The sequence below is a fragment of the Oncorhynchus tshawytscha genome, linkage group LG05 (assembly GCF_018296145.1).
Source record: "Oncorhynchus tshawytscha isolate Ot180627B linkage group LG05, Otsh_v2.0, whole genome shotgun sequence".
NCBI classification, from domain to species: Eukaryota; Metazoa; Chordata; class Actinopteri; order Salmoniformes; family Salmonidae; genus Oncorhynchus; species Oncorhynchus tshawytscha.
In genome coordinates, this window is record NC_056433.1 from 25,799,415 (window position 1) to 25,943,593 (window position 144,179).

Here is a 144,179-nt window from a genome sequence, read left to right on the forward strand (position 1 = left end):
CGGCCTAGGAACATTCTGCCTCGTTTAGGGGCAGAACGACAGATTTTTACCTTGTCAGCTCGGGGGATCCAAACTTGCAACCTTACAGTTGACTAGTCCAACGCTCTAATGACCTGACTACATTGCACTCCACGAGGAGCCTGCCTGTTACGCGAATGCAGTAAGCCAAGGTAAGTTGCTAGCTAGCATTAAACTTGTCTTATAAAAAACAATCAATCAACGACTGTCGTTGCTCCAATGTGTACTTAACCATAAACATCAATGCCGTTCTTAAAATCAATACACAAGTATATATTTTTAAACCTGCATATTTAGCTAAAAGAAATCCAGGTTAGCAGGCAATATTAACCAGGTGAAATTGTGTCACTTCTCTAGCGTTCATTGCATACAGAGTCAGGGTCTCTGCAACAGTTTGGGCTGCCTGGCTCTTTGCGAACTAATTTGCCAGAATTTTACGTAATTATGACATAACATTGAAGGTTGTACAATTTAACAGGAATATTTAGACTCATGGATGCCACCCGTTAGATAAAATACAGAACGGAATAAACGTTTTGTTTTCGAGGTGATAGTTTCCGGATTTGAACTAAGACTTGTATTTCTGTGTGTTTATTATAGTTAAGTCTATGATTTGATAGAGCAGTCTGACTGAGGGGTGGTAGGCAGCAGCAGGCTCATAATAGTCAAAGGTATATGGTTTAGAGAGAAATAGTCTATGCGTTAAAATTCCTGTAATAACCTGCGGCTGAACTTGAAAAGGGGTTATTTCGTTATTTTACCGTTCATGTCTTCCATAGAGAATGCCTTGATCTACTACAAATAAGGTCAGTGTTTCGTGCAGACTTAAACCGCCTCAGCGGTTTGATACCCGTGTAAATCTCACTAGGATAAGGTAACGTATGTCAAAATATTTTCATAAATCCACTCTACGAAAAAAAAGTTATTTGCTTATATTTGGCCAATCAGTTACCTTGTCCTATGGATATCTACACAGTTATAAAATTGGCAAGGTGGTGTAAGCCTACACGAAACACAACCTTATTATAAGTGAATCTAAAAAGAGCTGTGTGTGTGTGTTTTACAGATGGAAGAGAAAAGCAGAGCACCAGTGTGGGACTGTTACATGGAATTGGCACCAGGGAAATCAAGGTGTCTTATTTGTCATAAAGATGTAAGCATGGGGTCAGCAACGGCTAAATAAAAAAATACCACCAACATGTGGAACACCCATCCAAAAGCCCATAATATGTATTACATATATGTGTGTGTGTGTGTGTATATATATATAAATAAATAAATCGGCTGATTAATCGGTATCTGCTTTTTTGTCCTCCAATAATCCGTATCGGCGTTGAAAAATCATAATCGGTCGACCTCTAGTTTGCGTCTTTGTTTGTGTGTATGTGTGGTGGGTATGGGATAAGGAGGTTACAAAGCAAAACAGAGGTTAGTAGTAATGCACAGCTGTACCTTTGACTTCCATCTCTATTCCAGAAGGGGATCAGGGAAAATAATATAGACAATGTTCTATTGGAGACCACAGAGGCCTGTCCACACCCCAGTTTTCTGTACTTGTTGACTGCAAAAACAGTCAGGTACTGGTAGCCTACCCAACCCAGGCTAGAGGCCATGTGGTAGTAAAGGAGTTGATGGAGCACCTGCAGTCAACTTCTCTGATTGCCGTCTGTCCTCAGAGAGAAAGACAGGCCTGAGTGGGCATCAAGAGCATGGAGTTTTAATGGAGCATAACTGCTTTTCCCATCTTCCTCTCAGGCTCCGGCTGTGAATGTTTGGTGCGGTATCAGCCTTCAGATTCCACACAGGGAAGAGAGGACCTACTTCACAACTGACCCTTTGGAGACAGGTGTTTTCTGTACTTGGAACACTGGAGTGGCCTTGCCAGCGTGGGGAGAGAGCAGAGGGATAAGGGAGGATATTATGTCTGTCTCCGTCACCTGTTTTTCCAGCCATATCTCCCCTACAGTTTGAAGTTCCACATTATTCAAGTTATCTCCTCTGGTAATTGCTTCTTATGAGATTGCACGAGTAGCCAATGTTATGAAAATACTGAGTGAATCTGTGATACCAGGATGTTTATATAAGCTATGTAAGGTGAACTTCAGGATACGGCTGTGCCTCAGACTCCTTTTAATGTGCCGTGCACGATGAAATACTAAGTTAAATTTACTCAACTCATGGCCATATGGCATACCACTCATCATTCTCTGCCTAATTTACAGTACACTCACTAGAGGCTAGCCCTTTATGATAGAGTAGATTGAAGACCTTCTTCCTTAGATATGAGGAGCAGTCTCCCCGAGTACAATTTTCTCAGGTAAAGATTAGATTGGCAGAACGCTTCCATTAACCATCTGAGATAAGTCTGTCAATTTGTGCCATGTGTCTTTCTTGTAGTTCTCCCTGTAGTGAGAGTTCACACAAAAGGAAGATGTGGATCATTATGATGAAGTTTATGGTTCATAGCCCTATTTGTGATTCGGACCAACGGGAAGAAGGAGAGGGCGTTGCCTTTGAATAAGGGTAGGCTGTATTAAGTCTATTTTCCTATGACTGTATGGCTACAAAAAAAAAATCTTTATGGAGTTATTATGGGTAGTGATTCTAATTTGATTTTGTCATTTGAAATTGTTTTGTTTTCTTAAAAAAAATATATATATATATTTTTTTTTACACATTACTCACATAGAGTCAAAATGAGGAAACAGTGATATGTAGGAGTGTATCGAGTGATACATGAAGGAGTTCTTCTGTTTCGATACAAATCTCACCAGATTGGGTCTGCTGGATTGCTGGGATTCTCCTGATGGGTTAGAGGTCTAACTTTCTGATCCTGTGACACTGCGATGAAGTTGACAGTGTGATTGGGAGTAAAAACCACTTCTACCACGAGACCTGAGTCCAGCTACCATTGTACAGTATCCTATCAAATCTATGAATTGCTTTTCTCTCATCCTTTTTTTCTCAGGAGTGGGACAGGAGTCCACATGGAGAAAGCATGGAGAGAGATCCGTTACAAAACTTCTCTCATGTTGCTGGTATGCTGGTTGGCAAATGGTCACGATAAATGGGTGGTAAAGGTGGGAGCGGCCCAGGTGTGACAAAGAAATTGAATGTTTCATGGGCCATCCACTTGAAGTATGAAGATTTCTGAAGAAGACTATGAAGATACGCCAGAAGATTGAGTGCCTGAAGGGGGGTTGGTCCACTGTGCCCAGAATTGATTTAGGCTTGTCTTTAATTTGGGGTAGCAAGTTGATTGTAGAGGTTTACACACTGCTAAATTTATAGTCATTTAGATTAAGAATGCATTGGGATACTGATCTGTGATTATAACCATGATCAGAAAGGGAATACTATAATTATGGGTAATTATACTGTATGTTAATGTAGCAGGTTTCTTATGTACCACAGGAGAACCAAGAAATGAAGAGCGACACCACGGCTGTCTTTTAGGCTTTTATGTTAATCTGCAATAGTAATGTGAAAAGACAGGACAGGAACAGTCTCCAATGCACCATCTGACAAGTTGTTCTTTCTCTCTGTGTTTTCTCAGACTCACACAATCACACTCATACATAAAGCCATAATGTATACTATAAAATAATAACCAGTCCTTAATACAAATCATGTATAATCTTAATTATTTGACAATAGAACCATACCTGCAATAGTATTGTGAAAAGACAGGACAGGAATACATCAGTCTCCAACGCACCATCTGACAAGTTGTTATACACAGGAGCATGAAGAAAGGTAAAACACGTATCCTGTCTCACATCCCCAATACATTGCTAGGTGCTTTCAGTGTTGACAGTACAAAAATACAACAACTCATGTACAAAAACACTGCAACATAAATAAGTTACAACGTGAAATCACCTCTATTCCATTCAGACCGTAGAGGACCAAACTACATCTCCCATAATGCAACGCCAGCACCAGTCGGCAGTTCAGCTAACCGTCTGCGTCACAGAAAGAGAAACAGCAGCACTTTTAGCACTCTAAACTATATTAATAACAATAAAACTCTGAAAGTTACATGTTTCAATAGTCTCACACTCCCTTATAACAATATCTACAGCATTAACCATGGGATGTTTTATTTATTTAATGTTATGGACTTCTACAAAGGAGTAATCTGCAACACATACCATTCTCTCTGTGTTTTCTCGGGTTGAGGAAAAAGGGAGCTACGGGTAGTACCAGGGTGTTAGTAGGTGACACAAGCACCCAGATTAAATAAAATACATTTAATGAAACAAAACCCGAAGATGTTAACATCATTCAGTTACTGTAGCTGCCTACCTAACATCAACACGCAGCACCAGTAGCGCAACAATTAAAAATAGACACCAAAAGTAAAGTTCCTGGCGATCATAGCGATCTGACTGCCCCCTTTGATCTGAACTTGGAATATTCCTGTTCGCGGGTTTTGGCCACTGACCCTCAACCTGGTTGTTCTGTCCGGAGTTGGGTACTATTCTAATAATTTGAGGTTTGATCGAATAACCATTTTAACTCTACAACATTAATATAAATGACATTCTCGCAGTGTCAATGTGTGCTAAAATGAGGGGTTTTAACTTTGAGTACTGGGACAAATGTGAATCACTGAAGCATTTTAATTTTGGGTTGGATAATTAATTGGGTTTTGATTATGATTTGTAAACTGAATGATTATTTTTTTTAAACTGACCAATTGATTTGTATGTTAACTGTATGAGTGAAGCAATTCATGTATTATGGATTGATTGTTTCAATTGATGTTATGCTAATTGTGACATGGGTAAAGAAGTTGTGTACTAAAGATGTTGACACTATTTTCAGCATGCCCTGGTGAATGGAGAGGTTGAACTCTGATCCTGAGAGTCAAACTGATCCTAATCTATTTGACCTTGTTAGGTTCTTATTTTCAGAGTCAATAACTCAACGGACACTAGAGAAGCTTACAAAGTTTAATTCTCCCCAAAGGGTCGCTACAGCTGCATTCAGTCATCACATGTTTCCACCACCGTATGTATTTATGTATGTAATGTATGTATGTATGTATGTTATGTAATGTGTGTATGTAATGTATGTATGTATGTATGTACTCCAATTTAGACACTCCACCTTCTCTCCAATCCTAACATATTTTATGGTTTGACAGGAAGTGATAGAGTAATCAACCGTTCTGCCTCCCTTAAAGTGACCTGACCTGACCTCAATCCCCTTGATGTCTAATCCAAAGCTATTCACCTGTATCACCTATAGCACTCCCGTGACTTCCTCCCATCCACCCAGCACATTCCAAAGCCATCTGTCTCCTACAGATAACCAGGAACTCTGATGTAACAACCATTCTCTATCACCACGCAGATACTATAATATTACTTCTGATCTATCATGTCTCTAGTATAGCCATGTTCAAAGTTTACCCAGAATCCAACAACCCATATCTATTACTAAAATACATTTTTGATGATATTGATCCAAACCTTGAGCACAGGGCACAAATTGACCTGATTTGTAAACATTGTCTTAAGAGGGGCAACTGCAGATAGTGTTTTAAAGGGAAGACGTGGTCCCAGAGTCAATGGTCATTTCCTAAATACTATTTGATGTAGAGAAGACTGTGCTGATGGCAGAAAAAGGGATTAAACTCAGTAACCCAAATGATGTTATTTACCATGTATGGCAGTGCCTAACACCAGAAGGGTTTTTATCTCTTTTATTCTTTTCATTTTATTGTTAAAAAAAATATTTTAACTGAAGGTTTTATAAGGGGGGAATGTGAAAGACAGAAATTAACTGGTTCCTCTTAGCTTAACTGGAGACAGGGCAAAGTGTTATATTCTTCACACCAGTGATAGAGCTGTTGTTCTGTTTGGAGCCTGTTGCTGGGGGAAAGATTCATGTTTTGTGTGTGTGTGTTGACGAGTATGACCATACATCATCTGGGCGGAAAGTAAAAGGAGCTTGCTTGCCCAACTTGGGGGATCCGTTGAGCAACTGTTAGAGGAAGTATGTCTGGAGTGACTTCCTGTCATTCTGGCCCGTTGTCCTCATTCAGTTGCGACAGACTGAGGCAACCTTTTCACCCAGTTATCTCCCCTCACACACACATACATAGGGAGATATGTTTTGCAGATGCTTGCATGGGGTAGGTTGACTATGTAAAAGCTCCTGTAATCTTTGTACAGGAGGCTCTCACTCCTTCTCACCTGCGTGGCTGGGGTGACCAGCCACCTTATTATAATACGTTTTTAATAAAAGTGATACATTGATTGATTATTGATTTTGCCTCTCATTAAAGGAATGTTCTTCGTGTGAAACGCATTAATAAATGCCCACGTTAATTTCTACTCGCGTCTCATATCCTGTCCTTATATTAGTTGTATAAGTAATACAGTGTACTATACAACAAAACTGGCGACGAGGAAGAAACGTTCTCACGTTTATGCTCATTATCTTCGGCAGAAAGTCTGAGTTAAAAAAGAAATAAATTCCGCTGTAGAAAGACGCAGACAAAACGTGGAGCTAGCCAGTCGAGTGATGCTAGCTAGCTTTTGATGTCACAGCACCGAGACCCTCGAGGGATAGGAAGAGTTTCGCTTGCAGGAGAAAGTGAAGTCAGCGTGAGTTAAAATAAATAAATGCGTCTGGGAGTAAGGGACCGTCTGAAAAGTGTGAGAAAGAAAAATAAACCGAAAATGCCTGCATTGGTTGGAAATATAGGAACATTTGATGACTCTGTGGAACAATGGAGTTCTTACACAGAACGTTTTGAGTACTTTGTGTTGGCAAATGGAATTAAAGCAGAAGTCGTTGTGCCAATATTTGTGACTGTTATGGAAGGAAAAACATTCAATCTACTGCGCAGCCTAGTAATGCCTGAAAATCCTGGTGATACATCATATGATGAAATTGTGGCTACCTTAAAAGGACATTATTCTCCCAAACCACTGATAATGGGCAGAGAGATTCAGGTGTCATAAGAGAAATCAAGAGGAGGGGCAATCAATCTCACAGCTTGTGGCTGTATTGAAACAGTTATCTGAACAGTCAATTTGGGCGATCAATGAGTGACATTATATGTGATAGGTTAGTGTGTGGCATGCAATTCAGAAACGCCTTTTGACTGAGAGTAACTTAACATTGCAGAGAGTAACTTAACATTGCAGAGAGCAATAGAAGTGAGTACGTCAATGGAAATGGCAAATAAAAACGCACAACAGCTAAGTGCATCGACCCAAGTGCATAAGGTGTCTACGGAGTTAAAAAAACAAGGCAGGAGGTGGCAAGCCATGCTATCGCTGTGGGAAACCAGGTCACCAAGCAGAGGAGCGTTGGTGCAAAGACAGACTGCAGAAGTTGTGGAAAAAATGGTCACATCAATCGTGCATGTAAAAACAAAAAGAGGCAATCAAACAAAAGTACTGAACAAAGGAAAAGCGACTTCAGGAGAGTACAAAAAGAAAGGTCATAAAATGGAGCACACAGAGGATGAACAAAGTGATACCCTGTCTGAAGGGGAAGAATCTTTGCATGTTTTGTCCATTTCAGACAATGGATATGGATACTGGGTGACATCGCTACTGGATGGAAATGCAGTACGGATGCAAGTGGACACTGGAGCAACCATATCTTTGCTGTCTGAGGCTGTATACAAGGAGAAACTACATCACCTCACACTACAGCCCAGAAAGATGATGCTGAAAACATACACCGGAGAGATTGTTCCAGTGAGAGGAAGCGTGATTGTTACAGTGGAGCTCAACAAACAGAAGGCAAAGCTAGCACTCTACATTGTGAAAGGCAACCATCCAGCATTGCTAGGACGCACATGGCTGGAAAAGATGAAACTAAACTGGCAGGAAATTCACATGGCTGCAAAAGAGGACACAAACCTACAAGGGATATTGAGGAAAGATGCGGATGTGTTCAAAGGAGAACTTGGCAGTATGAAGGACATAACAGTTATAAACTGACCATGAAACCAGACAGCAAGCCAAAATGCTTCAAAGCTAGACCTGTCCCATATGTCATAAAACCAAAAGTTGAAATTGAGCTAAACAGACTAGTCGAGAGTGGAGTATTGAATCCAGTGAATGTTTTTGAATGGGCTACACCTGTTGTTCCAGTCATAAACAAAAATGGCTCACTCTGTGGTTATTTCAGTCACAATTAACACAGTCTTGACTGCAGAAAAATATCCACTACCCCTCATTGACGACCTTTTCTCTGGTTTAGCTGGAGGACAAAAAATCAGTAAGATAGGCCTGACATAAGTCTATCTACAGATGCATGTGGACCAAGAGTCACAAGAACTGTTGATCATAGTGACTCACAAAGGACTGTACAGGTACCGGAGGCTTCCTTTTGGAATCACCTCAGCTCCGGCCTTGTTTCAGAGAGCTATGGACCAGATACTGAGCGGGCTCACCGGGGTCCAATGTTACCTCGATCTACTCATCACCGGCAAAGACGAGCAGGATCACCTGAGAAACCTGAACACTACAGAGATTGGAGGAGTACGGTTTGAGGGTCCAGAAGGACAAATGCAAGTTTTTCCGATCCTCTGTTGAGTACCTGGGCCACGTCATCGACAGTTCGGGGCTCCACATGGCGCCATCGAAGGTGAAGGCCGTTGCTGAAGCTCCACCCCCACAGAATGTGAGTCAGCTGAGATCATTCTTAGGACTACTGACATACCACGCAAAGTTTGTGCCAAACCTAGCTAACATGTTAAAGCCACTGCATGAACTTTTGAACAAAACCAAGCAGTGGAAGTGGACAAACAGATGTGAGGAGGCCTTAAAGAAAGTGAAAACAGCCTTAGCTCAGTCAGAGGCCCTAACCCACTTCAACCCCAACTTGCCATTACAGTTGTCATGTGATGCATCGCCTTATGGCGTTGGTGCGGTTGTCTCACACATCATTCCATCAGGTGAAGAAAGGCCAATTGCTTTCGCATCACGGACCATAAGTAAAGCCGAGAGCAATTATGCACAGATAGATCGTGAAGCACTCGCCATTGTGCTTGGAGTTAAGAAATTTCATCAGTTTCTTTTTGGCCGACGATTCACACTGCTGATGAACCATAGACCCCTCACCTCCATCTTTGGTCCCCACACCAGCATTCCGTCACTTGCAGCCAGCCTCATGCAGCGATGGGCATTATTGTTATCTGCTCACCAGTACGATATCAAGTACAGAAGGACTGAGCAGCACTGCAATGCAGACGGCCTCTCAAGGCTTCCCTTACCTGTAGCACACACTGAGCACTCCCAGGCTGAAATCTTCTACTTCAAGGAAGTGACGAACGCCCCAGTTACATCTGTTTTTCGAGTCATCATACCACCGCCACTGAGAAGGCAGGTGTTTGAAGAACTCCATTCAGGGCACTGTGGCATGGTACGAATGAAGGAGATTGCACGCAGCTACTTTTGGTGGCCAGGTCAAGACGCAGCTATCGAAGACAAGGTCAAGTCATGTTCTGCATGTCAAAAGATGAGGAACATGCCTCAGCTAGCGCCACTACACCCATGGGACTTCCCAGAGGAGCCTTGGCAGCGAGTCCACATAGACTATGCGGGCCCACTGGAGGATCGTATGTTCTTAGTTGTAGTTGACGCACACAGCAAATGGCCTGAGGTCATAGTGGTGAAGAGCACCTCAGTGGAGAGAACCATCGAAGAGCTACGGTCAATCTTCAGTCGCTTCGGCTTGCCAACGCAACTCGTTAGCGATAATGGCCCCCAACTAGTGTCTGAAGAGTTCCGGTCATTCATGGAAGCAAAGGGAATTCAGCACATCAAGTCAGTGCCGTATCACCCTGCAACGAACGGCCTCGCTGAACGGTTTGTCCAAACGATGAAGTAAGCTTTAAAATCATCACAAGGGAAGGGCTCCCTCAATAGGACTGGAGATAGGAAACACTGTCACCACTGATAAATCCACCATAATTGAGAATTTCAATAAGCATTTTTCTACGGCTGGCCATGCTTTCCACCTGGCTACTCCTACCCCGGTCAACAGCACTGCACCCCCAACAGCAACTCGCCCAAGCCTTCCCCATTTCTCCTTCTCCCAAATCCATTCAGCTGATGTTCTGAAAGAGCTGCAAAATCTGGACCCCTACAAATCAGCCGGGCTAGACAATCTGGACCCTTTCTTTCTAAAATTATCTGCCGAAATTGTTGCCACCCCTATTACTAGCCTATTCAACCTCTCTTTTTCGTGTCGTCTGAGATTCCCAAAGATTGGAAAGTAGCTGCGGTCATCCCCCTCTTCAAAGGGGGACACTCTTGACCCAAACTGCTACAGACCTATATCTATCCTACCGTGCCTTTCTAAGGTCTTCGAAAGCCAAGTCAACAAACAGATTACCGACCATTTCGAATCTCACCATACCTTCTCTGCTATGCAATCTGGTTTCAGAGCTGGTCATGGGTGCACCTCAGCCACGCTCAAGGTCCTAAACGATATCTTAACCGCCATCGATAAGAAACATTACTGTGCAGCCGTATTCATTGATCTGGCCAAGGCTTTCGACTCTGTCAATCACCACATCCTCATCGGCAGACTCGACAGCCTTGGTTTCTCAAATGATTGCCTCGCCTGGTTCACCAACTACTTTTCTGATAGAGTTCAGTGTGTCAAATCGGAGGGTCTGCTGTCCGGACCTCTGGCAGTCTCTATGGGGGTGCCACAAGGTTCAATTCTTGGACCGACTCTCTTCTCTGTATACATCAATGAGGTCGCTCTTGCTGCTGGTGAGTCTCTGATCCACCTCTACGCAGACGACACCATTCTGTATACTTCCGGCCCTTCTTTGGACACTGTGTTAACAACCCTCCAGGCAAGCTTCAATGCCATACAACTCTCCTTCCGTGGCCTCCAATTGCTCTTAAATACAAGTAAAACTAAATGCATGCTCTTCAACCGATCGCTACCTGCACCTACCCGCCTGTCCAACATCACTACTCTGGACGGCTCTGACTTAGAATACGTGGACAACTACAAATACTTAGGTGTCTGGTTAGACTGTAAACTCTCCTTCCAGACCCATATCAAACATCTCCAATCCAAAGTTAAATCTAGAATTGGCTTCCTATTTTGCAACAAAGCATCCTTCACTCATGCTGCCAAACATACCCTGTAAAACTGACCATCCTACCAATCCTCGACTTTGGCGATGTCATTTACAAAATAGCCTCCAATACCCTACTCAACAAATTGGATGCAGTCTATCACAGTGCAATCCGTTTTGTCACCAAAGCCCCATATACTACCCACCATTGCGACCTGTACGCTCTCGTTGGCTGGCCCTCGCTTCATACTCGTCGCCAAACCCACTGGCTCCATGTCATCTACAAGACCCTGCTAGGTAAAGTCCCCCCTTATCTCAGCTCGCTGGTCACCATAGCATCTCCCACCTGTAGCACACGCTCCAGCAGGTATATCTCTCTAGTCACCCCCAAAACCAATTCTTTCTTTAGCCGCCTCTCCTTCCAGTTCTCTGCTGCCAATGACTGGAACGAACTACAAAAATCTCTGAAACTGGAAACACTTATCTCCCTCACTAGCTTTAAGCACCAACTGTCAGAGCGGCTCACAGATTACTGCACCTGTACATAGCCCACCTATAATTTAGCCCAAACAACTACCTCTTTCCCAACTGTATTTAATTTTAATTTATTTATTTATTTTGCTCCTTTGCACCACATTATTTTTATTTCTACTTTGCACATTCTTCCATTGCAAAACTACCATTCCAGTGTTTTACTTGCTATATTGTATTTACTTTGCCACCATGGCCTTTTTTGCCTTTACCTCCCTTCTCACCTCATTTGCTCACATTGTATATAGACTTGTTTATACTGTATTATTGACTGTATGTTTGTTTTACTCCATGTGTAACTCTGTGTCGTTGTATCTGTCGAACTGCTTTGCTTTATCTTGGCCAGGTCGCAATTGTAAATGAGAACTTGTTCTCAACTTGCCTACCTGGTTAAATAAAGGTAAAATAAAAAAATAAAATAAAAATAGGCGCCTATACACCTTCCTGTTAACTTACATAAACACAGACAGCTTCGCACACGACTCGACCTCCTGAGAGCTCCAAAGACTAAACAGGTTGTACAGACACAACCGAGAGCACAGGTAGAGAGACGGAGCAAAGACAGAAGCTTCATAGATGGAGAATTCTTGCTCGGAACTACTGCAAAGGTCCAAAGTGGATACCAGATGAAGGAAAAAGGAAACCGCACACGGCTCTTGATAGTATCACTGATATTTAATAAGCTTACAAAGTGGATACCAGCCACAGTGGTTGCACAAACAGGGCCTGTGTCCTACACAGTTGACACACCGGGAAACATCATCTGGAGGAGATACGTGGATCAACTGTTGCCAGTGACCAAACTCGGAGATGACTCCTGTCAAGTGACAAACCAAGATCAGCTACTGGAGACCTACCATGACTACGAGCCATCACCTGAACATCCACTGCAGCAACATACAAATGTGGAAAGTGCTCCAGACTCACCTGAACCAGCCAGAGTGCCTACTCAGGGTACTGTTGCACCCCAGTCTGGGCATACACCATCACTACTCAGACTCAGAGACAAAGTGACTGTAGACTCACCTGTACGTCATCATTACCCTGCAAGAGAAAGACGACCCCCTGACAGGTTGACTATTTAGTTCAGACTAACCTCCGACATTGGGGCAGAATTACACCCCAGGGTTAAATCTGGGAACTGAGGCAGTCTACCCTCTTTCCCTAGTTCATAAAATGTTATTCTGAAAAGTTGATTTATTTACATTAAGATAATTTATGTTAAAAAGAAAACAATATGCAAAACAGTGAATATTTACTTTTTCCTTACGAGTCATCAAAAGGAAAGGGGGAGGAATATGTTGGGTATTGATATCCTAGTTTTGTCCCTTTAGGGCACCTTTAAACCCCCCTACGTTGAAATGCTTGGAATGTTCTTCCTGTGAAACGCCTTAAACAATGCCCATGTTAATTTCTACTCCTGTCTCATGTCCTGTCCTTATATTAGTTGCATAAGTAATACAGTGTGCTATACAATACATAGCAAAGTGTCTGAATAGTTATGTAAATAAGGTATTTCTGTTTTTTATTTTTATTACATTTGCAAACAGTTCTAAAAACCTGTTTGCTCCTTTGTCATTATGGGGTATTGTGTGTAGATTGATGAGGGGGGGAAAATAACTTAATCCATTTTAGAATAAGACTGTAAAGTAACAAAATGTGGAAAAAAGGAAGGGGTCTGAATACTTTCTGATTGCACTTTATCTACTATATTTATCTATGTTTATAAAGGAAATATTGTCTACTCGAGAAATGTGACATTATAGTATTTAAACGTAGCCTTCAAAAGTCATTGGAAAAGGTGAACCATCTGTTCTACCATTAACTGCGCTTCAGACTGGGTCAAATAGAGCAAAATACTTGAAATAACTTATCAATTTACTACTGTGAAGTGGGTCCAATTAAATGAGAGATGGGACAAATGGCCTTCCTAACTTGTTGTTGGCTATTTAGCTCATATGAAACCATCAGAGTCAGTAAAGGTGAGGAATTTATTCTGCAATGATGATGGAAATGAAATACATCATAGGAAATAGATGTCTATTTCAAATTATTTTAAAAATACAACCATAAAATAAAAAGATTTTTGCTCTTCTCGCTAACTGCAAATGATTGGGTCTTGTTATTATATTTAGCTACCTGTTCTTTTGTTATGAATAAGTGTCATCATATATTCCCCATTTGCACAAGGCTGGCATTAGGCTGCTTTTGCCTTCTTGCAATGCAATAGTTCAACCACTAGAAACTTTTGTGCATATGCAGGGTCTAAAGTTTGCGGGAGGTTACGCACATTCTCAGGTCATGTTCAGCTTTTACAGACTCCAACTTTTGTGTGAAAACCAGCGCACGAATGTTTTGGGGGCAGATTATGTGCATGAACAACGTTTATAAATGAGGCCCCTGGTGTTGGAGAGGGGCCTGAGAGATTATGGGCCCGAGAGATGATGTCTATAAACTATTCCCACCAGAAGGTGGCAGTATAGCGGGGGGGCTTAGAGATGATGTCTGTAGTTCGATCCTCCCCATTTCTGGCGAGGATTTTATGAAAAACAGTAATGGGATTCGTTCATCATCCGGGGCACCGGACCATGCTAAACGAACGCGCTCAGTACTTGACATATCTGAGAGGGGTGTAACCTATCCCACAAACATATTCACCAGCTCGACGCATATTTGGTTTATCAGCGCGCGCATGACTTCAGGTAAGCCACAACTTTTACCTTTAACTTACTGTTTAGGCCTACTTTAATCATTACATTATTGTGTCGGCCAATAGTTGATAAATATCAGAAAAAAAAATGGTAGCCTGTTTGCCCTCTCAGTTCAGCTATTACCAGTATTTTTAGTTAACGTTCCACTTCTTATTGTGCCAACACAAGTGTCAATTGTGGAATGTTAGCTAAAAAGACTGGTACCCAGACTATTGTTTTGGGGGTCGTATGTCGACTATAACAAATTAGACCGTAAATTATAGACGTGAATGGTTACATTGCAAAGACAACTTGACGCATTGACGCACCACCTTTGAACAATTGCTGTCATCTTGGAGTCTAGTAACACAGTTCTTTGGATGGCAACTTTATAAAATGTCCCAGAATTGCAGCCTCTGGAGAAGGACATTTAAAGGGGGAATCTAGGATTGGTAGGCCTACATCCATTTTCTGATTCTTGAAACATATAATGAATACATGCCTCACGAGTTTATGTCTAACTAACCCCACCATAACCCAACATGTAAGCTTGTTGAACTCAATTGTTTGCAAACAATGTAATTGTAAACTAAAACTGTAGAGCTTCAAAACTCTCAGATGATCAGTCCTTGTTCCATCAGTGGTTACAGTTTTCGAGCCCCATCACTCAGCTGCAGTGGTGGAAGAAGTACTCAATTCTCATACTTGAGTAAAAGTAAAGATACGTTAATATAAAATGACTAAAGTAAAACTGAGTCACCCAGTAAAATATTACTAAAGTAGAAGTCTAAAAGTATTTGGTTTTAGTTATATTTATTAAGTATCAAAAGTAAAAGTATATATAAAACCAGACGCCACAATTGTTTTGTTTATTTAAATTGACAGATAGCTAGGGGCACACTCCAACCCTCAGACATCATTTACAAATGAGGCATGTGCTTAGTGAGTCCGCCAGATCAGAGGCAGTAAGGAGGACCAGTGATGTTCTCTTGATAAGTGTGTGAATTGGACCATTTTCCTGGCAAAATGTAACAAGTACTTTTGGGTGTCAGGGAATATGTATGGAGTAAAAAGTCCATTTATTTTATTTTATTTTATATACTTTCCTATAAAAATAGTAAAGTAAATCACAGATACCCCCAGAAACGTAAGTACTTTACAACACTGCTCAGCTGTTTACCGAAAAAGTGGCAGGATACACCTTTCTGCTTACATGATAAGAGTTCTGCCACATCAGAAAAATTGAGGCCCTAATTAAATTGCCCAATGCTCTCATCTCACTGGGTACAGACATCAGTTCAACGTCTATTTTTCCTTTACATTTGGTTGAGTTGTCACCTAATGTGAATTCAATGTGAAATCAATGAAAAATATCACCATGTCATTGGAATTAGGTTAAGTTGAGTGAAAAAATATAAAATGCTCTTATATTGATGGCTTTTCGCAAATCCAATCAGTTTTCCAAGTAGATTCAATGTCATCACATTGATTATATTGGTTGAAATTACATGGAGACAACGTTTATTGATTCAACCAGCACAGTGGGATTGGTGTACACACTTGAGGATAGAAGTGATTCATTCATATAATACAAACAGCCCTATGTGAGCATTGTGACTACAGAGTAAGGCTGTGTACTCAGCACACAAATATGGGATTTTCATTATCAGGTTGGGACAGAACCAATGGACTATGGACCTTTCAGTGCAAACAGATAGATAAATGTGAATTATCTATAGCCAAGGGATGTCTCACCTGAAGGGTATACTCCAAGTCTGAGAGATATAGTACCAGACAAAAGTTTGGACACACATACTCATTCCAGGGATTTTTTTCATTATTTTTTAAACTATTTTCTTCATTGTGAAATAATAGTGAAGACATCAAAACTATGAAATAACACATATGGAGTCATGTAGTAACCAAAAAAGTGTTAAATAAATAAAAATATATTTGAGATTTTCCAAAGTAGCCACCCTTTGCCTTTGACAGCTTTGCACACTCTTGGCATTCTCTCAACCAGCTTCATGAGGTAGTCACCTGGAATGCATTTCAATTAACAGGTGTGCCTTGTTAATTAACCTCTTTGGGATAGGGGGCAGCATTTTCACTTTTGGATAAATAGCATGCCCAATATCAACTTCCTGCTACTCATGCCAAGAATATAAGATATGCATATTATTAGTAGATTTGGATAGAAAATATTCTAACTAGTTTTAGTTTCTAAAACTGTTTGAATCATGTCTGTGAGTATAACAGAACTTATGTAGCAGGCAAAACCCAGAGGACTAACCATTCAGAATTGTAGTTGTTGTTGAGGCCACTGTCTATTCAATGAGGTTTCATTGGGAAACAAGATTACTACGGCACTTGTTTCCAGTTCCTACCGCTTCCACTGAATGTCACCAGTCTCTGGAAATTGGTTGAGGTTATTCCTTTGTGCAATGAAGAAGTACGGCCATCTTGAATTTGTGTCATTTGAAGTGTAGTTTTTGAGAAGGCGCATAACTGGAAAAGTAGGGTGAGTTTGTTGTCTTCCTGTATTGAACACAGATTGTCCCGTCTACAATTTGATTGATTATTAACGTTTAAAAATACCTAAAGTTGTAATACAAAGTAGTTTGAAATGTTTTGGCAAAGTTTACAGGTAACTTTTGAGATATTTTGTCGTGAAGTTGCGCAAATTGGAAGCTGTTTTTTTCTGGATCAAACGCGCCAAATAAATTTACATTTTGGATATATATCGACGGAATTAATCGAACAAAAGGACCATTTGTGATGTTTATGGGACATATTGGAGTGCCAACAAAAGAAGCTTGTCAAAGGTAAGGCATGATTTATATTTTATTTCTGCGTTTTGTGTGGTGCCTGCAGGGTTGAAATACAGTGGGGCAAAAAAGTATCTAGTCAGCAACCAATTGTGCAAGTTCTCCCACTTAAAAAGATGAGGCCTGTAATTTTCATCATAGGTACACTTCAACTATGACAGACAAAATGAAGAAAAAAATCCAGAAAATCACATTGTAGGATTTTTATGAATTTATTTGCAAATTATGGTGGAAAATAAGTATTTGGTCAGTATTTGATAATCTCCCTCGATCTGGGGAGATCTCACCCCGTGGGGTCAAAATGATCACAAGAACGGTGAGCAAAAATCCCAGAACCACACGAGGGGACCTAGTGAATGACCTGCAGAGAGCTGGGACCAAAGTAACAAAGCCTACCATCAGTAACACACTACGCCGCCAGGGACTCAAATCCTGCAGTGCCAGACGTGTCTCCCTGCTTAAGCCAGTACATGTCCAGGCCCGTCTGAAGTTTGCTAGAGAGCATTTGGATGATCCAGAAGAAGATTGGGAGAATGTCATATGGTCAGATGAAACCAAAATAAAACATTTTGGTAAAAACTCAACTCGTCGTGTTTGGAGGACAAAGAATGCTGAGTTGCATCCAAAGAACACCATACCTACTGTGAAGCATGGGGGTGGAAACATCATGCTTTGGGGCTGTTTTTCTGCAAAGGGACCAGGACGACTGTTGTGCTATCATCAGATAATAGCTTCTTATGCTTTCGCCGAAAAGCCTTTTTGAAATCTGACATGTTGGCTGGATTCAGTCCAAATAAATGCTTCACAGACTTCAAGTAACAGACACATATCAACATAAACTGTTCAGAGGAGACTGTGTGAAGTCGGCCTTCATGTTTGAATTGCTGCAAAGAAACCACTACTAAAGGACAACAATAATAAGAAGAAAGCTGATTGGGCCAAGAATCACAAGCAATGGACATTAGACCGTTGAAATCTGTCCTTTGGTCTGATGAGTCCAAATTTGAGATTTTTGAATCCAACTGCCGTATCTTTGTGAGAGGCAGAGTAGGTGAATGGATGAGCTCTACGTGTAGTTCCCACCGTGAAGCATGGAAGAGGAGGTGAGGGTGCTTTGCTTGGTGACACTGTCTGTGATTTATTTAGAATTCAAGGCACAATTAACCGATACGCCATCCCATCTGGTTTGCACTTAGTGGAACTATCATTGGTATTTCAACAGGACAATGACACAAAACATACCTCCAGGCTGTGTAAGGGCTATTTGACCAAGAAGGAGAGTGATGGTGCTGCATCAGATGACCTGGCCACCACAATCACCCAACCACAACCCATTTGAGATGGTTTGGGATGAGTTGGATTGCAGAGTGAAGGAAAAGCAGCCAACAAGTGCTCAGCATATGTGGGAACTACTTCCAGACTGTTGGAAAGGCACTCCAGCTGAAGCTGGTTGAGAGAATGCCTAAGGTGTACAAAGCTGTCATCAAGGCAAAGGGTGGCTACTTTGAAGAATATAAAATATATTTTGATTTGTTGAACACTTTATTGATTACTGTAATACTGTAAACTCAGCAAAAAAAGAAATGTCCTCTCACTGTCAACTGCGTTTATTTTCAGCAAACTTAACATGTGTAAATATTTGTATGAACATAACAAGATTCAACAACTGAGACGTAAACCGAACAAGTTCCACAGACATGTGACTAGCAGAAATTGAATAATGTGTCCCTGAACAAAGGGGGGGTCAAAATCAAAAGTAACAGTCAGTATCTGGTGTGGCCACCAGCTGCGTTAAGTACTGCAGTGCATCTCCTCCTCATGGACTGCACAAGATTTGCCAGTTATTGCTGTGAGATGTTACCCCACTGTTCCACCAAGGCACCTGCAAGTTCCCGGACATTTCTGGGGGGAATGGCCCTAGCCCTCACCCTTCGATCCAACAGGTCCCAGATGTGCTCAATGGGATTGAGATCCGAGCTCTTCGCTGGCCATGGCAGAACATTGACATTCCTGTCTTGCAGGAAATCACTCACAGAACGAGCAGTATGGCTGATGGCATTGTCATGCTGGAGGGTCATATCAGGATGAGCCTGCAGGAAGGTTACCACATGAGGGAGGAGGATGTCTTCCCTGAAACGCACAGCGTTGAGATTGTCGGCAATGACAAAAAGCTCAGTCCAATGATGCTGTGACACACCGCCCCAGACCATGACGGACCCTCCACCTCCAAATTGATCCCGCTCCAGAGTACAGGCTTCAGTGTAACGCTCATTCCTTCGACGATAAACGCGAATCCGACCATCACCACCGGTGAGACAAAACCGCGACTCGTCAGTGAAGAGCACTTTTTGCCAGTCCTGTCTGGTCCAGCGATGGTGGATTTGTGCCCATAGGTGACATTGTTGCTGGTGATGTCTGGTGAGGACCTGCATTGCAACAGGCCTACAAGCCCTCAGTCCAGCCTCTCTCAGCCTATTGCGGACAGTCTGAACACTGATGGATTGTGCGTACCTGGTGTAATTAGGACAGTTGTTGCCATCCTGTACCTGTCTCGCAGGTGTGATGTTCGGATGTACTGATCCTGTGCAGGTGTTGTTATATGTTGTCTGCCACTGCGAGGATGATCAGCTGTCCGTCCTGTCTCCCTGTAGCGCTGTCTTAGGCGTCTCACAGTACGGACATTGCAATGTATTGCCCTGGCCACATCTGCAGTCCTCATGCCTCCTTACACCATGCCTAAGGCGCGTTCACGCAGATGAGCAGGGACCCTGGGCATCTTTCTTTTGGTGTTTTTCAGAGTCAGTAGAAAGGCCTCTTAGTGTCCTAAGTTTTCATAACTGTGACCTTAATTTCCTACCGTCTGTAAGCTGTTAGTGTCTTAACAACCCTTCCACAGGTGCATGTTCATTAATTGTTTGTGATTCATTAAACAAGCATGGGAACAGTGTTTAAACCCTTTGCAATGAAGATCTGTGAAGTTATTTGGATTTTTACGAATAGTCTTTGAAAGACGGTCCTGAAAAAGGGACGTTTCTTTTTTTTGCTGAGTTTACATGATTCAATGTGTGTTATTTCATAGTTTTGATGTCTTCACTATTATTCTACAATTTATAAAATAGTAAAAATAAAAAACCCTTGAATGAGTAGGTGTCCAAACTTTTGACTCTTACTGTACATCCAATTAATTGATGTACTGTAGCCCTGTGATGGAATAGCAATCCTTTTAAATAATTTGCATTATTTTCTACTTTTTGCCAGGGGGATGATGAGGAACCTTATACTGCTGGCTATCTTTGGAGAATACCTGCAGGTGGTGAAATGCACCCCAAAATGCCCAATATATGGCAGTATAGCAGCTTGCACCAGCCAGTCTCTATATCAGGTCCCTGCGCTGCCTCTATACATTACCATTTTGTATATGAGTGATAACTACATCAGTGAGATCAATGAGACATCCTTCTCTGGGCTTGAAGGGTTAAAGGAACTGGACCTCAGTTGGCAACAAGTGAATGGGCTTATTATAAGAACTAACACCTTTCAAAGGCTGGAAAACTTGGCAGTGCTTTATTTAGGGTATAACACAGTTTTACAAATTGAGCCAGATGCGTTTGTGGGACTGTCCAACCTGAGAGCTCTCTCTCTGTATAGGTGTGACCTGACTGAATCTATTTTACAGGGTGACTATCTCAAGCCCCTGGTTCGCTTGGAAACACTAGATCTGTATGGTAACCAGGTGAAAAGAATCCAACCTGCTCTATTCTTTGTGAACATGACAGATTTCCAAGAGCTAAACGTTTCCCTAAACCGGATGGAAAGCATATGTGAGGAAGATTTGCTTGGCTTTCAAGGCAAACACTTTCGGCTCCTCAAGTTGAACAGCCTCGATCTATATAGCATGACTCAGTATGGCTTTGACTGGAAACGATGTGGAAATCCTTTTCGGAACATGTCCATGGAGACACTTGACTTATCTAACAATGGATTCGATGTGGACAAGGCAAAACTGTTTTTCCATGCAATCCAAGGGACCAAAATCCACCATCTTATTCTGGAACACAGCACCATGGGGAAATCATTTGGTTTCAGCAATGTGAAAGACCCAGACAGGCAAACATTTGAGGGCCTCAAGAATAGTAGTGTCAAGATTCTAGATTTGTCCAAATGCTTTATATTTACATTGCAATATGCAGTATTCAGTCTGCTGACAGAGGTAGAGGACATGACAATAGCCCAAAACAAAATTAACCAGATTGACAGGGAGGCGTTTTTTGGTCTTCAAAATGTACAAAAGCTCAACCTGTCACACAATCTTATAGGGGAAATCTATTCTTACACGTTTGACAATCTACCCAATATTTTAGAACTAGATTTATCTTACAACCATATTGGTGCATTGGGATATCAGGCATTTAAAGGACTTCCAAACCTACAAGTTCTGGATCTTACAGGAAACTCTATTCGGGAACTAGGTACATATGGTTCTCTTGCACCACTACCAAACATCCAACTTCTTCGTTTGGCTGATAATAAGATTACATCTTTAGAGGGCCTCTCTGTCTTTGCTCCTAATACGATCATACTTAATGTTCAAAACAACAGGTTAACTAATTTAGAGGATGTATACACAGTTTTAGCTAAATTAATGCACATTGAGTTTCTCTGGTATGGTAACAACTTCATAAAGTGGTGCACCCTTAACAATAATATTTCAGTACCAGCTGTGAACTCTCTGAAGCTGCTTGAGCTAAGGAACATCGCCTTGCAGATGATATGGGCACGGGGAGAGTGTATGCATGTATTTGAACATCTTGGCAAGCTTTTAAGTCTGGATTTAAGCTTTAACTCCCTGCAGGCTCTCCCAGATGGTATATTTAAAGGCCTCATCTCTCTGGAAGAGATGGATCTTCACTTCAACTCACTCACATACCTCAAACCAGACATTTTTCCAGAGAGTCTCAAAACAGTTGACCTCTCTTACAATTTCCTGGCCTCTCCTGACCCAGAAGCTTTCCATTCTCTCAGCTGGATCAACCTGTATAGGAATCAATTCCACTGTGACTGCGGTCTGAAGGACTTTCTGACGTGGCTGAAAGGGACTAATGTGACTTTTCCTGACCCTGGCGTGAATGAATTCAGCTGTAAGTTTCCTTCAGATCTCCATGGCATCAGCCTGTTGAATTTCAGCTCAGTCATATCGTGTGAGGAGGATGACGAGAGGCTGGTTCAGGAGCTGAGGCTCTCGCTCTTCATCGGCTGCACAGCGCTCATCATCCTGATCAAGGTCGGATCAATCGTTTTCGCTCGTCTCCGTGGATTCCTCTTCAAAGTTTACAAAAAGTTGACCGCCAGGATCCTTGAGGGCCCTAGGAGGGATCCTTCTGCTGATGGGCCTCGGTACGACGCTTACTTATGCTTCAGCAACAACGACTACAAGTGGGTAGAAACCGCCCTGTTGAACAGACTAGACTCTCAGTTCGCGGAGCGAAACGTCCTCCGCTGCTGCTTCGAGGTCAGAGACTTCATCCCAGGTGAAGATCACCTGTTCAATATTAGGGACGCCATATGGGGGAGCAGGAAGACAGTTTGTATCGTCTCTAAAGAGTTCCTCAAGGACGGCTGGTGCCTGGAGGCCTTTACCCTGGCTCAGAGCAGGATGCTGGAGGAGCTCAGAGATGTTCTCATCATGGTGGTCGTGGGGAATGTCCCCCATTACAAACTGATGAAACATGAATGCATTAGGACCTTTGCCCGGAAGAGGGAGTACCTGCAGTGGCCGGAGGACACACAGGATATTCAATGGTTCTATGAGAAGCTCATGTCCAAGATTCTTAAGGACAAAAAGAACACCTCCAAAGATAACAATGGGGATATCACACTTGTAAATATGACAGTTGGAACTTAATGTTGTTGACTCATTTTTCCACAGCCTGTATGTTTAAGCGAAAATCTTATTTAACTGTACTGTGAATTCTTACATCAGTCATTTTTATTTTGTCTGTATAGCATTAAGAACTTTTACCATATTGATTACAGGCAAAATGGAGAGGGTCCTGTCTTTTGGCATAGCTTGCTTTTGACCACTAGGTGGCAGTCAACCTTTATTCACTAATATTGGAACTGTGAAATGTTACCTTCTGTATAAATCAAATCAAATTTTATTGGTCACATACACCTATTTAGCAGATGTTATTGCAGGTGTAGTGAAATGCTTCTATTTTTTTACGTTTTTTTTAATGAAAGAAATAACACACAAATCAAAATACTGCGAAATTGCTTTGGAGCTAGAAGCAGAGCTGCCATGTCTGTCGGCGCCATCTATGATTATTGTGTTTTGTACTTTTTAATAAAACATTCCAATTTCTCTACTAAATTTGAATAATAATTGTGAACTTTTTCTGAGGATTTAAAAAAAAAAAAAATCACTGAATCTTATCTCTTCCCTACTTCCTCAATATAGAGTCTGTCTATTCTATTCCACGTTGGTTCAGCGTCATTTAACAACGTTGATTCAACCACTGTGTGCCCAGTGGGAGTGTTTAAGACTCCTTTATGGAAACCTTGCCTGACCTGTGTTAATTAACACAGCACACATTTAGACATCTACTGTTATTGGAAAGGTTTTTGAATGTACATGTAAACTAGGCCTACCATATAACAACCATTTCAGTTTTCTAACTATCTCACATTTCCATTTAAAACTCTTAAAGTACTATACCATGTTTCAGTAACAGGAATGGATCTCTGATAGAGATAATGTAAAAGTGTAACCTTAATGATCATGTCATTTTTCTCTTATAAGTATGAGAAGATAGAAAGCACAGTGCGGTTCTACAAAAACTAACTTAAACCACAAATCATGAGAGGAAAGTGCTTCTGTTCAGGTGTAGGGTCTTAATTTGACCTATATTGTCACAGCAAAATAAAGCTGCATCTACAATATTTGAATGTTTAGTCCATAATGTTGCTTAATCGGTGGTTAGGCCATTCACTAGCTGGGCAAAACTAGGTTACATTAAAAGTGCAATACTGTTAATATTTTAGTGAATTTATGTAAATTGTGAAGCTCATCTGCAGGAAAATTCTCAGCAACAAGAGTGATCAAATTTAAGATCCTACAATTGTATTATGCTTCGTCAAATACTCAATTTGCAAGAACCTTAGAGCTCAAATTGAGAAGATTAACAAATATTTCCCAAGTAAATACACTACAGCTCTCCGCTTTAGTTATTTCAGGGATCCGTAGTATTATTGGAACAGAGGCGCACACTGGTCAGATTCCCCTCACAGGAAAATTTAATAAATGCTGCCCCATAACCATAGCAAATATTTGACCTCAGTTAAAAACAAATATAATGATATGCTTTCCGTTCAAGCTGAGGTGAAATCCATTGATCGGAGTGGTCAATCTACTGTGAACTGGCTTGGTGTATAGAGACCAGGGAACACAGTCCATCCAATCTGGGTCATATGAATCCCAGTTCAGTATAACAGGATCTCTCATGCAAATACCTCTAACCAACCACACTTTTCCCCCTGGTGGGTAAAATTAAGCAATGCGCTTTTAAGGGTTTGTGTCTTTGTTTGTGTATGTGTGGCGGGTATGGTTTGTGTGTATGTGTGGTGGGTATGGTTTGTGTGTATGTGTGGTGGGTATGGTTTGTGTGTATGTGTGGTGGGTATGGGATAAGGGGGTTACAAAGCAAAACAGAGGTTAGTAGTAATGCACAGCTGTACCTTTCACTTTCATCTCTATTCCAGAAGGGGATCAGGGAAAATAATATAGACAATGTTCTATTGGAGACCACAGAGGCCTGTCCACACCCCAGTTTTCTGTACTTGTTGACTGCAAAAGCAGTCAGGTACTGGTAGCCTACCCAACCCAGGCTAGAGGCCATGTGGTAGTAAAGGAGTTGATGGAGCACCTGCAGTCAACTTCTCTGATTGCAGTCTGTCCTCAGAGAGAAAGACAGGCCTGAGTGGCCATCAAGAGCATGGAGTGTTAATGGAGCATAACTGCTTTTCCCATCTTCCCCTGGGGCTCCGGCTGTGAGTGTTTGGTACGGTATCAGCCTTCAGATTCCACACAGGGAAGAGAGGACCTATTTTACAACTGACCTTGCCAGCGTGGGGAGAGAGCAGAGGGATAAAGGAAGATATTATGTCTGTCTCCATCACCTGTTTTTCCAGCCATATCTCCCCTACAGTTTGAAGTTCCACATTATTCATGTTATTTTCCCTGGTAATTGCTTCTTATGAGATTGCACGAGTAGCCAATGTTATGAAAATGCTGAATGAATCTGTGATACCAGGTTGTTTATATATATATATATATATCTCTTTATTTAACTAGGCAAGTCAGTTAAGAACAAATTCTTATTTACAATGACATCCTCCTGGAAAACAGTGAGTTAACTGCCTTATTCAGGGGCAGAAAATATTTTTACCTTGTTAACTCTGGGATTTGATCCAGCAACCTTTCAGTTATTGGCCCACTGCTCTAACCACTAGGCTACCTGCCACCCCAATCTATGGTAGTCATGTAAGGTGAACTTCAGGATACGGCTGTGCCTCAGACTCCATTTATTTATTTTATTTTATTTCACCATTTGTAACTGCGACCTGGCCAAGATAAAGCGTAGCAATTCGACACATACAACAGAGTTACACATGGAATAAACAAAACATAGTCAATAATACAGTAGAACAAAAGAAAACAAGTCTATATACAGTGAGTGCAAATGAGATAAGGAAATAAATAGGCCATGGTGGCGAAGTAATTACAATATGGCAATTAAACACTGGAATGGTAGATCGGCAGAAGATGAATGTGCAGGTAGAGATACTGGGGTGCAAAGGAGCAAAATATAAATAAATACCAGTATGGGGATGAGGTAGGTAGATAGATGGGCTGTTTACAGATAGGCTAAGTACAGGTGCAGTGATCTGTAAACTGCTCTGACAGCTGGTGCTTAAATCTAGTGAGGGAGATATGAGTCTCCAGCTTCAGAGATTTTTGCAATTCTTTCCAGTCATGAGCAGCAGAGAACTGGAAGGAAAGACGACCAAAGGAGGAATTGGCTTTGGGGGTGACCAGTGAGATATACCTGCTGGAGCGCGTGCTACGAGTGGGTGCTGCTATGGTGACCAGTGAGCTGAGATAAGGCGGGGCTTTACCTAGCAGAGACTTGTAGATAACCTGTAGCCAGTGGGTTTAGCGACGAGTATGAAGCGAGGGCCAACCAACGAGAGCATACAGGTCGCAATGGTGGGTAGTGTATGGCGCTTTGGTGACAAAACGGATGGCACTGTGATAGACTGCATCCAGTTTTTTGAGTAGAGTGTTGGAGGCTATTTTATAGATGACATCACCGAAGTCGAGGATCGGTAGGATGGTCAGTTTTACAAGGGTATGTTTGGCAGCATGAGTGAAGGATGCTTTGTTGCGATATAGGAAGCTGATTCTAGATTTATTTTTGGATTGGAGATGCTTAATGTGAGTCTGGAAGGAGAGTTTACAGTCTAACCAGACACCCAGGTATTTGTAGTTGTCCACGTATTCTAAGTCAGAGCCGTCCAGAGTAGTGATGCTGGACGGGTGAGCAGGTGCGGGCAGCAATCGATTGAAAATCATGCATTTAGTTTTACTTGCGTTTAAGAGCAGTTGGAGGCCATGGAAGGAGAGTTGTATGGCATTGAAGCTCGTCTGGAGGTTAGTTAACACAGTGTCCAAGGAGGGGCCAGAAGTATACAGAATGGTGTCGTCTGCGTAGAGGTGGATCAGAGAATCACCAGCAGCAAGAGCAACATTGTTGATGTATACAGAAAAGAGAGTCGGCCCAAGAATTGAACCCTGTGGCACACCTATAGAGACAGTCAGAGGTCCAGACAACAGGCCCTCCGATTTGACACACTGAACTCTATCAGAGAAGTAGTTGGTAAACCAGGCGAGGCAATCATTTGAGAAACCAAGGCTATCGAGTCTGCCAATAAGAATGTTGTGATTGACAGAGTCGAAAGCCTTGGCGAGGTCGATGAATACGGCTGCACAGTAATGTCTCTTACCGATGGCGGTTATGATGTCGTTTAGAACCTTGAGCGTGGCTGAGGTGCACCCATGACCAGCTCTGAAACCAGATTGCATAGCGGAGAAGGTATGGTGGGATTCGAAATGGTCAGTAATCTGTTTAACTTGGCTTTCGAAGACCTTAGAAAGACAGGGTAGGATAGATATTGGTCTGTAGCAGTTTGGGTCTAGAGTGTCACCCCCTTTGAAGAGGGGGATGACCGCGGCAGCTTTCCAATCTTTGGGAATCTCAGACGATACGAAAGAGAGGTTGAACAGGCTAGTAATAGAGGTTGCAACAATTTCGGCAGATAATTTTAGAAGGAGAGGGTCCAGATTGTCTAGCCCGGCTGATTTGTAGGGGTCCAGATTTTGCAGCTATCTGGATTTGGGTAAAGGAGAAATGGTGGGGGCTTTGGTGGGTTGCTGTGGAGGGTGCCTGGCAGTTGACCGGGGTAGGGGTAGCTATATGGAAAGCATGGCCAGCCGTAGAGAAATGCTTATTGAAATTCTCAATTATAGTGGATTTATCGGTGGTGACAATGTTTCCTAGTCTCAGAGCAGTGGGCAGCTGGGAGAAGGTGCTCTTATTCTCCATGGACTTTAGTGTCCCAGAACTTTTTTGAGTTAGTACTACAGGATGCAAATTTCTGTTTGAAAAATCTTGCCTTAGCTTTTCTAACTGCCTGTGTATATTTGTTCCTAACTTCCCTGAAAAGTTGCATATCACGGGAGCTATTCGATGCTAATGCAGAGCGCCACAGGATGTTTTTGTGCTGGTCAAGGGCAGACAGGTCTGGCGTGAACCAAGGACTATATCTTTTCCTAATTCAATTTTTTTTTGAGTGGGGCATGCTTATTTAAGATGGTGAGAAAGGCACTTTTAAAGAATAGCCAGGCATCATCTGCTGACGGGATGAGGTCAATGTCATTCCAGGATACCCCGGCCAGGTTGCTTAGAAAGGCCTGCTCGCAGAAGTGTTTCAGGGAGCGTTTAATAGTGATGAGGGGTGGTCGTTTGGTCGCAGACCCATTACGGATGCAGGCAATGAGGCAGTGATCGCCGAGATCTTGATTGAAAACAGCAGAGGTGTATTTGGAGGGCGAATTAGTTAGGGAGACATCTATGAGGGTGCCCGTGTTTACTGATTTAGGGTTGTACTTGGTAGGTTCATTGATAATTTGTGTGAGATTGAGGGCATCAAGCTTAGTTTGTAGGATGGCCGGGGTGTTAAGCATGTCCCAGTTTAGGTCACATAGTAGCACGAGCTCAGAAGATAGATGGGGGGGCAATCAGTTCACATATAGTATCGAGGGCACAGCTGGGGGCAGAGGGAGGTCTATAGCAAGCGGCAACAGTGAGACTTGTTTCTGGAAAGGTGAATCTTTAGAAGTAGAAGCTCAAATTGTTTGGGTACAGACTTAGAAAGTAATACAGAACTCTGCAGGCTTTCTTTGCAGTAGATTGCAACACCGCCCCCTTTGGCAGTTCTATCTTGGCAGAAAATGTTATAGTTAGCAATGGAGATTTCAGGGTTTTTGGTGGTTTTCCTAAGCCAGGATTCAGACAAGGCTAAGACATCTGGGTTGGCAGAGTGTGCTAAAGCAGTGAGTAAAACAAACTTAGGGAGTAGGCTTCTAATCTTAACATGCATGAAACCAAGGCTTTTACGTTTACAGAAGTCAACAAATGAGAGCACCTGGGGGGTGGGAGTGGAGCTAGGCACTGCAGGACATCACCAGAGGAGAAGTAGGATAAGGGTACGGCTAAAGACTATACGAACTGGCTGTCTAGCACGTTCAGAACAGAGAGTAAAAGGAGCAGGTTTCTGGGCACGATAGCATAGATTCAAGGCATAGTGTACAGACAAAGGTATGGTAGGATGTGAGTAAATTGGAGGTAAACCTAGGCATTGAGTAATGAAGAGAGAGATATAGTCTCTAGAGATGTTTAAACCAGGTGATGTCATCGCATATGTAGGAGGTGGAAAAACATGGTTGGTTAAGGCATATTGAGCAGGGCTTGAGGCTCTACAGTGAAATAAGACAGTAATCACTAACCAGGACAGTAAATGGACAAGGCATATTGATATTAGAGAGAGGCATGCGTAGCCAAGTGAACATATGGGTCCAGTGAGTGGTTGGGCTGGCTGGGGACACGGCGATTCAGACAGTTAGCAAGCTAACAAGCTAGCAGCTAGTAGACCAGGGCAAGCTAGCAGTTAGCAGACCGGGTTAGCAAGCAAGCAGTTAGCAAGGGCTAGCAGTTAGCGGACCGGGCAGGCAAGCTAGCAGTTAGCAGACCTGGTTAGCAGGCAAGCAGTTAGCAAGGGCTAGCAGTTAGCAGACCAGGTTAGCAAGCAAGCAGATAGCAGGGGCTAGAAAGTTAGCCTTTGGGGTGGGGTGTAAGTCTGTTTTTGCCTCTTCGTGCGGTGACGTCGATAGACCAGTCGTGGAATTAGTAGGGTTCCAAGTAGCTCTAGGTAGCTAGCAGGCCGATGTTGTAGCCCAGGAGTATGCTTCGGTGGTAGCACAGGAGCCCTGGCCGGGCTAGCTTCAAGCTAAATTGGTGCTTGCTCTGGGATGGAAACGCTAGCCAGGAGTAGGCATCCGGGATTGCGGTTAGCTAGTTGTGAATAACAGATGAAAATGTTCAGTTTGCGGTAGGAATCCGGGGATAAAAATAACGGGTCCGTTATGCTCTGGTTAGAGTCACGTTGTTCGAACTGGCGAGAGCTTTCCGAGCTGAAGGTTAGCTGATGACCGCTGGCAATGGTTTGCTGACTGATATCTGGTAGTTAGCTGGCTAGCTTCAGTTGAGGGATTCCAGATCCGAAGTAAATATAAATACTTTAGGAGAAAAAAGCAGATCCATGCCACATTGGGTGAGGCGGGTTGCAGGAGAGTATTTAGATGACGAGGTTTAGCAAAATATTTTAAAGGATATGCGACGAAAAATATGTAAAACGATATATACAAGGACGTCTGACTGCTACGCCATCTTGGATCACTTTAATGTGCTGTGCACGATGAAATACCAAGTTAAAGGAACTCAACTCATGGCAATATGGGTTACCACTCATAATTCTCTGCCTAATTTACAGTTCACTCACTAGAGGCTAGCCCTTTATGATAGAGTAGATTGAAGACCTTCCTTAGATATGAGGAGCAGTCCCCCAGAGTACAATTTTCTCAGGTAAAGATCAGATTGGCAGAATGCTTCCGTTAACCATCTGAGATAAGTCTGTCAATTTGTGCCATGTGTCTTTCTTGTAGTTCTCCCTGTAGTGAGAGTTCACACAAAAGAAAGATGTGGATAGCCATCTTCCCCAGTCAAAGGTGCACATTGTTTTTTTTCTGTGAAATTCCTCAGGTCAGGACTGCAGAAACATTGAGGCTCGGTAAACAAGGGCAAGTTTACACAGGAGACATGTCATTTTGGAAAGTTTCCAGCCAGTGAGAGGTTCAAACAGTTGCCCCTATGAGTGACAGAGGTCCCATCTGCACCCCTCAGAGATTGTCAGGGCTGAACAGGGATGGGGATTTGTACTGACTGGAACTAGATGTGTGATTGACAGCTAAGAAATGTCTGGGCAAGGGTCAGACAGGAACTATGCACAATAAAGTGTGAGATAGAAAAGGAGTGGAACAATTAGAAAGAGGACTTTGCAGCTGCTTGAGGAATTACTACTCACTCACACCATATAGTTTCATTGTACCCCTGATCAATGTTACAACTGATCTGTGGATTTGAGTGGGTGATGGTGTCGGAGACTAAGGGAGATGGGCTACAGTACCACCTTGGCCTCTCTCTCTCACAGATAATTACAGGCGTCTGGTAGCCTAGTTCAGAGCTGCATATCTGACATTAATTCACGACTGAAAGCATAATTATAACTCTGTCTGTTGTGCTGAGTCATACTGCCTGCAAAGCCTGGTGGTCTAATGTATATGTTTGCTTTGCAGCAGAAGGTTTGGCCAAGATCTTGGACCACCAGGGAAACCTCTTAGGTGGGGATGGATGGCAGGAGCCAGAACAGCAAATAAAACACAGGACTTTGAATGAATGGAATTGGTCAATTTATAGGATACTTTTAACAAAGGGAGTAAACAGAATGTAATCGATATGTTACAAAATGAAATGATAGGACCCAGGAGTTATACTATTCCTGGGTTTTAGATTTTCTCTTTATAATTCATGCCTTTTACATCATTGTTGTCTGTTAGAAAATTGCTCAGTTACATGTGTAGATGGTCTAGTGGTTAAGAGCGTTGGGTCACTAACCAAAAGGTCACTGGTTCAAATCCCCGAGCCAACTAGGTAAAATAAATGTGCCCGTGAGCAAGGCACTTCACCCTAATTGCCCCCTGTAAGTCACTCTAGATAAGAGCATCTGCAAAAATGTCTGAGACCTGCTGATGTCCTACTGTGTATGATTCTGACCTGTGTATGATTCTGTCCTACTGTGTAGGATTCTGACCTGCTTGGAATGTGATGCAGGCTCTTGGGGAGTGAAGATTAGAAATCAAACGTCTGTGTGGTGTAGGAGAGCAAAGAGCCCAGCACAGCACCGTGGCCTCAGGCCAGACTGAGCCAATCTTCTGAAGACTCTAGCAGCAGTGAGAGAATGAAACAGGTGTTATTTCAAACCGTGCCCTTTGAACAAACCCTCGATATACTTTTCATTTCATACTGTAGGAGCGGAGTGGAAAGAGACAGACAATCTTGTTAAAATGACTTTATAATCATACAGTACATATTTCATATTGGACCAAAAGGCATGTGGCAACGTGAAAGACTACTAAGGCCTGTGGTTCTTATGGAATAAAGTCAATGGTTCACCATTCCTTAAACAGGTTAGAGCTTCATAAAATTTCAGTGTACTCAAAAATAATACAGTACATCTGACCGATCAAACCAATATCTGCACAGTAGAAACAGTAATCACAGAATATATGGGGACATACTTTTACATGAACGACATAAGGCACTTGGTCAGTGAAATATCCCAAACACTTTAATTGCACAGGGACACTGCTCATGACAGCTTGATATGACAAAAGTTTACTCTTTAGATATAGTCTCTGTGCTGTCAACATAAACTTTCAGATGCGGGTTTTGAATTCATTGCAAGAGCAGGCACATTGGCATCAGCTTTTGGCGCGTTAAACTCGACAGAATTGCACTTTACTTTTAAAGTCCTGTTAAAACAGTAGAGTTTCTTGGGAGAGGCTGAGGATGCCCTCTCTTTTTTGGGGTTCTGTTTGCACGTTTTGACACTTTCTTCCCATGTGACGGGAGTAGTACTGGGTTCAAGCTTCTTGTTGCCAGGCATCTTATGACCAGCGTCCTTTTGCATCGTAGTGGACACAAAATGATCCACGCTCTGATCCCTTGGAGCGTTTACCGTTTTCTCTTCCTCCCTCTGTGTTTCATGATTGGCTATGCAGCACCCTGTGTGTATGTGAGCTAACGTGCAGCCCAGAGCAGAGGCAGGAGGCCTGTGAGTCTGGGCTGGGGTGGTGGGGCTGCCACTAGGGCCAGAGGATGCTCCAGTCCGGTGTACTTCCTCCAGCCCAGCTGGGTCTGGGGCAGAGTGTTGGTCCCTGGGGAGGCCACCTGTGAGGGGGACAGTGTGAACACAGTAGTTTCTGAGGTGGCAGTTGTGAGGGCCCTGTCTGGGCACCCTGCCCGGGGTGCAGTGGTGGAAATGGGCTGGGGGACAGTGGACATAGTGCATACGGCAACCTATTGGTTTGTAGACTGCGTCCAGAGTGGAAAGGAGGGTCTGGCCTTTGTTGGCATGGCTGCCTGTGAGGGGGAATGGGGACTCCTGGGTGGCTTGAGTACATGGGTGGGGGGTCCACTGCATACCCATAGACTGGTGAGGGGGATCTCCACATGTGCAGGTTGTGTTATGGGAGTACTGGCATCTGGGTGTGGCGTCAGTCGCCAGTATGCCCAGTCCATTTTCAGAGCAGGGACCTCTGCCAGACTCTGCCTTGCTCTTAAAGGGGATGTGTGTGCAGGGGGCAGAGTGGGGGGCTATTCCATTATAGAGCTGGGTGCATGTCTCCTGTTCCTCTGCAGGTTTCTCCTCGTTCTTTTGGTTTGAGGCTAACGGTTCCAGCTCGTAATGCTCATGCTCCACCTCTCCTCCTCGACTGTCCAGTTGGTACTTGGTGCCATGCTTGCCCTGGGGCGAGGGGACGTTGGTGGTGCCCTCTTTGAAAGCCTGGCACTGAAACCTCTTGGGCAGGGGGATCTGTCCGCAGGTGCCCTGGGGGCCCAGGCAACGGCACATGCACTGGAAGAAGAATGTGGCAAAGGCCCAACTGATGCACATGATGAGCATCATGAAGGTGCCCAGCTGGGTATAGGCCAGCACCGTGGACGGCATCATCATCGCCCCGGCAACAAAGGTGGTGAGCGCCGCCATGGCGATAGCAGAACCCATCCGGCCAAGGGAGAAGACTACCTTCCCCTCGCGGTCAGGCTCGGGGGCAAGGCGATAGGCGACTCCGTAGTGCACGGCGAAGTCCACCGACAGACCCACTGCCACCGAGATGGTGACCGACTCCAGCACGTTGAGCTCCCAGCCCAGGAGCACCAGCGAGCCCACTGTGACGAAGATGGTCCCCGCGATGGAGAGGATGGCGTAGAGGCTGATGATGATGTTCCAGGTGGTGAGGAGCATGACCACGAAGGCCACCACCACGGACAACGCCATGGCGATGAGCGTGCCGTCTGATAGGCTGTCCTGCAGGTCATAGAACTCCAGGTTGCTGACGAACCAGCCGTATTTCAGCCCGTCTGGGGCATTCTTCAGCTCCTCCTGAATCCAGGTGTCCACCTCGTGGTAGAACTGGTGCATCTTCTCATAGGCCAGTGTGAACAAGTAGGTGCTCTTGAACTCCAGGACGATGGCCCGGATGGTGTCGTTTATGTCAAACCGAGGCCCGGGGGTCTTACTGTCCAGGTGGAAGCTGGTGCTGCGGTCCAGCTCCATGATGGCTCTCTTGATGCACAGCTCAAAGACATCCTGCTTGTAGGGGAAGGTAGACTGGCTGCAGCAGGGGTAGACAGAGGCCTCTTCACAGTCCCGGTTCTCCATCCACTGCTTGAAGGTCTCGATGAAGCAGCTGGTGAAGTCCTGCTCCTCCGACTGGAACACGAAGCTCTGGTTCCTGAGCTTCTGGCAGAAGTTGAGAATCCAGAGCTGGGAAGCCGGGCTGGCGATGTTGAAAGTGTTGTCCAACATCAGCTTGCCTTTGTTCTTGGGGTTGAGAGGGTCCCCGTTGTCCACGGGGGTGACCCCCCAGATGATGGTGATGGGCATGTGCAGGTCCTCCCCATGGTGGACCCTCTCGAACATGAACAGTTTCTTGTACTCAGCGTCGTAACGCTCAAACGGGTGGGAGGAGCGGAACACTTTGAACTCAGACAGCTCCAGGGAGGGTAGCTTCATCTTGGGGTTGACACACACCACGTACGCCCCTCCCACTGTGAAGGCCAGGAAACAGAAAAGCCAGAGGTAACGCAGTTTGATCACGATGCACGGCAGCACCTTCTCAAAGAAGATCCTGGAAGCCTCAGAGATGGTGAACAGGCACTTGTTTGCTTTCTGGCACAGATTGGCCCAGAGGGTGCGGGTGCAAAGCCCTGTCTGCTGGTGGGGAGGTTTAGAGCAGGTGAAGATGTTGGGCAGGTAACGCTCATGGAGCACCACCACGGCTGGCAGCCAGGTCACCATCAGTATGTAGTTAACCAAGATGGCCGTGCCGGCGTAGACGCCGAAACAGCGGATGGCGGTGATGTTGCTAACGTAGTTGGCATAGAAGGCGGCGGCCGTGGTAAAGCTGGTGACGAACATGGAGAGGGCGGCGTGCTGCAGAGTGATGCTCACTGTCTCCGACAGCTCAGCGTTGGGCTTATCGAACTTGGTGTAGTTCCACACGTCACAGAGGACAAAGGCATCGTCTGCCCCGATGCCCACCAGGATGATGAGGGCCGTGAGGTTCATGAAGGGGAAGAACTCAAAGTCGAACACCATGCGGTACAGGAAGTAGGACACGATCAGGGAGCTGATGATGGCGATCATGGTCATCAGGGTGATGAACACAGAGCGGGTGTACACACACATGACAAACAGCACAATCACTATGGCTATGGCTGGATACACGGTATCCGTCAGTAGGTAGTCCTGGAACAGATTGTGTTTGATACCGAACTCTATCCCCGTGATGGTGGTGACGCCATCCGAGGAGTTCCAGTTCTCAAAGTTGTCCAGGTAAATGTTCATCATGGTCTCCCCTTTCTCTGTCGGGGAAAACAACATGCTGTGTTTAAGGGTGGGGATAAGGTAGTCTGTGTTCTTTGGGCTCAGGAAGTCTTTGTCCACCAGGAAATGGAGGATCTGGTAGATGGCGTTGTACTTGGTGCACTTGCGGGGGACGTTGGTGCACTTAGACTGGTCCTTCCGGCGAGTGGTCATGTCCCAGCAGTCGGGACCCAGGGTTCCGTTGTGGTAGTACTTGGCACAGGAGCGCAGGATCTTGAGGGTGTGTGACACGTCGCGCTCTGTGATCTTCTGGCAGGAGGACTTGTTGGTGAGGATGGCAACGTAGTTTCCCAGGGTCCAGCTGGGGCAGCAGGAGGCGTCAGTGGTGCGCTGGCACAGGCTCCAGTACTGAGGGTGGGAGCGCACCTGGGGACAACACAACAGGAGATAAGAACAGAGTATGACTAGAATAGAACTGAACTATTGACCCAAGGAGATCAGACTCCAGCCATAACATGACTAATATGATGGGGCTTATTGCACCATTTGAAATGAGAAAATGCTGAGGCACATCTTCAACAGTGCTGTTCCACTTACCCGTGTATTGTCCAAATTGCACATAGATTTAATTGCTTGTATGTTCCACAGGTTCTTCCCCTCTGCAGATGTGAATACTAATCTAGAGTATCTGTCACCTACACATACAGTAAAGAACATCTGGTTAGCATTTCATCACAGTCAAACATTGTCTGACAAACCCTTAATAGACAAACAGAAGAAGCGTGAAGAGTTTGTACCTGGGACATCACAGAAGAAACTGTCTTTACTGAAGTCCCAGTCAGCTTGTCTTTTATCTCTGTCAAAGTGATCTTCAGCCCACCTGTCCTCTTGGTGACTGGAATAAAAAAGTTGAAGTGTGATTACACTGTTGACATTTCATACATTTGTATAAAAGGTTCCTTTAATTCTGAAGATCTACATGAAAGAATGAGATGTAATCCACTTAAAGCATACATACTATTTTCACTTGGTAACAAAATGAAAAAGACAGTTAAAAATAGGGTCATTCTTAAACAAATGAAGGAAATGGTTTTAGGCCAACCCATTAGTGATGACAAAGCCAGTGATAGTGATCACTCTACTGATGTATGACACAATCATATTGTTATCATTATTTTAAATATCATAATAATAGCCAGGTCATAGAGGGATTTTCAGGGAGTGACATCCTCTGACCGAGACAGACAGGATGGCCCTTTAATCAGGAGTTTGTCAGAGCAGACTGAGGGGCTGAGGCAGAATGATGCAGAGAGTCCTGCTGACAGGTCTGGCCCTGGAGGCCCCCCAAGTCCACACACACATACTTGCATGCGCAAACACACACCTGCCCTTGATTATTCACCGGGCCCCCAGTGATCGGGATAAGTAATGGAAGATGGGCCTGGGATAGAACAACCTCCCCACCGATCCTTTTGCAGGATGGGATTGAGATTTAGTGTGTCTGCTGGTCGGTCTCTCGGCAGCATTCATCACTCCATCTCCTGGCCTGAGGCCTAAACCTGATCTAGCCTGCTAGAGGGTTAGGAGGAAGACATCAAATGGACAGGATCTGCGTGGTTATACTTGTTACCTTTTCGCCTGCTCATCCGCATACTTGAATGGGTAGTTAGCCAGGGTTGCTTTGTACCCTGTGTTTTTCACCATGTTGTTCCATGTGACTAGTCGCTGGCCTATGGCTGTGCCTCGTGGCTCAAATCCCTGAAGAAATAGAGGACATCTTTTTAGTTTACCAGGAAATTCACCTTTGACATCTTGGACTTCTCACATCCACTCAATATAATGATTTTAGTGCGTGCGAAACAATATGTTGTCCATCTTGGTCAAATAAGGACCAAGATTATCTATGGAGAAAGTGTTGTGCCTTCCGTCGGCTCAGCCTACTCACCAGTAAAGGGTCTGAGAAGTCTGGCAGGTCTGGCACCAGGATACCCACCAGGGCACACACCACGATGAGGACTGTACACACCCCCAGGACCACCACTGGCCAATCAGCAATCAGCTCTGCATAGCTGAAGATGAAGGACAGGTATTGATTAAACACAAGGCTGATGGCTTTATAACTATACGAATATGATATGTACTGATAAGCACGCAGAAAAGAGAAGGGCACACGGATACACCAGTAGAACATCAAAAAGAGTAGAAGGTGCTCATTAAAACGCCATTATTGAATATTTTGTAGTTATTCAAGTATATTCAGTGTTCTGATGAGAGAGAAACTACTTAAAGGCATCTTTTGTAAAGGAGCATGGGTGACTGTTAGCAGGTTCCAGGTACAGAGAGCCCTTTTCACTACACAGGAATGACAGCTCAGCAGGGTTTTGATGGACTCAAGGAGAGAGAAAAGCTTTCTTAATAAAAAAATATATATACAGTGCCTTGCTAAAGTATTCGGCCCCCTTGAACTTTGCGACCTTTTGCCACATTTCAGGCTTCAAACATAAAGATATAAAACTGTATTTTTTTGTGAAGAATCAACAACAAGTGGGACACAATCATGAAATGGAACGACATTTATTGGATATTTCAAACTTTTTTAACAATTCAAAAACTGAAAAATTGGGCGTGCAAAATTATTCAGCCCCTTTACTTTCAGTGCAGCAAACTCTCTCCAGAAGTTCAGTGAGGATCTCTGAATGATCCAATGTTGACCTAAATGACTAATGATGATAAATACAATCCACCCGTGTGTAATCAAGTCTCCGTATAAATGCACCTGCACTGTGATAGTCTCAGAGGTCCGTTAAAAGTGCAGAGAGCATCATGAAGAACAAGGAACACACCAGGCAGGTCCGAGATACTGTTGTGAAGAAGTTTAAAGCCGGATTTGGATACAAAAAGATTTCCCAAGCTTTAAACATCCCAAGGAGCACTGTGCAAGCGATAATATTGAAATGGAAGGAGTATCAGACCACTGCAAATCTACCAAGACCTGGCCGTCCCTCTAAACTTTCAGCTCATACAAGGAGAAGACTGATCAGAGATGCAGCCAAGAGGCCCATGATCACTCTGGATGAACTGCAGAGATCTACAGCTGAGGTGGGAGACTCTGTCCATAGGACAACAATCAGTCGTATATTGCACAAATCTGGCCTTTATGGAAGAGTGGCAAGAAGAAAGCCATTTCTTAAAGATATCCATAAAAAGTGTTGTTTAAAGTTTGCCACAAGCCACCTGGGAAACACACCAAACATGTGGAAGAAGGTGCTCTGGTCAGATGAAACCAAAATTGAACTTTTTGGCAACAATGCAAAACGTTATGTTTGGCGTAAAAGCAACACAGCTCATCACCCTGAACACACCATCCCCACTGTCAAACATGGTGGTGGCAGCATCATGGTTTGGGCCTGCTTTTCTTCAGCAGGGACAGGGAAGATGGTTAAAATTGATGGGAAGATGGATGGAGCCAAATACAGGACCATTCTGGAAGAAAACCTGATGGAGTCTGCAAAAGACCTGAGACTGGCACGGAGATTTGTCTTCCAACAAGACAATGATCCAAAACATAAAGAAAAATCTACAATGGAATGGTTCAAAAATAAACATATCCAGGTGTTAGAATGGCCAAGTCAAAGTCCAGACCTGAATCCAATCGAGAATCTGTGGAAAGAACTGAAAACTGCTGTTCACAAATGCTCTCCATCCAACCTCACTGAGCTCGAGCTGTTTTGCAAGGAGGAATGGGAAAAGATTTCAGTCTCTCGATGTGCAAAACTGAGAGACATACCCCAAGCGACTTACAGCTGTAATCGCAGCAAAAGGTGGCGCTACAAAGTATTAACTTAAGGGGGCTGAACAATTTTGCACGCCCAATTTTTCAGTTTTTGATTTGTTAAAGTTTGAAATATCCAATAAATGTCGTTCCACTTCATGATTGTGTCCCACTTGTTGTTGATTCTTCACAAAAAAATACAGTTTTATATCTTTATGTTTGAAGCCTGAAATGTGGCAAAAGGTCGCAAAGTTCAAGGGGGCCGAATACTTTCGCAAGGCACTGTATATTTTTATATATTTATTTTTGGGAGGTCTTACCTTTTGGGGAACCGAAAAGGCCTTGCAGGGCTGCAAAACAAAGGGAGGTAAATCAGGTTTACATTTAGGAGTCAAAGCAACAGCCAATCAAAACCAGATTTGCCTCGGCATCCGTGCAGGGGGAACATGTTTTTGAGCAGCAATGCAGCACACACCTTGTGGGGAACAACTCGCAGTATTCAAACTAACATAACCAAAAAGAGGCCCCATTCGAGTGCAACTTTTTTCATTTTAAAAATACCAATCAATTGTTCTTTAGGTAATATATATAAAAATTTAAAAAACATGCACAGATGTGCAAGTGAATGAAGAATCTATTACGCTAACCGTTTTAGGCAACACAAATCACTTTCTTTAGGTCAGCTTTGTGTTTCTAATCTACAAAAACCCCACACACTGCTGCAGTGCATGAAGAATCTGTAAAGCTTAGCTAAAAGATTTAGAGGACTAGAGTCCCATTAGTGGTGATGTCTCCTGTGCCATAAACACAGACAGAGAGGATCTGCACTGGGCTTCCCCGTTGCCATATGAAGCTTTCAGCTGCTCTGGATTTGTCTGGACTAACCATCAGCACCTTCCCAGAGCAGTGGGAAGCCTCCGGGCTGCCGAGTGCAAGCATGAGTCAGAGGGAATCAGATACTGCCACCGGATCACACAGGCCCGGTACAGATAAGAGCAAGGCCAGAAGGGTGAAGGCAGGGGGAGAGTAGTGGGTTGGAGATGTCTTCACATGCAATATACACAATGCTCATGACAGCAAATGACAGAGAGAGGCGATGGGGAGAGACTCACGTGATCACAGCTGTGACAGAGAAATCTGTGGAAATGGACAGACTGTCCTAACTTAATGTCCAAGGAAGGACATCATGACTTCTACTGCAGCCTTGATGTTTATCCACATTCTATTCACTGCAACCTGCATGAGTATTGCACTGCCAGTCAAAATTTGGCACAGACCTCACAGCCCACATCAGGGACTAGGTAAGATTACACACAAGAAACGAAAACAAGGAAATCAGTATCCCAAACAGGAAGTGGACTCAGACGATCCTCTGCCTCAGCCAATCACAGCGCACGCACACAGGATATTTCAGCGTGATTGGAGCAATATGGCCAAGAGATGAATGTATTTTTCCTCCTTCCCTTTAAAAGGGAATCCATGGAATGCTATAATTAGTGGTTGCCATGGCACGGCGAGGCAGAGATGGACAAAAGCTATTGGCGGGAATTTTTCACCACTAACAACTTCTGGGGAGGCAGTAAATCCCCTTTAAAGTTAGCTGGACATGTTAATACGACAACCAGATGTTGTATAGAACAATTAGCATATTCTAGACAAGTCCCATTAACACTACCACATAGAAATGGAGTGAGACTCCTTGCTATACTTTTGCATTCAAGAAAAATAGCCAGTGATTCACCTTTTAAAATGTGACAGCCTGATACTAACCAACAATGCCTAATGAAAAACATATCCCCTTTAAGTTAGCATTGTTTGCCATGGAAAAGTCTAACTTAATTTATTGCTTTTCTGTGCTGTCCATTAGTTTCCATGTAGGGGCCTTGAACGGCGGAATTCGGGACAGAGATATTATGGTCCAGAATGAAGTAGAGTTATTGGAAATAGTTGGACTGGATTCATAAAACATCTTTAGTTGAGGAGCCATCAAAAAGAGCACTGCTGCCTATTTATCTGCGAGATCTGTTTTGGATCATGATTGCATTTCAGACAAATAAGATGTATTAAACAGAGGACTATACTATGGATTCACGACAGATATCCTCAGATACTATGGCTTCCACATGAAACAAACTTTCAAATGTTTTTTTCCCCCTCTTTCAAAAAAGTATAGGCCAAGATTAGGAATTGAAGTTGGCATTCAAAAGACAAGCTTTGTGTTTCAATTCTCTTGTTATCCAATCTGTCAATGAGAGCAGCAATGTGAAGAAACGCAGACTAAAAATGTTTTTAAGGAGGCGGCAGTGGGGTGGGGAGGAGAAATCCGTTGACTGATGATCGCAGTCTCTAAATCCAGCAGGATGACAAACCACGAGTCTGGTTTTTCCCACTCCTCTGATCCCAGTCCCCCTTCACACAAACTCCCCACATTTCTTCCACAAACTTACAACAGTTACCCTTCCTAAATGTTATTCTATTTATCAGAAAGGGGAATGTTTATGGATCACTGGGTTAATAAATAAAGCAACTTTGGAGCAGTGGCTGGGTTAGGCTGAGGCGGCCATGTTGACGTATGGTGGAGTAAAGGGAGGCGAGAGGGGTCAAGGGTCACAGAGCTGAGGGGGGAAAACTGCTAACAGACACGGCAGATATTTCTGGAAATCGGGGGCTGCATGAAGCTTTCAAGTTAGGGCAAGAGCAATTACTGTCAACTCTCAATTATTCGCTCCTGTGATTAAAACTCGCTGGAACACTGCACACAATTAGAGGCTCATTCAAGCGATGGAATTGTAAGATTGGCTTGAGGGTGGAATCCAAATATCAGCATGATGCATTACATATTGTAGCGAAATATATATATATCATCAGGGAGTAGCCACAAGCATGCACTTAAAGGGAGTCAGATGAACTCGTGGATACCATTTTTATGTCTCTCCGTGCAGTTTGAAGGTAGTTGTTTACTAGCACAATTGCAACCTAGCATAAGCGCAGTGACTGGAAGTCTATAGTATCTCATTGCACTAACGCTAGTTAGCATTGGCTCGCGAAACTCCCACCAACTTCCTTCATACTGGGCGCAGACATAAAAATGGTATTGATGAGTTCACCTGACTCTGGGGAAGTAGATAAAGGGCCTCATTGCCAAAATCCAGAAGCATCCCTTTCAGCTCATCAACTTCCCCTGTATACCTTAAATAGATTATAGGTACATACAAGCTTGTAAGAAATAATACTGTAACATTGTACTTGCAAGTTAGTTACACATCTCAGGTCTCTGATAAGGTTTATTTGGAGATAAGGCCTCTGGATGCGTGTATGAGAAAAGATTGGTCTGAATCAGAGATTATTGCTGTATAATAAGTCTAAGCGCAGTGTGTATGTGTGAGTGCAGAAGGGACACGGACAGCTACATCCGCCAGTGAACTGGGTCTGGAGGCCACACCTGCCATCTCCACATTCTTGGGATTGAAATATGGGCGTGTGCAAATTCCAGGCAAACAGGCCGGATTTCAACACTGTAGCCAATAGTTACAAGCTGTCCAAGAGATGTCTTTATTATCCTGTGACCTCGCTCCCTTTTATAGCAACCAGCTTAACCCCATGAGTCCAGGGGCTTCAGAACCACAATCCAAGGAATGTGAGGGTATTGCACATGCCATCACCAACCCTGCACTGCGCTAACCAGCAGACATCTTTGTAAACTAGTCCAAGAAGGGCGAATTACGCAATATACGAGTCACTATGCAAATAATGAATAATGATGTGTTGTGAATTATTTAACGTAAGCCTAGTCACTTATGGTGTTCAGATGTTTGCTAAATAGGCTAGGTCCATGATGAACATTTTAACCATACTAGGGTTGGGCGATGTCAACCTTTTTCCTATCTTGATTATGTATGTACCCATATGATGCCATTTCACCCCCTATTGGCCAACCAAAATTGTATTAAAAAAAAAAAATAACGACAGTTGGGCTATAATGAAAAATCGAACGCAACTGGTTGAATCATGACGAAAGTTAATGTTGTTGAAAGCCTGGGCAGAGCCTAAGTGCAGGCAACTCTTTTCTAATATCTCTTTCTGGAGGAGGAGCTGCAGCATGGAGCAGGTGTGTGTGTGTGTGTGTGTGTGAAGTCGGAAGTTTACAAACACCTTAGCCAAATACATTTAAACTCAGTTCCTGACATTTAATCCGAGTAAAAATTCCCTGTCTTAGGTCAGTTAGGATCACCACTTTATTTTAAGAATGCGAAATGTTAGAATAATAGTAGAGAGAATGATTTATTTCAGCTTTTATTTCTTTCATCACATTCCCAGTTGGTCAGAGGTTTACATACACTCAATTAGTATTTGGTAGCATTGCCTTAAATTGTTTAACTTGGGTCAAACGTTGCGGGTAGCCTTCCACAAGCCTCCCACAATAAGTTGGGTGAATTTTGGCACATTAGTCCTGACGGAGCTGGTGTAACTGAGTCATGTTTGTAGGCCTCCTTGCTCGCACATGCTTTTTCAGTTCTGCCCACACATTTTCTATGGGATTAAGGTCAGGGCTTTGTGGTGGTCACTCCAATACCTTGACTTTGTTATCCTTAAGCCATTTTGCCACAACTTTGGAAGTATGCTTGGGGTCATTGTCCATTTGGAAGGCCCATTTGCAACCAAGCTTTAACTTCCTGACTGATGTCTTGAGATGTTGCTTCAATATATCCACATACTTTTCCTCCCTCATGATGCCATCTATTTTGTGAAGTGCACCAGTCCCTCCTGCAGCAAAGCACCCCCACAACATGATGCTGCAACCCCGTGCTTCATGGTTGGGATGGTGTTCTTCGGCTTGCAAGCATCCCCCTTTTCCCTCCAAACATAACGATGGTCATTATGGCCAAACAGTTCTATTTTTGTTTCATCAGATCAGAGGACATTTCTCCAAAAAGTACGATCTTTGTCCCCTTGTGAAGTTGCAAACCGTAGTCTGGCTTTTTTATGGCGGAGCAGTGGCTTCTTCCTTGCCGAGCGGTCTTTCAGGTTATGTCGATATAGGACTCATTGTACTGTGGATATAGACACTTTTGTACACGTTTCAGCCAGCATCTTCACTAGGTCCTTTGCTGTTGTTCTGGGATTGATTTGCACTTTTCGTACCAAAGTACGTTCATCTCTAGGAGACAGAACGCGTCTCCTTCCTGAGCGTATGACGGCTGCCTGGTCCCATGGTGTTTGTACTTGCGTACTATTGTTTGTACAGATGAACATGTTACCTTCAGGAGTTTGGAAAATGCTCCCAAGGATGAACCAGACTTGTGGAGGTCTACAATTTTCTTTCTGAGGTCATGGCTGATTTCTTTTGATTTTCCCATGATGTCAAGCAAAGAGGCACTGAGTTTGAAGGTAGGCCTTGAAATACATCAACAGGTACACCTCCAATTGACTCAAATGATGTCAATTAGCCTATCAGAAGCTTCTAAAGCCATGACATAATTTTCTGGAATTTTACAAGCTGTTTAAAAAGGTACAGTCAACTTAGTGAAGGTAAACTTCTGACCCACTGGAATTGTGATACAGTGAATTATAAGTGACATAATCTGTCTGTAAACAATTGTTGGGAAAATGATGTGTGTCATGCAACAAGGAGGTGTCCTAACCGACTTGCAAAAACTATAGTTTATTAACAAGAAATTTGTGGAGTGGTTGAAAAACTAGTTGTTTTCACTACTCCAACCTAAGTGTATGTAAACTTCCCACTTCAACTGTATATGTGTGGTGAGCTGTGATGGCGCAATAACTGTCTGAGGAACGGGCGGTCTTCAGAACTGGATAATAATTGCTTTATTTTACCTGATAAAATAGGGGGGGAAAGCATTTGTTTCATCCATCATAGACCGGTGATTGAGAATAGCCTTGGCTTAGGCTACAGACTTTCATTCGGGTTATTTTTGAAAGCCACAACTTTAGGACCTTTTGTAGCCTAGAATATATAAGGCATTTTTCATAACTTTAACTCGTCTTAAGGCTTTTATGATAGGCCAGTAAGAGGAATGAGGATGGGTTAGTGGCCATTTGGTTTGCAACCTCAATTGGAGGTTTGCATAACTTATTTCACTTAAACTTGTCATTTTTATTATTTGTTTCCTCATTATTAGTCCTTTTTTTTTTAAACATCTAAAACACAAGATAGTTAAGGTGTACATTACATTAACAAAAAATATGAATGGGTGTAAGCTATAGACTAAAGCCCATGCATCCGACAGACAATATTCTCTGACATTTCGCGCTGCTTTGGTGGAATTCTCCGCTCTGTCTGGACTACATTCCTCTCTTGCGTTCTGTATCACATATTTATTGAAATAGGTTATAGCAAATTACTAGGAATGTCACTTGTGTGCTGCCCTGCTCCAAGACTCCGTTCTTTACTGTGGGGCACCTGTCAAGTTCAAATAGGCTAAACCATCGTCTTGTCACATCACAATGTCGTCACCATTGACAATAGCTGTCAAATCATCATCGATAGACGATGCCACCTTAATATCGCCCAACCCCAATTCCTACATAATACTACCAATACTAATGAATAATCACACATCTCATATCATAAACATGACTATGGATGTCATGTCAGCCTTGACACAGATTCGACGGGAGGCAGTACTAGAGGAGTGTGTTGTATGTTGGCCTATTCCTATGGCAGAACAACAGGTCTAAGTCACTGTTGCTGAACACGTTCAGAACAAGAGGCTCCACAAGACCTCCCAGCAGCGGAACCAATCGCTTTCAGCTGCCAGCCCCAACCCATTAAGTCCAACATCCGCCGTCAGACCTGGAGGACTGGGCTTCTGAAAGATGGGAGACTGTGTTCCCATTTGCTGCTTGCATGACCGGGACTCCTCTACTGCACAAAGTCAAGGAGCGGAACCAACGGCAAGCAGCTGTGCTGACCAGTCATCTGCTCTCCCAGTGTCTTTATGAAGACGTCCAACAACTTAAGTCCTGGAAGCTGCCTGGTAAGGAGATCTGGACGTTTTAGCATGCTTGACATGAGCTGCCCGCCCTTAGTTGACACACTGTTACTGCTTTAGCCAACTCTATTGCAGTTGTCATGCTGGCTAAACAGTTCAACAGAATGGTAACCAGGCTAGAGTTGCCCTGCCTGTTGTGGTGGCCATTTTGAGACTAAACCTCCCACACATCATTTGGCCCAATGTCAAGGTACGCCCTCCATTAAGACTTATGTGATAAGGTGCATACATGTCTAGACAGAAAGGTAAACTCATTTAAAAAAAAACCAAGCACCACATATTCCTCTATTTACCTACAATATCCAGTTTCAAGCACAGCGGTGCCTCTAGCTCCTGCCTGGGTCTCTTTGATCCAGCATGCTACTGTTTGTTGCCCTGGGACTGATCTCAGAGATAATCAGAGTATTTTTTGCGTAAAGAGATCATTTTTTCACCCTTTTCATCTCCTTCTCCCCAGACATCCTCTTCACACTACTCTATACATGTTCTCTGCTCTCTCCGGGCCATCTAAGGCCACAGTGTCTGAAGGCTCTCCAGCTCTAACCGCAGCTCTTGACAAAGAGGGTTTGGCAAGACGGCGCTGTGACATCTTAGAGGTGTCTGGTGACACAGCCGTCTGGTGAGCTGCAGACCACGGCCAAGGGCTGTTGGGACTGTGAGGCTGAGCGTCAGTGATGGAGTCCGACCTGTCCTCTCTGGGCTGAGAGAGTGAGTGTGAGGAGGGGGCCGGCCGAACTGGAACATTCCAACCGTTAGCTAAGTTCACCAAGTGCACAGAGGCAGGAGAAGAAAAAAAAGAGACAAAGCAAAGTGATTCATAGGAACCCTCACATCTACAGTACATCAGAGTGACGTCAGGACACCGAGCTGCATACATTTTCATGTAAATGTGTGAATATTCATTAAATCCAGGATGAAAAATACAACAGTGTATTCTCAAGACAGGTTTTGAACTACTATAAGAACAAATGAGAGGTGAGTAGCACTGATTGTAGCACTGGAGCGAAGTGTACCTACTGGACCCATTTTGACGAAGGTCCATTATAAACAAAATAAACCATGCAATTCTGTACATACGAGTGAGCGATTATTCCTTGACCTTATATACACCACTTGGACAGGTTGTTATAAGGGCATCCACAAGGGCTCATGTTACATGCTAGTAACTATTTATATAGCATTACACAAATGTTTTCAAATCTTCCATTATGCTAATTTCCCCAGGGAGCAGAGTCAGCCGTGAGAGAACCTGTAGTGCAGGCCTAGAGCCTCAGAGTGTGGAGATAATACCAGCCAGCCAGCCACAGCCAGCCTTTTATCCACATGAAGCCTCAACAACTGTTCCCTCCACCAGAAGAAGAAAAAAGAGAGCAACCTAATTTGAAGTTATGACAGAGTGCTGTTCAGATCCAGCTTTGATCCTGGTTTATAGGATAGTATGGCTCTTTGATCTTGGGTGGGTACCTTTATGGGCTTTGCTTTGCCTCATGCTCAGGGGCCATACAATATAAAGCGGGGTCTGGAGCAGAGCCACTGGGAGCTCACCCCTCTTATTATCCACCCGCACAGGTACGGGGGTCAGCTGCCTCACCCCCTGATTCCCTCTCACCCCCCAACTTCCTCACCCATGGACGAGAGCAGCCGGAGTAGGGGAAGGTTCACACATGGGACACACTACTAGCGTTTGTCCTTGGTGAACTTCTTCCCATCACTCATCCTTCAGGGAGGAATAAGGAAAAACACCACACTAAGGCCACAGCTACCCCGCTCTATCCCCCCTCTTACATTATAATACTGACATTTGAAAAGGGGCATGAACTTACCCTCTGGTCTTTAGAACTTCCTGAAATGTTCATGACTTAACAACATGTAACTTGGATCATTAAGTTGGGTTTCTTCAGGTGAAAACGTCTAACATCAACAAACGCGGCTTACAAGCTTTTAAGAGACCCAGATTGCCACCTTCAACAGCAAATGAACTGCTGAAGTAACTGGCCCGGAGGGTCCAATTGCTCAAGTTTTACAACAGGCAGAAGTGTCTCGGAGTGTCAAAGTAGGTGATAAATTGTCCCTGAGGGGGAAGAAAAAAGTTTTTTGGCCCAATTCTGTTGGTCCTGTGTAAAGGTATGCATGGGGTAAAAACATTATCTACAACATCGCAACCCTGAGCCCTGGGGGCAGAAACAGAGTAGTGTTGACCTGTCGCTCAGTGGAACTTCTCCCTGTACTCATGTAGCAGGCTAAATCATTCACACACACACACACACACACCTCTCCCTTGATCAGGAATGGGCTGGAGTGCATGCTGTGGTGCACTAGGCTACTGCCTGTGCTTAACTCACTCCACACTACATAGATGCAGACCTGTTCTAAGAAGCCAACAGAACGCTCTGGAAGCTAACTGGGTAGTTCTGTGGAATTACAGGGTGGAGATAAAATAGAACCAGGCCGCTCCCTCCCCCCATCCCTGCTTTCCCACGTGTTTTCTGTCTTTCTGGGGCAGGCGGTGCTCGTCTCTCCTTTCCCCTGATCTCCCCACAGACACCAGGGTGCATCTTTAGCCGTCAGTGTTGAGGTTGGGACGTGATGGATGTCTCTGTATAGTGGTTAATGGGCCAAATGGATAAAATGCTAGCGTGAAAAGCCCTGCTGCTACTTCACAAGGGTTCACATTGAGGACTCCAGGCTCCTCAGACCGCAGCAGGCATCGCAAACAGTTGTTATTCTTGATAATGCGCAAAGCCTTGTCAAACTGGCACCCTGAAATCCATAGCACAAAGATCATTTTCAGGCCGCCTGGCCGGTCGGGGCTTGCAGCTGTCAGACAGTTTGGGTATATTAGTTAATGTTTCCAAAAGAGATCTCTCACTGGGGAAAGATACGAGTCGTGATCTTAAAAAATAAAATAAAAAGTTTAAAAGGGAAACCTTTGGGAGTTCTCAGAAACGACAGGCTATGAATTCATGTCATATTCAACTGACAGGAATTCTTAAATTCATCCAATATAACAGGAATTCTTAAATTCATCCAATATAATTAAACGTTCAGGCCGGATGAAGTGTCATGTTTAATACGTGTTCCTGTGCACCAGGGAAACCCCCTACTTCCAGTCAAAAAACTGTACTTGAGTACGAAATCAAACAGGAGTGAGTTAACAAAAATAGACCTTTCTATAGAAAAGGGAAGAAATGCCTGCTATCCGAGAAGGCATGAAACCAATCCAAACTTGTGGCCGCTAAAATAACAGGAATGTAGCAGGAAGCGATGCATGGGCAAAAGCCCTCCCCGGGTGAGTGGAGAGAGAGGTTATAATCATGACGTGACCCTAGATAGTTCAGTGTCAGCGGGCTCTTTGGGGGTTGTTCAGCCATGAAAGGTCAGGCCAGTCTCGGCAGCACAGGTAGATGCCACTCTCTATCTGGGAGTGCAGCTGGAGCCGAAAAGGTGCCTTGAGAGCATTCTATCAAAACAAATGACAGGCTTGGATAACCCAGAGCCTGAAAACCTATTGAGATGAGGCTAACTGTAGTCAAACGGCAGCCAAACAAGCTGACTTCCCAAGGTCACAGACTTATCTACTGCTCTGACTGATCCGTTTCCCCCTGATCCTCAAATCATAGAAAAACAGTCACCATCTTACCAGACACTGACAATCTTAATGCATTTCCCAGACCACCATATAGATCCTTCTGCTGCTCAACCGTTCTGCTGAGCTGACCTTTTCCTTCATAGTGGATTTCCATCCTTACATCCAAGGATAAATCCATTCACTTCTCAGAGGAAAACAGAGAGATCGAGAGAGACAGTCATTTTACAATGGGAGGATTAATACGCTGCATGTGTCTCAACAGGAGTTCTATAGTTCTTGATTGTATAGTTCTTGGACAAACACACAAAAGCCTGAAAAGCCCTGGGGAAGAAACTCCAGTGCAACCTTATCGGAAGGAGGAGGGGGTCTCCATAGCTGGGCGTAACGACCAAGTGCTGTGATCATACACATAATCCTCTGCCTAATCTCGCGGATTACAGCCTTTGAGATCAAACTGATATTTGACACGATCTTGTCTGACTGCGTACCCTCAAATTACCAAGGCATTAAAAGGCCTCTCCCTCCATGCGAAGAGGGATTCTGTGGCGCACCATGCTCCAACACGGGGGAAAAGGAGATGCCCAAAGCCCTGAACATCTGGGGCCAGCCAGGGACTGGGAGACTGTACCAGACAGCCAGGCTTATCCTTCTCTCTTATCTTCCAATCTCCAATCTCTCTGGAGACATTGGAGGCACAATACCACTGTAAAGGGGATCGGATTTGATAGCAACTCAACATTGGCCTTTAATTCAAACCTGCCATCACAGAACAAGAGAGACCTGTTTACTAAATACAGAGCCGTTCAACATTAGAGAGGCACATGGCAGAGGAACATCTGCTCTTCATTCAGACATGGATTATATATATCAATTTTTTTTTAACGAAAGCCACAGATGCCAGTGAATGCATCCAAATGGCTGAAATGCTATTCTTTGCCACATTTTCCCACCCAACTGCATAATGTGCGTGGATGGAGTTTGTACCCACCCAATAAGAGTACATAAACCGAAGCTCTCACAGCCACCCACAGCCACCCACATCTCTCTAATGGACTTACAGGGATCTAAATCCATTTGGCAGGACATTTCCATGCGAAAAGTAAGCAAAAATATAGTCTTACACAAATCAACCTCCCTGAAAGTACTTACTACCATGAAGAGGAGTTGAGCTGAATAAATAATTACATCTTCAATATTTATATTTTATTTTCTTTGCTGTGGAGTTAAATATAGAACTGTGTAAACGATTAGGGGTGAAAAACAAGATGCAAAATATGTCCCACTTAAAGAAATGTTTGCCAAAAAAATTTGTTCAGATCCACCATCCCAGTCTGAACGCAGGGAATGTGCAAGTCACATGTGGTTTTTTTTTTTTATTCACAACTTTCAACTCACGTGTCCCAGGACAAAACTCTACCGAAGCCTCTAACAACTAGTCATACACCACCAAGAACAAACATATACAACTCCCACAAGAGTCAAAACTATTGTTGATTCTTAGTGTACGTTCAAAACATTGAGGGTCTTTCTCCCTCTGGTCCACCATTACAATACGGAGATGGAGCAGGGAGGAGAGACATACTTGCAGAGATGATCTAGTCTGGCTGAGCTGTGTGTTGGTACTGTCTGTTTGTCTGGGAAATAGGACAGACAGACCATCAAACCATCAGCACCTCTCCTAGAAAAGCCTCAGAGCCGATGAGAGAGGGGAGGCTTGGGAGAGGCCAGGGGGACATTCCCTGTGGATTGACTGGACGGGCTGGGGCCTGGGGAAGGACAGCGGCCCTGTATCCCCTGGGGCTCTCAAAGCTCTCTTTCATTGGGGCTTGGGGGTGCAGGGAGGGCGGTGGCTCTGGGGCTGGTATTGTGCTCCCTGGGTGCCTGGCTGGCTGACCCCTCCTCCTCCCTGCATCTGCTGGCTTAGCTGACCCCTGGGCCTACAGGTTATCTCCCGAGGACAACAACCTGGACCTCCACATAGCAGAACATTCAGGACTGGGACAACAGGCAGGCAGAGGGATTATATAGCTGAATTTAGAAGAGTGTGAGAAGAGAAAGGAAGGCATTTAAAACTATGTATTGATTTCTCAATACAGGGTCCAATGCTGTGGCATGCAAGCAGTTGAATGACTGGCATGGTGTAATGAAAAAAATGACAATTTAATGTAATCATAGTAAAATATCTGAAACAATTGTCAACATTTGCTATCAGAATTTAAAACCTGCCCTATATACAGTTGACTCAAAACACATTCCTCTGAAGCATAACTGTGGAAAAAGTCAAGGCTCCAGTTACATGTATGTACATATGGTACTGCATATCACCCATAACATTATCGCTAAACACTGTGACTAGGGTGGTATGCTACCGTAATGTTTGTAATTTATAACTGAATAATTTCTCTCATATATATAACAGTAATTTTACAATGGGTGGATTAATACGCTACATGTGTCTCACCAGGAGATACATGCAGCGTATTTATATCTCACACACACACACACACACACAGAGTATCAGTCAAAAGTTTGGACACCTACTCATTCAAGGGTTTTTCTTCATTTCTACACTGTAGAAGAATTAGTGAAGACATCAAAACTATGAAATAACACATGGAATCATGTAGTAATCAAAAAACTTTTAAAAAGTGTTAAACAAATCAAAATATATTTTAGATTTAAGATTCTTCAAAGTAGCCACCCTTTGCCTTGACAGATTTAAACACTCTCAACCAGCACTCCATCACTCTCCTTGGTCAAATAGCCCTTAAACAGCCTGAAGGTGTGTTTTGGGTCATTGTCCTGTTGAAAAACAAATGATAGTCCCACTAAGCGCAAACCAGATGAGATGGCATATCGCTGCAGAATGCTGTGGTAGCCATGCTGGTAAAGTGTGCTTTACATTCTAAATAAAACACAGACAATGTCACCAACAAAGCACCCCCACACCTCCTCCATGCTTCACGGTGGAAACCACACATGCAGAGATCATCTGTTCACCTACTCTGCGTTTCACAAAGACACAGCGATTGTATCCAAAAATCTCAAATTTGAACTCAGACCAAAAGGACAGATTTCCACCGGTTAAATGTCCATTGCTCGTGTTTCTTGGCCCAGGCAAGTCTCTTCTTCTTATTGGTGTCCACTAGTAGTGGTTTCTTTGCAGCAATTTGACCATGAAGGCCTGAATCACAGTCTTCTCTGAACAGTTGATGTTGAGATGTGTCTGTTACTTGAATTTTGATGCATTTACTTGGGCTGCAATTTCTGAGGCTGGTAACTCTAAAGAACTTATCCTCTGCAGCAGAGGTAACTCTGTGTCTTGCTTTCCTGTGGTGGTCCTCATGAGAGCCAGTTTCATCATTGCGCTTGCAGGTTTTTGCAACAGCACTTTCAAAGTTCTTGAAATGTTGCAGATTGACTGACCTTCGTGTCTTAAAGTAATGATGGACTGTCGTTTCTCTTTGCTTATTTGAGCTGTTCTTTTCATAATATGGACTTCGTCTTTTACCACATAGGGCTATCTTCTGTATACCACCCGTATCTTGTCACAACACAACTGATTGGCTCAAACGTATTAGGAAGGAAAGAAACTAAACAAATGAACTTTTAACAAGGCACACCTTTACATTGAAATGCATTCCATGTGACTACCTCATGAAGCTGGTTGAGAGAATGCCAAGAGTGTGCAAAGCTGTTATCAAGGCAAAGGGTGGCTAAATATATTTTGATTTGTTTAACACTTATGGTTACTACATGACTCCATATGTGTTATTTCATAGTTTTGATGTCTTCATTAATATTCTACAATGTAGAAAATAGTAAAAAGAAAGAAAAACCCTTGAATGAGTAGGTGTGTTCAAACTTGACTGGTACTGTATAATGTATTCATTTTTTATATCCGTGTCCATATTATTCAGTGTCCATCTGGTTCAAGAAGGAAAAAAAGCCTAATTAATGAAAAAAGCATCTAATCAACAATGGCATTTTCAATTCACTCTGCAACTATTGTCTTTATTCACAGCTGCCATCAAATTCTGCAGGTTACTGGTAAACTTAAAGTTTTCACTAACATACCCTAACTGTGACATGTTAGTAAGCATTCAGTCACCACCCATTCGGAAGGGAAATGCAATGAAAGGGCTTCTGTTGGAGAGGCAGGTAATAGAGATATGCCTGAGGCCACCCCATGGCAGAGAGAAGCACGAACTGGCACACACACACACAGTCATCACACACGTACCTGAGGCCGGCCACATTGGGCTGGTTCTGGAGGTGCTCCTGCCAGCGGTGGTGTAAACAGAGGGATGGAGGGGAGGCCTGCAGGCAGCAGGAGCAGGAGCCCGGGTGCAGTTGCAGGGCGGGAGCATGGGTCTGGAAGATGTGGCACTCCTGCTGGTTGCCGTGGCAGCACAAGGGGGGATGGAATGGGCAGCGGTGGCAGCACGGGGGAGGTGGAGACAGAGGAGGAGGCTGAGGCGGCGAGGGGGAGGTGGTGGTGGAAAGTGTGGAGGGCAGGAGCTTGGCCAACCTTTGAGAGTCTGTGAGGTGTGAAGAGGAGGTGGACGAGGAAGGGGCCCTAAGGGAGCCGTTCTGCTTGACAGCGCCCCCATCCAGACTCACTCTGGATCTCTGCTGGGGCTCCTTGTGTGGAGGCGTTGGCCTTGGTTGGTGCCTATGCCTCTGCTGTGTTCTAGGTGTGGAAACAACGCTGACGTCCCCTCCTTCCGTGTTGCTGAGGCTGGCACTGGAAGCTGGGCTGCCGGTGCCACTGGCCATCGTGGTAATGCTGGGTGGCAGGCTGGCATTGCTGAGGAGCAGGAGATCACCGTTGGCGTCGCTCAGGGCCATGGTCCTCTTCCTGCCGGCCTGGCACTGGGTTTGCCACTCCTCTGCAGAAAAAAAATGGGAGGAAAAGCAGACAGGCGCATAGTTAACTCTTTACTGTAGCCAGCCATGTTGACGTTCAGTTGAACATTGACTCTATTCACACGGAGCTGATGAGCTGAGCGGAGCAGCAAGGGGAGAGCGTGTGGACGCCTGAGCCCAGGGAACCGTGTGGGCAAAGGGGAGAGAATGAGAGAGTAAAACGCACAAGGGTTCACGCTCAAAACTCAGATCTGAACAGAATGCAACGAACGGTTAGCAAAACAGATTATTACCTTGCTCTTTCTAGACGAGGAATAGGTTGGGAACAGGTACAAGCGAGACGAAAGTCAAGGGATCAATCTTCATTGATTTACTCATAGCTAAACAGCAAATATTAGTCACTTTAACCATATTTCTCTTCTTCATTGCCATTTTTGTCTGAAGTGTGATTTATAAAGTATGAATATGACAGGGTATGAATTGGCAGCCTGTTTGCAGGGAAGCCTGCGCTCTCTCTACATTATGAAATGTATAAAACGGTTTCAACAGAAAGAGATTAAACAGAGGTCTCCAAGTCTTTATGATGCTAGAGTTTCAGCCCCTATGACAGAATATGTTCAGGCTATGTCAATGTGTAATGTAAAATACCTTCAGTTGGGACATTTTAGAGTAAGAGGGGGAAAAAAGAATGTCTGCGGTTTAACCATGATTCGCTTGACACACTTCAAAAGCAGTGAATTGCCTTTCACAGGTAATGCACGGTTGTGGTGGGTTGTGAAGTTGGAACGTTGCCCAACTCCAACCCCCGCTGAAACAGACTTGACGTAAACCCAGATGAATAAATCGCACTCAGTCTATTGTGAAGGGGAGTCCTCTGCGAACCTCATCTCCCTTTAAGACTAATGGCTGAGGTTGTGAGGAAAAACGACTTCTCACTAGTTCCCACACAATACTGTCTACTTCATCCGCATCATGCCTAGGACAGAGATAGACATGGAAGTGCACTAGTAGATGGAAATGTACTATGGTGCAGAAATCCCCCTGAACATAGCAATAAACTATTACTACCAGATCAGAACTGATAACATATAGCCTTAAAAATAAATCTACTGAACGTAGTTTATATTCCCCTTGATTTTCCTATTTGATAAACTATGCAACATTTTAAAGGCCCACGGCAGTCAAACATTTGATTTTCCTGTGTTTTAAATACATTTCCACACGGAGGTTGGAATAATACTGTGAAATTGTGAAAATGAGGATATTGCCCTTTTAGTGTAAGAGCGGTTTAAAAATACCGCCTGAAATTTCAGCCTGTTTTGGTGGGATGGAGCTTTGGCCTGTCTGGTGACATCACTAGGTGGTCAATTAGCTAATAGACCAATAAGAGAGTTCCCAAACCTCTCTGCTAATAACAGCTAGTTTTCCCCTCCCCACTCAGACCACTCCCAGACAGTCCTCCCAAAATTCTTACTTAAGAAATGTCTCATTAGTAAGAAGCTATTTTTGATCATTTTAATTGAAAACAATGACAGTAAGGTACTTAATTGTTACCCAGAAATGGTTTGATATGGAGATAAAAACAGCTGCAATGGGCCTTTAAGGCTTCCTTATTTTACAGGCCTTGTAGACATTTTGCTTTTAAAAACCTTCACATATCTGTCAAAACAAACTTGACTCATGACCCAGCTGACTTGCAAATAACTTTCCCTCCAAAAAAACTCACTACAGACCCATTTCTCAAAGTTCGGGTTGCCTCTATGTTAGACAGCATGCAAACACAGTACACAGTCGTAGGCGATATCAAATATTTTGATGGCAAACTAAATGTGTTTGTGTTCAACCGACACCCATTAGGATATATCATATAGTCTACTTGGCTAAACGTCATGTCCATGCAGGGAAACAGCCATGCGACGCAGTGAATGCGAATGATTGTGTTCTGCGACGCCTCAACATGAGTGAGGGGGTAACATGAGACTGACAGCCAGGTCGGGTCGGAGCTGTGGGATTGGGGGGGAGAAGAACTTCAACCTCTGTCTGAAGAGCTCCGAATAGCAGGCAGTGCAGCAGAAACTAGGTTTACGTTTTCAGTCTACCATACATGACAAGTTACGAACAATGATTTTTTTTAAAGCTGAAAAGCTGGCAATGAAACAATTAAAAAGTATGAAAAAGAGACTTATGTAAGTAGCCTGGACCTTTGTCAATGGAATTGTGATTATTCTTGGCTAAATAATCAGTTGCACAACCTAATAATGCATCCCTCTACCAGTACACATCTGCTTTCAACATTGCTCCACTGCCACAGGAATTCAACGGGAAGCTGTGTGTGTTCCAATAGTGAGGGTTGCCATCCAGGTGAGACATCTAGGCCAATCTGCAGTCTGACACAAACAGGGGACTGTGCCCTTAGGAAATAACGGATCGATCAGTGTGGGACGGATGCCCTAAAAATGAACGCTGACAAAATGTCCTTCATTTTTTATTAATAAACAATGAACTATTTATAGCTCCTATTTTCAGTGTGTATCTGCAAACACTGATCTGAAAACTCATTTTGGTTTTGAGTGCAGTGGTTTTACGAAGTGACAGTCACTGTTTGACCGACATGAGGTCTGTGGAAACTGGAAAGGCTGAGAATAACGGGATGCGTTTTTCTGCTTTCAAGTTGAGTTCATGATTACGGGGTGAGACCTGTGCAACTACCAGGTATGCAGCAGGAGGCAAAGTACCTCATCCCTTCAATTAAAGCTAATTGACGGTAATTATGAGGACTCAGTCAAGACAGTTAATAACTTCAGCCTAATAACATCTTGGAAACTACAAGCACATGCCTGAGAGGGCTATGTATGAGGACTGTGGCATTCGTATTCTAGTGACGGAGAAGCTTTTGACAAGGCTGCCCCTTTGACCCATTTCCACAGCTGGGTTTTACATACCTATATGAAGTTGGCTTGCTCAAGGCTAGTAGTGTCTCGTGTTAAAATGGGTAAATAAACTAGTCTGCTGTAGTAATCATAAATTCATGCCGCAAACAAATCAATGTGAAGCTCAAATGAAGATAGACAAGAAATGTGTTGTTTCTATTGTATACATTAATAACCATCGTTTATTATACATAATGCATTGCTCCACAGATAAGGAATTTAAAAAGAAATGTAAATATGTTGCACCATTATGACATAGGAAACCATAAATAATTTTTGTCAAACGCAGTTTTTGTTAAATCTTCAAAAGTAAGCTATGACCACCATTTTTTCCCCCATTTCATATATTTGTACTTTTTATACGAAGCTGCTGTCACACAAGACTCTTATCCGTTATGTCGGTATGATCATATAGGCCTATTAGCCTACCAAATATAATGTTGATCAACTAAAGTTATGTAGGCTACACAATGAGAAGAAAAAGCGTTTAAAACAAATATTCTGAGAGGAAGCTACGCCGGTGTTCAGAAAAAGACCGGGACATCCCATTAGGCGTAACATCACTTGCCCTTTTCATTATGTCGTTCCGATACTTTGCAGCAGCGGAGACGGAATCCGCTATCTGTATATTATTATAAAACCCCTCCTTAGTACCATACACAGTAGGAACAACAGACACATATATATTTAAATCATTTAGATTAAGGGGTATAAACACATCCGTATTTTCAGTGGATCAATCCATAGTCGACATTTAACGGATACATAAAAAGTACACCGTTTCACAGGTTTGATACCTTATCGAAGTGTTGGAGCTCTGGATGTTTGCGTCCGTTCGTGCTCGTCGAAGTTTAAAATATTCACCGAAAATGGCTTCGGTTTACAGTATCCACCACTTGTTCAACAAAACACTCCAAAAAAAAAGAGAGCAACAAGTCGCAGCGAAAGAAGTTAGTTTCTAACGGGGAAGCGGACAGGCAGAATGACAAACACATGCACCCAGTCTCGGGTAGGCGGTGGGCTGGGACTGCGCACTAGCCCACTGATAGGACGTTTATGATGCTCTGAGACTTTTAACCCAATCAGTGCCTCTGCAGCACACGACAGCTGGAGGAACGGAGGTGCATCACCACTAGGAAACAGCACAAACAACTAACATTTGAGTGTTATGAGTCTCTAACTTATTTCATTATCACAGAAGGAAAATGAAAAAAAATATTATGAGCTTGTTTTAGGATGAAAATGTTATTCAGTCAATCACTGACTATTAATGAGAGGTTTCTAAATCCCAGATTCAATCCGATCGTGCTTTGTCCGCTATGCACCTTTTAAGGGCAACGCTATCCTCACGGTAAATGCTGCATATGGGCTCAATCGGACATTGCGATAAGCACCCATTAACGCGCATCTATCACGGAACATATTGAATCTAGGCATCCAGATGCATTTTACACAAATTCCCAGTCAGAGGACATGTGAGAGAAAAATGACCCAACATCAAGTTTACAAATGAAATTGACCAATAAAATCAGCTGTCAGACTACTTAAGTCGTGAAATAATCACTTCTTTGTTTAGTTTGACCTAAAAACCCTTCTTTATGACCCCATCCATGGCATCACACATCAAATTAAAGATTGTACACTAGATATGTTCAGTCCTTTGGCTGTGTTGTGTATAACTTAATAATCCCCTAAAAATATACTCCCCTTTACCTCATAGACCTCTCCACCCTGCCCATTCCCATTGAAATAACAGTGGTTTGATTGAAAACTCACAGTGGACTTTCTGATAATATCCAAACTCAAGCAACAGTTGGGCCACACAACAAAGTGATTACCATATCCTTTGGACTGTTTCACCCCTGTCATATCTCCATTATACCATGCAATATCACAATCTTTCCCACAAGATGAAAATGGAAGAGCTCATCTTCCAGACTCTTGGAAAATAACTTTTTGTGCTCGGAGCATTCTGCTCAGCAGGAGTGGTTCTTCATCACGTGGAATCATGGGAAGAGAGAGGTCATACCTGGCTTTAATTTCAGCTGTCTGCTAGCATCAGGACACAGTTCATATAGCACACCATAATATGCAGTGCACTGCAGTAGGGTGCTGGCTACATGGAAAGTATCCTAGGTTTTCTATGTTTAGAACAGTTGTGTTTAACACCGTTTACCACAAGTCAACTTTCATTGAATCGTAAACTGCTGTGTACATTGTGGTGTGTTATACAGTATATATTTACAATTCTGTGCTATCGTAATGTTACCCTAGCAGCACTTCTCCACATCCAACACAAATCTTTAGACAAACACTTTCCCTGTTTAAATGAATACGAGCCAACAATAACAATATAGCCTAATGTAGGCCTACTTGCAAAGCAGACATCCAGTAGACCTACACTACATTACATAGGCTACAAATAGAAAATAACAAGTGATTTATAAAAATAACTTAGAACCAAAAAGGTCCCATTCAACAAGAAAGCTTGTGCGTGTGACCAAACATGATTATCACCTATTAATATACAGTTGAGTACAGGCTATATTACAGGCTAGTTAGCTCTGTGTGAATAAACAGCTTTACAGTTAAAGGGCAGTGCCTATAGCCCCATTAAACCTCATGAGTGGGTAGGATTATCACACTAAAGCCTGGCGTATCAGTATCCAGCCATGCCTGTGGTGGTCATGTGCCTGGTCAGCCCAGGCCATCCGAGTCGAGCGAGGATTCCCCCTTTGAAATAACAAGAGCCTGGCTAGCTGGCAGGCCGCTGCAGCCCTGGACGGCAGGGAAACCACATCAAAGGGCACAGTAACTGGAAGGAGCTGTAATCAAAGCATACTGGTCCCAGCAATGATCACCCACAGCTCATCAAACTGACAGGGTCAGCCAACAACAAAATAAATGGAGGGAAGTAGGAAGGGAGAGAGTTGTTTCTAAACTCTTACAGGAATTGACTTGGAGTAAGACGGTTGTTCCCTGTTAAGATTTGGAGCGCCAATGGAAATGTGATAACGTTTTAAAATAGCATGATCAATTGGAGCTTGTTCTTCCTAAATGCAAGGGTCAAAGTAATGTTGAAAGTACTAGGGTATCAAAAAATAATAATACTGTAGACAACTGAATGATCCCATACAAAAGATGCACATTCGCGTTTACACAGATGCAGAATACATTTAAGCCTATGCTTAAACAAAATGCAGCACAAATGCCCAAGGTAGAGCCAAAGCCGCTCCCTCTTGCACATTCCAAGGACATAAAACATCAAACAGCTAAGAGAGAAAAAACACGCACTGCACGAAGCCTTCCTGCTATAAATTAAACATGATCCAACTCGCTTTTGATTTGGAAGCACATTTATGGTGACCTAATAGGCAATCATGAAAGCTGAAATCAGGCAGGAACCGTCAGGTAATGTTACAACCCCATTGTGCAACCCCTGCATGTGGTAATGGGGGGAGGGGGCAGGGGTTGCAGTATCAGTATCTTGCAGCATCTTGCAGCATTGCTCACATTGCTCTGTGGCTTCTGTGTGTCTGGATTTGGGAATACCCAGGGAAACCCAATCCCCTCTGACACCTCAAGAGTAAGGATGGAAATCTCCCGCCAATTAACTCTCCCCAAGTCCGCAGGGACAGCCAGGACTTACTGCCAGAGACAGGCAAGACCCAAAGAGAAATCTAAGATGATTACAGTTCACTAAACTGTATCTGCACTAACTGAGGCCTCACGTCTCCAGTCTCCCCATGACCAATAACAGAAGAATAGTCAAGGTGCTGAATAATCCTTGTTGCCTAGTTGGATATTCACGGAAAAAGCGCAAGGAATTACTGGAGAAAGTTAAACTACATCCAGCCACATGCTGTAGCCATATGACCTGCCTCCTTCCCGGAAGAGAAGAAAAACATGAAAATAAGATGGAAAAATCTTGGCTTGAAATAAAAGAGATAGTGGAGTGATGTAGCTGGATGGCCGTAGTGCTAATCTGCATTCCTCTTATAGGTGTTGATGGACAGCTTGGAGGTGTAAATGAGATCACAAGCACCTGTTCTATACTCAAATCAAATTTGTATTTGTCATATGCACCGAATATAACAAGTGTAGACCTTACCGTGAAATGATTACAAACCCTTAACTCTATTTCTTGATCTGCATTGTTAGTTAAGACAATATTTACCAAATAAACTAAGGGTAAAAAATGTAATAAAAAAGTAACAAGTAAATGACATAATATTAACGAGGCTATATACAGGGGGTACCGGTAGCAAGTCAATGTTCGGGGGTACAGGTTAGAGGTCATTTGTAAAGTGACTATGCATAGATAATAAACAGCGAGTAGCAGCAGTGTAAAAACAAAGGAGGGGGGGGGGGTAAATGTAAATAGTCCAGGTGGCCATTTGATTCATTGTTCGACAGTCTTATGGCTTGAGGGTAGAAGCTGTTAAGGAGCCTTTTGTTCCTAGACTTAGCGCTCCGGTACCGCTTGCCGTGCGGTATCAGAGACAACAGTCTATGACTTGGGTGACTGGAGTCTTTGACAATTATTTGGGCCTTCCTCTGACACCGCCTGGTATATAGGTCCAGTGATGTACTGGGCTGTCCACGATCAGCTCTTTTGTCTTGCTCACATTGAGGGAGAGGTTGTTGTCCTGGCACCACACTGCCAAGTCTCTGACCTCCACCCTATAAGCGGTCTCATCGTTGTCAGCAATCAGTCCTACCACTGTTGTGTTGTCAGTAAACTTAATGATAGTGTTGGAGTCGTGCTTGGCCACACAGTCGTGGGTGAACAGGGAGTGCAAGATGGCACTAAGCACGCACCCCTGAGGGGGCCCAGTGTTGAGGATCAGCATGGCACATGTGTTGTTGATGCTTTGCCTGTTTGATGGTTTGTCTGAGGGCATAGCTGGATTTTTTAGAAGTGTCCGGATTAGTGTCCCGCTCCTTGATAGACTGATGGCAGAGCCAATGAAATGACATTTTTGTTATTTGCTGATAAATGGTTGGTCCTTTCCTTTCAAGTCCTCTCAGGATGGAATAGGCCTATTATTGTGATGATCAAGAAGAAACTTATTTTAGGTCACAAGGAATTACTAGGCCAAACACTTGACAATCCCAGAACACAAACCGACAAAACAACTTAGATTTGTATGTTTGGGAAGACAAGGGGAAATGATTCTTAGAACAGTGGGTTGTTCTTCAGCCTTGCTCCAGCTTTGGACTGGGACGTAACCTCCCACCCCACAACCACCCTCATAAAGCCCTTTGGCACAAAAGCAGGCCCTCTAATACAGTTGTTTTTACAAAGGATTTCACATGGTGTCAGGGCTTTGGAGCAGTGCGACTGGGCCTTTGTCCTCCTTTCGCATACAGCGGCAGTGCACCTTCTGCTTTCTCTCTCTCCACCTCAGTCCCTTTTCCACCTCTTCTCCTCAAGTGCTAGAGGAGCCACGGTATAGTTCCTCTTCTGGTCATGACACAATTATATATTTTTTTAAATGACTATATTTATCTCAATATTGAATTATTTCTGGGTACAAATCAAGTACCTTACGGTGATTGTTTTCAGATAAAATGGTAAATATATATATATATATTACTTCTTAGCAAAGAGCCCTTTCTGAAACAAGGATTTTGCTAGGACTGTCTGGGAGTGGTCTGGAGAGGGGAAAACTGAAAACTAGCTGTTATTGGCAGAGGTTTGGAACTCTCTTTCTTATTGGTCTATTAACTAATTTACTGCCGGGTGATGTCACCACCAGGCAGGCCAAAACTCTATCCCACCAAAACACGCTGAAATTTCAAGCAGTCTTTTCAAACAGCTCTTACATTAAAAGGTCTTTATCATAATTTTCAAAATGTCACAGTATGATTTCAACCTCATAGTGTGGAAATATATATTACTGAGTTACAGTTGTTATGAGCAAATCAGTCAATTGAAACAAATTCATCAGGCCCTAATCTATAGATTTCACATGACTGGGAATACAGATATGCATCTGTTGGTCACATACAGTGCCTTCAGAAAGTATTCAGAACCCTGGACTTTTTTCACATTTTGTTAAAAATACAGCCTTATTCTAAAATGTATTAAATACATTTTTAAAAAACACAGCAATCCACACACAATACCCCATAATTTCAAAGTGAAGAGTGAACATTTTAGCAAATGTATTAAAAAATAAAAACAGAAATAGCTCATCTACATAAGTATTCAGACCCTTTGCTATGAGACTCGAAATTGAGCTCAGGTGCATCTTGTTTCCATTGATCATCCTTGAGATGTTTCTACAACTTGATTTGAGTGCACCTGTGGTAAATTCAACTGATTGGACATGATTTGGAAAGGCACACAGCTGTCTATAGAAAGGTCCCACAGTTGACAGTGCATGTCAGAGCAAAAACCAAGCTGTGAGGTTGAAGGAATTGTCCGTAGAGCTCCGAGACAGGATTGAGGCACAGATCTGGGGAAGGGTACCAAAACATTTCTGCAGCATTGAAGGTCCCTAAGAACACAGTGGCCTCATTCTTAAATGGAAGAAGTTTGGAACCACCCAGGCTCTTCCTATAGCTACCCGACTGGCCAAACTGAGCAATCGGTGGAGAAGGGGCTTGGTCAGGGAGGTGACCAAGAACCTGATAGTCACTCTGAAATAGCTCTAGAGCTCCTTTGTGGAGAAGGGAGAACCTTCCAGAAGGACAACCATCTCTGCAGCACTCTACCAATCAGGCCTTTTTATGGTAGAGTGGCCAGACGGAAGCCACTCCGCATAAAAGGCACATGCCAGCATGCTTGTTGTTGTCCAAAAGGCACGTAAAAACTCTCAGACCATGAGAAACAAGATTATCTCGTCTGATGAAACCAAGATTGAATTCTTTGGCCTGAATGCCAAGTGTCACGCCTGGAGGAAATCTGGCACCATCCCTATGGTGTAGCATGGTGGTGTCAGCATCATGTGGTGGGGATGTTTTTCCAGTTGCAGGGACTGAGAGACTAGTCAAGATCGAGGGAAAGATGAACTGAATGTTGAAAACCTGCTCTAGAGCGCTCACGGCCTCAGACTGGGGCGAAGGTTCCCCTTTCAACAGGACAATGACCCTAAGCACACAGCCAAGACAAAGTAAAAGTGGCTTCAGGACAAGTTCCTGAACGTCCTTGAGTGGCTCAGCCAGAGACAGAACAATCACTTTTTATAGCTACTGTTTACAGGCCTCCTGGGCCACATACAGCATTCCTCACTGAGTTCATTGAATTTCTAATCAGACCTTGTAGTCATGGCAGATAATATACACATTTTTGGTGACTTCAATATTCACATGAGAAAATCCACATCACAAAATGTGGAAAAAGTCAAGGGGTCTGAATACTTTCCAAAGGCACTGTATCTTAAAATTATTATTTTTTAAAAATAAATGGCCCTCACAATGTGCCTCAGGTTCTCGTCACAGTATTTTTGTGCATTCAAATTGCTATCGATAAAAATGCAATTGTGTTGGTTGTCCATAGCTTATGCCTGCCTATACCATAACCCCACCGCCACCATGGGGCACTCTGTTCACAATGTTGACATCAGAAAACCGTTCGTCCACATGACTACATACACGTGGTCTGCGGTTGTGAGGCTGGTTGGACATACTGCCAAATTCTCTAAAATGATGTTGGAGGAGGCTTATGGTAGAGAAATGAATATAAAATTATCTGGCAACAGCTCTGGTGGACATTCCTGCACACTCCCTCTCAACTTCAGGTGACAAAACTGCACATTTTAGTGTGGCCTTTTATTGTCCCCAGCACAAGGTGCACCTGTGTAAGGATCATGTTGTTTAATCAGATGTTTTATATGCCACACCTGTCAGGTGGATGGATTATCTTGACAAATTTGTGCACAAAACTTGAGGGAAATAAACTTTTTGTGTGTATGGTAAATTTCTGTCATATTTTATTTCAGCTCATGAAACATGGGACAAACACTTTACATGTTATGTTTAGGTCGCTCAGAGCACTAGAAAACTGAGACTGGCACTACAAATGATAGAGCAGAGTGACAGTGGAAGGAAGGAGTCCGTCCATGTTGTTTGATCTTGGGCTTGCTGAGATGCTAACGAAGGGCTGAGACAGACAGGGCAGTCCAGCTGACCGGGGAGGAGGAGGAGGCTGGGGTTTGCCGGTGGGGGTAATGGAAAGAGACTCTTTGAGGAGCCCAAATGTAGCATTTGTTCATCAGGTCGGCTAAGCCTTTGAGGAATTGCCCAAACACAGGCAAAGCTTTCCAGAGTCAAACTTCCCCCTAGCCCCTGCTCTACAAACACAGGACAGGGCAGCTCCTCTCCGGCCTCTGAGGGGAAGGATAGGGGGTGGGAGGATGTCTGTCAAACTCTGGCCTCCGCTAGCTACCTTTTTGGGACGAGGATGTAAAATGTCTCTGGGACCCTCTGATTCCACAGCAGGTAAATCACACAGCACCGGATACAGAGAGGAAAAATCTCGCTGTGAGATCACATACCACTGTCAAAATACTGTCAGAGCGCAAAATGACTGGAATTATGGATAATAACGTACACACATCCAAAAACAATAACATACAATAAGTGGCTTTGACTCACATCAGCATGTCAACACTAGGAGTGAAGACATGAACAGGAACCTCTTCCAACTTTCAGTGTCATGCATTCTATAACATCACCACCTCAATTTACAATATTGTCTTATTTCAGTGGGGTTTTCAACACAGGTTGTGCAAAAGTAATGCTGGACGTGGGCCCACCGTACAGCGACACAAACTCTACCTTATGGTTCCTCTCCCTCTCACCAGAGCGAGACGTGTCCAAGAACTCTTGGCAGCCCGGCATCGGTCCGGTCTCTGTGCCAACACAAATGGAGTGACTTCATCCTGTGTCATCTCACTCAGCGGCCCAAGGACAAGTGGGCTTTCTGGGGCCGGGACGGAGTAGGGAAGGAGGGGGTGTATTAGCCCCACTAATGGGACTTGTTCTAGGAGGGTTAGGGCAGAGTGGAGTGGCTGGCATTTGGACTCTGTCATGCTCCCTACAGAGTGGAGTACACCAGTGAGACGGGGATTAGGCCTCTGCAGCTGCTCCTCCAGAAAAGAAAAATACAAAAATGTGTTGACATTTGAACACAAAGAGCATTTCACATCTCTCTTTCCCCCCTCGTTCCCTTGTGTTATTTTGTTTTTTACACGTAAAGTGCAGGCCCAGTTATTGGATCTGTTCACGGCTAAGTAATAATACTAATATACACCTTAAGGCCAGTACAGAACAGTGCATTAACCTTTCCCGGAGTGAGTGAGTAATGGCCTTCAGCCTTTTGATTTTTTTTGCTCTTGGCAGCTAACCAGCTATACGTTGTTAAGAGAGTTTTGTAAAGAATGGCAACCAAAGTCAAAAGTTGGTCTGAGACTGGTCTAATTACGCTTTTACGGGCACTCTGCGCACTTTATGATTGGCTATAGGCCCAAGTGGATTTATTTACCATTCTTTCCAAGATAAACAATTTTACACAGGTGAATATCTTAAGTGGTTCCAAATAAAAACCAGTCCAGCCCTGAAGGCACACCGCTTCCCTCTTTATGGCTTCTGATGATCGCTGCCATATGCTAATGGGCTAGTGTCGCAAGTTTGATGGAACAAACCTTTCAAATTCTTCCCCTAACAAGCTGAAGAATCCAACAACAGAATGACTGTATACAAGTTGGGTCCATCAAGAAATGATTATAGAATATAGACCATTTTCTCAAACGTTCTCCCGGAGTTCTCTCTCAAATCAGGATGATTTCTGTGGTGAGGGGTGAATTCATGAATATAAACCAAAGTGTGTGTGTGTGTGTGTGTGTGTGTGTGTGGAGGGGGCAAGAGTAGCAGCAGAGAGACATGGGAACACAGCAGTCACTGACACCAGCAGGCCACATGATAAATGTGAGCTTTAACAAATGTAGACTATAAATACTCACGTGTGTACTCATGACTGTCACACTTACATGTGGCCCTGATACTGTAGGTGGAGGGTGGTGGGTGTGTTTGGAAGGAGGGGGGGAGCTCATCTCTAAGTTCCTATCTGTAAAAAAAAAATCTGTAAAAAAAATTTTTTAAAGTCACTCACTCATGACTGTGGGAACTTTTTCTGACAGCCCATCCACTTAACAAAGCATCTGAAACGTTGGTGCCCCGGGCCTACAATCAAATAGTACATCAAACGGAAACTGATACAGTACCAGGAGCCCAGAAGAAAGAGGCCTGAGAGCTACAGGTATCTCCTCACAACTCCCTGTGTTTGTGTAGAACGCCCCGACCCATCCATCCACTTCACAGCATCAGGGTACGAAGCAGACATGGACATACTTTTATATACACTTCTAGTATATAGCGGACACCCCTTCAAATTAGTGGTTTTGGCTATTTCAGCCACACCCATTGCTGACAGGTGTATATAATCAAGCACACAGCCATGCTCCATAGAAAAACATTGGCAGTAGAATGGCCTTACTGAAGAGCTCAGTGACTTTCAACGTGGTACCGTCATAGTTTGGTGGAGGAGGAATAATGCTCTCGGGCTGTTTTCATGATTCGGGCTCGGCCAATTAGTTCCAGTGAAGGTACATCTTAACGTGACAGCATTCAATGACATTTTAGATGATTCTGTGTTTCCAACTTTATGGCAACAGTTTGGGGAAGGCCCTTTAGTGTTTCAGCATGACAATGCCCCAGTGCACAAAGCAAGGTCCAAACATAAATGGTTTGTCGAGTTTAGTGTGGAACAACTTGACTGGCCTGCACAGAGCCCTGACCTCAACTACATCGACCAGCTTTGGGATGAACTGGAACGCCGACTGCTAGCCAGGCCTAATCGCCCAACATCAGTACCCGACTTCACGAATGCTCTTGTGGCTGAATGGAAGCATGTCCCCACAGCAATGTTCCAACATCTAGTGGAAAGCCTTCCCAGAAGAGTGGAGGCTGTTATAGCAGCAAAGGGGGGACCAACTCCATATTAATGCCCGTGATTTTGGAATGAGATGATCGACAAGCAGGTGTCCACACACCTATGGTCATGTCGTGTATGAGGGTGTGTATGTAAGAGAGCATGTATATGCATACTTATAGGGGTGAAGGTCTGTTTGTCATTTTTCTTTTACGTGAGAAAACAAGCTGTTATTATTATTATTAAAAGGGTGGGTACAGCTTTTTGGCATTTTCACCAGCAAAATATAAGATCTTAAAAATGAAAACTGGAAAGCCGTCCAGTTCCATGTCTTTATTAGACAGCTGTATATGTGCATAAATATTTATAAACAGTGAAATATGGCAGTAAAATGGATGGAGCAGGAAAAACACCCCGCCCAGAGAAAATGGGGCCATGCTACAGAACCTGGATCAATCTCCAGCCCATTAAAAGAAGTGGGAAATTATTAGTGACAGGCTTATTGAATTACATCATGCTTTGGGTCAACAGGCCTCCCTTAAAGGCCTTACAACGAGGGGGCGCTTTTTTTCCTTTCACAGGCCTGTGTCATATGGAATATACACACACTTGCAACTACACATCCATAATCGAACACACACGCAAACACAGGGAGAATGTTAAGGAACAAGTGAAGGAGAGTGGTTCATAAACCACTGGCTGGCTGCCTGGCACAGCCGTGGGCCTGCAACCCTTTAGTACCCACTCAGCTACATGCTCAGCCCATTAGTCTGCTAGAGTAGCACGACCAACACCGCTTTAACTTGACCAATTAAAACACACCCAATAGAAACCCAACAGAGACAGATTGCCAGCCTGTTGTTTTCCATATTGATCCTGTTTGTTTGTTTCATTCATTTCCCATTGAAGTGTTGATTCCTACTCACTCTTATTCATTCTAACCACGACTTATTGTTTGTTTGGAGTGTTGGAAGATTATCGCCAGTGATGACTGGTCTTTGCACTCTATTCCATGATGCAAATACATAAATGGCAACTTAACATTAAAGTTATATCATTGGAAAAGACGGTTGCTGGAGTTTTTTTTATATACCATCTACGCCGTGTCAAAATGTTCCTCCTGCTTCCCCCCCCTCCCCCCCACTCTGTGTCAGTGGGAGAAGTGAGCCTTCCCAGTGTTGAGAGGCTCAGTGACCCTGGACTGGGCTCTCTCTGCCGTGGCAGCCGTAATCGTGCCAGCCAGAAGGATTCGGGAGTGGGGGGCCCGGCCCATTCATCCCAGCACACTATGTTTTGTTGAAGCACTTCACACCTTTGGAGGAGTAATTATGGCAGTAAATGACGAGGATTTACGAGTTACAGTAAATCACAGTGTTGATCCCATGGTTCTCTCCCTCTCACGCTGGCCAGGGAACAGCCTTCGCACCGTGCGCCCTACACCGGCCTGCAGTCCTCTAGGCTGTTAATGTCAGTCACAATGGTGGCGCACGGGAGACAAAACCTGCTTTAAGGCCTTTCCAATGGAACCCGGCAGAGGCCTTTAGACTGCAAAACCCCCTTTTTCATTGTGTGGGCATTAAGTGAGATGTAGTACTGTACAAAGGTTTACAAGCAACTAATCTAATGTAGGATAGAAGAGTGCGGGGGAGGGGGTAGTGAGAAAGGAAATTCAGAGCGTGTCTAAAGGAAGGCTGGTAACTTGGCTTGTAAAAAAGACAAACACACACACACACACACACACGTCAGTGTTAGAATGTCAAAGAGGGGGGTAGAAGAACGGAAGAAAATGTGTGCCATAATGGAGTTGAAGTAGTTTTCCAAACAGAGGAGAGAGAGCGCTGACAGAAAGGATGTCTGATCACTTCAACAGTGTGAAGGATCTTAAATATACACTACCGTTCAAAAGTTCAGGATCACTTTGAAATGTCCTTGTTTTTGAAAGAAAAGCACATTATTTGTCCATTAAAATAACATCAAATTGATCAGAAATACAGTGTAATGTTGTAAATGACTATTGTAGTGGGAAACAGCTGATTTTTAATGGAATATCTACATAGGCGTACAGAGGCCCATTTTCAGCAACCATCACTCCTGTGTTCCAATGGCACGTTGTGTTAGCTAATCCAAGTTTATCATTTTAAAAGGCTAATTGATCATTAGAAAACCCTTTTGCAATTATGTCAACACAGCTGAAAACTGTTGTTCTGATTAAAGAAGAAATAAAAACTGGCCTTCTTTAAACTAGTTGAGTATCTGGAGCATCAGCATTTGTGGGTTCGTTTACAGGCTCCAAATGGCAAGAAACAAAGAACTTTCTTCTGAAACTCGTCAGTCTATTCTTGTTCTGGGAAATGAAGGCTATTCCATGCGAGAAATTGCCAAGAAACTGAAGATCTCATACATTGCTGTGTACTACTCCCTTCACAGAACAGCGTAAACTGGCTCTAACCAGAATAGAAAGAAGTGGGAGGCCCCGGTGCACAACTGAGCAAGAGGACAAGTACATTAGAGTGTCTAGTTTGAGAAACAGATGCCTCACAAGTCCTCAAATGGCAGATTCATTAAATAGTACCCGCAAAACATCAGTCTCAACATCAACAGTGAAGAGGCGACTCCGGGATGCTGGCCTTCTAGGCAGAGTTCCTCTGTCCAGTGTCTGTGTTCTTTTGCCCATCTTAATCTTTTCTTCTTATTGGCCAGTCAGATATGGCTTGTCTTTGCAACTCTAGACACTAATTTCTAAGTGACCCCAAACCTTTGAACGGTAGTGTATATTTAGTGTATTTAGTGAAAAACCCGCTCTAGAAACCCGCTCTAGAAATGAGACTTCAGCATGAGAGATTCCTTTCCCCCTAAAAACCCCTACTCCAGATTTAGCCAACTAGTTCCCCCTCTGCCAAATGTCCCTTTAGCCATGAGTTCTGATGAAAGTCTCATTCTCTCCCTGGGCGAGCCATTGTTGTGCGGCCTGCTAAATATTTACTCTTCCCAGCTTTCTGAGAGAAGGGATGAGGAGAGGGTCCCTTTGTACAGGAGGGGTCAGAGACACAGAGCTGGTCCTTCCTAGCACCAGACACCAGGATCAGGCATCCTCTACTATCAATTACCCCATTTAAACCAGAGGCACAAGCTCTCTGGGAGAGAGACTAGGAGAGGGGAACCCCTTTGAGAGCTGTTTACATGGGACCACCGGCGGAACTGCCACCACAATAGACCAAAGATGAGCCAAAACAACAGCCAAAATGAACTACAGGGCAGAGTATTGCCTCTAGTTATGAATAGCCTACATCGGGCCTTTGGTGAAACCTTTCTGGCAGCAAGGAACCCAACTCCTCCAATTTGCTATTGATAATCAATAAGGGAAATTAAATCTCCAATCAGTGACCAACCAGGAGTTTCAGAGTTAGGGCCTCCGTTACTGAACAAATATACACACACTATACGTTCCGATGGCAGTTGTGAGGTGTCAAACCCAGATAGTTTGCTGTTCAGAATTGGGTCATTAATGAGTAGTGACTGAGCATTAGGTCAAATAATCTCCTGCTAGGGTTGAATTCATTCATGAGGCGGGTATAAATGTAGAATATTCATTTGATCACCCTATTGTTGTAGGAAATGTCCTGCTCGGCAGGAAATGCAAACTGGTAGTTTATTATCCTTTTTGTTGTTGTACTTCTACCCCTTTTTTCTCCCCAATTTCATGATAGCCACAAGGAGTCGCTAGAGCGCGATGGGACAAGGATATCCCTACCGGCCAAATTCTCCCCTAACCCGGGTGACGCTCAACCAACTGTGCGCCGCCTCATGGTTCTCCCAGTCACGGACGGCTGTGACACAGTCTGGGATCAAACCCATTACTGTAGTGACTCCTCAAGCACTGCGATGCAGTGCCTTAGACCGCTGTACCACTGGGGATGTGTATTTAAGGTTTTAAAGGGCTTCTAAAGTTTGTCATTTAAAATGTCAGACTTGATTTCCCCAAACTAAAAATGTATCAACTCCTACAAAAATGGCCATTAATTATAATCCACACAATATTTCACATTTCCTGTTGCTGCAGGATTATTTTCCTGCTGTGAGAAACTGATCAAATTAAAATCCTAAGGGCCTCCAGGGTGGCGCAGTGGTTAAGGGCGCAGTACTGCAGCGCCAGCTGTGCCATCACAGACTCTGGGTTCGCGCCCAGGCTCTGTCATAACCGGCCGCGACCGGGAGGTCCGTGGGGCGACGCACAATTGGCCTAGCGTCGTCCGGGTTAGGGAGGGCTTGTTCGGTAGGGATGTCCTTGTCTCATCGCGCACCAGTGACTCCTGTGGTGGGCCGGGCGCAGTGCGCGCTAACCAAGGTTGCCAGGTGCACGGTGTTTCCTCTGACACATTGGTGCGGCTTGGATGCTCGCTGTGTTAAGAAGCAGTACGGCTGGTTGGGTTGTGTCTCTCCCGAGCCCGTACGGGAGTTGTAGCGATGAGACAAGATACTAAAACAATTGGATACCATGAAATTGAGGAGAAAAAGGGGTAAAATTTAAAAAAAAAATATATATATACACATTTATTATCATACACCTGTATTCTTTGTGGATTTCAATGTGTCAAAGCAGAGAGGAGCTTTCTCAATACATTAATCTACAAGTGCATTGAGGAAAGTGTATCAAAATCAACAGATAATAAACTTTAAGTAGCCTAATACAACATTTTCCTCCAAAGCTGCCACAAATGAGCACTAACAAACTGCTCATCCTTCAGGTCGTTGCCAAAAGGATTCTTCATCACTGGCCACAAAAGTGCTTGAGGGCTTAGTACTGTAGATAAACATTTCAACCCCTTCATTAAGGTAATAAACCAGTGTATTACCTGAGGCCTTAGATGATGGAGCAGTTTACAATGCTAAATGATCAAAGCCGTTCCTAACCGAGACTGCTGGCTTTCCAGAATTTTGCACTTTATAATCAGTGCCTCTCTTCACAGTCAGACGAGACGGTCAACACAGCTGCTAGATTCCCTCGCAGGCGGCAGTCATATTTTGACTCGGCGAGCTGCACCACAACCCCCACCTACGTACACCCCCAACTCCTTACCCCCCACCCAGTCCTCTCCAGTTTTGTCTTATGTGGACCTTATTAAGAGCAGAATCATTGCAGCTGTGCAGGAAAGGTGTAAAGCATGCAGCTTTGCTCTGAATCAACACCAGACTCTGACATTACAAAACAAGCCAACAAAGCAGACCCAGCTGCTCCATTCTGTTCCTCTCCACATTTCATACATGCACAGTCAGATATTGGACGTCAACACACACACTGGCACCCACGCACAAGCACAAAAACATACACCTGTTTATTTATTTATCTGATCGATTTTTATGCAACAAAGCGACAGTCAAAGAGAAGGACAGTGGTCAGTCTGGTCTTCAACTTGACTTTAGGAACACCTTGCAAAATGTAACAGGTGTCGTCTTTTTGACATGGCTCTGTGTGTGTGTGTGTGTGTGTGTGTGTGTGTGTGTGTGTGTGTGTGTGTGTTTCAAGTCAGGTTCAGTAGGGCAGCCTGTGTGAGCTGTAGGTAAACAGATTCACCTTGTGCTTCTCACTGACCCAGTTGTAGCAAGAGCAGAAAAAAAACTGTTTGACTTATACGGAGAGCCTGTCTGGGCCCGCCAAGCAGAGAGGAATGGGAAAGGGGGAGAGGGTATGATAGAAAACAGAGTGTATTCACTGTGAAAAATATACTCAGAGTTTGATTACATGAAAGTTGCAATCATTATAGTCCAACAGTTCTTTGAAGACAAAGTACTGGTAACTATTAGTGTATATATATATTTTTTTTAATATATTTTTTATATATATATATATATATATATATATAAATTAAATGTCAAAAAAAAGTACTGGATATGTACTTGGTTGTGAGGAATTAGGCCTATATCTTGTTAATCAGTCAAATCTGTGTGTGTTGCAAACTAAATTGTTATATAAGAAGAAAGAGAAAACTAGGTAAAATACTTACCAGGGGAGTGATATTGTCCAACGTAGTGATGCTGTTCATGCGTTCAGATTGGAAAGGGATTCACAATGGGGTAAGCTGTAAGAGAGACAAAAAAAAGTGAAAAAGTGAGGGACTTGAAGCTAAACTTGATGGAAGTTTCACTCTGGCAATCTCATCATGCTGAAGAGTTGCTGGCTCTCTATGGTGATATAATGTACCTTTTGAACTTGATGACCCGTCATGTTTTATGACTCCCCAAGCAAAGCCAGCCCTGAGCCAGTGTATGCAGCAGACTTTATAAAGAAGAACAACCAGTAAACATGCTTGAACTTCAGCCTCAAATAAGCTACCTTTCCAACAAAAACCTACAACGACAATTAGGCTACTCCGAAAAATGGTGCTAGTAAACAGCTTCATCAATTTTTAATAGGCCTCAAAAAGCTCTCCTCCTCAAAAGAAAAGGAGAACTCCACACAGAAAATACCTACAAATACTGATTCAAAACATCTCCCAACTCGCAGGCCTGGAAAACAAAAAGTTAGGAAAATCACTTTAATTGGGGGAGAAGGGGGAAGGAGAAAGTGACATGTTTCCTGGAAGTTTCAAAAGAGCCTCTCAAGCTAATGGCTGCTCCCTGCTCAACCACCTTCACCCCGAGAGGAAGGGTCACAGCAGCCCTGCCGCTCTTGCCCCATTAATAAGGTCACAGGAGGTCACTGTGAAAATTAGACACCGTCAGCAGCAGGGCTGTGGAGTCTTTTTCAAAACAGCCAGGCCCAATGACCAGTTCCCAAAAGCACAACGCTCCACCAAGAGGGGTGTGGTGGTAGGAAGGTGGGAGAAGAGGACAGGAAGATATTCCTCCCCTTCCCTCTCCCTTGACCAAGACAACAACTACTATGTGACCGGGAAGGAGAAGTCCTGGTGCCACTGACTGAACAGACTGCTATTGAAAGCCAACATATGGTCCACATCACCAATTACCAAGGTGTGCAAAGACAGCCACATGAAGAGAACAGCAGCCAGTGATGGAGAAAAATGAGGACTGATGAGTTTTTTGGTAAATTGGTTTAACAGCTTTAGGTCACAGGGATTTTACCATAAGGGACAGAAATGGGTTTGCAGTCTTCAAGATTCTCAGATTATTAATTCACCCAGCAAGCTTCAGTCCAGACTGTAGAACTGGTTAATCAATCAAAGCTACTGAACTCCTCTCTGACATAGGCCTAGGTCTCCATTCACCACACCATGACGCCAGCTTGAGTTCCATAATCCAATTGAGTTCTTCAGCATGACTTTTTTTTTTTTTTTTTACAGAGACCACTTACATATTCTAGTAATGGGGGTCTATACAGTTACATATAATATCATTTTGACAAAATATCTCAACTACATTTTTTGTGCTCGTTGGCTGTACCTGCACCGATATTCCTGTATTTTTCCTTTATAGCTTGTTCTCCATCATCTTTATAAATAATGAGCCAACATGTTTTCATTTTCAGCACTTTTATTTCCAAGACTGATCAAAACCTTTTTGTAATGGCTCTCTTGTCCCTCTGAGCAATATGTTTGGAACATCAAATTGCAATATTGAATCACGAGTATCGCAATACATATCGTATCGGCACCTAAGTATTGTGATAATATCATATCGTGAGGCTCCCGGCAATTCCCAGCCCTGCTATGTAGCCTGCATGTTCTATGCATGTTACCATTTACAACACACATACCATATGGTCTGTATTAGGCGGAGGGGTAAGGAACATCATTAGCATTTGACAAGGAAATAAATCTAGCTTTACATCACAAAAAGACAAGCCAAGGTACTAACAAACTCACTAGTCTGCCAAACAACTAAGATTGTCACTTTTTTAAGCAGAGTGAGAAAACGTGCATTTTCTTTACAATTCCAGTAGAATAGCAACAGTTGGTTCTTGCGGCGACACTAATAAACAAATACATTTCCCTCTGGATTAGAGTTGGTCTCTCTTGTTGTACAAAAATGTGTCCAAGATCTTTGAGGGGAAAACCCTTCCATACTAATTTAGATGAAGTCCTAAACACAGGCCCAATTAATTCACATACATCCTGCTCAGAAATTATTTTAATCTCCCCCTGCCTGGCCACTGGACGGCAGATTCCCAGCATGGCATTAGCCAATTACTCCAATGAGGCTTGGCTTGAGTCACAGTCACCACTAATTTCCAAAGGAGTCACTCTAATTTATCGGGCAAGTTCAAAACCATGAAATCTCCTGTATACGGATCTTCTTCTGAGAGGATGCATTTCAGTTTGATGGGTATTATTCTCTGAAGATTATTTAAATTATGACAAATGGACATTAAGACAACTAGTGTTCTTCACACTTGAGTTCACACACTCAGTTCGAGGAAATCATCCTCCAAACCACTCATTTCTATGATTAAACGAAAACAATATTTTTTGTGTACAAAGGTTTCATTTTGTTGTTAATAACGTGAAAATTGTTGTGGAAATCTGTTGCAGCTCAAGTCGACTACAAAACCCACAATGCAATGCTCCCAGTCTGGGCTGGCTAAGTAGCAAGCTAGCTATATAGCAAAAGTAGCTACACACAATAATACCAAAGTCAATATCAGCATATGAAGTAGCTAGCTGTAAAATCGCCTAAACAAACTACACTAACAATTTAGGAGTCTAACTCTCCGAGTTCAATTTGCAGTTCGCCTATGACCAGAGCGAGTACAGAGGACATTGCTATGGCAACAACAGCCCTTTCCCATGTTTCCCACAGACACACAGGGAGCATTGCGAGATGGTACTTCAAGGAGAAACTGAGTTGAATAATTTGTTACACTGTTTAGAAGAGCACATCTTTTATTTTATTTATTTTTTATTTTACCTTTATTTAACCAGGTAGGCAAGTTGAGAACAAGTTCTCATTTACAATTGCGACCTGGCCAAGATAAAGCAAAGCAGTTTGACAGATACAACGACACAGAGTTACACATGGAGTAAAACAAACATACAGTCAATAATACAGTATAAACAAGTCTATATACAATGTGAGCAAATGAGGTGAGAAGGGAGGTAAAGGCAAAAAGGCCATGGTGGCAAAGTAAATACAATATAGCAAGTAAAACACTGGAATGGTAGTTTTGCAATGGAAGAATGTGCAAAGTAGAAATAAAAATAATGGGGTGCAAAGGAGCAAAATAAATAAATTAATTAAATACAGTTGAGAAAGAGGTAGTTGTTTGGGCTAAATTATAGGTGGGCTATGTACAGGTGCAGTAATCTGTGAGCTGCTCTGACAGTTGGTGCTTAAAGCTAGTGAGGGAGATAAGTGTTTCCAGTTTCAGAGATTTTTGTAGTTCGTTCCAGTCATTGGCAGCAGAGAACTGGAAGGAGAGGCAGCCAAAGAAAGAATTGGTTTTGGGGGTGACTAGAGAGATAAACCTGCTGGAGCGTGTGCTACAGGTGGGAGATGCTATGGTGACCAGCGAGCTGAGATAAGGGGGGACTTTACCTAGCAGGGTCTTGTAGATGACATGGAGCCAGTGGGTTTGGCGACGAGTATGAAGCGAGGGCCAGCCAACGAGAGCGTACAGGTCGCAATGGTGGGTAGTATATGGGGCTTTGGTGACAAAACGGATTGCACTGTGATAGACTGCAAGAAAAATCTAAGAAAAATCTAAAACTTTCATGACGATATATAACGAACCAAACATTTAAAAAGCCACAAAAAGCTCATTTCTCTCCAATTTTGGGCACAAATTAGTTTGCATCCCTATTAGTGAGCATTTCTCCTTTGCCAAGACAATCCATCCACCTGACAGGTGTGGCATATCAAGAAGCTGATTAAACAGGTGCACCTTGTGCTGGAGACAAAAGGCCACTCTAAAATGTGCAGTTGTTTCATACAACACAACGTCACAGAAGTCTCAAGTTTGGGGGAGTTTGCAATTGGCATGCTGACTGCAGGAATGTTCACCATAGCTGTTGCCAGAGAATTTAATGTTCATTTTTCTACCAACGTCATTTTAGAGAATATGGCTGTACGTCCAACCGGCCTCACAACCACAGACCACGTGTAACCAAACAAGCCCAGGACCGCCACATCCAGATTCTGCACCTGCAGAATCGTCTGAGACCAGCCACCCAGAAAGCTGATGAAACTGAGTATTGCTCTGTAATAAAGCACTTTTGTGGGGAAAAACTAATTCTGATTGGCTGAGTCTGACTCCCCAGTGGGTGGACCTGGCTCCCAAGTAGGTGGGCCTATGCCCTCCCAGGCTGTGTCCCTGCCCAGTCATGTGAAATCCATAGATTAGGGTATAAAGAATGTATTTCATTTTACTTTATTTCAATTTACTGATTTTCTTATATGAAGTGTAACTCAGTAAAATCATTGAAATTGTTGCATGTTGCGTTTAGATTTTTGTTCAGAATTGCGAAAGTATTCGGACCCATTGACTTTTTCAACATTTTGTTACATTACAGCCTTATTCTAAAATAGATTTTTTTTTTTAAATGTCATATTTTTTAGCCCCTTTTCTCCCCAATTTCGTGGTATCCAATTGTTAGCAGTTACTATCTTGTCTCATCGCTACAACTCCCGTACGGGCTCGGGAGAGACGAAGGTCGAAAGCCATGCGTCCTCCGAAACACAACCCAACCAAGCCGCACTGCTTCTTAACACAGCACGCATCCAACCCGGAAGCCAGCCTCACCAATGTGTCGGAGGAAACACCGTGCACCTGGCGACCTGGTTAGTGTGCACTGCGCCTGGCCCGCCACAGAGTCAAGATGAAGCAAATAAATATGATAAATAATAACAATTATAATAATAATAATAATAATATGATAAATAAGATAAAGATAAGGGAGGTAAAGGCAATAAATAGGCCATAAATAATTAATAAATATATAAAATAGGCCATGGTAGGCAAGTTGAGAACAAGTTCTCATTTACAATTGTGACCTGGCCAAGATAAATCAAATAAACCAAATAAATAATAATAATAATAATAATAATAAAATAAATAAGATAAAGATAAGGGACGTAAAGGCAATAAATAGGCCATGGTGGAGAAGTAAATACAATATAGCAATTAAAACACTGGAATGGTAGATCTGACAGTAGATGAGTGTGCAAAGTAGAAATACTGGGGTGCAAAGGAGCAAAAATAAATAAGTAAATACAGTAGGGGAAGAGGTAGTTGTTTGGGATATTTATAGATGATAATAGATAATGACAAAGCAAAAATAGGTTTTTAGATTATTTTCTCTCAAATGTATTAAACATGTAAAACAGAAAGATCACATTTACATAGAGTTGAAGTCGGAAGTTTACATACACCTTAGCCAAATACATTTAAACTCAGTTTCACAATTCCTGACATTTAATCCTAGTAAAAATTCCATCTTAGGCCAGTCAGGATCACCACTTTATTTTAAGAATGTGAAATGTCAGAATAAGAGAGAATGGTTTATTTCAGCTTTTATTTCCTTCATCACATTCCCAGTGGGTCAGAAGTTTACATACACTCAATTAGCATTTGGTAGCATTGCCTTTAAATTGTTTAACTTGGGTCAAACGTTTCTGGTAGCCTTCCACAAGCTTCCCACAATAAGTTAGGTGAATTTTGGCCCATTCCTCCTGACAGAGCTGGTGTAACAGTCAGGTTTGTAGGCCTCCTTGCTCGCACATGCCTTTTCAGTTCTGCCCACACATTTTCTACGGGATTGAGGTCAGGGCTTTGTGGTGGCCACTCCACTTTGTTGTCCTTAAGCCATTTTGCCACAACTTTGGAAGTATGCTTGGGGTCATTGTCCATTTGGAAGACCCATTTGCAACCAAGCTTTAACTGATGTCTTGAGATGTTGCTTCAATATATCCACATAATGTCCCTTCTTCATGATGCCATCTATTTTGTGAAGTGCACCAGTCCCTCCTGCAGTAAATCAACCCCACAACATGATGCTGCTACCCCCATACGTCACAGTTGGGATGGTGTTCTTCAGCTTGCAAGCCTACCCCTATTTCCTCCAAACATAACAATGATCATTATGGCCAAACAGTTCTATTTTTGTTTCATCAGACCAGAGGACATTTCTCCAATAAGTACCATCTTTGTCCCCATGTGCAGTTGCAAAACCTAGTCTGTCTTTTTTATGGCGGTTTTGGAGCAGTGGCTTCTTCCTTGCTGAGCGGCCTTTCAGTTTATGACGATATTGGACTTATTTTACTGTGGATATTGATACTTTTGTACCCGTTTCCTCCAGCATCTTCACAAGGTCCTTTGCTGTTGTTCTGGGATTTCAGTTTTTCGCACCAAAGTACGTTCATCTCTAGGAGACAGAACACGTCTCCTTCCGGAGCGGTATGACGGCTGCGTGGTCCCATGGTGTTTATACTTGCGGACTATCGTTTGTACAGATGAACGTGATACCTTCAGGAGTTTGGAAATTGCTCCCAAGGATGAACCAGACTTGTGGAGGTCTACAATTTTTTTTCTGAGGTGTTGGCTGATTTCTTTTGATTTGCCCATTATGTCAAGCAAACAGGCACTGAGTTTGAAGGTAGGCCTTGAAATACATCCACAAGTACACCTCCAATTGCCTCAAATGATGTCAATTAGCCTATCAGAAGCTTCTAAAGCCATTACATAATTTTAGGGAATTTTCCAAGCTGTTTAAAAGGCAAGTTCAACATAGTGTATCTAAACTTCTGACCCACTGGAAATGTGATACTACAGTGAATTATAAGTGAAATAATCTGTTTGTAAACAATTGTTGGAAAAATTACTTGTGTCATGCACAAAGTAGATGTTCTAATGGACTTGCAAACACTATAATTTGTTAACAAGACATTTGTGGAGTGGTTGAAAAACGAGTTTTAATGACTACAACCTAAGTGTATGTAAACATCCGACTTCAACTGTAGGTATTCAGACACTTTACTCCGTACTTTATTGAAGCACCGTTGGCAGCAATTACAGCCTCGAGTCTTCTTGGGTATGACGCTACAAGCTTGGCACACCTGTATCTGGGGAGTTTCTCCCATTCTTCTCTGCAAATCCTTTCAAGCTCTGTCAGGTTGGATGGGGAGCGCTACTGCACAGCTAATTTCAGGTCTCAGAGCTCTACGGATAATTCCTTTGACCACATGGCTTGGTTTTTGCTATGACATGCACTGTCAACTGTGGGACTTTATATAAACAGGTGTGTGCCTTTACAAATCATGTCCAATCAATTGAAATTACCACAAGTGGACTCCAATCAAGTTGTGGAAGCATCAAGAATGATCAATGGAAACAGGATGTACCGGAGCTCAATTTCGAGTCTAATAGCGAAGGGCCTGAATACTTATGTAAATAAGGTATTTTGTAAAAACCTGATTTTGCTTTGTTATTATGGTGTATTGTGTATAGATTTATGAGGATTTTTTTATTTAATCAATTTTAGAATAAGGCTGTAAGGTAACAAAATGTGGAAAAAGTCAAGGGGTCTGAATAAATCAAATCAAAGTTTATTTGTCACGTGCGCCGAATACAACAGGTGTAGTAGAGTGTCGTACAGTGAAATGCTTACTTACAGGCCCTAACCAATAGTGTGTGTGTGTAGGTAAGTAAAGAAATAAACAGTAAACAGACATTTTAAAATAAGAGTAGCAAGGCTATATACAGACACCGGTTAGTCAGGCTTATTGATGTAGTATGTGGGTATGGTTAAAGTGACTATGCATATATGATGAACAGAGAGTAGCAGTAGCGTAAAAAGAGGGGTTGGAGGGTGGTGGGACACAATGCAGGTAGCCCGGTTAGCCAATGTGCGGGAGCACTGGTTGTTCGGGCCAATTGAGGTAGTATGTACATGAATGTATAGTTAGTGTGACTATGCATATAAGATAAACAGAGAGTAGCAGCAGCGTAAATTTAGGCAGGTTGCCTTCGTGTTCTTGGGAACAGGGACTATGGTGGTCTGCTTGAAGCATGTTGGTATTACAGACTCAATCAGGGACATGTTGAAAATGTCAATAAAGACACCTGCCAGTTGGTCAGCACATGCCCGGAGCACACGTCCTGGTAATCCGTCTGGCCCCGCAACCTTGTGTATGTTGACCTGTTTAAAGGTCTTACTCATGTCGGCTATGGAGAGCGTGATCACACAGTTGTCCGGAACAGCTGATGCTCTCATGCATGCCTCAATGTTGCTTGCCTCGAAGCGAGCATAGAAGTGATTTAGCTTGTCTGGTAGGCTCGTGTCACTGGGCAGCTCGCGGCTGTGCTTCCCTTTGTAGTCTGTAATAGTTTGCAAGCCCTGCCACATCCGACGAGTGTCAGAGCCTGTGTAGTATGATTCAATCTTAGCCCTGTATTGACGCTTTGCCTGTTTTATGATTCATCACAGGGTATAGCAGGATTTCTTATTAGCTTCCGGGTTAGAGTCCCGCACCTTGAAAGTGGCAGCTCTATCCTTTAGCTCAGTGTGAATGTGGCCTGTAATCCATGGCTTCTGTTTGGGGTATGTACGTACAGTCACTGTGGGGACGATGTCCTCGATGCACTTATTGATAAAGACAGTGACTGATGTGGTGTACTCCTCAATGCCATCGGAGGAATCCCGGAACATCTTCCAGTCTGTGATAGCAAAACAGTCTTGTAGTTTAGCATCTGCTTCATCTGACCATTTGTTTATAGACCACTTTATAGACCACTAGACCACTATAGACCACGAGTCACTGGTGCTTCCTGCATAAATTTTTGCTTGAAAGCAGGAATCAGGAGGATAGAGTTGTGGTCGGATTTACCAAATGGAGGGCGAGGGAGAGCTCTGTATGCGTCTCTGTGTGTAGAGTACAGGTGATGTCGAATTTTTTCCCTCTGGTTGCACATTTAACATGTTGATAGAGATTTGGTTGAACTGATTTAAGTTTCCCTGCATTAAAGTCTCCGGCCACTAGGAGCACCACCTCTGGGTGAGTGGTTTCCTGTTTGCTTATTTCCTTATACAGCTGACTGAGTGCGGTCTTAGTGCCGGCATCTGTCTGTGGTGGTAAATAAACAGCCACGAAAAGTATAGCTGAGAACTCTCTAGGCAAGTAGTGGCCTGCAATTTATCACAATATACTCTACTTCAGGCGAGCAAAATCTAGAGACTTCCTTAGATTTCGTGCACCAGCTGTTGTTTACAAATATGCACAGACCGCCCCCCCCCCTCATCTTACCAGAGTGTGCTGTTCTATCCTGCCAGTGCAGCGTGTATCCCGCTAGCTGAATATCCATGTCATCATTCAGCCACGATTCGGTGAAACATAGGATATTACAGTTTTTGATGTCCCGTTGGTAGGATATTAGTGATCGTACATCGTCTAGTTTATTGTCCAATGATTGCACGTTGGCGAGTAATATTGACGGTAACGGCAGCTTCCCTAGTTGCCTTCTGCGGGTCCAGATGAGGCATCCGGCTATTCTTCCTCTGTGTCGCTTCCTTTTGCGAATAATTGAGATGTCTGCCCTGTGGGGTGTTTGGAGAATATCCTGTGAGTCCTGCTTGCTGCTGCTGCTGCTGTTGTTGTTGTTGTTGTTGTTGAAAGAATCTTTGTCTAATCCGAGGTGAGTGATCGCTGTCCTGATATCTAGAAGCTCTTTTCTGCCATAAGATACGGTTGCAGAAACATTATGTAAAAATCATTTACAAATATCGCGGGAAAAAACACATTGGTTAGGAGACCGTAAAACGGCGCCCATCTCCTCCGGCGCCATTTAAGCTCCTTTCGGAATGCACAGTAAATGGATGAATGTGTTATATACAAGTATGCCGATACTATCTATTGGCTGATTTGGCGATCTGGAGTGCAGGCAATTGTTTTAAAAGCATTTTGAAATAAGAGTGTGTAATCCCCGATCTCCAGCGACGAGAACCATGTAGCTATGACGTATCCTACACAATTTCCTGATTTCACAGATGGACCACTTCGAAGTTAAATCCTGGGAAAAATGTGTACTTTACCCACTGATAGAACAAGCTTCCATCAAATTGACAGTTTCATGATATTTATTTCTGGGGGTGGATTATCCCTTTAAGCTGCGCAACAAAGCCTGTTGATTTAGCGACAAAACCATGGCCCAAAGTATTTACTTTTGCGACGACAACACAAGGGCAGGAATTCGGGCTGTGCCTGTGTATCGCAGGGTCATTTCCTTTGAGTGAAGAGCATCCTCAGAAACCAGTGTGTCTCTTTTATTCCCGTGCCTTGGGGTCTGACAGGATCCTATGGCCATGTTTAACACAGGCATTCCTCCGACGCATTCACACACACACGCACACACACACACACACACACACACACACACACACACACACACACACATCCCAGGGCCGCATTTCTCAACCATTGCCTTGGCAACAAAATCCTAAGAGGAAAGGAAGATAGAAAAATAACAAATGACCAGTTTGCTGAAGGAGAGAGAACGGGGGGAGGCACTCTTCAGCAGGACTTCAAAACCAGCAATGACATGAGAAAACGGTTCCCTTCTGAATCATAAGCATTGCTTTACATTGGAGTTTCCAATGGTCTGAATAGATTTCAAAGATAAAGAACCCTTTGTTTTTAGTTTGAAGAAGATTCAGTATTTGGTCTCTTCCACCACTGAGTAAAGGTAGGCCTATATAAACTCACGAAAGCCTTTGTGAGAGGTGGACTACTTTTGAGGAAATGGTTATTCCATTTTTGCTTTTAAAAAGCATTCTAACATTTTGTTTTACATCTGAGAAATGAGTCATAGCCATTTGGATTCCTGTTGGCTTACTGTCTTATTCTATTCAACATGGATGTCTCTCCTAATTGTACTGGATCAAAAGTTAAAACGATGTTCCTTTCAAGTTGAAAGAAAACTTCAAAAGCCAACGCACCCTCTATAAGTTCAACTAAACTGAGCAAAAACCAGACAGGCAGTCTTGAGAGAATGTCTCCTATACATGTATTTATTACGTTTATTTGGAACAGCGACAATGTACAGCAAAACATAAGTCTCATAAGTGAGAAGTGATGCACTGCATCAGATTTAGCTTACAGCCAATTTACATCTGCAGTCCCCGATCTACATCAAGAATTACTCTAGCACTTTGCTTCCTCCTCGCCATTCACTGATCTCTTCGCTGAGTATGCTGTGCTGCGAATTTACATGCAAGTTAAACTCAGTAAGTACAACAACAAAAAAACATGAGAGCACTTAAGATGCATTTTCCTAAAATGCTTAACAGCTAAGGACAGGGAGAAAACGCACAGCCCAGGAAGCAGATTAACAACCGCTGCCCTTCCTGGAGCGGCGCCAAGAAGCATCTCTCCGCTGTGTCTTATTTCAACTGTTCCATTTCATGCTAGATATGTAAATTGCTTCTGAAAGTCACACTGTACACCATATGGGACTGGGTTTTAGGACAGGAAGAAATACGTAGGGATCGGATGTCATGGGGATATCAACATGGGAAATCTGCAGTGATGAAAGCGCAGAACGAACCGAAAAAAAGCACACAAAAAAAAAAGGCAACACCAAAGCCAAAATAGACGGAGGTAATCCTTTCTAAACAAATCAAAAAATGGCTGGCTGAAAAAGGAGCGTATGGGATGCCCTTTGGACCAAAATCTGCCCTAAACCATAACATCCAAGCCTCAATATTGAATCTGTGAACTACTGAAATACCTTAAGACCAAAACCCAAAACAACATTTTAGACTTTAGTCATTTAGCCGTCGCTCTTATCCAGAGGGACTTACAGTAAGTGCATTCGTTTTAAGATACCTAGGTAGGACTACCACCTTTTCACAGCGAGTCATATAGTAAGTACATTTTTCCTCAGAGCTAGTAAGAAGGAAAACCACACACACAAACGTCACGTTCATTCCATAGGGGGCAGAATAGCTATTAGCAAAATATTGATTATCTGTAAAGATAGACATGAATGGTGAGAGACAAACAAATATTGGGAATGACTACTATATCATTATCAGGTGACATCATTTTTCACAGGAATTCTGAAGGTTAGCCTTGGCGAGGAGCCATCCTGTTAGATTCAAGTTTAATATCAAATATTTGAGTGACTGATTCCCAGTTATCCACCTACAACACATTCCCTTATCTGCATTTTCTCACACTGCAAGCCCCTCCAAAATGCCTCCATATATTTTTTGCAGCGAAATGACAAATAAGTGTCAGTACGCATCCGCTGACAAGGAGCAACCCTGCAGCTGTTCTTGTGCATACTGTTGGTGTTTGTGTTCCCAGGAGATGCAGACAAAGCGCTTCCAGGTCGTCCCTCTAACCTGCCTTCTCATTAGAGGTCAGCATATTTGAACACAACAATGACCTGCCGTTCCGAAAGACTTAGGGGGCTAAGACGCTCAGCCAGAGGCAGTTTGACCAAATGTTCTCAATCTGTCCCATCCTTCACTGCTCACTTTCATTTACTGTGGTCGTCCATCGTAAGTTGGCCTAAGACGTCCTACCCACATCACCCACTCTATTATGAATCCTCCCTCCCAAGGCACTTAATGGCAAGTAATCACACATAAATTCCAAATAAGTGCCCAAGACAGATTTAGGGCGCTTGGAGGGTTTTGTCCAAAGCTATTTCTAAGGTAAACAATTAGGCTGGCAGAGGTCTGGGTATAAAGATGGCGGTGCCATTGGTTGGCAGGGAGGGCAGGCTCATTAACCCAGCAAGCTTCTGCTGTGTTCACTCAAACCAGTCCAAAAGATGTGATCGGGTGGAAACTCGTGGGAGCGATACATTTCCTCGGATAAGATGGCCTAATAATGACTTCCTGCATTTAAAGCGAAAATAAAACACAAAAGCAACATGCACAATGCACAATGCTGCGAAACAGCGTTTTATTGAGGCCTCTAATACCAGGAATATACTGTAATCTGTTTTTAGGGTTATGGAGACAGAGGGGAAGTCAACATCTGGTTCTCGTAGTCCACGCCTCTGGCCTGACAGTCTCTCTGACTCAATCAAGGAGAGGAACCATTTGGCAACGCTCTGAGGCCCAAAAACGCACCCCTCGTCTGCCTGTCTGTCCGCTCCTCTTCCTCTCCTTCAGGGTCATATGAAAAATCCCAATTAACAGGAAACCCGAGAAACACCCATGTTTGGACGTGAGCTTGGAATATGCAAAACACCAGGGCCGTTAACAAGTGCCATGTTGAAATGTGATAGACTGCGTCAGCAGGTCGTAAAACCCTCTCAAGATCAATGTAATTATGAAAGCTTACACAGACTTTCCGGATAAGCGGAAGGAGAGGGTTGTGCTTTCTACCAAACAAGTGGAAGGTCTCCCCACCTGCCTTCCATTCCATCAGCTACAACAATGGTGAATAAAAAACGTCCAAAACACCCGGAGGAGGGTGTCAACAAACACCCCTCATTCCAGGCCAAAGTGATGCACCCCATAAATCCTTTTGATTAGCTACAGTAGCACGGCTAAGTGCCACTTAAATCAAAACAAAAAAGGGGAAGTCGCTCTGACCTTGAGCTTTGGAAGTGTAATTTAACTGATCGTTACAAAAACAAAGCTGGTTCTGTTTCTGGACGAAGAGAGGGATGGAAAGAGGCGGCCGGGAGGGACGAAATTGAAAGCATGCATGCATTTTCTTTTTTACAAAAATGTTTGAAGCCACCATAATGAGAATGGGGAGAGATGTTTTAGAATATTCTTTGCTTTTTTTTTGAAAGAATAACAGGAAGTTCATGTTTCCAAGTGAAAAATAACAGATTAAATGAACCAGAGGGGATTTGAACAGATTAACCAACGATGGATTTGTGACCTGTGAGAAGTTTGTCAAACAAAGAATTATAGAGTAAAATAGGAAAATATTACTTTTAGAAGTGTGCTCTAAAATAAATTTGAAATGAAATGATTTGCACATATTCACATAGCGTGAATTGAATGACTCCAGGCAGTCTGTATAATTTGGTTGAAGACAAGTCAGACTGCAAGTGAACATGCATCAAACTGTTGCGTGCTGATGAAATGAGTGTTCAGTCATAAAATGAGTGTTCATGTCTTCAACAGTACGATCAATGAAAACATCACAACAGCCATAAATAAGAATGTGATTGACCCTAGAGATAAAGCACATATTTCCCATCTAATGGCAACCAGTGGGTTCACCGTCTCCAGGGTTCCATCAAATCCCTGTGTTTACAGTACAGGAGGAATGACATGACTCAGGGGCAAGCTTGGGTGCAAGTAGACAACTGACAAAGACCAGTCTCCCATTCTAACGGATGAGGGGGCTGCCTGGTAGCATGCCATGTCCAGAAAAACACAGGAGACTCTTTTGCTCAGGTCTGCTAGCAGCTCCTTCAATACTAGCAGCTCCTTCAATGCTAGCAGCTCCTTCAAAGCTAGCAGCTCCTTCAAAGCTAGCAGCTCCTTCAAAGCTAGCAGCTACTTCAATACTTTACACTCCACAATCAGTGGCCTGGCCTGCTGTAAGAACTGCTGCAGATGGCTACAAGGTTCCACAATAGTCTAATGAGAACACATGCAGTGCCAAAGGTGGGGTGATGACCTGGAGGAGCCTGCGTCAAGGGCACCAACAGGGAAGTCAGTCAGCATTAATCCCGCCACTCCCTCTAGCAGGAACCTTCAAGAGGTGCCCTTGACTCCTGGGGTGTTTCCGTGAGAGGGCTCACGTCCGCTCTGCTCTGACAGCCAGGGACGATCAAGAACAGCATCAGTGTAAGGGTGAAGTAAGACTACCACCTCCTCGCCAAGTGTGTGTGTCAGTAAAAAGCTGGCTGGCCATAAGAGCTCCTCTGAAAAGCTTTTGTTTTTGAAAGAGGGGGGAAAAAAGACTGTACTCGTCTCTGACAAAAAGAGGTCATGAGCCAAAGAAGAAAAAAAGACATATTGGACGAAATGTTGGGAAACTGAGGAAATGTGCCTTTCTTCACTGTTATCACTTACGTAGACCAGGGTGGACTGAGGAGAGTAAGGGGGGAAATAAAGTCAAGCTAAAGTCGAGGCCAAAAGGCATCGTCCCATCAGGTTACCATTAAAACAACAATTTCACCTTATTGTACATTTCAAATTCTGATATCTGGAGGAAGAGGAGGAGGAGTAGGAGGAATATTGCCTTCATTTAACAGGGTGCCCCTTTGAGAACACATTCTCGTTTATGGTAATGACCTGGCCAGGAGGGTACAAAAAAAAAAAACAGGAGACTCCATCTCAGGTCTGGAAGAAAGCTAGCAGCTCCTTCAATACTTTACACTCCACAATCAGGGCCCAGACAGACCATATAAATGGGGATTGAAGAGCTGCCAGTGCTACAGAGAATCACATTAGTAAACACTCGGACACAAGGCCTTGACTGTGGCTTACACAGAGCCCCTCTTTAACCAAGAAAACTACCCTAAAGACGGGCCCTGGGCAACGTCAAGTCAGCCACTTTACTGAGCGAGGCTGAGCTGCCATTTCACTAGGAATCCATAACAAAATGAGCATCAGTTTAAAACGAGAGTATAGCACTTACTATATTTCTCAATGCCAGAAATGCATGTTATAGTAACTCAGAGCAAAACCCTTAAATACATTGTTATAATATCAGCATATCTAAAAGCTGGGTTTGAGGTTCTCCAAAATCGCACAACGCTCCACTGTCAGCGTCACACGATGAAATGACAAACTTCGTAAAAAGTAGGATACATTTGTGAGAATGAGGGGGGCGAATTGGGCGTCTACTTGTCAAGCCGCAGGGCCCATTTCATCCCTGAGAACTTCCACGGCTACCAACAGTGGAAGGAGGGCTTTAGGTAGAAGTTGCTTCTCAAAGTGGACGCAACAATTTCAAAGATTTTACTGAGTTACAGTTCATATAAGCAAATCAGTCAATTTAAATAAATAAATTAGGCCCTAATCTATGGATTTAACAGGACTAGGAATACAGACATGCATCTGTTGGTCACAGATACCTTAAAAAAAATGTAGGGGCGTGGATCAGAAAACCCATCAGTATCTGTGTGACCACCATTTTGCCTCATGCAGCGCGACACATCTCCTTCACATAGAGTTGATCGGGCTGTTGATTGTGGCCTGTAGAATGTTATCCCACTCCTCTTCAATGGCTGTGCAAAGTAACTGGATATTGGGGCTAACTGAAACACGCTGTCGTACCCGTAAATGCAGAGCCTCCCAAACATGCTCAATGGGTGACTTTGCTGGCGAGTATGCAGGCCATGGAAGAACTGGGTCATTTGTAGCTTCTAGGAATTGTGTACAGATCCTTGTGACATGGGGCTGTGAATTATAATGCTGGAACTTGAGGTGATGGCGGTGGATGAATGGCACGACAACAGGGCTCGTCACGGTATCTGTGCTTTCAAATTATAATTGTTGGTTGTCCGTAGCTTATGCCTGCTCATACCATAACCCACCATGGTGCACTGTTCACAACGTTGACATCAGCAAACGTTGACATCAGCTCACCCACACAACGCCATACACGTGGCCAGCGGTTGTGAGGCCGATTAGACGTACTGCCAAATTCTCTTAAATGATGTTGGATGTGGTATATGGTAAAGAAATTAACATTCAATTCTCTGGCAACAGCTCTGGTGGACATTCCTGCAGTCTGCATCTCAATTGCACACTCCCTCAAAACTTGAGACATCTGTGGCATTGTGTTATGTGACAAAGCTGCACATTTTAGAGTGGCCTTTTATTGTCCCCAGCACAAGGTGCACCTGTGTAATGATCATGCTGATTAATCAGCTTCTTGATATGCCACAACTGTCATGTGAATGGACTATCTTGGCAAAGTATCAATGTTCACTAACAAGCATGTAAATAAATTTGTGCACAGCATTTGAGAGAAATAAGCTTTTTTTGCATATGGAACATTTCTGGGATCTTTTATTTCAGCTCATGAAACATGGGACCAACACTTTACATGTTGAGTTAATATTTTTGATCTGTGTATTAGTTAATATACATTACAGCTACATAGATATCTATTAGGGTCCATTGTCTGCTACCTGGATTTTAACGCAGTACTAAAAAAAGAGAGAAGACCTTTCAAGTACTTACTGTTACCCTTACGGGCTACCCATTAGCCCGTAAAACAACCAACGAAATTACAAGCCAAATGTCGCCTTCGCTGTGTGTGTGTGTGAAGAGGTCTTATCAGAACCTGTCTGCTAAATGTGCTTTTTAAATCAATCACTAAACAACCCAAAATATGTTTCTTCTATTGGTTGACATAGGAACATTTCTGGTCGTCCATCAAACTAGTGCAAGATGACAAAAAAAAGCAAACAGCCAGCTCACAGTAGTGAAATGAAACGCACCATTTTAAACCACAATTAAATCAAATACTTAATTTCAGCGAAAACATTGGCTACCGCTATCAAAACCAGTATTCCTTTGAGGGGACGGAACGCATGTTAAATCGTTTGTTGGCAGCCGCTGTGCCTTTCAGCCCAATTTATGGATGGGCTCAGAATTCACAAAGGCCTCTGTTGACTGAAACAAAAGAAATGGATTAAGCTGACCCCGAAGCCTTTCCATCCCAGTCCCACCTTATGCATGGTGACCCAATCAGCAGGCCTTCAGGGGCCAGACACTTGGGCCCGATCCAAGACTCCTGCGTACGTAGAGCCACTTCCCGCCCTCATGGTTCTCTCTGGTTTGTGTCAGTCTAATGAACAGTTTCTTAACTGTTCGGAGCCAAGCAGATGGAACTCTGGGAAGATTTACAGCACAGAGAACGAGGGGGTATGAAATCCACTCCTAGGTTCTGGCCAGCAAATACAGCTTACATTTGCACATTTTTTCAATTTATCTCTTATTGAATTAAGGGTTCAGACTCTTGGACGCCTTTCACTAGGAAACGTAGAGGACTAAAGTACTGCAATTTTCTTAAAGGCTTCAGCTCGGACGTGATAAATGACGGGAGCCCAGCTATGGAAGCAGAGTTTCAGGCTATGAGTCAGCAATAGAGAGGGCAAGCAGGTTAGGGCCCCATCTGGCCACGATAGGAGAAGCCAACAGAAGAGGAATCTCTATAGTGGCTGGGTCTCTGACATGATCATTCAGACCATGATTCCATCCACACAGCCTCTGAATTCCATCACTAGGCATATTCTAATGGGTCTCACTACAGAATGGATGCCAAAAAGAAGCAACGAATGACTGAAAAGGGTTCAGTCAATTAAGGCATGCAGAATGCAGAGAGATTGAGAAAGCATAACGCTTTCATCGAAGAAGCCTGCTGGGAACTGACACCTTCAGAAAAGACTCACCGTAAAACCAAAAATGGTTGAATATTCATTGAGAGTGTCGCTATTTCGGGCATACCAGATGATCTTAACAAAAACCCTGCTTTAAAATGGGGATCGCCATGTCTCTTCATTATTAGTTCTGCCATACTTAGCTTTAGTATAGATTATCATGAGATGGGCTAATTGCTATTTTGAAAGAGTGCATGCTATGCTGAAGTTTGAGCCCAGCACACAGGGAGTGAGAACAGACTCTGGCGTCTATCAGGGGGCGCCATATGCTTTAGCTGCATGGGCCAGCAAGCTCTCTAGGGACCTCCATGTACCCACATAGGCCTAACTGCTTTGGCAGACAAACCAGAGACACTATTCAGAAAACGCATCCTTGACCCTGTCACCAAACACCTGTTCCAAACATCCTGCCTGCAAGGGGAGGAGGATGGAGGGCTCTCAGCCTCAGGGCGGCTTTTTGAACTGGAGACGGACTGGTCAACCTCAAGGTTATTGATTTCTATTCTGTGTCTACAAAAGGCAAAACTCCATAGTGGGGCGGCAGGGTAGCCGAGCATTGGACTAGTAACCGGAAGGTTGCAAGTTCAAATCCCCGAGCTGACAAGGTACAAATCTGTCGTTCTGCCCCTGAACAGGCAGTTAACCCACTGTTCCTAGGCCGTCATTGAAAATAAGAATTTGTTCTTAACTGACTTGCCTAGTAAAATAAAAGGTAAAATAAAATTAAAATAAATAGTGTGAAACCACAGGAAATAGCCTAATCTCCTCAGAAAATTACAATGGAAACAGGCAAAACAGAATAACTTATAAACACATTTAAAGTTCATAAAAAGAGGCAAAACCCCAGCCTCCTGAAGTCTCTTGGAAATCACATGCAAGGTGCTGAAAGTGCCTCTTTAGTGAGTTACATATTCCATGTGCACACCATTACTCAACATAGCTTCCTTCCACCGATTCCTATGGGGACCTGGCCTTTCACTGTTAAGCACTAATGGGCTCTCACAGAGCACCTTTCTCAGTCTGCTGCAGTGTGTGTGTGTGTGTGTGTGTGCCCTTCTTCCCCTCCTTTTATGGTCAATGTCACCTCTCCATCAAGATATATCCTCAGCCCCGAAAAGCACAGACTTCAATTAATGGTTGAGATTGGAGTCAAGCGGGGGCGACTGCTATATCCTCAGTCCAGCGTTATTGATTGTCAGAGTCATCTCAGGCGGAAGGCGAGACATGAATTTAAAGTGAGTCATTGATGCATGGTGTCAGCCCAGTGCCCTGACGTCATTGACTGAATTTACAGCCTTTAGACACCAAAAGAGACATAGCTGCCAGGAATGGGCAGTTGGGGATCGGATGCCTCATGGGCCCGGACAGGCTTACACCGATGATAACCCACTGACAAAGACAAGCTGTGACTGTGTTCTTTACTCACACTTTACTCGCATTATTTATCACAATAACATAGAGGCCAAAACACCTACACAAAGAGGTGTTCATGCATCAAACACCCCCACCCCGATACAGTACCAAATGGATCTGTCGCTATTGACGAGGTCAAAGGTGAGAGAAATAAAAACATAGCCTTTTGAGATGGGTGCGGGGTAACTGAGCCCTGGCTCGGAGGCACATGAGCCAAATGGGATTGGACAAGCTCAAGAGCCCGGGTCAGACAGCAGTTAGAAACATGTGTCCCAGAGAAAAAGCCTGCGAGCGATCAGCATTCTGTGTTTTGTGCAACAAACCCTAATGAGATTTTTCTCTGCGGGAGAATAAGGCCCTGTCTTTGGGGATCGGGTCGGTAAGATAAACACTGATGCAGTCACCCCTCAAGACCCCAGGCCTCGCAGCCAAATAGCATTCATGCGGGCCAAAGCAAGACAAGCTTTTGGAAATGTGTTAGGTTAGTGTTGGCGGGGCTGGATCCTCCTTAACGTCACTCATGTTCATGGAATATTTACAGGTAATGAAGAATGAATATTTGGCACATTTAACTCAGACGAAGCTGAGCTGAGATCAGAGTTTGATTATAGGTCTATGGACCTATCAACAGGTTACAACAAGTACAGTATGACAAATACATGTAGAGCTCTTTCCATACTAGCCAACTAACTCCCAATCCAATTTCCCTGCAAGAACTTTGAAAGAATACAGTGTGTCCTGCAGGTAACCAATGAAACATATTGAAAGAGGGGGGAAGTTTCAAAGAGATTTCCATCTTTCTCATCTCTCTTTGAGGTCAGTCCACCTGAACTGCATTACCCCCCCCCCCCACCCCCCCTCTATTCTTCCTGGGGGAAAGGGGGAGGGTGATGGTTTGTAGCAATGGTCAATTTAAAAGTCAGATAGCCATATATTACAATAACGTGCTCTGACAACTCTATTGACTCCAGTCCACATTTTTGGGGAAATAAAACAGTGGAACTAATATACAACACCTGTTTCTTTTCAGCATCCCCAGTATATCAAATATACAAACAGTGACAGCTGCGCCGCAGACTGAGATGGCAGTACCGGGCAATGTGAAAGACAGAGCCATGCGTTGTTCTCTCTGCTTCATCCTATGGGCCTAGGTCAAATAGCTGAGAGCAGAGTGTAATGGTTAAGTCTAATATTTCACATATGACTTTTGAGGAGCACCATGCACTATCGATTGCTTCCATCTAAGCAGAGATTCAGAGAAGCAGCCCTATCGGGAGCCTGGTTTCAATTATGGGCTCCGTAAAGCCCTGTGATAGAGAGCTGACGTGATATACTGCCTGGTAGAGGCCAGGATCCATCCCATCCGCCTGCCTGCTGACGACCCACATGCCATTGTACCAGGTGAACGCTGAGGGAAGTTTTATACAGAGGCCATCAAGCAAGGACAGGTTTATAATAGAGGACTGTGATATAGTGAGGTGACATAAGATGGTGCTCTATCCCAGTACCTAGGATGGTGTCTAGAAAATAATATTGTAAACTTCAGCCTAGAATTGATGGAGGGATTCATTCAGCTGTAACCGAAGGTTTAAGACAAGTGGATGTGAAAGTAGTTGAAGAGACTTTGGAGTTCTTCCTCATTTGGAAAAGGAGAGGAAAACAGATATAAAAGAGTGGCAGTTGAATATAAAACTGTCGGTTATTAAAAATGATCTTGGAAATCGTTCCAGTTCCACTACCTTCAAAATCACAGGCCAAGAGCCTCTACAAAAACAATGGTGAAATAAATCAAACTGATTCCGTTTACCTTATCTTCCCAATGCTAAAAGACGCATTTGTCATATAGTCAATGGCTACTTTGCTGAGGTCACTAAGTAGGCTTTGCCTCCAGAGCCACTGGCTTGAAGTTAAAGGGTCATGAACTTGCAGGGAACTTCAGGTCGATTTGACTCATCCTCCCATAGATGATCTAAGAACTGGATATAGTCTAATTACTCCAGTCTCAGTCCTTTCAATCTGACAGTTGAAGTCATGCAATCTTGCTCAATCTCAGCATTTCCAATAACCAAGGGATATTTCCATAGTGATTCCCATCAGTTCTCCTACACAAAAAGAGTAAATTCCACATAAGAGATACAATTTTACGTGGTTTATCCATGCCACGTTTTAGTATGAAATCGCTACAGGGAGATTAGAAATGGCAATGTGTTTGACTCAAGTGGGAGCAGGGGCTAGATCCACCCGTCTCTCTCCTTTTCATCTAGATGAGAGCCACTCAATGATATCAGCTGTAGATGGCAAGTGTGCAGTCAAGCCTTTAGTGGCACCAACCAGTCCGTTTCACCCATGTCACCGCAAGATGGAAGATGTCTTGAGCCAAACTAGATAAACTAGGAATAGCCTCAAAAACTGGAGACATTGAACATTGGTAAAATAACCCCAAAGATCTCTCCAATTCTACAAATGAACATGAAGGGGAATTGGGCTTCTGAAAATGACATTTCAAATGACCGTAAGAAAGCTCTATGGCGCATCCTGAGAGTGCTGATAGCTCCAGATCACCACCACGGGACTGGGGCATATACAGCAGTACGTCTAAAATGAGGCCATGAACAGCTGTTAGAGCCAGATGTCCGGACCAGTTGTTCAACGGTGGAAGAGGGTTTGGAAAGATACCCTTCCGAGATGCTCCTCCTATATGACAGACACTCCAGAGAGAGAAAAAGTAACAGTCTATATGAGTTCTGTGCTGGAGTTGGCCAGGCATACTAAACTCGAGGAATTTACAATCAACGCCATAGTCCACACAGCAGTCCACAAAAGGGAGCAGTTGTCTGTTAAGAGGACGAGCCATACCAAAGCCCTGACCGCTCCGTTTAACTATTAGCGTTTCACCAGGATATTTTAGTTATTAATGAAACCTCTTTATTGACCAATTAAATACATAAGCAGATACAAAACAAAACTTTTGGCCTTACAAATCTTCAAAAAAAAGTGTCTCTAGTGATTTACTCTCCCTCTCTTAATTTAAACATTTATTAATTGATTAGGCTACAGGCATTTTAATATGGTTGACATTACAGTGGCATTCCACAATAAGACACAAGCCATCTTCAATCATCTAAAAAAAATGAACTATCCTTACAGATACTTCATTATTTTGGGTCACATTTTTCTTCTGAGCACCTGGACACAATGCAGAATGTTAAGCCCAGGGGCAGGAAATAGGTCACGGTTCCCTGAAGACTAGGCCTACCTCCAGCATCTAGGAAACTTCAACCACCCCTCCCTATCCACCAGCAAGGATGTGCTCCCCTCCTCTCACGTTAAAAGTCCCTACGACCAGTCAGGAGTAGATCTCGGAGTTGATGCCTTTTTCAGATTATTGTTCGAGTCCTCACAGCAGTCCACAAAAGACCTCAGGCCTGATCACATGATTTTATATCCACATTTTTATTTTGTTGGTTCAGTTAACTTGGTGGTCATGAGGAAAAGTAAACATTAATTGGTTGATGATGCCATTGCCAAAAAAACTTACAAGCTAAGGCAAATTATTGCCCCCGACCCAGAAATATGAAATCGTACTGGGGTTTCTCCTACCACAGCTTAGACAAACTCTCTCGTTGAGTTAGCATATGACTACCCCCTTGTGGGCATAGTTGAAAACAGCTCAATTCTGTGTGGATTTCATTGCCTGAGAATTATCTACTCTAAGTTTATCATTTTGAACAAACTATTTTTTTAAGGATTAAAATACAAACATACTCCATTAGACTAAACAATAGAAACTGTTGTGAAGACTGAGCCTACCTTAGGGCATCTGACTGGCCTGTTTGTATTCATTTGAAACATGCAAGGGGACTGTTTAAAATGTATTAAAGGTTCTCAGAACAAGGCAGAATGTAATCTCTGTGCTCTGGCCTTCAGTTCTGACAGCATATGATCTCATTCCACTGGTCTCTGGAATCACTGATTTTAAAAAAACACAACATTTGCAAAGTAGAGTTCTAATCAGTGGAATATTCTGAGATTCTCTGCGTTCTTTAACCTCAGAAGGCTATATAACAGAAACACTGTACAATACATAGGTTAGTGACATGAGTGGATAAGGGAAAAGTCTCTAGAAGAAAAGGGATCGGCATTCCTCTTAAGATGATATAAGTTCAACTGCAAAGACAACATGTTATGTAAAGCATTGAACTGTATCACTACCGTTTATTAAACATTAGAGGTTTAAGAACTCAATGTTGACCATTTGAGAAACACAAAACCACATCATCCATTTAATGGCATGCAGAATCCACTCATGTTTTGTTTCTCAACTGATGCTGGCTATTGTCTTTCCAGTTCTTTCAAAGACCGAAGTGGAGACAATAGCAGGCATAGCCAAAAACCCAGCATTCAGACTTACGTTCAGAGAGCAGGAGGTGAAGTTCTGCCACAAGAGAAATTAAGCCTACCCCATTCTGTTTTCTCAACTGTTGGTCTGTGATGTAATGGGCTGGCCATTCTCATCCCAACAACTTTATCTAGAGGGGGTGAAAAATGGGGTCATCCAGCAGCCGTGTTGGGAACTGGATAGTGTGTAACCCCAGGAGGAAGACCCCCCATCTGTAGAATTTACTCCCGTAGTAAATTGTGAGGCATCTGTGCTTGGGCAAACAGACCTACTGGGACTCCCTGGGCCTCAGATTCAGGGATTCTCCTTTAATGATGTGGAGAGCAAGGAGAAGCCACATGGCTCTGCTAGAACCATCCCTCTGCCCTAGGCCCTAGGGGGACAGGGGCCACAGAGCAAGGCTCATGTCTCAAAAGAAATACATGCATGTTCCTTCCCCCTGGGTCCGTGTAGGCTAACCACTCACACAATATAAAAGCCGGCTTTCTGGTCATTTCTGTTGTGGAAACATTATTTTACAAAAGTTAGACCAGACTAATGTGTATGAATTAGAATCTTAATTGTATAGGTCTAACAAAGACTTAAATAAAAACCCAGTTTCAATGTTATTGAAGTATATCTTGTACCTGGAGATTGTAACATTTGTGAAAGAGCTGGCAAAAATATGTGATGTGATTACTATGCCCTAGTAGTCTTCTCTGACTCAGTCCCTCAAACACTAGGCCTGGTTACCCAATTAGAACAGCAAACACTCAGCTGTTGGTTATTTTCATGTTCATAATGTTAAGTAGGCATTAGAAATGGATTATTGAGTTAATGCTTAAGAAACACTTCCACCAACAAACTACAGTGTGGGGTACCCAACTACAAGTGCCCTTCAATTAGCATAGCCAAGCTGTGTTTACACTAGCATAGCCCCCTAGAACTAATGGATATACCAGAACTGAGCTGACCCTCAAAGCCAGACCCATTCTTTTGTGATTTATGTTCCGTTTGTAATAAAGCTGGATGAGGCAGCATTACATTAAATCAGTAGTTTCACCCTTCCTTCTTTACGTCTCATAGCACGAGCCCAAAAAAGGTACTTCTGGAGGCATTGGGTGTGTGCGTCAAAGGAGTCTATTTAAATTAGTGCTCCTACCAAGAGTTTTCCTTGCAAAGAGTCGGAAGCAAGGGGCACTTTCAGGTAGTGGTGGCAATAGAGAGCAATAGTAATGGAGTATTTGTGTAGGCACTAACTCCGTCATGGCTCATTGGCCAAAGCCTATGGGGAAATGAATGGGGGTTTTGGATAAACGCAGAAAATAAGGTATGTGGTAAACACAGGCTTAGGAGATCTTATACGTTTTGTTCTATAATCTTCACCAGCTAACATAACTTTTGTGAATTTTTGTAATCAAAACAAGCACAGAAAGGCTTCAGAATTCATACATATTGACTAACTGATTATCTCAGAGAGCAAAACGTATTAGATCTCCTAAGCCTGTTCTTCAGAATTTATCCCAAAACCCTATTCTTTCCCGATTCATTTCCACCATACAAATGGCCAAACAACCCAGAGGTAACTAATTTCCGTTTTTTTAGGACTACAAGCCGGCAAGCTCTATGTATGAGGAAACCAACAAAGATCAAGAATAATGACTTCAAGCCGAGCTCGTGGGTGAATTAATTTTGAAATTGGAACTCCCTCACCATTTGACACCCTACATGCAGGTGTTCAAATAAATGGCTGGAGTGAAAGTGATGTCACTGCTTTATGACAATGCAAGATCAAAGACCAATTACAAACCACATTTAAAACATTTCAGATAAAACAGCCGACACGAGACGTTGCAAAACCAGACCATTCAGAATAAACCAACTTTGTTCTAAAACTGTTACGTCTCATCTTAGAAAACTAAATGCATGCTCTTCAACCGATCGCTACCTGCACCTACCCGCCTGTCCAACATCACTACTCTGGACGGCTCTGACTTAGAATACGTGGACAACTACAAATACTTAGGTGTCTGGTTAGACTGTAAACTCTCCTTCCAGACCCATATCAAACACCTCCAATCCAAAGTTAAATCTAGAATTGGCTTCCTATTTCGCAACAAAGCATCCTTCACTCATGCTGCCAAACATACCCTTGTAAAACTGACCATCCTACCAATCCTCGACTTTGGCGATGTCATTTACAAAATAGCCTCCAATACCCTACTCAACAAATTGGATGCAGTCTATCACAGTGCAATCCGTTTTGTCACCAAAGCCCCATATACTACCCACCATTGCGACCTGTACACTCTCGTTGGCTGGCCCTCGCTTCATACTCGTCGCCAAACCCACTGGCTCCATGTCATCTACAAGACCCTGCTAGGTAAAGTCCCCCCTTATCTCAGCTCGCTGGTCACCATAGCATCTCCCACCTGTAGCACGCGCTCCAGCAGGTTTATCTCTCTAGTCACCCCCAAAACCAATTCTTTCTTTGGCCGCCTCTCCTTCCTGTTCTCTGCTGCCAATGACTGGAACGAACTACAAAAATCTCTGAAACTGGAAACACTTATCTCCCTCACTAGCTTTAAGCACCAACTGTCAGAGCAGCTCACAGATTACTGCACCTGTACATAGCCCACCTATAATTTAGCACAAACAACTACCTTTTTCCCAACTGTATTTAATTTTTATTTATTTATTTATTTTGCTCCTTTGCACCCCATTATTTTTATTTCTACTTTGCACATTCTTCCATTGCAAAACTACCATTCCAGTGTTTTACTTGCTATATTGTATTTACTTTGCCACCATGGCCTTTTTTGCCTTTACCTCCCTTCTCACCTCATTTGCTCACATTGTATATAGACTTGTTTATACTGTATTATTGACTGTATGTTTGTTTTACTCCATGTGTAACTCTGTGTCGTTGTATCTGTCGAACTGCTTTGCTTTATCTTGGCCAGGTCGCAATTGTAAATGAGAACTTGTTCTCAACTTGCCTACCTGGTTAAATAAAGGTAAAATAAAATAAATAAATAAAAGAAAAACCCAACTAAAAACTTTGACATAGGCTATAAAGCCTACATTGGTTAAAGGGTAGAATCCTTAGTTGCTACATCCATTTTTGGACTTATAAAATAATGATATATAGGCATACCAATTGATTTAAAAATGATCATTTTTACACTGAACAAAAATATAAATTCAACATGCAAAAAAAGTGTTGGTCCCACGTTTCACGAGCTGAATTTTTTAGATGCACAAAAAGCTTATTTCTCTCACATTTTGTGCACAAATTTGTTTACATCCCTGTTTGTGAACATTTCTCCTTTTCCTAGATAATCCATCCACCTGACAGGTGTGGCATATCAAGACGCTGACTAAACAGCCTGATCATTACACAGGTGGACCTTGTGCTGGGGACAATAAAAGGCCACTAAAATGTGCACAGATGTCTCAAGTGTTGATGGGAGTGTGCAATTGGTATGCTGACTGCATGAATGTCCACAAGAGCTGTTGCTGAGGAATTTTATGTTCATTTCTCTACCATAAGCCGCCACCCAAGTCCTTTTAGAGAATTTAGCAGTACGTCCAACCGGCCTCACAACGTGTATGGAGTCGTGTGGGTGAGCGGTTTGCTGATGTCAACATTGTGAGCTGAGTGCCCCATGGTGGAGGTTGGGTTATGGTATGGGCAGGCATAAGCTACAGACAACGAACACAATTGCATTTTATCGATGGCAATTTGAATGCACAATTTGAGACACCATGACGAGATCCTGAGGCCCATTGTCGTGCCATTCATCTGCCACCATCACCTCATGTTTCAGCATGATAATGCACAGCCCCATGTCGCAAGGATCTGAAGACAATTCCTGGAAGCTGAAAATGTCCCAGTTCTTCCAACTCACATTAATGCGTTGAAAATCCAAAATTGGTTACATAGTCAACATACACACAGCTCTGACACATACACATTCCACCAAGGGCTTTTCATAGTCACCAAATCCAGAACAAATTCAAAAAAAGCATACAGTATTATATTGAGCCCTTATTGCATGGAACTTCTTTCCATCTCATATTGCTCAAATAAACAGCAAATCTGGTTCTAAAAAACAGACAAAGCAACACCTCACGGCACAAAGCCTCTCCCCTATTTGACCTAGATAGTTTGTGTGTATGCATTGATATCTAGGCTACGGGTGCCTTTTTAAAAATGTATGTAGTTCTGTCCTTGAGCTGTTCTTGTCTAATGATGTTCTGTATTATGTTTCATGTTTTGTGTGGACCCCAGGAAGAGTAGCTGCTGCTGCTTTTGCAACAGCTAATGGGGATCCTAATAAAATACCAAATACCCATTGAGCATTTGTAGGATGCTCTGGATTGACATGTACGACTGTGTGTTCCAGTTCCCGCCAATATCCAGCAACTTTGCACAGCCATTGAAGAAGAGTGGGACAACAATCAACAGCCTGATCAACTCTCTATGTGAAGGAGATGTGTCACGCTGCATGAGGCAAATGGTGGTCACACAGATACTGACTGGTTTTCTGATCCACAGTCCTACCTTATTTAAGGTATCTGTGACCAACAGATGCATATCTGTATATCTGTATTCCCAGTCATGTGAAATCCATAGATTAGGGCATAATGAATGTATTTAACGATATGTACATACTAACTCAATAAGCCTGACTAACAGGCACCTTGCTACTCTTTTTTCAAATGTCTTTTTACTGTTGTTTTATTTCTTTCCTAACTACACACTGAAAAACAGCTTCTATCTCAAGGCCATCAGACTGTTAAATAGCTACCCCTAGCACATAAGAGGCTGCTGCCCTATATACATAGACTTGAAATCCCTAGTCACTAATGTTGACATATTTTGCATTCCTCATCTCATATGTATATACTGTATTCTATTGTATCAGTCTATGCCGCTCTCACATTGCTCATCCATATATGTACATATCCTTAATTCCATTCCTTAGAATGGAATTACTTACGTTTGTGTGTATTGGGTATATGTTGCAAAATTTTTAGATATTACTTGTTAGATATTACTGCACTGTCGGAGCTAGAAACACAAGCATTTCGCTCCACCCACAATAACATCTGCTAAACACATTTATGTGACCAATACAATTTGATTGCCTTGAGTTGGGAGCAATCAGCCAACGAAGAAGAAAATGGGCAACTTTAAAATGGGGATGGCCTCTGTGGCGCTTCCCATGCTGTCACAGACGCTATGATGGCACAGATACAAAGATGAGTCCTATCTATCTCTATGGCGCTATCTGCCCTCTAATTGGCTAGAATGGTCCTACCTGATCTCACCTCCCTTCTGATGCCATGTATTTCCATTGTTAGAGCGGTCAATTGACTGTCTTGTCAATTTAATCTGGCATCCTACGCAAACACATGATGCTTTTTTTTCACAGTAGGTAACTAACGTTAGCTAGCAAAGGTTACATGTACACATAACTAGCAATGGCAAGCTAAGCTAGCAAGGCTAGGAGGGGCAATGAATGTAATTATAAGTATATTTTGCCAGCAGTCATAACACAGGGATTATTTAGAACAAAAGAGTAAAAGCATGTACGGTTTCTTACTTTAGTTCATCCCGACAAAGATGGGTGCTTGCCTGAGTGTAGTTAGTCAATCAAATAGCAGTGTGTGGAAAAACTAGCACCAGACACTATGTGTAAACGATGCGCCTCTAACTTCCGGTAGGCAGCGTTTCTTCCTAATGACTTTCAAAATAAGAGTTGTGCAGAAGTGTCGACTAAAATATATATTTTTTAAACTCTCATAGCAACTGACCTGAATTAAATAACGAGATAAATTGTATTATAAATATATATATATGAATATGTATCAAATTTAATTGTTTCGAAAATAAATTTTTAAAAATAATAATTAAAACACTAGTACCTGTACACTGAGTACCATGTCTCTTCAGCTAACGTTACACTCCTTGTCATTGCCAAAGAGACGGACCTTTCGGCAATCTCAACATTCAAAAGAGTTAAATAGCAATGGCGTCTTTTTGAAGGCACAATTCCGCCATTGCTCAATGCTAGAAATAAAGTTAGTATTTTCCATGACATGTGGACCCTCAAATAGAACAGCAAAGTAAAAAACAAACATTCAGCTAGGCAAGTTGTTGTATTTTGAGATGGAAAATCAAAACTAAGATGTGTTTGGAATTGCAGTATGTATTCACTTTGAGAATTTAGAGAGTAAGCTAGGCATAGGCACAAGAAATAAAGGTGCTGCAGCACCCCCTAAAAAATCATTATGAAAAAAAAAAAAAGAACAAAAATTAGATACAGTGCCAGTCAAAAGTTTGGACACACCTACTCATTCAAGGGGTTTTCTTTATTTGTACTATTTTCTACATTGTAGAATAATAGTTAAGACATCAAAACTATGAAATAACACATCATGGAATCATGTAGTAACCAAAAAAGTTATAGAAAATATATTTTGATTTGTTTTTGAGATTCTTCAAAGTAGCCACCCATTGCCTTTGACAGCTTTGCACACTCTTGGCATTCTTTCAACCAGCCTCACCTGGAATGCTTTTCCAACAGTCTTGAAGGAATTCCCACATATGCTGAGCACTTGTTGGCCGCTTTTCCTTGAATCTGAGGTCCAAATTATCCCAAACCATCTCAATTGGATTGAAGCCAGGTGATGGTGGAGGCCAGGTCATCTGATGCAGCACTCCATCACTCTCCTTACACAGACTGAAGGTGTGTTTTGGGGTCATTGTCCTGTTAAAAAACAAATGATAGTCCCACTAAATGCAAAGCAGATGAGATGGTGTATCACTGCAGAATGCTGTGGTAGCCATTCTGGTTAAGTGTGCCTTGAATTTGAAATAAATCACAGTGTCACCAGCAAAGCATCCACACACCTCCTCCTCCATGCTTCATGGTGGGAACCACACATGCGGAGATCATCCGTTCACCTACTCACAAAGACATGGAGGTTGAAACCAAAAATCTCAAATTTAGACTCATCAAAGGACAGATTTCCACCGGTCTAATGTCCATTGCACACGTTTCTTGGCCCAAGCAAGACTTTTCTTATTGGTGTCCTTTAGTAGTGGTTACTTTGCAGCAATTCGACCATAAAGGCCTGATTCATGCAGTCTCTTCAGAACAGTTGATGTTGAGATGTGTCTGTGAAGCATTTATTTGGGCTGCAATCTGAGATGTGGTTAACTCTCATGAACTTATCCTCTGCAGCAGAGGTAACTTTGCGTCTTCCTTTCCAATTACGATCCTCATGAGCCAGTTACATCAGAGCGGTTTTTGTTACTGCACTTGAAACTTTCAAAGTTCTTGAAATTTTCCAGATCGACTGACCTTCATGTCTTAAAGTAATGATGGGACTGCTGTTTCTCTTTGCTTATTTGAGCTGTTCTTGCCTAATATGGACTTGGTCTTTTACCAAATAGGGCTATTTTCTGTATACCCACCCCTACCTTGTCACAACACAACTGATTGGCTCAAACGCATTAAGAAGGGGAAAAAATCCACAAATGAACTTTTAACAAGGCACACCTGTTAATTGAAATGCATTCCAGGTGACTACCTCATGAAGATGGTTGAGAGAATGTAAAGTGTGCAAATCTGTCATGAAGGCAAAGGGTGGCTACTTTGAAGAATCTCCATAAAAATATACTTTGATTTGTTTAACACTTTTTTGGTTACTACAGTACATGATTCTATGTTACTTCATAGTTTTGATGTCTTCACTAACATTCTACAATGTAGAAAATAGTTTAAAAAAATAAACCCATTAATGAGTAGGTGTGTCCAAACGTTTGACTGGTACTATATATATATATATATATATAGTACCATACACACACTGCTCAAAAAAAATAAAGGGAACAATTAAACAACACAATGTAACTCCAAGTCAATCACACTTCTGTGAAATCAAACTGTCCACTTAGGAAGCAACACTGATTGACAATAAATTTCACATGCTGTTGTGCAAATGGAATAGACAAAAGGTGGGAATTATGGGCATTTAGCAAGACACCCCCAGTAAAGGAGTGGTTCTGCAGGTGGGGACCACAGACCACTTCTCAGTTCCTATGCTTCCTGGCTGACGTTTTGATCACTTTGAATGCTGGCGGTACTTTCACTCTAGTGGTAGCATGAGACGGAGTCTACAACCCAAACAAGTGGCTCAGGTAGTGCAGCTCATCCAGGATGGTACATCAATGTGAGATGTGGCAAGAAGGTTTGCTGTGTCTGTCAGCGTAGTGTCCAGAGCATGGAGGCGCTACCAGGAGACAGGCCAGTGCATCAGGAGACGTGGAGGAGGCCGTAGGAGGGCAACAACCCAGCAGCAGGACCGCTACCTCTGCCTTTGTGCAAGGAGCACTGCCAGAGCCCTGCAAAATTACCTCCAGCAGGCCACAAATGTGCATGTGTCTGCTCAAACGGTCAGAAACAGACTCCATGAGGGTGGTATGAGGGTCCGACGTCCACAGGTGGGGGTTGTGCTTACAGCCCAACACCGTGCAGGACGTTTGGCATTTGCCAGAGAACACCAAGATTGGCAAATTCGCCACGGGTGCCCTGTGCTCTTCACAGATGAAAGCATGTTCACACTGAGCACATGTGACAGACGTGACAGTCTAGAGACGCCGTGGAGAACGTTCTGCTGCCTGCAACATCCTCCAGCATGACCAGTTTGGGGGTGAGTCAGTCATGATGTGGGGTGGCATTTCTTTGGGGGGCCGCACAGCCCTCCATGTGCTCGCCAGAGGTAGCCTGACTGCCATTAGGTACCGAGATGAGATCCTCAGACCCCTTGTGAGACCATATGCTGGTGTGGTTGGCCCTGGGTTCCTCCTAATGCAAGACAATTCTAGACCTCATGTGGCTAGAGTGTGTCAGCAGTTCCTGCAAGAGGAAGGCATTGATGCTATGGATTGGCCCGCCCGTTCCCCAGACCTGAATCCAATTGAGCACATCTGGGACATCATGTCTCGCTCCATCCACCAACGCCACGTTGCACCACAGACTGTCCAGGAGTTGGCTAATGCTTTAGTCCAGGTCTGGGAGGAGATCCCTCAGGAGACCATCCGCCATCTCATCAGGAGCATGCCCAGGCGTTGTAGGGAGGTCATACAGGCACGTGGAGGCCACACACACTACTGAGCTTCATTTTGACTTGTTTTAAGGACATTACATCAAAGTTGGATCAGCCTGTAGTGTGGTTGGTTTTGTGTGACTCCAAATCCAGACCTCCATGGGTTGATACATTTGATTTCCATTGACCATTTTTGTGTGATTTTGTTGTCAGCACATTCAACTATGTAAAGAAAAAAGTATTTAATAAGAATATTTCATTCAGATCTAAGATGTGTTATTTTAGTGTTCCCTTTATTTATTTTGAGCAGTGTGTATATATATATATATATATATATATATATATATATATATATATATATAGAAAAAGTAGTGCAGTGGGCCTTTTACTAGTCCTGTATTGGCGGACCAATATAGCCTTCTGTAGCACAGCCCCAAAATGTTTTTTCATTGCCGCAATACATCTGTTTATTGCATAAATCATGCATGCATTGGATTGCAATGCTGGTAAAATCATCCAGTCCAGTTTAATTTATTACAGTGTAGACTATACCAAGTGTAGGCTATGACGTGGTCAGCGGCCGATCAAAATAGTGGCACAAAGTCTGCAGGGAGTACAGATTAGTTGTCTATGCATTCTAAAAGGAAAAGGTTCCTGATGTAAAATATAGGGAATTGAAACTGAGGTAACCCCTATAACATCTTCAAATAACCTTGTAGTGAAATACATAACAATAACATTATTTTAGTTCCCAGTGTATATGCTTTTAGTGTCAAAGCAGAATTAAAATATGATGTAAACTCCCAGCAGAGCCCCAAGTCCAATGGGTATATCCTCAGAGCATGTTGATGTTTTCTGTATCCATAGCCAGAATTATTTTGCAGTGGATGGTGACCAAGCAGGTTTCCTGTCTTATTCAGAGGTGTTGGGAGGGTGACATCTGTGAATCCCAAAAACAGTATTTATATAGACGATTAACAAAAACATGCACACGACCGTATTCATACCTTGGTTTTTGTGGTAAATGTGACTGAAAAGTTTTGATAATGGTTCCTACACATACCTTGTCCATAATGTAGAGGCCTATGGGATATTCATGGGAGAGTTAAGGGAGGATGGTAAATCTTATCTACATAACATACCTTTGTATGCCTTGTCTTTATACCTGCAGAGACAAACGTGAGCAGTTCAGTCATCTGCACCCAATACAGCTAGCCTTCAACACATTCTTATAGCATACATCTTACCTCTATTGATTGATATCCATTGAATTGTCTAATTTCAGTCAGAAAGATTTGCATATAAAAACAGATGGTATCATCATAAAACAATATCAATTTAGATCATACAAGGGACAAACCTTACCTTAAACTGAGATCTTAACATTGTTCAGTTAAGTGCCTTCACCTGCTGTCCTTTCAAATCCAAATGTTTTAGTTGGGCAGTTAGGTTCCTGCAAGAACCCCTACCAACTAAGGTGGTTCCTTGATGAACCCCACCTACTATTGGGATCTCGGAAGAACCATTTGGGGGCAGTTTTCAGTGCCAAGTATCTTAAGGTTCTTCGAAGAACTATGAGGATCTTAGAAGAACCGTTGTTGAACCACACATTTTTAAGTGTGATGCAGTTGCATTTTGGCTTCTGCCCAGATGGATGAAGCCAGCCACCGGTTACAGACCTAACACAGATCTTACTTGCAGTGGTGTGGTGCACATTTTTTTTAAATTATTTGACCATGCCCGTCATTTAGGCCATTTTGGCCATGTTCTGTTATAATCTCCACCCGGCACAGCCAGAAGAGGACTGGCCACCCCTCATAGCCTGGTTCATCTCTATGTTTCTTCCTAGGTTTTGGCCTTTCTAGGGAGTTTTTCCGAGCCACCGTGCTTCTACACCTGCATTGCTTGCTGTTTGGGGTTTTAGGCTGGGTTTCTGTACAGCACTTTGAGATATCAGCTGATGTACGAAGGGCTATATAAATACATTTGATTTGATTTTTTAGATAAGGGAGCACAGAAAATGTAAATGCCACTTTTTCCTCAATCAAAATTTGTACCGAAAGACCGTCCTATGGGTTTTCACTCCAACCCGTTGTAACTAACCCATTTCATTTTATAAACCAGCTAATTATTAGAATCAACTGCGCTAGATTAGGGTTAGCATGAAAATGTACATCCTGTACCATCCTGATAGCTCTCCAGGAACAGGGTTGGAGATATAAAATATGCATAAAACACATCCTCCAATTGTATCGTTTGCCTATGTTCACACATAGGAAATGTTATTTTAAAAAATATATATTTTCAATACCCTCAAACACAAAATTAGGCATACCTAATTTCAAAATAGGCCATGATCACTGGCAATCGTGAATGATAATTATTCACGGTTTACCGGTGAAACTGCATCTGCATGCCTATCATTTGATTGATTTCAATACGTTTCATGGGAATAGCCTATGCATTTCCATCTTCTTGAACTACTGTTTCGCGAGTTACAGCAGATGACATTAAATATTTGCCTTTCTTGTATATTGTTTCAATCAAAGCATACAATATATACTGCATTGTGGCTCAGTTTTGGCGCATGATATATATATATAATTGTATTATTCAGCTTCAGCTAACCATCCTAACATTTCATTTGAAATTAGCTGTTTTGGGGTTTTAGGCCTGCTATGCTATTCAGTTGTTATATAAAATACTAACTAATCGTTGTGTGACCTTGCAAGACATTGATTCAGCTTTGATCTAACTTTACTAAACAAGCACCATAGTGAGAAGTGATCATCTATTTGTAATAATAAGTGATGAGTAGGACTATTAGTCATAGGACACAGATCTTAATGAGATATTTTAAATGAGGAGTGCCTTCAGTTGTTCAAAAAGGACAGCGCTAAATAAACTGATTTGATTAGCTTGAACACACGGTTGCAATATACCAGTCACAGAATAAAAGAAAACAGAGGGCTGAACTATCAATTCATATAATTGATTTGCTTAGATTTAATCAAATCAATTGACCAAGTTGTGAACATAAGTCAGAATTGCAGAGAATTCATTTTAAAACAGCCATAAAAATCAAGCTTTTGGTGTGGTGTATTCATGCATCTCAAACTATAACCTAAATGTATTATTTCTTCCAACTTGTCCCAATTAACATTTCCAATTAAATCATCCTGACATAGCCTACCCTAACTGGCCCTGCGTCTCAACCAATAGTCAATATAGGCTAAAGATTCCAAGCAGGGCTACCGCAACTTCCAGAGACGGTGAGGCTCTTAGGCTTTACGGTGGCCACTGGTTTGAGTGTCCTCGGCAGAATGGTGTCACTGTAACCAAGTGGTCACATATCGTTCAGGGTTCCATTGCGCAAGAGCAGGTTGGTGGAGTGTTATGAACATCAAGGCACAGGTAAAAAAAAAAAATCTCAACGTTCTATTGTTGTCAAATCTCCAATGGGCCTCTGCAGTGCACACATGTAACCTACAGATCATCATCATTCGCCAGAGAGAATACAGGGAAGAATGGATTAGCTAAAGAGACTGGTACCAGGTTTCCAGTCAAAATTCATGAAAAAAAAAAAAAAGAGATAGTGATAGACATAATGTTAGCAGTGCGATTAGGTTTAAAATCTGATGTTAAGAGAAATTGTATTAATCCTGTATGTGGGGGTTTATGACTGTGGCAACTAGTGACGACCCTGGTACCCAGGCTAAAATAACACTGGCAGTCCAACCGCTTTTAAATTTGGAGTCTTCCAGACAAATCAAATAAGACTGAGTGAAAAACAACTATTTTTGCAAGTATTAACAATTTAAATTGAGTTAGGTGAAATATACTAAATGTTTTATAATTACATTTACATTAAAAGCAAGCACACACTTATACACACATACAGTATCTACTCCAATAAAAGCTGCTCTGCCTCCTCAAGAGCCTTCTCCGTTTCTTCAACTTCCAAGGAGAAATTATCCCTCTCCTGCACGAGATGCTCCCGAGCCTCCAGGAGATCCTTCATGGACTTTTGAACTTCCTGGAAATTAACAAACAATGACCATTTCAACAAGCTCTAGCTTGAACAGACTTACCAGAGGTTCCCGATGGGCAAGTGCCTTTGAGAGCTTAATGTCTTAAGCTCTCAAAGGCACTTGCCCATCGGGAATACACACAGGATTAATTATGCTTATGTCAAAGATAATGAACTTACTGTTAGTTGTGCACTTTGTTCTGTTGCCATGTCACCAAATGTCCACAGTTCACTTAACAGATCCCGGGATATATTCTGCATCATAGGAGATTTTAAAAATGAGGTCTACATCCCAAAAAATAAATCACTACATACAATTACAAAGCCAGATTCCTGCAAACAAGGTCCTCTGTAACATTTGAGTCTAAAGGCATTTTCACACAGATTTGTGCTATAGTTCAAATCAGAGTTTGATTATTTGATACATTGTATTTTTTCCCCCATTTGGTCTGGTTGGTTTCACAATGCCAAGTGTCCATGCAAGTAATTTGTTTATTGGACAAAAACGCTCACCTTAAATCCATCTATGATTATCATGAAGCTCACTTGTGCCCAAACTTCAAATTACTTTCATATGGGAGAGAAAAAAACGCAATAGCCACTCTAACTGCAATGTGAATAGGATATATTCAGTAGCCTATATCGCCGGTACAGCCCCCCCGTCTCCTCTAACCTGCATCGAATGCACTCAAATGCGCTGCTACTAAAAATAATGTTTCAGAGATATCAAGTTATGATGCTGCAAGCATTTCATAAAATGCTCACAGCCAACAATACTGCATGACTGGTTATTTTCCTGTGTTTGGTCCGAACTGCATTCTCACCTGCAGCGAACAGCCCCACTGTACGAATTGAATCGGAGCACCCTCTGTTAGCGAACCCCGGTGCGTTGTTTAGTGCCCTCCAGAGTGCGGATAGATTCACAACAGTCCAAACGAACTGAACTAAGGGGGTAAACGCACCAAAGTTGGAAAAAAATGTACCAAACAAATCTGGTGTGAAAGCCTCCTAAGTAATAACAGACTGTTCAACGATACTGATGAAAAAACAAGTGAAAGTCCTTACCACCACCACACGTTGTTGATCCTCATTTTGCGGTGCAGATTCTCTAATTCTCTCTCCCAAAACTGAGAAATAAAGTCATAAAACTAATTAGGTGTCCCCTTTAATCGTTGGATTAATTGTCAGAGTAGAGAACACACGATTTTGTATGGGTCCAAATTCTACAGCAACTAAAAAGTACCATATGCATTTCAGGTAAAATAACAACCCAATGTTTATCTCCCAGGACTATTATCTAGCAACAGCAAGCTAGCTAAACGACTTGCATATCGTAAACCGTCTCAAATAGAACCCAGTTCTATTTTAACGGCTGGCTACAAATGTAACGTGGCCAGTCTAGTCAGGATGTAATGATTACCTGGATCAATATTTCCAGCGACTAGTAGAGCATGGCAGTCCTTCAGATGTTTCTTGATGTCGGCATTGGTTCCTTGGAGGTCACTGTATTGTTGCTCCAGCTGGGCGACTTTTAGCTGCAAAATGAAATGAAGAGTGACAATGAGTGCACAAGATCTCTCTTCTGTTCAGGGCTAACATTGCACTCTTCTTGAGACGTTCCATTCAACAGCCCATAGAGAAAACCTAGTGCAGTTATGCTCACATATACATTTGTTAAAGGGATGATTCACTACTTTCCAAACTTACCTGTGTTTCTAAATTGTTTTTCTGCAGTTCCTCATTGGCTTCCACTAAAAGTTGATTCTGACCCTTCAGTTCTGACTGCTGCTGTCCATGTCTGGTGGAAGCTCTATCAAAAGACAGAATGCTATGAGCATTTTTTATTAGCAAATGTATTTCTCCCAAATTTAAAAAAGGTTTAAGGGAAATCTTACCCTTTATACATTTTGGCTACAAAATTATTTCTGGAAAAAAAGAGAAAGCTGGTGGGTCTTAAAATGCCCAAACACTTAGATAGTCAGTTATCTCCCCTTTGTTAAATGAACGTTTCCTAGGTACATTCTCTTTGTGAGGCTTAGAAATAAATCAAATTTTATTTGTCACATACACATGGTTAGCAGATGTTAATGCGAGTGTAGCGAAATGCTTGTGCTTCTAGTTCCGACAATGCAGTAATAACCAACAAGTAATCTAACTAACAATTCCAAAACTACTGTCTTATACACAGTGTAAGGGGATAAAGAATATGTACATAAGGATATATGACTGAGTGATGGTACAGAGCAGCATAGGCAAGATACAGTAGCTGATATCGAGTACAGTATATACATATGAGATGAGTATGTAAACAAAGTGGCTGTTTTTGGAACTAAACTGAAGTCTGACGGTATGGATGTCGCTTTGAATTTGTATTTATTGGCAGCTCTCTTCATTTCTGCAGCACTGCCATCAGGTCACACACCTGAAATAGAAGAAATATCAAATGAAGACAATCCAGATTCTTGCTAGTTACGTTTTTGCCGAATGACAAGACAAACACCTTGAAAAAGGGGCTTGAACTGAGGTGCAGGAACTGAAGTGTAGGAAACAAATTACTTCAACTAACTCTGTCCGCATCTAGTAATTTAATGCCATCATAACGGTGTTACAATAAAAAAAAACATATAAAAAGCAACTTCGTGATAAATATACTCAACAAAAATATAAAACATGGAACAATTTCAATTTTACTGGGTTAAAGCAAATCAAAGTTTATTTGTCACGTGCGCTGAATTTAATTTTACCCCTTTTTCTCCACAATTTCGTGGTATCCAATTGTTTTTAGTAGCTACTATCTTGTCTCATCGCTACAAATCCCATACGGGCTCGGGAGAGACGAAGGTTGAAAGTCATGCGTCCTCCGATATACAACCCAACCAAGCCGCACTGCTTCTTAACACAACGTGCATCCAACCCGGAAGCCAGCCGCACCAATGTGTCGGAGGAAACACCGTGCACCTGGCAACCTTGGTTAGCGTGCACTGCGCCCAGCCCGCCACAGGAGTCACTGGTGCGCGATGAGACAAGGATATCCCTACCGGCCAAGCCCTCCCTAACCCAGACGACGCTAGGCCAATTGTGCGTCGCCCCACGGACCTCCCAGCCGGCTGCGACAGAGCCTGGGCGCGAACCCAGGGTCTCTGGTGGCACAGCTGGCGCTGCAGTACAGCGCCCTTAACCACTGCGCCACCCGGGAGGCTCAGGTGTAGATCTAACAGTGAAATGCTTACTTACAGGCTCTAACCAATAGTGGAGGAAAAAAAGTGTGTGTGTGTGTAGGTAAGTAAAGAAATAAAACAGTATAAAATACATTTGAAAATAAGAGAAGCAAGGCTATATACAGACACCGGTTAGTCAGGCTTATTGAGGTAGTATGTACATGTGAGTATGGTTAAAGTGACTATGCATATATGATGAACAGAGAGTAGCAGTAGCGTAAAAAGAGGGGTTGGCAGGTGGTGGGATACAATGCAAATAGTCCGGGTAACCATTTGGTTACCTGTTCAGGAGTCTTATGGCTTGGGGGTAAAAACTGTTGAGAAGCATTTTTGTCCTAGACTTGGCACTCCTGTACAGCTTGCCATGCGGTAGTAGAGAGAACAGTCTATGACTGGGGTGGCTTGGGTCTTTGACAATTTTCAGGGTCTTCCTCTGACACCGCCTGGTGTAGAGGTCCTGGATGGCAGGCAGCTTTGCCCCAGTGATGTACTGGGCCGTACGCACTACCCTCTGAAGTGCCTTGCGGTCGAAGGCCGAGCTATTGCAGGCATTATTGTAGCAGGCAGCGACGCAACCGGTCAGGATTAGAGGTCGACCGATTATGATTTTTCAACGCCGATACCGATTATTGGAGGGCCAAAAAAGCCGCTGCCGATTAATCGGCCGATTTTTATTTGTAATAATGACAATTACAACAATACTGAATTAACACTTATTTTAACTTAATATAAACATCAATAAAATCAATTTAGCCTCAAATAAATAATGAAACATGTTCAATTTCGTTTAAATAATGCAAAAACAAAGTGTTGGAGAAGAACATAATATGTGTCATGTAAAAATGTGTGCCATGTAAAATATGTGCCATGTAAAAAAGCTAACGTTTAAGTTCCTTGCTCAGAACATGAGAACATATGAAAGTTGGTGGTTCCTTTTAACATGAGACTTCAATATTCCAAGGTAAGAAGTTTTAAGTTGTAGTTAATATAGTATTTATAGGACTATTTCTCTCGATACCATTTGTATTTCATATACCTTTGACTATTGGATGTTCTTATAGGCACTATAGTATTGCCAGTGTAACAGTATAGCTTCCATCCCTATAGTGTAACAGTATAGCTTCCGTCCCCCTTCACGCCCCTACCTGGGCTCCAACCAGGAACACATCGACAACAGCCACAGTCGAAGCATCGTTACCCATCGCTCCACAAAAGCCGAGGCCCTTGCAGCGCAAGGGGAATAACTACTCCAAATCTAAAAGCGAGTGATGTTCGAAACAGTATTCGTGCACACCAAGCTAACTAGCTAGCCATTTCACATGGGTTACACCACATTAGGCTGATAGGCTTGAAGTCAAAAACAGCGCTGTGCTTGCGAAGAGCTGCCTGGCAAAACGCACGAAAGTGCTGTTTGAATGAATACGGGCCTGCTGCTGCTCAGTCAGACTGCTCTATCAAATCAGATTTAATTATAACATAACACAGAAATATGAGCCTTTGGTCATTAATATGATCGAATCCGGAAACTATCATTTCGAAAACAAAACGTTTATTATTTCAGTTAAATACGGAACCGTTCGGTATTCTATCTAACGGGTGGCATTCCTAAGTCTAAATATTCTTGTTACATTGCACAACCTTCAATGTATGTCATAATTACGTAAAATTCTGGCAAATTAGTTCGCAATGAGCCAGGCAGCCCAAACTGTTGCATATACCCTGACTCTGCGTGCAATGAACGCAAGAGAAACGACACAATTTCACCTGGTTAATATTGCTTGCTAAACTGGATTAGTAGTTATAACTAATGATTATGATTGATTGATTTTTATAAAATAGGTTTAATGCTAGCTAGCAATTTACCTTACCTTACTGCATTCGCGTAACAGGCAGGCTACTCGTGGAGTGCAATGGTTAGAGCGTTAGACTAGTTAACTGTGCGGTTGCAAGATTGAAACCCCTTGAGCTGACAAGTTGAAAATCTGTCGTTCTTTTCCTGAACAAGGCAGTTAACCCACAGTTCCTAGGCAATCATTGAAAATAAGAGAATGTGTTCTTAACTGACTTGCATAGTTAAATAAAAAGGTATAAATGAAATAAAAATTTAAATAAAATTTAAATAACGGAAATTTGTGTCCAAAAATACCGTTTGTTATGAAAACTTTAAATCGGCCCTAATTAATCGGCCATACCGATGATTAATCGTCAAGCTCTAGTCAGGATGCTCTCGATGTTGCAGCTGTTGAACCTTTTGAGGATCTCAGGACCCATGCCAAATCTTTTTAGTTTCCTGAGGGGGAATAGGGTTTGTCGTGCCCTCTTCACGACTGTCTTGGTGTGTTTGGACCATTCTAGTTTGTTGTTGATGTGGACACCAAGGAATTTGAAGCTCTCAACCTGCTCCACTACAGCCCCATCGATGAGAATGGGGACGTGCTCGGTGCTCCTTTTCCTGTAGTCCACAATCATCTCCTTTAGTCTTGGTTATGTTGAGGGATAGATTATTATTCTGTCACTACCCGGCCAGGTCTCTGACCTTCTCCCTATAGACTGTCTCGTCGTTGATCACTGTTGTGGCGTCAGCAAACTTAATGATGGTGTTGGAGTCGTGCCTGGCCATGCAGTCGTGGGTGAACAGGGAGTACAGGAGGGGACTGAGCACGCACCCCTGGGGAGCTCCAGTGTTGAGGATCAGCGTGGCAAATGTGTTGCTACCTACCCTCACCACCTGGGGGCGGCCTGTCAAGATTCAGTTGCAGAGGGAGGTGTTTAGTCCCAGGTTCCTTAGCTTAGTGGTGAGCTTTGAGGGTACTATGGTGTTGAACGCTGAGCTGTGGTCAATGAATAGCATTCTCACATAGGTGTTCCTTTTGTCCAGGTGGGAAAGGGCAGTGTGTAGTGCAATAGAGATGGCATCATCTGTGGATCTGTTTGGGCAGTATAAGGTTATAAGGTTACAGTTCATATAAGGAAATAAATTCATTAGGCCCTAATCTATGCATTTCACATGACTGGGAATATACATATGCATCTGTTGGCCACAGATACCTTAAAAAATCAGTCAGTATCTGGTGTGACCACCATTTGCCTCCTGCAGCGCGACATCTCCTTCGCATAGAGTTGATCAGGCTGTTGGTTGTGGCCTGTGGAATGTTGTCCCACTCCTCTTCAATGGCTGTGCGAAGTTGCTGGATATTGGCGGGAACTGGAACATGCTGTTATACACATCAATCCAGAGCATCCCGAACATGCTCAGCGGGTAACATGTCTGGTGTATGCAGGCCATCGAAGAAATGGGACATTTTCAGCTTCCAGGAATTGGGTACAGATACTTGTGACATGGGGCCATACATAATCATGCTGAACGAGGTGATGGCGGCGGATGAATGGCATGAGGTGATGGCAGCAGTCAATGGGCCTCAGGATCACGCCAAGGTATCTCTGTACATTCAAATTGCTATCGATAAAATTCAATTGTTTTTGTTCTCTGTAACTTATGCCTGCATATACCATAACCCCACCGCCTCCATGGGAAACTGTTCGCCCACACGATGCCATACATGTGGTCTGCGGTTGTGAGGCCGGTTGGACGTACTGAAAACGACTGAAACAACGTTGAAGGCAGCTTATGGTAGAGAAATTAACATTCAATAATCTGGCAACAGCTCTGGTGGACATTCTTGCAGTCAGCATGCCAATTGCACGCTCCCTTAAAAACCTGACAATGTGTTGTGTGACAGAACTGTACATTTTAAAGTTACCTTTTATTGTCCACAGCACAAGGTGCACCTGTGTAATGATCATGCTGTTTTGTTGGTTATTTTTCCCCATTTTTCTCCCTAATTTCATGATTACGATCTTGTCTCATTGCTGCAACTCCCCAAAGGCTTGGAAGAGGTGACGGTCGAATCATACATCCTCCGAAACATGACCCTCGAAGCCACCCAGCTGCACCAATGTGTCAGCGTAAACGCTGTTCAACTGACGACCGAAGTCCGCCACTAGGAGTCGCTAGAGCGACGAGCCAAGTAAAGCCCACCAGGTCAAACCCTCCCCTATGTGCGCCACCCTATGGAACTCCAGGTCACGGCCGGTTGTGACACAGCCTGGGATCGAATCACAGGGCTGTAGTGACGGCGCAACACTTTAATACAGTGCCTTAGACCGCTGCACCGCGATCAAGCTGTTTAATCAGCTTCTTGATATGCCACACCTGTCAAGTGGATGGATTATCTTCGCAAAAGGAAAAACGCTCAGTAACATCTGTACACCAAATTTGAGAGAAATAAACTTTTGTGCATTTTGGGGATCTTTTGTCAGCTCATGAAACTAACACTTTACATGTTGCGTTTATTTTTGTTCAGTAACATTAACGTCATATATTGATAGTCCTAACATTAGGCCTATGTTATCTAGCTGCTACATAACTAGTTAATACGCTTGCTAACGTTAGTGGCTCAATTCTTAGAGTATCTTGGCTACAGCTAGCTAGCGAGCTAACGACACGCTTCCTTCACCGTGGAGTTTAGTCCGCTAACGTTAACTACCATCAGCATCAAGGAGAAGTAGTAAGGTAGCTAACTCTCATTTACACCTCCACACCCACAGAATAAAATAATACTTAATGGATAATTATTCCGACGTATCCAATTAGCAATAAAACAACGCTTCCTTACCGTGTACTGTACTCAATGACAAAACCACAGAAACTCACTTTTTGAAAAGAGCCCAAAGATTTAAAAAAAATATATATATATTTGAAAATTGTGGAAACGTCACTTCCGTACCACAACACCAGTTATTTATTTTTTACCTTACCAAAATATTTTACAGTAAAATAATCTTGCTTCTCAGACAAAAAGTATCTCCCTTTAAAAATCAAATTGTATTCGACACATATAAGGTGCAGAAAAATGAGTATGTGCTAGCCGTGCAGTTCATTAATCAATATTAACGACACAAGAGTCAAGTCAAAAATAACAAGTAATAGAAGAGGTAGTAGGAGTGGTAATTGTGGACTGTATTTACACGGTATTTACAAATATAGAGTGGGTGGTGGCTTGATCATGGAGTAGAGTAAATTACATATAATATAACAGCACTGTTGACTGTGTGTGAGAGAGTTCTGAGTGCGTGCTTGTGTGTGTGAGTTTATGGGTTTGTGTGAGTTTATGGGTTTGTGTGCGTGTGTTTTTGTGTAAATGTGTGTGTAGGGGTTGGATGTGTGGGTAGTTAGTGCAAATAATCTCTGAGGTGCAGGTCTGTGCAGGGAGACAGCCAGAGTTAGCTGTATAGCATTCTGATGGCCTGGTGGTAGAAGCTGTCTCGGAGCCTGGTGGTCCAAGACCCAATGCTCTGATACAGCTTGCCAAAAGGTAGCAGAGTGAACAGTCTGTGGCTCGGGTGACTGGAGGGGCAGGGAGCTCGCCCCCAGGGATGTATCGGGCCGCCCGCACCATCACTCTGTAGAGCCTTCCAGTTGAGGCCGGTGCGGTTGCCATACCAAGCGGTGAGGCAGCCAGTCAAGATGCTTTCGATAGTGCAGCTGTAGAACGTTTTGAGCATCTGAGGGCCCATGCCAAATCTTTTCAGCTTCCTGAGGGGGACGAGCCATTGTCGTGCCCTCTTCACCACTGTGTTGTTGTGTTTTGACCATGATAGATTCTTAGTGATGTGGACACAGAGGAACTTGAAGCTCTTGAACCGCTTCACTACAGCCCCATCAATGTGAATGTGAGGGTGCTTGGCCTTCCGTTCCCTGTAGTCCACGATCAGCTCCTTAGTCTTATTGACGTTGAGGAAGAGGTTGTTGTTCTGGCACCACACTGCCAGGTCTCTGTTCTCCTCCCTATAGACTGTCTCATCATTGTTGTACCAGGCAGTGATGCAGCCGGTCAAGATGCTCTCGACTGTGCAGCTGTAGAACTTCTTGAGGATCCGAGGTCCCATGCCGAATTTCTTCAGCGGTGTTGAGAATTAGCATGGCATAGGTGTAGTTGCCGACCTTCACCACCTGGATTCTGCCTGTCAGTTGTTCAGATTTGATCCCTTCCAACTAGATTTTTTGGATTAAACAAATGAACAGAATACCCTTTATTATCAACATTTTTATTGTTGCCTTTGTGTTTCTTTTACACATAAACTGGGAACAGTATCAATGGAATAACGGAATAAAAAACAGGTCCTGGCCCTGCCGATATGAGTTGTTTTGTAGTAAGTAGGGCTAAAATAAATAAAAAATGAAAAAATAAAAGTGGAGTCCAGGGTGTTTACACGTTTATACTTATTTCCAGCGTTCGATGTAAAAGTGGCGGAATATTTATTGACGTCCAGGGGTGGCAGTATAACGTTTATTTCCACACAACCCAGATAGCGTAAATAAGAAGGTAAGAAGACTAAATAAGAAGACTGCGCATGCTCAAGAGAGGGCGGTTAAATTCAAAACCAACAACAGCTTTGACGCTTAATAGCTGGCATCTTAAAATTGTACTTGAACAACTAGTAGCTACACGGTACAGTAGTTTTGTGGCAAATTAACAACGTATTATCTTTGCAATGTTTTAACATTAATGTTTAAGTAGACTAGATGGCTAAGTTAACTAGCTAGCATTAGCGCTTGACTTGTGACACATCTAACGTTAACGCTTCTTGCTAACGTTAGCTAGCTAACCAGCTAGTTCGCTAGCTAAGTATTTTAATAATTGTCATTCAGTGTATTAGCAAACGTGGCTAGTTAAGTAGATTTGTGTCTTTTTCTTTCACACATCGAGCACTCAGTTATCAATGTGAACGACGATTGTTAGCTAGCCAGTTAACGTGTTTATGTCAATGTATTTATTTCATAACTGTCGGCGAAGATGGAGCCGCCTGATGCTGCATCAAGGACAGAGTGAGTGATATGTTTGTTGATAGCCCAATTGTAGTTCCCTATCCCTGGCCATGACCTCACTCTCCGAAGGGGTCTCAGGGGGGTGGGATATGCAAAATGTAAAAATTATATTCTAATTCACACGTTTAATAATACACACTTTTACATGTGTGAAATAGGACAAATGTAATTATTGTTACGTGTCTCGTGTATTTCAAGTATAGCGTTAATATTACTAGGTACGTTAACTGCTTGGGTTTGTTTTCTAAATTGCAACAGTGATCATGTTGGATCCTCCAAACGGCGTATTTCTTCGGTTAGTACAACATTTGCTCATAACTATTTAGTTTGAGAATGTTTTGTCAACCATTTTAACAGCACGTCTCTGAATTAATATTGTATCCACATCTAATTAGATCCTGAAAGTTCCACGGACATCTATCAAATTCACAGGCCCAGAGCTAGAGGAGAGTCGGGTAAAGACTAAATAGATAGCAGTTGGGGAAATTGTGAATGTCTCTGTCCTTTTACTCAATGCATTATTGTCTTCACAAGGTGGAGGTGGTCAAGCCAGTAGAGAGGAGGATCTCCAGAAGAGTCAGTTTTGCCACTTCCAATGATGTTCTACTGTTTTCAAAGTAAAACGTTTTCGCTGTGCAACATTTGGAATTTAAACTAAAATGCCACGAAAATAAGAAACTCTTATAAAACAATGTTATTACCTTTTCATTATCAGAGATGTGAAGAATGGCTCCCCTGTCCGGAGTCCTCTAAAAAACCTCACAACTAGTAAGTAAGCCTACTGTATGCTTGAGACATTTCTTGTTTTCTTCCCAATGTAGAGCAGCATATGATGCTTCACAATACTGTGTATTTAAGTGAGGAGGCTCATGCAAATGTTTGTTTCACATTGGCTGAATTGTTTTACGTGACTGGTTTTGCAATTGCTAAACAGTGAAAATGTGACTTAACTCGGGCAGTTGGGTTTGTTTTACTTTCAATTTATCCAACCTTTCAAAAAAATTCATGTTTTTTCATGTAACGTATTTACAACTGAAATGCAATTTGATTTAACAGCGGCAGAAAACATAAGCATTCATACGGGTTCCATTGATGGTTCTCAACCAATCACAGGTATGCCTAAAATCTAGTTAAGTAGATTTTTTGCATTCTCAGTAGGTACTGTATAAATCACTCAGTGACCACCAAGATGCCTTTAACTGTTATGCACCTTCATTTGTAAATGTAGGCATGGAAACCTTGTTGAATGCTCCCCTCCATGTTTCACAACAAAGAAAAAAGGTAAGCTATCACTGAGAAATGTGACTCTTTAAATTAGACTTTCAATTGGCGGAGCTACATTCTTCCCATGTTTATATAGGTACATAGAAATTCATAACAATAAAATATAATACGAATAGTATTTTAACTATTGCCAAAAACCAAGGTACATTGACAATTCTTTCATTGACCATGCCAGTGCGCTTCTTACCTGTGTTAATTGTTGTTGCTGTGTACTTAGCTATTCATGAGACGCTAAAGTAATTGTTTCTCCTAATAGGAAAATGTAATGTTCAACCAGGATGATTATGGGGAGAAAACAATGATGTTCACAGGAGAGGACACAGCATTTATGGATATGACTCACAGTCACACAATACTCATCGCCAATGATTCAGAATCATCAGTTGTTCTGCCAAATGAAATCAATGTGACTACACCTACCTGTGGAAACATGGATTTTACTTTTTCAATGGAGAAAGGTAAAACTGGGTGTTTTCAGGACTCAACAGAGAATTATGCCCCCTTTAAAAACCCTTCCTCCTTAGCCAGAGGTATAGATCCAGAGTTTGAACATTTCCTTGCCAGTATAACGAAGTCAAGTGGCCCCATGTGTAATCCAATAGCTCCCAAATCCTCAACTACTGTGGCATTCCACAGAGCTGCATCCCCTCCAGAAAAAACGAACAACAGACGTTTCCTTGCTGCGCTCAATGCCCGCAGGTCAGGAGTTGATAAAGAGAATCAGCTCCCAGCTTTGTCAGCAACAGGGGGAGACTGTACAGTGGGCTCAATTATCCCTCAAAGGCAAGGGCCTCAGTTCATGAATACATCTACGATGCAAACTGAACAAGATCATATGGATCTGACAAAAAGCCATACCACTTTGATAGATGGCAAAGGAGTTTTTCAGTGTGTGCAAACTGTAAGCTCTGAAGAGCAACGGCTTAGGGGAAGCACTTTCAGCCAGGTAACTGTCTCTACTGATCCAGATGAAATGGAGTTGACCAGGAGCCAAACTGTTGCCATTGACTCCAAAGCCATTTGGATGTTTGGGCCAAATCCCTCTCAGAAAATTGAAAGGAAAAGTGTGGTCTTCACATCAGATCCCAATAAATCCCAGATCTTCTCAGGTGATGACCATGGCATGGAAATAACTTCAGCTCTCAATGTACCTCTCCAGGAGAATGTGTGTGCTCCGACCAAGAAAGGTGAATCATCACCCTGGATGTTTCCCCCAGAAAACAGAATCTCCTCCGTTCAGCAAACTCAACAGACCTCTTATCCATACTCAGATGACATGGAGATGACAAGATGTCAAACAGTTGCCATTGATTCCAAAAGTGTAGCCCTAACGGAAATTCCCTTACTAGGGAATACAAGGAAAAGTTTGTCTTTTATGCCAGCCTCTCACAGAGGTGTGTTTTTTTCAGAAGATGGCAATGGTATGGATCTGACTGAGGCCCTCACTGGAAATATTGTGTCAAACAGCCATATAGCAATTAATAAGCCACTACAGAGCTTGTTCACCACAACAGAGATGTCCTTTCACTCTGATCTGAGTACTAACGTGGAGATGACTTCAGGACAGAGAAGTAATAAAGTATTGGAGCCTGCATCCTCTGATCCTGATGACATGGAAATCACAAAAAGCCTAACTGCTGTAATTGATTCCAAATATTGTGTGATGGAAAAGCCTTCTCTTAGTAAACCGAAGACCAAGTTTGACCTGGGTCTATCCTATGTGCCACCATCTATGGAATATGGCAATTTCTCAGACGATGCTAACAGTGTGAAGAGGGCGCTGGATCAGGTTAAAGGTTTTTCTGTAGCCATATCGGATCCTGATGACATGGAAATAACTAGAAGTCAAACTGTTGCCATCGACACCAAAAGCCTCAATGTAGTCAATCGCATGCAAAACACAAGGAAAAGTATATCCTTCATGTCAGCTTCCAACAGACCCAATCATATGTCAGAGGATGACTGTGGTATGGACATGACCAAATCTCTCACTGTGTCTATAGATCACAGAAATGGTCTGAACGTGACAGATGAGACCACTGGAAGATTGTTCCCCATATCAAAACACCAAAAGGAAACATTTGAGAAGAGCCTGATTAGAGCAGAGCTTAGTACAGATGACATGGAAATCACAAGGAGCCAAACTGGGGTTATTGACACCAGAGGTTTTGGTGGTGTAACTCCTTCACTCCAAGGTGGTAGAGGAAGATTTGTCAGCTTTTTGGATTCAAATAAAACTCTTATTGGGGAGGACAACAATTGTATGGAGATGACTCAAGCTCTCACTGCACAGATATTAACAAATGTGTCACATTCTGCCCATGGGGGTGAGACCTTAGCTAGGATGTCCACAATCTCAAAGACAAATTTCACTGGAGCAAAGGGCAATCATTTCGTGGAAGTGGGTCACAAACCTGATCAACGTTGGGCATCAGATTCAGATGACATGGATATGACGAGAAGTCAGACCGCTGTAATTGAGTCTGAAAACATCAAGATGGGGAATCGTGACCCTTTCATGGGAAGGCAACGTTTATCCAGTGTGCGTAAGACCCTGCAGATGGTTCCTCCGGCAGAGCAGAGTGCACATGGTGAGATTACGTTTCAGTTAGGTGTTGAAAGCCTCTGCAGTAAAAAGGCACCTACATCTTCTGACTCTGATGAAATGGAACTGACAAGGAGCCAGACTGTTGCAATTGAATCCAAAGTTATTAACATGTTTTCCCCTGAAACAAATCCACCATTAGGGAATGTGTCAATTAGTCAGGCAAATGATATGGAAGTGAAACGAGTAGCAGAAGCAACACGTTGCAGGAATAATCCTGTAGCTGTACCCTCTAACCTGGAGGAGAAGAAAATGGCCAGAGATGAAACTGAAATGTTTTCTGAGGATCATGAAATGGAGATGACCAAGGCTGTCACAACGCAAATTGAACAACATGCACCTACCAATGTGAAGGGCCCTTCATCCACCACAAACGCAATTTCCTTGTGTCTACCGGAGGGTCACCCTAGAGAAATCCCCACTAACCTTACAGAACACTTTGACCTAAAGGGATTGGCAGACCGAAATGATCCTGATCTGAAAGATGAAGACTGCTCCTTTATTTCTAACAATCCAGAAAGCTCTCCTATTGCCTCTTCAGTCTCAACAGAAGATAATATACCTTTGAAGAAGGCAAAGACCAGGCGAATGAGTTTGGCAGATCTGCAGTTGAAACTTAATCATATGAGCCGCATGATAAATGAATCCACTGAAGTGATGGGTAGCTGCACTGCACCTTTATCTCACCTGATGAGGACCTCTGACCAACACAATGTAGAGCCAGAATCCTTCTCAACTGTAGACTATGGGTCTAAAACCATGGGATTAATGACTGAGAGACCAACAAGTGTCAACTTGGAAGACCATATTATTCACAATGACAAACCTAATATGACTGCTCCTTTAAACTTGAAAAGTAAATGCCTTGCATCACGACTGTCATTTGGTGGTTTCCTGCCCAAACTCCCACAAATAGCCAAACCCTCTGAATCAAACCAGTCCAATAACGTGACGGATTTTGGGAAACGTCTGAAGAAGAATAGCTTGGGTGGCACTCATGAACTGAGGAGCAACACCTCGATGGAGAACATTGATGATGAAGTGCTTCCAGACATTAGCAGTGAAGAGGACTTATCAGAAACTATGGACACCAAGTCACCTCAGAGGGTCGACGACAAAGGAAATCTTTTCTTAGGCAAGGTGGTCAAGGATGTTGTGGAGCATGAGGTCTTTAAAGAGCCGGTCCTAACTGTTACCCAATGTCAGAAGAGGCCCCTACCAGAAGAGGGCCATGATGACTCCATGGATGAGGTAAAGAGGAATAAGCCATCAACAGAAAACATCAGAGAAATGGTAAATATTGTTTTTCATTTAATCAGTTCACATTTATTTTGTTAAATGTATTCAATACGAGTTAATACTTTAATTTTTTCACATTTTATCTTGACAGATCCCCCACACACAGGTAGTTCAGTGGGACAGTAACTGTACAGGAGCTGCAGCTGATGGCTCCAGCAGCAACTCCAACCTCCGATGTGAGGGCACATTTGAGTCGTCAAGTGAGTTTTGAGGCGCTTTTACTGCTCATTTCGACTGTCTCATTCAAACATTCATCATCGCCTTGTCTGTCTTGATCCCTTTTAAAGTGCATCGTCTTGGTTAGGTAGGCAATACTAACTTGATGCCATTTTGCAGCTTACAGACAAAGCCAATTCGAGTCCCTGCTTGACAACACCGGGGACTACACATCTGATGTACGGAAGGTATGTCAACAACTCCCTTTTATATTGACTATTCCTGTTACCACTTCCGATATACTTTGTTTTCATTGCTCTTCCACATTTAATTTCAGAAACTCCAAGATGGCAGCATTACAGTGGCTGAGTTCCTGAAACTCTTCAGCATCGACTTTGTCATCCATAAACCTCGACAAAGTATTCTGCCTGCGAGAGTAAATCTTAAACCTTTGTCTTTAGAATTGAATTATGACACACACAAAAAAAATACTAGTAACTTTTGAGGAATTATTACAAGGAATAATACTTACTGACTGACGCTCACAATAAACATGGGTGCTAAATACAGATTTTCATCTCCTTAGATTGTGTCGGATCTCGATCGCAAAACAGAGGACTTGTTAATCGAGAAACATATCAACCGTCCCAAACAGAGGGTGTATGAGACAGACTGCCAGATACTCACAGAAATGGTGGAGGGGTATGTTTAATTATGCATGTCATTGTGACGCTTTACATAGCATTTTATTTACCGTAAGATGAAGTTTTTAAAAAAAATATTAAAATAAAAAAACTGCTCAAATCTGTAACCTGCTTAGTAAATAACAAGCCATGTATGTTCATCCCTTTGGTGTACTTTCTGATTTCAGGTTGAAAGCACGTCTGAAAGACCAAGACAGTCTTCTGCAAAGTGTTAATGGAACACTTTGGGAGGCGGTGAAGGGCTTTTCAGATGAAGAGGTATTTAACTTTGTCTTTCATTTTCATTGGTTATTTATTAATTTCCCTCTTGCTATTACTAGTCAGTTTGATCCATTTGGGCCACCCCTCTTGATGTTGTGGCTTATTTTCCCCAGTTGCTGCTTGTTGGTTCAAAGTTGAAAGAGAGGAGGACATTTTTCAGAAAGAGAAGCAAAGTGCGATCTCATGAAATGAAAGCAGTTTTGTACTCTGACCTTGTGCGCACAACTCGGGTAAGACCCCTGATGAGAACAAAAATCCCTTCGCTTTGTTGCTCGTAACCTTTGAAAAATACTTATGCTTTCCACATTTGTGTGTGTGTAAAACTCGGCTAATAAACTGTTTCATTGGCCTCCCGGGTGGTGCAGTGGTTAAGGGTGCTGCACTGCAGAGTCAGTTGTGCCACCAGAGACTCTGGGTTCGCGCCCAGGCTCTGTCGCGATCCGGGAGGTCCGTGGGTGACGCACAATTGGCCTAGCATCATCCGGGTTAGGGAGGGCTTGGACGGTAGGGATATCCTTGTCTCAACGCGCACCAGCGACTCCTGTGGCGGGCCGGGCACAGTGCACGCAAACCAAGGTCGCCAGGTGCACGGTGTTTCCTCCGACACATTGGTGCGGCTGGCTTCCGGGTTGGATGCGCACTGTGTTAAGAAGCAGTGTGGCCTGGTTGGGTTGTGTATCGGAGGATGCATGACTTTCGACCTTCGTCTCCCGAGCCCGTACGGGAGTTGTAGCGATGAGACAAGATAGTAACTACTAACAATTGGATACCACAAAATTGGGGGTAAAACATTTTTTTTACTTTTTCATTGATGTCCCATTACATCTTCGCAGGAGGCACAACATAACTTGAGAGGAAATATTGAGAAGACCGATCAGTGTCTGAAAGACCTTGATGAATGTCTACATGACTTGGAAGATGGTATATTGGATTTGAGTTCATCTCCTTTTGAGCCTTTCATATTCTCTACTGTAATTCAATTTGAACCAAGGGACAAGATAATTGAGGTATTAGTGGTGGTAATTGATTTTGAATTTGAGGTTTTGTCATGCTTATTCTTTCTTCTGTCTGCCACAGAACTTGCAGCTGTGGAGGGCACAGGGGTAGAGGACTGTGAGCCAACCTTGAAAGCAAGGCAGCAAGGTAACGTATGATGCCACAATCTTTTTTTAAATGAAATGTTTCATTATTAATCAATGGTGTGCTTGGTATTTGACATGTTAATGTTGAATTACGTTCTATCAGGGTTGGAGAAGGTCAACAAAGCAATTGCTAAAAGTGAAAGGTAAGTCTACATGGCTTGAATCATAATTTAATGCAAATAAATTTGATTTTTCTTTGTTGTCGCCAGAGCTACGGTCTCTATTGAGACTTTAATTTGTATTACTTTACTGCCTTCCACTGGATGTGCTGAGAAATGGAAACCATTTGTTTTTCTCCACAGGCAAATGTGTGAATTGAAACTACAGAAGATAAACTCTGTGGACAAAGTGGACAGACTCCGAAAGGAAACTCTGGAACTTGAGAAACATATTGCCATGCTGGATAGGTCCGTGTCTCATTTTCCGGACATTTTTCATCCCTACTTATACACCTACTATTCCATTCAACTTTGAATGACACTTTTGGCCTCTTGGTTTCAGAGTGAATGAATGGAAGTTTGTGCAGAAAGATGACATGAAGACAGTCTACAGCTTTCTCTACGAGTCCTTGCTGTTGGAGGTGCAGTTTGAGAAACCTAACGGTATGATGTAGTGCTATATATTCCTTCATGGTATAACTTTCCTTGCACCAAAAGTGCTAGTATGTTTATAGCGGTTTTGCTCTGCAGTTTTTTTTCCAAAGGGTTGCTTTAAGACAAATTTCAATGTTTTTCTAATGCTTTGCTCTTTTATTTAGGAGAGGTCTGTGAACAGACTGAGCGTAACATCATGGACATCACATTTCAACGCCAAATGGATGGTGGGAGAAATTAAGCTCGGACACTAATGTAGAATATTTTCTTGGTTCTCGCCACACACAGGACTATTGCCTTGCAAACTCACCTTTTCTTTCTTACAGATGAAAAGTCACAGTGCTACTCTCGGCTTGTACACAATCTGCTATGCCAGTACATAGGCAGTGAAACCACTTGGTTCAAGAAGTACCCCACCAGTCGATACATTCCCATGGTAAGTGTGAGGCTTGGTTAAAAGGGGTTTGTATTGCATTGCATGTCCAGAGGTTCCATTTTGGCTGTATAATATCTGATTCTCGCTCTCCAGCTGCTGCATGATGTGGGTCTGGTGGTAAGCCGCTGTCGCCTCCTGGGAGAAGAGATCCACCTGATGAAGAAGTGGGGTGCTCTGAGGCTGGACATCCTGGACATCAGCTGTGTGGACACACAGTAAGATCACACACCATAGAAATACAACTCCTAGACTAGACAGATCCCCCATCAGATCACCAGAGAATGTTGACTTAAATGGGACTGTCCTTTCTAGGGAATTTTATAGATGTAGTTCCATTCAACAGCTTTCTGAATGCAAAACTCATTATTGTTTTGTCCTCTTTATTTCAGAGTTCGAATCCTATTCTCCAGTCTCAAGTCGTTTAGCAAGTTTGAGATGACAGTAGCCGTCACCTCCGCCTACCCCTTCGGTCTCTTTCATGTGCAAAACTTCCAAAATCACATTGGAAATGCAACGTAAGACTTCATATTTGTCTTCTCACACACGTTTTGTTTCTAGTTTTACTGGTACATTGTTGCAGCATTGCACCTTTAAACAACTAACACTATAATACTTTTTTTTATATATATACAGAAAAGACCAGGTGGAAGACATTGTGTCATCAGTCACACCAGCCAAGAACTACTTGACCAAGATTGTCAAGAGGATCCATGAAAGTCTGCTGTGCTGAGACCAGTTCCAGTCAATGGGTGTTCTATGTAGTGCAGGGCTGCCCAACCCTCTTCCTGGGGATCTACTGTCCTGTAGGTTTTCAGTCCAACCCTAATTTAACACACCTGATTCTACTAAGTAGCTGCTCAACAAGACCTTGACTAGCTGAATCAGATGTGCTAAATTAGGGTTGGACTGAACCTACAGGACAGTAGATCTCCAGGATGAGGGTTGGGCAGCCCTGATGTAGTGATTGAAAATGTGTATATGTTTCAATTCAATTTATAAATGTTCAATGCCACTTTTTTTTTTTAATTTACATGTTTTCTACCATAAGTTTTGATAATTTGTATAATTTTTGTTCATAAGGGATCAATAGTCATAGTTGGCCATTTCAAACATCTTTGATGTATTTCCTCTAGCAAAACTATGGCAAGAATTACAATAACTGAAAAAAAGCTTGAGGAGTACAATAACGTTTAGTCTTTGTTAATTGTCTGAATCATTATTAAAATGTAACTGCAACTTTTACCCATGTTTTCTCTGTATGATAACAATCACTGGTTTAACATAAAATTGTTAATCTGGCTCTTCAGTTCTCTCTCTGAACAAATGGGGGTTTCAGATCATATCTGGCCGTCATACAAATATATACAGTACCAGTCAAAAGTTTTGACATCTACTCTTTCATGGGTTTTTATTTTTACTATTTTCTACATTGTAGAATAATATTGAAGACATCAAAACTATGAAATAACACATGGAATCATGTAGTAACCAAAACAAAGTGTTAAACAAATCAAAATATATTTCAGATTATTCAAAGTAGCCACCCTTTGACAGCTTTGCACACTGGCATTCAATCAGCTTCACCTGGAATGCTTTTCCAATAGTCTTGAAGGACTTCCCACATATGCTGAGCACTTGTTGGCTGCTTTTCCTTCACTCTGCGGTCCAACTCATCCCAAACCATCTGAATTGGGTTGAGGTCGGGTGGTTGTGGAGGCCAGGTCATCTGATGCAGCACTCATCACTCTCCTGTCATCAAGGCAAAGGGTGGCTACTTTGAAGACTAAAATGTTAACACTTTTTTTGGTTACATGATTCCATATGTGTTAATTCATAGTTTTGATGTCTTTGTTTTTATTGTACAATGTAGAAAATAGTATAAAGAAAAACCCTTGAATGAATAGGTGTATCCAAACTTTTGACTGGTACTATTTATCATTTCATAGTATGGAAAGTCAACAGGATTTTTACATTGGGCCGATTTGATTATGCTGATCCGTGCGGCACCGGGCATAGACCCGTTAAGTAATTGGCCAAAAGCAGGGAGGGAGGCACGCCTTTCTCAAATCAAACCGTAATCTGCGCTGCTCAGTCATTTTGTCAACAAGGCAGGATGGTGCATCATCTAGAAACATGCATATCCTTTCCATAAAATAAATATTATGTTCTAACTAGTTTTCATTGGGAAGGCAGATATAGCATTTTTATCAAAAGCAATCTCTTTTGCATGAGAAAACAGAATCCTAGTAATTACTACACATTGCTTTATTACCTCACTTGTTTTTGAGCCGATTTTGGTGTGGGCTTTGAAAGGGGCACGTCTCGAATGCAATCAACTTTCAGCCAATAGAAAACACGCCTACACTGGCGTGCCTGGGTGGGATTAATCGAACCCCCACAGTGAAATGACTGGTATGCTCTTATGGCTGCATCTCAATAGTCTACAGTGGCCTCATCTCATTGTCTCCTCTGATTTGTAATGTGTCGTAATATTGTAAAAACAATATATTTAAAAAAGTCTGTCCTGTTCCCCTCCTCTCTTCCTAAATTTCCCTCACAGTCCCATTAGTATGGCTGTTTAGCCTACCTTAGTTATCTTAGTTTTAAGGGATCCTGAGTGGCGCAGCGGTCCAAGGCACTGCATCGCAGTGGTAGCGGCGTCACTACAGACCTGGGTTCGATCCCAGGATGTATCACAACTGGCCATGAACAGGAGTCCCATAGGGCGGTGTACAATTTGCTCAGCGTCGTCTGGGTTAGTGGAGGGTTCAGCTGGGGTAGGCCGTCATTGTAAATAAGAATTTGTTCTTAATAACTGACTTCCCCAGTTAAATAAAGGTTAAGTTATGAAAAAAAATCCATAGCTGCCATTCCCAACCAATCAGAGTGCTTGAAAAGGCACATCTGGACACTGCACCCACACCTCAGAGTGTTATTGTTGTCCAAAAAAGAAGACACATTTCTGAGGACTGTTGTGGACAGTAACAAGAATACATGAATTGGGTGTGTGCATCGTAATGTAAGTTGGAGGGGGGTTTATTGGATTATTTTTTTTTACATGTGTAATAATGGGTAATTGCTAAATGACTTAGTAACTTTGATCAGTTTGCAACCATATGTTCTATTGTACCGTTGTTACTTTTATTTCATGTTGGAGTTGCCAATACTGCTTGGCATATTGTTCATAGAATGTAGCCTTGTGCCCATTGCCATACGTGGCATTGTTTTATTGGTAAACATAGTTTTCATATGTGCATTATATGTGTGCGAGTGCTTACCATAATAGCCTTAGTTAATTAAAGCCGTTGTTGCGCTTCTCCCAGACCGGTCTTGGAGGTCGCACATGCGCAGAGTAATTTGCGACCCTGTGGCTTTAGGGCAGATCAGATAAGACCTCAGCACAGCAGGCTCTCGCACCAGGCCGGAGAGAGAAGGTGCCATAAGTCTTTATTTTGTCAGTCTCAGTAATAGGTTTCTCTTTCTCTGACAAGAGGTTCATCTTTAGGTTAATGTTTATGCTACTAAGATTATAGCCCTGTTTATAGCTGTTATAATAGCGTAATATTATGGTTATTCATTCATGTTCATATATCCTGTCTATATAGCATAATTATCATAATTATCACGCTTTACTGATACTGTTATGTATCAGTAATTGTAATTGTCGAACCACAATTCATTCGGATTAACACAAATCCTATTCCACCAAGATTCACTCCCAGTCAAGATTCATGTGAACTGACCAAAAGTGAGTGTGTGCTAAGAGGAAAAGGAAAACAACCCTTAAAAGAGATGCATCAGCATTGTTCTTACCGCACATCCTGTGGAGGGTCAGAACCCAAATCACAGTCAACATAATTGCACAAGCCAGTGAGGGCATTCACAGCCGACTGCTCAGATGGGTGACGGCACACCAGCCAAACGTTTTTAGAAATAGCAAAAGCCTTGGTTATATAGTGCTTACTGACCACTACATTTAGCCTGCTTCCATATATTGTTTTTTCAGATGCAGATCAAGGGAATGAAACGGGAGTGAGGAAGTACATGTTTTTCATTGGGATGCAACCCAACACTGTCCAATCCCAGCACTCGAGGGAAGGGTTACCGTAATTACGTAGCCTGATAAACAAGTACGTTGACTAGCGAGCGGGAGATTTTAGTTCAAGCAATAAAAACTAGAGGTAAGTGGACGCTGTTATCGTACGTTTGGATAAATCCTATCCCATAACTTGAAGTTAACTTGAGCTAGCTACTATTTTGAGTTAAACATTTGGATGTAAGCCAAGTCACTCACAGACATGCCAGATCATGTAATTCAGTAGCTCAGCTGAACGAATTAGCCTAATAATGCTAGGTAACGCTAACTTTCATGAATATCAGTCACATTCAAAGACTGTACAAGTCTCTAAACAAGAAATACAACACTTACTAGTAGGTGAACTAGCTAGCTAAATCTTATTTCACTTAGTAAGTCAATAATTCTTTGATTACTAGATGCATGAACAGACTGGAAAGGTCGACATCAACAACTTGACCAGCTAACGTTACTGTACAGTAGTTGGTTACAATTTCCGGTTGTGTAACTTCTGTTGATAGTTAGAATAATTTCTTATTCCCGATCGGGGGGGAAATCCTGCCGTGATCAAGTGTGTTTCAGTAACTAACACAATGGAAAGTAATATTTGCCTCGCAGTTGTTTTCTCCTCAGTGAAACATGCTTGTTTACTAGCTATAGAGTTATAACTCTTGCACTGTCAAAACGTTCTCCCCTTTGATAGACATACCTCACCTGTCCATAAATCAAGATGGCTGTGAGAAGCGAGGCCAGAGTGGAGGCAGAGGCAGAGGTAGAGGAGGAGGAGAGCTTTGGACCACAGCTACTGAGTAGACTTGAGGTAGGTGTTGGTGCATTTATTTTTTTAACCTTTATTTAACTAAGCAAGTCAGTTAAGAACAAGTTCTTATTTACAATGACGGCCTACATTTGCAATGTTTCCTACACAGCAATGTGGCATCAGTGCCAGTGACATAAAGAAGCTGGAGGATGCAGGCTTCCACACCATTGAGGCAGTGGCCTATGCCCCCAAGAAGGAGCTGCTTAACATCAAGGGGATCAGTGAGGCCAAAGCAGACAAAGTTCTGGTTAGGTCACCTTCATTTTCCAATCTGAGTTTTTATTTTCTGCTCATTTTGGGTTGCCCACAGTTCACATTAGGTCTGATATTATGACTGTGGCTGATCTTCCTCTATGGTATTTTCTCCAGGCTGAAGCTGCCAAACTAGTGCCCATGGGCTTCACCACAGCAACAGAGTTCCACCAACGCCGAGCTGAAATCATCCAGATCTCCACTGGGTCCAAAGAGCTGGACAAGCTGCTACAGGGTGAGGCTGGGATCTATGCCAGTTACCTAGATTTTTAGAACTGTTGTCATGACTCGGGACATGATTTTTGAGTTGCCCAGATGTATTTTTTGTCATCGTGTGCATGAAAAAGGCTTTCTCTCTCTCAGGTGGGATAGAGACAGGCTCCATCACAGAAATGTTTGGAGAGTTCCGGACAGGAAAAACACAGCTGTGCCACACCCTTGCAGTCACCTGCCAGGTACTTGTCATGATGACATTTTTTCCCCCCATACTAATAAAGGCAGACTTGGCTGTATACTCCTATCTCATACCAATCACATCTGCTCACAGAATATGACGATAGCACTCAGGACATTCAGTTTTTGATCTATTGTGCTTTTCCCCAACTCAGTTGCCCATTGACCAGGGTGGTGGAGAGGGAAAAGCCATGTACATTGATACAGAGGGGACCTTCAGACCAGAGAGGTTACTGGCTGTAGCAGAGCGGTGAGTTCTCTCATGGACCAACACAATAACAATGGAGTAACTACTGGGTTAAATGACACTGACAGAGATTGAAATTTGGAGCCACGCTATTCCTCTACAGGAATAACGGGCATCAATTTCTGTCTGTTCAGAGAGTTACCATTGCAAATGTAGTACTTCCTTCAAAAAGCTGTATCACACCAGAAGGTACTGTTGTCTTTTATTAGGTATGGACTTGTTGGGAGTGACGTTCTGGACAATGTAGCCTACGCTAGGGCCTTTAACACAGACCACCAGACCCAGCTGCTTTACCAAGCCTCAGCCATGATGGCAGAGTCCAGGTCAGGCCCATCTCCCTCCCTCTTCCTGAGGTTTCCGACCATTCAGATGTTTTTCCATTTCTCACATTACTTGCTTTCCTTCCATGTAAATACTGTTGTTTATGACATGAATTAGTGATCTGGAATAAGGACAGTACCCTCAAAGAAATCCTAGTAAAGTACCCCTACCTCTAGTCTGCAGTGCTATAGGTCTCTAACCATATGGCCCCTTCTCAGGTATGCCCTGCTGATAGTGGACAGTGCCACAGCCCTCTACAGAACCGACTACTCCGGGAGGGGAGAGCTCGCTGCACGGCAAGGCCACCTGGGACGCTTCCTGAGAATGCTGCTAAGGCTAGCAGACGAGGTAAGTCCAGGGCTAGAATTACAGGGGTTTTGTCTGTTCGCTGACCTCCTTCCCTATTGTGTCGGTCTAATACAATATGTTTATATCAGCAACGTTCTGAACCCTTCTCTGTACATCCATTTGATGTTTTTAGCGTTCATGGTATATGGTCGTAACGCTAAAAACATTTTTTGACTCTCGCCTTGTCACAGTTTGGCGTTGCTGTGGTGATAACCAATCAGGTGGTGGCCCAGGTAGACGGTGCCGCCATGTTCTCAGCAGACCCTAAAAAACCTATCGGGGGCAACATCATGGCACATGCCTCCACTACGCGGTGAGTGGCTCCATTGACTCTCTTGTAGTCCCTCTTGTTCACATTCTAATGGTTTCAAACATAGCATGCCAGTCGTTAAGCCACTGGGTTCTAAAAGAATACAGCTATCTATCAAGCTAAAACCGCTCCTTGTTTTCAGACTGTACTTGAGGAAAGGCCGTGGCGAAACGAGGATCTGCAAAATCTACGACTCGCCCTGCCTCCCTGAGTCTGAAGCCATGTTTGCCATCAACGCAGATGGGGTGGGTGATGCCAAGGACTGAGCTCAGATGGCACCATACCAGGGAGTGAGAGCATGGCTGTATGTCATGTGGCTATGCCCCTCACCCGCTACCATAGACTTGCACAATGGCAGCTCTTGTGTGTTTGTGTGTACACACTTCCCTGAGGTAAGAGCTAAGAAAATGACTAATAGGGAGATGCTGGCCATAACTGTTGTGTTGATATGATTTTGGACCATCCCATTACTGAGGGAAGAATGCATTCCTACAGTACAAGAGGGTACTGTGCATAGAAAATGTTGCCTATTGCCCTAAGGAGCACAGTCATTTGCCCATGCTTAGGCTTACACTGAATACTCAGTTTGTATTATACAGTATATGGGCCTATAGCGGCTTTGAGAATCAGAGGGAGCTCAACTTCACAGAAATGTGACATTTTTTCACCAACCCAATGGACTTGTAAAATAATATTTATATCTAACTCCACTGGTAGATGTGGACATATTTAGATGTATGTTTGTGGTATTGTTTTGTTTGATTTTCTTTTTCGGGGGTGTCTGATTTTCTACCAGTGTTTTTCATTTAAACCATCTTTGGATTTGACATTCAACTACATCAATAGATCAATTCTCTTTATTTGTCAAACATCTGCTCTTAATAGAATAAACATCAGTACATGCCCCCTTACTAACAAGGTTTGACACCCTTAACGACTAAATTTTCTCTATTTGTTTGTACGTTCAAGAACCATAGTTTCTGTATAAGACACATTGTATTAAAATTGTTTTATCATTAGATCTCCTGACTACATATAAGTTATTTTAACTCTGGTTACATGATTCCACCAATTGACATGACATCCATTTGAAAGGACTGTGTATTAGAATGTTAAAGTAATATTTCTGTATCACAAAAAGACATCTCAGCAGTATTGACACCAATTGAGCTGTCATGGGACTGCAATATAATAGCTTAAACCATATTGAACCATGTCACAGTGACGTGATATGAAGTGGCTTCTGACATTGACACCTGTAATAAAGAGGAGCAAAAATAAATCATTCAAATACTGAGCTATATTGTATACTAAGAAATTGGGGAAATTATATTTTGTACTAATACAATTGCTCAGAGAAATTTTGGGGTCAAATTGAATACCTCACGATGATTAAAAAAAATAAATTCTGCTTATGCATCCTTATTTTGATGCAAAACCCACCACTGGTGTGCATGGCCAAAGAGATCTATTTTCTTGTCATCTGACCAAAGCACCCGTTCCAATGTAAGGGCCAATTCCGTTTAGCAGACTCCAAGCGTTTACATTTTATTGGATGACACAAATATATCTCTTAGGCCACATACACCAGTGGTGGGTTTTGCATCAAAATAAGGGTGCATAAACAGAAAAGAAACGCATACCTACTGTAAAATATAGTGGTGGATCTTTGTTATGGGGCTATTTGGCTTCCACTGGTTCTGGGACCCTTGTTAAGGTCAATGATGTCATGAACTTTACCAAGGACCAGAACATTTTAGCCAAAACCTGGTTGCCTCTGCCAGGAGGCTGAAAGTTGGCCGCAAGTGGATCTTTTAGCAAGACAATAACCCCAAGCACACTTCAAAATCCACAAAGAAATGGTTAGTTGACCACCGAATCAACATTTTGCCATGGCCATCTGTCTTTAGACTTGAATCCCATTGAAAACCTGTGGTTTGAATTGAGAGGGCAGTCCATAAGTGCAGACGAAGGATATCAAGGATCTGGAAAGATTCTGCATGGAGGAATGGTCTAAGACCCGAGGGTACCCGAGTGGTGCAGTGGCACTGCATCTCAGTGCTAGAGGCGTCACTACAGACACCCTGGTTCGATTCCAGGCTGTATCACAACCGGCCGCTTTCCTCTCCAGACAGCCAAAGCAGTCTTCCTCTCCAGACAGCCAATAGTGGAAACCGAGACATGTTTTAGTTAGCATAGGATTGGGCGCACACTAAAGTATTTTAAATGAACCTCCGAGTCGCTATGCGTTGATACTTATAAAAATGTAAATTCTTAGACTCTTACCATGTACATATGTTTGTCTTCTGTTTTATTTGTTTGCTAATCAATAATTGTTTAATAAAACAATCAAATAAAACCACAGACAAAAACATTTTAAAGTAAATAAGCACAGCAAGACAGAGGTTAATTTTAAAAACTTGTCTGCTGCAACTCTGTCGAGGAATTCCTGTATTTGGTAACAAGTCAGCCCCATGTCCCAACAGACTCACATAGTTGCGGTGATTCCATTGATTCATTTGTTGTGTGAAATGAAAGGGTTCTAGAAAAACATGTTTTTCAATGTCCATTAATATTGCTCTGCAGTCTGCACAGAATGACAAGTTTACAGACAGTTTGTTTAATCGGTCTGTCATTTTCTCTGTAGCACAGCCTTGAGGATATTAAAGATAGTATCTGTGTTGGGGATGCCTTCTCAATGCAGGAAATTGCTGATTTTAGTCAGTACACACACAACTCACCCAGCTCCATCAACTGAAGCATCCCCAAACCACAGAACATTATTTAGCCACACGGAGACAGCAAAACATCCAACACCTGGGAAGCTAGGAGCCAGAAAGACCAACATACTTGTGAGTCATTTGCATCATTTACTGCTTTTTAAAAGAAGCTCAGAATCTACAGAAAATGTGTAGTGTAAAAAAAATGTCTTAACAACATACCCTTCAAATGGCATACCAATTCCTTAGTGTTACTTCATGGACCCTAACTATGCTTTCTCCATTTACTGAATTTCTGTATGAATTTACAACAAATACCCAAACACCACAGTGTTGGTTTTTAAATGTAAAACCTTTGGCTGCCATGGATTTACATTGTGCAAATGTATAGTACTAATGCCATGTGTTCTCAATCAAATAATAACGAGATCATTGCATTTCCAGTTGGGAGTACCATGTGGACGAGCCTCCCCGGGTGGTTCTGGACAAGCTGGAGAAGGTGGGCTTCTCTGTGGTGACCATGACAGGCGTGGGGTAAACAATGGTTTGGTGTCTAAACAGGGACACCATCATGTGAAAGTTGTTACTAACCACTTGGTCTCGCTGCAACAATGCATGAGTGTTTTCACCAGTCAGTTAGACTTGAACTACTGCATTCACTGTGTGTTTGTTGATTGGAGGAGTGTCTATGGTCAGTGATAACTTGGGTAAGGATTCACTGTGTGTTTGTTGATTGGAGGGGTGTCTCTGGTCAGTGATAACTTGGGTAAGGATTCACTGTGTGTTTGTTGATTGGAGGGGTGTCTCTGGTCAGTGATAACTTGGGTAAGGATTCACTGTGTGTTTGTTGATTGGAGGGGTGTCTATGGTCAGTGATAACTTGGTCAGTGATAGGATTCACTGTGTGTTTGTTGATTGGAGGGGTGTCTCTGGTCAGTGATAACTTGGGTAAGGATTCACTGTGTGTTTGTTGATTGGTCAGGATAACTTGGGTGTCTCTGGTCAGTGATAACTTGGGTAAGGATTCACTGTGTGTTTGTTGATTGGAGGGGTGTCTATGGTCAGTGATAACTTGGGTAAGGATACACTGTGTGTTTGTTGATTGGAGGGGTGTCTCTGGTCAGTGATAACTTGGGTAAGGATTCACTGTGTGTTTGTTGATTGGAGGGGTGTCTCTGGTCAGTGATAACTTGGGTAAGGATTCACTGTGTGTTTGTTGATTGGAGGGGTGTCTATGGTCAGTGATAACTTGGGTAAGGATACACATATGTTTTTTCTCTAGAACATATGTCAGTGTAATTTAATTGTTGATTATATAACATGACGTGGCTATAGTATTTGATGTGCCTACAGTACTGATGTCATAGTGTATTTACAGTAAAATATAATTTGGAGACATTCATACAAATTGCACTTTGATGAAGCTACATTCACTACTGTACAAACAGTCTGTCTATGTTACTAAATTGTTGCTTGTGACAAATCCTATAGTATGTTGCACATTTGGTATCATGTATTTTTTGAGGCCTCAATAAATCATAAAATAAAAATAGCCCAGTTGTTTTTGTGTTATATGTCTTCTCATCAAATGCTATTTATTTATGACGGCAATGTTCCAATCTACTGTAAATGTGTGGCCTGATTGGTGGAGTGCTACAGAGATGGTTGTCCTTCTAGAAGATTCTCCCATCTCCACAGAGGAACTCTAGAGCTCTGTCAGAGTGACCATCGGGTTTTTGGTCACCTCCCTGACCAAGGCCCTTCTCCCCCGATTGCTCAGTTTGGCTGTTCAGCCAGCTATAGGAAGAGTCTTGGTGGTTCCAAACTTCTTCCATTTAAGAATAATGGAGGCAACTGTGTTCTTGCGGACCTTCAATACTGCAGACATTTTTTGGTACCCTTCCCCAGATCTGTGCCTCTACACAATTTGGAAACATTTAGAAAAAACTGTTTTCACTTTGTCATTATGGGCTATTGTGTGTAGATTGGAGGGGGAAAACAATTTAATCAATTTTAGATTAAGGCTGAAACGTAACAACATTTGGAAAAAGTCAAGGGGTCTGAATACTTTCCGAATGCACTGTAGATCCTTTGTAGTCAGCAATAGGGGCGAGATGGCTTCCTACAAGAGCACAAAATGTGTACAACTCTAGATATCTTTGAAAAGCGAGTCAGGTAAAGAGCTGTTTTTGGTCTTAAAGGAGCACTGTTTTATTTTTAGGCTTGAATAAGCTAAGTAGCCAATATGCAGAGGGAAGCATCATTTGTCTGGTTCTGATAATGGTGTGGGAATAATAATGCATTTTATTTTGTAAAGTGGTTTCTTTCATCACACATCACAAAAGCATTTCCAGTCACCTCCTTATCTGGAAAACAAGTGGATTAACAGGTTAATGTCAAGCCCTGCATGTTTTTTCAAACTTCTCATGGAATGTAGGCCTACATTGAACACCACACATTGGCTGCTACTGTAGGCTGACTGATAGAACAGCTATTTCCATGATAAAATGTTATGGGATGCATTATCTCCATTGTTTTTGATGGTAGGCCACTCTGGTAGGCCTACATTATGATCAACTAGCCACAGTAACCTACTTGAACACTGTTAAAACAGAAACTTAAAGTGGGCACAGCCTCAGTACTCACAGTAAATGCGTGCTGGAAGTTGCACAGTATTTTCCACAACATTCCAGTTTGTGCTCAGCACACCTGAAATTTGCTCAGTGCCGAAAAAAACGAGAGGGAACACTGGTCACTGGCAAAGTAAGTTTTATTATTTGGTTGTTTGCTTGCTCTCTTTCCACAGCCCACAATACCAGTAACTGACACAAGTAAACGAAAGAGCTTATCTGGTGATTGGCATTCCATATTGGCTACAGCAAGTCTATGGAGTGTAATGTGTGAGAACCTGCCTCTCATAGTGCTCTGTGCATTTTTCACAAGCTTCAGATTCATTTGGCATTGCTCATCTCCTTCTGCTGCTAAGGAGAAATGTGTATAGAATCTAAACGGTCCTTAAATGGTAGGTTATATATTCATTTTGGTTGATGTTTGATTGATACCCTTCAGAGAGACAGCATGTTCTTAAGGTGTGAGAAAGAGAGTTAGTTTTCATATTAGATCAAGCTGATTATGCAACCAGTCCTTATCTAATGAATGTGAGAAGAAAACAGGGTTTGGAATGCAGGTCCCCTGACCATGTGTATCTAACAGCCGCCTCTAAGAAATCAAGGTGTTCAGCTGGTGATTTTGTAATGCAATTCCTTTTTAATACTGGAGGGGTACATTTTTTCACTGGTCATGATCTGTAAAAGCCTAAGACCAGACTGATCATTTACTTCGCAAAACAAAATGTTGTGCGCCTTGAAAAGGCACAATTCAGAAACGACCATAAAAGTCTATAATAATGCTCAAATCCACAAATTGGCAAGAAAATGAGAAAGACATTTATCAATGCATGATATAAGATGCTCTGAGTCAGTGTTTGTAGCATTCCATTATCATTGTAGTGAGAGATGAATTACATAATTTAGGACTATTATGGCAAGCTGAACATTGTGTCTGAGCAGAGAATAACTTTTTCATTAATACCGAGTGGATTGAGGAAACGGAGGTGGTGTGTGTTTGGAGAGGAGGGAGGGCTGGCCCCAGCTTTTGGGGTATAATATTTTAGTGGTCCCCCTCGATGGCAGAGAGAAACAAAATCGTTTTATTAAAGCTAATTTTCTGCAATTCTATGCATTTTGCCATGGGGCATAGAGAAACGTTTTGGTTTTAAAGCACATTTTATGCAGTTCTACACATTTTGCCATGGGGCAGAGATAAAATGTTGAAATTTTAAAACGAATTTCATGCAATTCTACTCATGTGCAATGGGGTGGATATGAAATAGCTTTAAAACTGCAAAAAAAATCCTGCAATTCTACACATTTTTCCATGACTTATGCCATGTTCATATGATATCTGAGTGAGAGTGACTAACAACATCAATGTCCGCCCCCTGGAGGTTAGGGCCCCTGGGCACATGCCCTGCAGGCCTGTCAGTTATTCGGCCATGATTACTACCACGTGTAGGTAGCTGGCTAAACTAACTTTCTAGAGAGAAAAACTGCTGAAGCATTACCAAATTGTACCTTGTGTATTGTAATATTCTAACTCTCAACATGAAGTTGAGACCCACAGGGCAAGTGATATAATCTAGAACACTTCCCCCTTTCCCTACCTTCGTTGAAAGAA

General features: G+C 42.7%; 4 protein-coding genes, 1 long non-coding RNA gene and 1 pseudogene across 7 annotated transcripts; 4 read left to right on the top strand and 2 right to left on the bottom strand.

The window, feature by feature from the left end:
- Positions 1–3,464: 3,464 nt before the first annotated feature.
- LOC121846508 lies at positions 3,465–4,206 on the bottom strand. Its single transcript, XR_006083401.1, has 2 exons — positions 4,173–4,206; positions 3,465–3,983 (listed from the first exon to the last, which is right to left on the bottom strand). It is a non-coding gene; the product is annotated as an uncharacterized LOC121846508 (long non-coding RNA).
- Positions 4,207–9,096: 4,890 nt separating this feature from the next.
- On the top strand, positions 9,097–9,954 carry LOC121846578 (annotated as a pseudogene).
- Positions 9,955–14,213: 4,259 nt separating this feature from the next.
- LOC112250380 (toll-like receptor 5) lies at positions 14,214–23,509 on the top strand. Its single transcript, XM_024420468.2, has 2 exons — positions 14,214–14,328; positions 20,403–23,509. The coding sequence occupies exon 2, from the start codon at positions 20,407–20,409 to the stop codon at positions 23,044–23,046; it is 2,640 nt and encodes an 879-aa protein (XP_024276236.1). The 5' UTR covers positions 14,214–14,328; positions 20,403–20,406; the 3' UTR covers positions 23,047–23,509.
- An 8,422-nt stretch (positions 23,510–31,931) lies between these two features.
- On the bottom strand, positions 31,932–104,401 carry LOC112250381 (protein dispatched homolog 1). 2 transcript variants are annotated; one of them, XM_024420470.1, is made up of 9 exons: positions 104,270–104,401; positions 74,604–74,678; positions 54,107–54,755; positions 39,582–39,611; positions 37,435–37,558; positions 37,120–37,247; positions 36,287–36,384; positions 36,087–36,184; positions 31,932–35,915 (listed from the first exon to the last, which is right to left on the bottom strand). In XM_024420470.1, the coding sequence occupies exons 3-9, from the start codon at positions 54,712–54,714 to the stop codon at positions 32,301–32,303; spliced, it is 4,701 nt and encodes a 1,566-aa protein (XP_024276238.1). In that variant the 5' UTR covers positions 54,715–54,755; positions 74,604–74,678; positions 104,270–104,401; the 3' UTR covers positions 31,932–32,300. The 2 variants fall into 2 exon arrangements, with proteins under 2 accessions (XP_024276238.1, XP_024276239.1); XM_024420471.2 differs by lacking the exons at positions 74,604–74,678; positions 104,270–104,401 and adding an exon at positions 58,460–58,689.
- A 17,000-nt stretch (positions 104,402–121,401) lies between these two features.
- On the top strand, positions 121,402–131,696 carry knl1 (kinetochore scaffold 1). The gene is made up of 25 exons (XM_024420472.2): positions 121,402–121,540; positions 121,886–121,917; positions 122,176–122,212; positions 122,313–122,372; positions 122,452–122,534; positions 122,633–122,685; positions 122,974–123,030; positions 123,146–123,198; positions 123,458–127,099; positions 127,197–127,305; positions 127,442–127,509; positions 127,599–127,697; positions 127,848–127,963; positions 128,133–128,223; positions 128,340–128,456; positions 129,060–129,147; positions 129,304–129,369; positions 129,472–129,511; positions 129,671–129,775; positions 129,870–129,970; positions 130,126–130,188; positions 130,288–130,397; positions 130,491–130,612; positions 130,787–130,912; positions 131,031–131,696. Exons 2-25 carry the CDS (start codon positions 121,886–121,888, stop codon positions 131,125–131,127), a joined length of 5,535 nt encoding a protein of 1,844 aa, XP_024276240.1. The 5' UTR covers positions 121,402–121,540; the 3' UTR covers positions 131,128–131,696.
- A 2,748-nt stretch (positions 131,697–134,444) lies between these two features.
- On the top strand, positions 134,445–138,244 carry LOC112250383 (DNA repair protein RAD51 homolog A). Of its 2 annotated transcripts, none has more exons than XM_024420473.2 (10): positions 134,445–134,578; positions 135,176–135,292; positions 135,402–135,539; positions 135,662–135,779; positions 135,908–135,999; positions 136,153–136,247; positions 136,454–136,567; positions 136,784–136,913; positions 137,105–137,226; positions 137,366–138,244. In XM_024420473.2, the coding sequence occupies exons 2-10, from the start codon at positions 135,203–135,205 to the stop codon at positions 137,487–137,489; spliced, it is 1,023 nt and encodes a 340-aa protein (XP_024276241.1). In that variant the 5' UTR covers positions 134,445–134,578; positions 135,176–135,202; the 3' UTR covers positions 137,490–138,244. The 2 variants fall into 2 exon arrangements, with proteins under 2 accessions (XP_024276241.1, XP_024276242.1); XM_024420474.2 differs by lacking the exon at positions 134,445–134,578 and adding an exon at positions 134,728–134,751.
- The last annotated feature ends 5,935 nt before the right edge of the window (positions 138,245–144,179 follow it).

What these genes read in the sequence shown, in the direction of transcription:
- LOC112250381 (XM_024420470.1), bottom strand. Translation starts at nt 54,714, where the DNA reads ATGGCCCTGAGCGACGCCAACGGTGATCTCCTGCTCCTCAGCAATGCC. An exon ending in CCTTTTCGGTTCCCCAAAAG is followed by an intron (nt 37,559 to 39,581) that starts GTAAGACCTCCC and finishes CTTCATCTTCAG; the next exon opens with CTATGCAGAGCTGATTGCTG. An exon ending in ACTTCTCAGACCCTTTACTG is followed by an intron (nt 37,248 to 37,434) that starts GTGAGTAGGCTG and finishes CTATTTCTTCAG; the next exon opens with GGATTTGAGCCACGAGGCAC.
- LOC112250383 (XM_024420473.2), top strand. Translation starts at nt 135,203, where the DNA reads ATGGCTGTGAGAAGCGAGGCCAGAGTGGAGGCAGAGGCAGAGGTAGAG. An exon ending in TTACTGGCTGTAGCAGAGCG is followed by an intron (nt 136,248 to 136,453) that starts GTGAGTTCTCTC and finishes GTCTTTTATTAG; the next exon opens with GTATGGACTTGTTGGGAGTG. An exon ending in TGCTAAGGCTAGCAGACGAG is followed by an intron (nt 136,914 to 137,104) that starts GTAAGTCCAGGG and finishes GCCTTGTCACAG; the next exon opens with TTTGGCGTTGCTGTGGTGAT.
- LOC112250380 (XM_024420468.2), top strand. Translation starts at nt 20,407, where the DNA reads ATGATGAGGAACCTTATACTGCTGGCTATCTTTGGAGAATACCTGCAG.
- knl1 (XM_024420472.2), top strand. Translation starts at nt 121,886, where the DNA reads ATGGAGCCGCCTGATGCTGCATCAAGGACAGA. An exon ending in TTTCACAACAAAGAAAAAAG is followed by an intron (nt 123,199 to 123,457) that starts GTAAGCTATCAC and finishes TTCTCCTAATAG; the next exon opens with GAAAATGTAATGTTCAACCA. An exon ending in CTTGAAAGCAAGGCAGCAAG is followed by an intron (nt 129,370 to 129,471) that starts GTAACGTATGAT and finishes ACGTTCTATCAG; the next exon opens with GGTTGGAGAAGGTCAACAAA.